At 34.5% G+C, this 144,179-nt stretch overlaps 1 protein-coding gene across 5 annotated transcripts; it reads left to right on the top strand.

Annotated features, from left to right (window-relative positions):
* Nucleotides 1–23,217: 23,217 nt before the first annotated feature.
* On the top strand, nucleotides 23,218–121,739 carry PCDH17 (protocadherin 17). 5 transcript variants are annotated; one of them, XM_032314421.1, is made up of 6 exons: nucleotides 23,218–28,097; nucleotides 28,224–28,307; nucleotides 60,012–60,070; nucleotides 60,204–60,376; nucleotides 101,537–101,620; nucleotides 117,004–121,739. In XM_032314421.1, exons 1-6 carry the CDS (start codon nucleotides 25,734–25,736, stop codon nucleotides 117,684–117,686), a joined length of 3,447 nt encoding a protein of 1,148 aa, XP_032170312.1. In that variant the 5' UTR covers nucleotides 23,218–25,733; the 3' UTR covers nucleotides 117,687–121,739. The 5 variants fall into 5 exon arrangements, with proteins under 5 accessions (XP_032170312.1, XP_032170310.1, XP_032170309.1 ...); XM_032314419.1 differs by having other exon boundaries at nucleotides 23,218–28,307; nucleotides 60,207–60,376; XM_032314418.1 differs by having other exon boundaries at nucleotides 23,218–28,307.
* The last annotated feature ends 22,440 nt before the right edge of the window (nucleotides 121,740–144,179 follow it).

The raw sequence follows: 144,179 nt of genomic DNA, 5'->3' as shown, positions 1-144,179 counted from the left end.
CATCACAGCATACAGTAAATTGGAATATTTAAAACATCTAAACTCACTTTCAGAGCTTAAAATTTATAACACCAAACTATTTATGAATAGGGCAATAAACGTGAATTAGACTGTTATTACCATAATACGGTTATGGAAGTGACTTTGAAGAAAAGATTAATATATGTAGCATAGTGCTATATCACTAAAAGAGACGATGGAAACTATGAAATCATACAACTGAAGGATCATGAGGCAAAGATTTTAAAGATGTTTTTCTTTTTGTTCCTCAGTGACAACCTCCTTAGACTGGAAGGAACTAGAATAAGTCATGTGGACCAACTGCAGCAAACAAGGTTCTACATAGACCTTGTAAGGTAACTATTCTGGGACAACCATTTGAGTAGTGGTTCCTTCTGTTAGATGAGTCAGTATCTTCAAGAAACGTGTTTGAATGTCTGTCATTGTAAAGAGAGTCAAGACGTTTTTAAATTAAAGCTTATTGTGCATATTTTCAGATAATTAATGTTCAGAACATTACGATTTAATGAATGATTTCTGAAAATAGCATATTTTAATGTATAACATAATCCTGCACTTACCCGAAGTCACAGAACACTGAAAAATCACATTGCTGACTTTTTTTGTAGTTTTAAGAACAGTTTGAAGAGAAAAAAAAAAAAAAAACTGGGACTTAGAGTAAAAGAATATTTTATACAGGACATTTTGATCCATTAGTATTCCAGTTCTTGTTCCTACTATTCTTAGATGTCATGACCTTTTTATTTCCTATTCACCACATGCATTGTATTTAATATAATATATTATGACTTAATTTGAATTCATTAAACCATACAATTAGCTGAATATATTAATATTTTCTTGCCTGCCTTTTTTCCCAAAATGATTCTCAGAGATTTACACATTAAAAGCAAATGAAATGTCCTTGACGAAGGTTCAATAACTGGGCCTTAGTAAATATTATAAAAACAATAACTTCTTCATCAGTATGGGGAACCAGTTTCAAAGGCCTGAAGAATATGAATTAAATGTTCTCTGGGAGAAATGGAAAAGGTTAAAATTCATCATTTTAACTGATAGGCTTTCTGTGGGAAAATAAGCAATGCAAAGAATACCAAACATAGTTCTAATTTTATAGTCTTCCCAAATACATTTTGTAGGGGAAAATAATTTTATTACTTTAATCATAAATAAGCTTCTTAAGATAATTATTGATTTATATTTAATTGTTCTAGTAAGATATATTTTTAATTTAAAAAACATTGAATGAAAAAATTTCTTCTTTCTTTCTTCTTTTAATTCAGTACAGCCATGAATTGTAATTTTAACTCCTTTGTGTTTGTTGTGCTAAGTCTCATGGTTTAAGTTTGAGCCTGCTTTTACGGGTACAGGTAACAGAATTAAGCTGTAAATTTAAAACATCAATGTCTTCTTAGGAGTATGAATCAGATTTTTTTAAAAAAAGAAACTTCCATAATTCTTTCCTTTTAGCTTTTGTTCACTTGTGGGGAACAAAGTAAGAAAAAGTTTAAATTCATTAGCATTCTTCTGGTTTCATTAGAAGAAGAAACAAAGAAGAGAGAGAATTCATCATAGTAAACTATGGCACCAAGATGAAGTTTTCTAAGGATCCAAACTTAGTTGGATTATTGCCGTGTCAAAGACCATTCCTGTTATAGAGCAACTCTGGTATCATTCACTCCCTTTACTTAGAACAGAAATGAGAAAGACTAAGGCTAAATATCAAACTACAAATTATCTACAGACAATAGGAGACAGAGAAGTAGTATTGTTGGATAGACATTTTTGCTGACACTACTCTTGTCGCCTAGCTTCTTAATCTAGAGGACAAGGGACCCTAGTTTCTAGTTTGCTAGAAAACTAGTTTCTAGTTTGCTAGAAAACAAACTGTGTTTCTAGCACAAAAGAGGAGGACAAATTTCCTGAAAATAGTTACCGAAGGAGATGTGACCTTAAGGGATATTAATATAAAAGCCTTGATTTTGTTTAAACAAAGAGGAACTTGAACAAATGATTAAAAAGGGGACTTGGGTGACCTGAAAGAGTCTAGGCAGCAGGATGGAAGTCAGGTCCTAAGGATGGAGAATTCCTTTCAAATCAAGTTCTATATTGAACCAAATTGTGTTGTGGGATTCTTTTGTTAAGGGTTAAAAAGAACTGGAGGCTTGATTTTTCCAAAAGCATTTTTGTTTATTTGAGTGAGTGAGAGACAGAAAGAAAGATTTGAAAGAGTATATCCTTGATTCTAGTACTAGACAAAAAGCCGAAATGGAGCCCAAGGGCTAAGGTTGGCTAAGAAGTATTGAGGCAAAGTTTACACTGGACAGAATGTCATTAAATACACAGATAAATGCTCAGGAGAAGAATCCATGGTCTGTACTTGTGGAACCAATGCAAAAACACATTTCCAATGCTATTTTGACTCATGTTTTCTCTTCTTGCCCAACATCTATTTTTCCATAGTTTCTGTGATATCTCCACACTTAAGAGACATGGAATTTCTTATTAAGATACCAAATGGAGCATTTACATCTTTTTGTAATCTTATTTTTTAATCTTAGATTTGTTTTCCAAATATGACCATGATATTAACCAGGTCATTACTCACTGTGTCATCTTAGAAAGTTTTCTAACTTCTCTGAATTTTTCACTTGTAAAATGGGGATAATCATGCATCAGAATGTTGCTGGGAGGATTAAATGACATGACACATGTACATTTCTGGTAGTCAGCAGTAATACATGATATTTATTATCATTAATTTAAGTTCTGTTTAGTTTCTTAATTTTATACTTCTTTAATTCCTCAGCTTGCTAGGAAAACCCAAGGTATAAAGTTGGTTTTAATAATATTTTGGGCATATCATAATGGCATAACCCATTCTCCTAGTTATCTTGGACAATTTGGCATTGTAGCTGTCCTTTCTGCGGTGCCAGCTTGTTTTATTCCAGTACTGGAGAAGTGAGGGGTGAGGTCAATAAAGTCTCCTCAACACCCCGAAGCTATTCACTATAATGAGCAATTAATTTCCACTGTTGGATGTTTTCATAGTAAGTCTCCATTGGACATGAAAAGAGCATAAAATTTAAACTTGAAATGTTAGCTAATAAAAAGTCTAAATAAATATGCATCCATAGACAACATAAAATATCTTCTTTTGCAAATTTGTATTTGTAATTTTTATTTTAATGGAGACTAAAATGGCCTTAGTTATCGATATTATTTAAGTATTCTTTACTGTTGTGAGAGATTATTATCTTTAAGATCCTTAAGTACAATTATATCAAACACAATTTAACTGACTAACTTTTACACATGGTCTAATAAAGACAAAATTAATCACAACATGTTCCATTCTCAGTACTGTATATCCTTTGTTCATACAACCATGTATTTTCAGGTTCTGTTTTATTACCACCATGTCTATTTAACTCAGTTGGTTAGTGCATGCTGCTAATGAAGCCAAGGGCATGGGTGATATCCGTTTTCAGGCCAATTAGTTTTACTCTGTCCACAGACTATAACCCTAACCTAAGGCAAATTGTACAAAAATTGAACGCCCTCCATTATAAAGCAGCCAGCGCAGGGAAATGTGTGATTCTTTTGTTCCATTTGGAAAAACAATTGTCTATGTCTGGACAAGTTCAATCACTGTAGTCTTACATAAACACAGCACATTGCTATTATTTTTTAAATTACCTTTTTGTGTATAAATTATTACTTTTTTTTCTCAGATTCTCTTGAAACAAATTAGTTCATTGGTTTTGAAATCTTTTTAGTTTGATTAACCCTTGCCCATAAACTCCAAACCACAAAGAGGTGAATGGTAGTTCTGAGTGTGGGCTTTCTATCTGGATTTAGAATTATCATCTTACAAAAATAGTTTCAACTTTCATTTCATTCTTCATGGGTCCACAAATAAAAATATTATTTGAACTTTAGGTCAGTTTCCGTTTTAACATTAATTTTAGAAAGATGACCTCTATTCATACCTGCAGTGGGCATTAGGCTTGTGATTCCCATAAGGGTGTTGAGGCTTTAGAAAAGCACATATACTTCTTACCATTAGTTAGCCCTAAAAGTGTGGTTGAACTTTTTTTTTTTAAGATTTTATTTATTTATTTGACAGAGAGACAGAGATCACAAGGAGGCAGAGCAGCCATCAGAGAGAGAGAGAGAGAGAAGGGGAAGCAGGCTTCCTAGTGAGTGAGCAGGGAGCCCGATGTGGGGCTCGATCCCAGGACCCTGAGATCATGACGTGAGCCGAAGGCAGAGGCTTTAACCCACTGAGCCACCCAGGCGCCCCGTGGCTGAACATTTTTAAACAGTTTATAAATCATTACAATTAACAACTTTTAAACTGCCCATCAAATGCAACTGGCTTGACATCCCATCTGTTATTTTTCCTTTAAAGCCCTCTAGTCTGTTTATCTAAGGCAGCCATTTAACATTTAAAATAATATTCCTTTTTAAGGTATGTGATGGGCTGATGAAGACAAGCTTTTGTTTTAATTATCAACAATTTCTGAGATGCGATATAATTTTTGCAGTGCTCAGGGCCCTTTACAAATCAAAAGGAATCCAACTAAAACAGTAATTAATGTCAAATGACTAGTCACAAAAGGCCCTATTTAATTAAAAAGTTCTAATCTTTGATTAAACCTCATCACACATTCTCCTGATTGCAAACTGTTGTCTCAAAAAGGAGTGTAATTGGTTACATAGTATATTGTCTATCTAAAATGACACCTGCAAATTACATAAAATCACTAAGGTTTACTTAAAAGTTGAATATTGTTCCTAAGTTATATTTTCATATTGTTTCTCTCTTTTGTCACTATAATTGGAAGACTTGTTTTTCATTAAATAATATACCAACTAAGAAATAGAAAGAGTGAAGTAAATTTATCTGTGATTTATAAAAATCTGCTAATAAGGATATTTTGGACCAACTATATATTTTGAAGTTGAAATTCAAGAGAGTAGGCTCATTTTTATAATATCAGTAGAAAAGTTCTGAGAAAAATGCAAATTTGGGTCAAATCATTATGGCATATTTTGTGCTTATATTTAGAAATGTTACAAAATTGATTTTTTTTTTTTTTTTAAGAGAGAAAGAGGGAGTGGAAAGGGAAGGGCAGAGGGAGAGAGAAAGAGAGAATCTCAAGGAGACTCCATGCCCAAACTGGAGCCCTATGCTGGGCTAAATCTCATGGCCCTCAGGTCACGACCTGAGCCAAAATCAAGGGTCAGATACTTAACCAACTGAGCCACCCCAGTGTTCTTCAAATAATTTTTTATAAATCCAACATCTTTTTTTAATACTTCTCGTGTTTGAAGGCACATTGTCTTTTGCTGCATATTGAAATCACTGATTGCAAATTCAGGTTTCTTTTATACATTGCTTTCCATTACAGTTATTTTGTTTTGTGATCACAATATTAGATTTAGCTATAGTTTTCCTAGGTTTGGGTATAGATAATGGATATTCTAAGTAGGTCATTAAAACAGGTATAATCCTAAATGAACACAAGGACAAAGGCTTGTTGGCATATTCTAGGAAGTACTTAATTGCTATGTTTTTTCTCCATTTTGATGAGTAGTATCTAAACCATATGCAATCCAATAACACAATGTTCATTATAGATTTAATATTACTGATTTATAAGATGATCTTTAATATAGTATTTTATTATTAATAAAAATTAAAATAAACAATAAAATAAATTAAAATAAATAAATAAATTGATGAATGTTCAACTCACATTATCATTGCTTTTACCCATATCCAACCAAGTTTATGCTAATTTCATGTACCATTCCAACCTAACCTGCATCATTCCAATCATTTCTATTGTTTTAAACAAATGAATAGGGAAAGATTTAAGAAAAGTTGAGGAGAAGAAGATCAAAGGCATTTATTCTGTGTCCACTATTGCTCTATGTGTGGTAATTATTTTTTTATTTTATTTTTTTAAAGATTTTATTTATTTATTTGACAGAGAGGGAGATCACAAGTAGGCAGAGAGACAGGCAGAGAGAGAGAGGGGGAAGCAGGCTCTCCACTGAGCCGAGAGCCCGATGCGGGCCTCGATCTCAGGACCCTAAGATCATGACCTGAGCTGAAGGCAGAGGCTTAACTAACTGAGCCACCCAAGGGCCCCTATGTGCGGTATTTAATGTACATCATTTCATCTAACCTACCAACTGAATCATTCACCAGACTTTAAATAAAAATTCATTTTGTATATTTATCACACAGAATATAAAGAAAAGTGGAATATTTTTCATTATATTATTAAAACCATATAAAATATAACTGAAACTTTAAGAGCAAGCTGTTGTTTTATGACAATTTGGTGTCTCATAAATTATTTTTGATTCTAAGATCAAGCTAATAACTAAAGAAATAGAGATGCTTTCTCAAGTCTTCATCTTAAAGTAGAATTAAGTCCTTAATCAATTATCACAACACATCTTAAACTATAACATCGAGTCATTTATATGTATGACTTATAAGAGTAAAGCAGTTTGCTAAAATTTGTGGATCTGACACTTCAGTAAAAAATGAAATTAACTTCATAAGGATAATTGAAACAATAAAGCAAGTTAAAAGACATATCATAAAATGATTCTAAAATTAATCCTGTCAAGTACTTAGCATATGATGTCAAAACTGATAACTATCTACCTAAAGTAAAAATATAAATATAAATTCTTATTGAATTTTGATGAGTCTCTTCTTTGAAAATTTAACAGACTGCTATAATTATTTCATACACAATAAGATAATAAATTCTCTAATTCTGGAGACAATTTCTGTGATCAGATTTATAAAAGAAAAATTCTACCAGACTAGTTAAATAGGCAATGAAGATTTTATTAAAGTTCATCGCAGTAGGAGAGAAAGATTGAACTCAACTTCACTCAAACAAAAGACAGTAAAGTTTTTAAACACCAATGTGCAAAATTAGTGCAAAATTACTAGAGGACATTCTTGGGATGGTTTGGTCAACATAATTTCTCTGCATTTGCTAATTGTCCCTTGTGAAAGTTCGAGTCTAAACTCTCATAAAAACTGGATGGTGGGGACCCTTATCTTTCTAGATGATTATATTTTGAAGAGATGATTCCCAAATTCTTGAGAAAGATAACCTTTGTCTGTCGAAAATAACATCTCAAAGGGGCAAAGAAAGAAATTGCAATTGCAAGCTTTCTAAAGTAAATGCTCTAAGAAAAAAGAGGTCAGGGGCCTGGAGTTAGGAAGAAGTCTGTTGAAGTTTCGTCAAGCTGAGGAAATGTAAGGCCATCTTGGTCAGATGATCTGTTTCACCTTTACTTAAAAATGAACTTTTTGTGAAGAGATAGGGCATGATACTAATAATAGTTTGCCAATTTTTCTACTGTATACTTTGGATTCCAGTGAATCTCTTAATTATTAATACATGTTGAATGCCAGAATTTTTAAAATATTAGACTTCTTCTAGTTGTGATTCTTATGATACCAGAACTGAACTAGGTCAGCTGTTAAAATCACTTGACACACACTTATTGAATCTTCATAACACTACCTTGAAGTAGTACTCCATTTTATTGCAGAGGAAATGGAACCATAGAAATGTTTAAGTAACTTGCCCAAAGTCAAACATTTAGGATTTGTTTAAACCTAGGTACAAACCCAGGTAGTACACAAAAAACAAGTACATTTCTCGGCTTAAGAATAAAAGCATCATCTGAATGATGAAATTAACATCGACTATGAAAAGAATTGGGACTTTGGGTTTTTTTGTTTTGTGTGTTTTTTCATCTTGAAAGACAGAAAACAGAAAAGAGATCTAAGCAGCACTCTGTATTTGTAAGTTTTTTCTTTGTATTGATTTGACATTTTGCATTGGGCCATGTTATGTACATTTTCCTTATGAGATGATAACAAATGATGATGATGATGATGATGATGAAGAAGAAGAAAACTGAGCCTAATTTCCACAAGGGACAATTTGTAAATGTAGATAAATCACATTGACCAAAGCACCTGGGGTCCTGAGCTAGGTGATTTACATTCAATAGCTAATTTAACACTGACCTGTCACAAGCTACTTTCCTCTTCCCAATTATGTTGATTTAACTTATTTCATTAGATCAATGTCATTTATTTTTATTTTAAATTATCACAGTAGTAATAATAAAAGCATTTATTTGATATTTATTACTTATCAAGATTTGGATTAAGACTTTTACATCTATTAGCTCATTAACTGCATAAATAGCACAGGCACAGACAGAATTTTTTAAATGGTATAGAGTATAATACAGCAAGTAAATGGTGGAACCAGAATTTGAACTAAGGAAATCTGACATTGGAATCTTCACTCTGAAATGCAAAGCTCAGAGGTCTTGTCAAATATTCAAATATTCAAATGGCTTTACATTATTAATACACAGTAAAGATAAATAAAATAGATTCACAGGACCATGGATCCTTTGGTGATATTAACTTAATCATACTTACTGAATACAGTTTTAACTCTGCCATTTAACAACCCTAAAACCCTGAGAAAATCAGTTTCCTCTTTGAGAAATGACAAAGATAATTTCTGGCATATCTATTTCAGAAGGGTATTGTGTACTAGAATAAAGTAAGTATGAAAGTGTTTTTATAAACTGCCAGGTAGAAGGATATAAGTTAGTATTATATTTGTCATTTTCTTTACCTCTAAATATAAATATATAAATAAAAATAAAAACTATGCCACTAGACCCAGACAATTGCAACTTAACCCCAAATTTCTCTTTTTCTTGAGTTTATTTATATTTAGTCATTTCTACACCCAATGTGGGAGTCAAACTCATGACCCCAAGATCAAGAGTTGCATGGTCTACTGACTGAGCCAGCCAGGTACCCCAATCCCAAATTTCTACTGGGGAAAAATGTTTCATTTTGGCTTTAAAAAGTAAATAAGTACATTTAAGCATATATTTAAATTAAACAATCTACTCTTGAACTCTTTAAAGTTTTCTTATTTCATGTCTTTAAACTCAATAAATATATTTATTTAGTTCATTAAATGTATTTGTGTATAATCAAAGCATCTGATTTAGGCTATGTTTTGCTGCTTTAGCAAGGTAGTCTGTCCTACATAGACAAACTTTTTACCAAACTAAAACAAGCTTCCTAAAAATCAAGTATATAACTGATTTTTAGAAATGCATGCTTTTAAATGTAAAAATATAAATTGCCAATAATTAAATTATAATTTTTCACTTGTCCATTTGGCAATGAAGAAAAAGATTTTGTAATATCCCCTAATGGGAAACTATGCAGAAATAGACAATCAATATCTGATGAGGTTATAATTTTTTCCTGCTTTATTTCTATCAATTTTATTTTGACAGTTTCAAATGTAAAGAATAATTACAAGAAGAGTGCAAAGAACTATCATGTACCTTCACCCAGTAAGCCCAGAACTTAGTAAAGTTCTTTGCAGTCAAAGATCCAATCAGGAATTACCATTGCACCCCAAGGTGTGTTACTGTCATTCAAACGGAAACAGTCTATTAGTTTCTCTTTGATTTTTTCCAAATTTGGCAAGTTCATGTATTATGTGTTGGTCATTTTTTAGACTTCCCTTATATTAGTTCTTTGCTGCTGTTGTAAATGACCACAGGCTTAGTGGCTTAAAACGACACAAACTTTTTATTTCTGGAGGTCAGAACCAAATGAGTCTCACTGGACTAAAATCAAAGTGCCAATCTGTTTCTTCCTAGAGGCTCAAGGAGAAATCTGTTCCCTTTTGTTTTTGATCTAGAAGTTACTCTCAATCCTTGACTTGTGTTCCCATTTCTCCATCTTTGAAATCAGCAAACTTGCATGAAGTCTTACACTGCCACCTCTCTGGTTCTTTCTTCTGACTCATTTTTTTCACTTATAAGGACACATATGATTACACTGGTACCACTGAAATAATTCAAGGTAATCTCTCCCTCTCAGGGTCAGTTGATTAACAGACTTAATTCCATTTGTAAACTTAATTCTCCTTTGCCATAGGTCATCAAACATAGCAACGGATTCTGGGTTTAGGATATGGACATCTTTGGGGAGGCCATTATTCTGATTACCATAGCCTCTCATTTTGGGTTTTTCCAATCTTTCTTCAGTTATTTTTAGCAGGAATATCACAGGTGTTCTTTCTTTTCATTACATACCACTGGGTAGCACACAATGTCTACTTATCCCTTTAGTGGTGGTAACATTGATCATTTGATGATAATAGATCAGCCAGGTTTTCTACTGTAATGTTTCTTATTACCATTTTGCAATTAATAATGATTTTTGTGGTGACACTCTTGGAATTATGTACATATTCCATCTCCATCCGGCTTTCATTCCCTACTTTTAGGATCCATTTATGTACCTTGCTTGAATCAATGATCATTCAGATAATTGCAAATGTTGATCTTCAACACCATCATTTCCTCCGTATTTATTATTTGGTTTGCTAAGTAGCACTTTCTCTTCTCCTTACTTATAAATTTGTATCACTGAGTACTTGTACTTTCTTATTTTATTCAGTAGGTTACAATGTACCACTGTCACTATTTTGATACTCTGATGTGTCAGTTTGGCCCATGGGAGCATTTTTAGGCTATCTTTTTAAAAATATTCCTACCACTTCTTGATCACCTTTTTACTTTCTTATAAAACAAGCTTTTTCAGGCTCATTTTACTCTACCTCAGCCCTAGAAGCAACAATTTCTTCAAGGACCTGTTTCCTTAGTTGGAGAGTGATATATGAAAAGCACTTGGAGACTAGGTAAGTTCATTGCTACTGGAGTCTCACCTGTCCCTGGCCATTTCAGTAGAAACAGCCAGAAAATACATGTATGTGTGTACATGCATACACACATCTCCATGTATTTCTACATCTATGCATGTATGTTGATAACCATGAATATATACCAACATTTCCAATTCCACTCTTAAGTTACAGGGTTCACACTACTCCTACCCACTTCCAAATTTTTGCCTCCCTTGGTAGAGTGTGAAAAACTGCTCCAATCACCTCAAGCCTCTTCAATATAGCCAATCTCCCACCCCTGCCAGGCTGCAGCATCCACTTAGGGGCCCCTAGACCGACTTATGCAGATGGATTTTTACATTGGAAGGAAGGAAAAAGGAGAGCAGAAGATGGAGGAAAGCTGCGAATACTGTTAAAAGAAAAGGGAAGGGGAAAAGAAAGGAAGGAACAGTTCTGTTTCTGGGAGAGCAATTTGTGAATATCTACTGATTTTTTTTTTTTTACTTAGAAATAATTTCACACTTAACGAAAAAGTTGCAACTATAACGGTAGTACAAAGAACACATATAAATCCTTTACTAGGTTTACCTTTAACACTTTATCACACTTGCTTTTTCGATCTCTCTCTCATCTTCTCTCTGTTCTCTCTATGGCATGTGTCTGCATACATATGCATCTATGTAAGTACATTTGCATATACATCAGATCTGTGTATACACACTTTTTTTTCCCAAAATCATTTGAAAGTAAGTTTCGTATGCCATATTGTTATGTATATTTTCTTAAAATAAGGGTATTGCCTTGCATAACCCCAGTAGGGTTACTAGTATTAAAATGTAACATGAATACTTTTTGTTGTTGTCTAATGAACTATGTGTATCTCATTTTGTCACTTTATCCAATAATGTCCTTTATAGCATTTTTAAAATTCAATACTCAATTCTATCTAAAATCAGATATTATAACTAATTGTCATGTCTCTTTAGTCTCCTTTTTTTTAAAAATATTTTATTTATTTATTTGACAGACAGAGAGATCACAAGTAGGCAGAGACAGGAAGAGACAGGGGGTAAGCAGGCTCCCTGCTGAGCAGAGAGCCCAATGCAGGGCTTGATCCCAGGACCCCCAAAACCATGACCTAAACCGAAGGTTAAGGTTAAGCAGAGGCTTAACCCGCTGAGCACCCAGGCGCTTTAATCTAGTCTCCTTTAATCTGAAATATTTCCAGAGCCTTTCCTTGTGACATTGACATTTATGAAGAATATAGTTCCTCTAACTTTTTAGTAGAATATATTTATTTTTTTATTAAAATATGTATTTCTTTTGACATAGCTAATTACTTTCTTATAAATTAATTTCATGTGAAAGATATTTCCACATATATATATATATATATATATATATACAATATGTTAAGTGTCAGTTTCAACATTTTATTTTTATTTTTTTTTTGTTTCAACATTTTATAAATAAAATGTCAGAAGCAATCTATATACGTATTGAGAGGAAATTAGTTACACACATGATTATGTGTCTAACCATAAAATTCTACATATTTACTAAAAAACATAATGGTTTGGTATAGAACGATGTGCTTGATTTATCACTACTGAGAAAAAACTAACTTACATAAAGGTGTGATTAGTAATCTCATCACATGTATATCCTACTCAAGAGGCATGTTGGTATTGGTGCTTTTATAAATACTGTGACTGAACTACATTTTGAAGACATTATATTAATACTACTTTGTACAAAAATTATTTGATATCAAACACAAATTTAGAATATATCTAAATTATATTTTAGTGCTAATCCAAATAATTGAAATCTCTCCTATTAAAAAATTTTAGAATTTTTACTTTTCATCAGGTTTCTGACATTAGATATCTATAAGACTTTTAATGACATGTAAAAATATTGTTATAACCTCAAATATTTTATTCAGTATGGGACTTTTGATAGCAAATCTCTTTATATAGTCAGAAAAGCATTATCCACTAGTGCTTTGGAATATATAAGATTATTCATTTAACTGATAATTTTTGAGAATATATCCAGTATAAAGTGAAATACACATTGAAGATAAATGTATATGTATCAAATAACCATCTAAATAATGTGCAGAAGCTACCTTTTGAATCAACTTACAGACATTCAGCAGAAAAAGTCCCATGTGGAAATGCTCTCCATATAATCAACAAGCATGTCAACCCCCACGTTCCCCCCACCCCGATCATGCAATACACAGAAGAATATTGCTGCTAATTGGTATATGTTTTTCTTCTGGAAGTGAAAATTCTAACCTTTTACTTGACAGATGTTTGGGTAAAATGCCATGTAACATTTTGAGAGCTTATCTGTGCTCTTTAGAGTTCTGTTTGTGCTGCCACACAGTCAGGAGCAAACAAATGAAAAAGTAAACAAAAGTAAAAATATGACCTAGTTAGGTATTTTCAGATAAATATATAAATCAAAAGCAAGTTAATTTCAAATAGGTAAAATACGTAATAGATTAATCAAATAAAATATCAACCTAGAAAGCACATCTCTAAACGTCTGGAATATTTGAGAGCAAATAACCTATATGAGAGCATATAGGATGGTCAAGAGATTAATAATTATAAATAAGTGAAATTATGTATTTTTTTATAGATCTTTTGCAATTTTTTAAATTAATTTTTTATTTTTTATAAACATATGTTTTTATCCCCAGGGGTACAGGTCTGTGAATCACCAGGTTTACACACTTCACAGCACTCACCAAAGCACATACCCTCCCCAATGTCCATAATCCCACCCCCTTCTCCCAAACCCCCTCCCCCCAGCAACCCTCAGTTTGTTTTGTGAGATTAAAAGTCACTTATGGTTTGTCTCCCTCCCAATCCCATCTTGTTTCATTTATTCTTCCCCTACCCACTTAAGCCCCCATGTTGCATCACCACTTCCTCATATCAGGGAGATTTTTAGAACAAATTTATAATTCTTAAAATTTTGTTATACTCATTTTTATCACAATTTAGCTACAAGATGGACTAATACTATAGTAATATGGCAACAATTTTTTTAGAGGCAGCAGAATCTTTCCCAAATGTCCGCTAGTACCTACAAATTTGGGAGAGAAGAACACCAAATACTTTATTAGTATTTTTGAGATGATAAAATTTAGTTACTGGGAGGTTAACCTACTTGCCTACTGGACCAGATGAAACCAGAGTCTGCCAATAACATTTTCAACATTATTAATGAGATATCCTACCTTGAACAGACCACCCCTACCCCACATCATGACTGACATAAAATTTTAGGTTAATTAAGACTGCTAATGATCCTACGTACTCTATTTTGTACAAGAATTGTATTTATATATGCTCTGTTGAATAAATGTATTTAATGCTTTTGTTGAACATACTAAGTCCACATAAACCAATTAGCTTTGTTCTTGAGTCATAAATATCTTAAACCCATCAGAATGAATGATCAATGTATTAATTGGACAGACATGAAGACAACTATAAGTTTCAAAGAATTAATCCACACTTTTATAAGAAAAACAGTATTTTATTAATATGGAGCTAATCTAATTGAATCACTATCAGATATTAGACTTGACATATATAGCAATATTGAAACATAACAATTTTATATACCTTATCTAAAGAGTATAATCACATAAATTAAAGTGGGAAGTACTACTAAATCTTTTCCTTTTGAAACATTATGTTAAGGTGTATCAAGTCTGACTGGTCCTTATTTCATTTACCTATAAATTAATTTCTCTCATTAGCATTGTTTGGTTTCCCAACAATACACTAAAATAAAAAAGAATATTAGTTATGGACGTATACCAAGGATACTGTTATTCTACTTGAGGAATAAATTATTTACAATTAATGTAACAATGAAAAACAAGAGAAAGTAGTTATAAGCAATAAGTTGTTCCTTGTGTAACTCTAGCATTTTAGAAAGCTGAGTGAGCTCTATGATAAAAGGACTTGCCTGGTGGGAAGAAGGACAAAAGCAAACATGGAAATTAATATTGTTTATATGAGAGATAGTGAAGTGATTGAAATTAAACTGGTAATGAGAGGAAATGGTACTATTAGTTTATGTATTTTAACATAGATTATTATGTTTATAATTTATATTATACATTTATATATCATTATAAATGTATAATATAAATTATAATATAATATTATATTTAGATATAATATTATATAGCATTAATATAAATTTATAGAATTGAGAAGTCACCCTCTTATTTTCTTCCCTCTTATTTTCTCTTTTCTAAGTTCTGTTATTTATTATTGTGTTCTGTTAATGAATATCTAACACGTGTCATTGTGTTTATTTTTCTCTGATTTTGTTGATCTCCTCATTAGCCTCTTCCTCTGAGTTACAGGAAAATAGCTGAACCTTTTCATATAATTTCCCAAAGCCTATGTTTTTGGCTTCTTCTCTCTAGAGTACATGATATTTACATTTTCCCAGGTCTTTTCCTCTTTTTCTCAGAAAAGTGGCTATGGGGAGCTATAACTTGAGAAGTTCCCTTCAATCAAGTCCAATCTCCACTGTATGTATAAAACACCTTCAGTTATTCAAACATGTCATTACTGCCCTTTCCACAATGATGAATGATTTTCTATATTTTTGCTTTATTTTTCTAAGATATTTTCAATGGCAGTTTAACAAGGTTTGAGGCAAGGGAGGAATTAGTGACATCTACATGTCACTAATTCACTTGGAAACCAGGACAAGATTTTAGACCTTCATTAATCATAAATATTTCTTTTTCTTTTTTAATACATAGACATATTTAAAACCAAGTACTTCAGTTTTCTTTCCTTAAATGTTTTTATTCTTAATAGAAACTACTTGGAGTGATACCCTAAGTTACTCACAGTGCTCGAGATTTCTATAATCAGGAATCCATGGGGCATAAGGAATTCCATGGGTTGCTTCTTCACAAATCTTCCCTTAAAAATATGTAATGTTTTAAATCTATGTTTATAAATACAAATATATTGAAAATAAACTCCAAAGCATTCAGCAGATTCTTGGAAGTGTCTATGACTCAAGAATCTAGCTACCATGAGGCACCTGTGTGGCTCAGCTGATTGAGCATCCAGCTCTTGATTTTAGCTCAGGTCACAATCTCAGGGTCAAGGGATAGAGCCCAGTGGCAGCCTCCTAGCTCAGCACAGAGTCTGCTTGAGATTCTCTCTCCCTCAACCCCTGCCCTCACTCTCTCCACTGCCCCAAATATATATATATATATATATATATATATATATATATATATATATATATGTATTTTTTTAAAGAGTCTAGCTATGACTTTTAGAATATTGTTCATTTATACTTGTTGAAATGGATTAAGTCATAAAATAAAATTCTAAATCCTCACCATTTTTATGTCCCTCTCTGATTATTCTTGACTGCTGATATCAGCTGTGCCTGCTACCTCTAACCAGGCAGAATTATATGTCCATTGTTCATTAGTGAGAGTGAGAAAGATCTGTAATCTCAATAGACTCGTTGCTACCAAACCCAAAGGGTAAAAGTGGAAGGGCTCCCCCGCTGAACAATCTTTTCCTTTCCTGCTGGTTTGTAAGATTCACTTGTATCACAATAGTTATGGTCAATTAAGCTTCCACTGCAAATGAAGCATCTGATCATAGTAAAGGAAGCTTCCACTTTTAAAAAATGGATCTTTTAACTATTAAAATATATCTCATACAGTGCAGTGCATCACACAAACTCATCTTGCCTCTCTTAAAAATTTAGTGTCAGCAGAGCAAACTACTTATTGATAATTTTCCAAAACAGTTACTTCAGTGTTTGTACCTGAGTCTGCTAATCAAGTATATACAATTCCTACGAGTGTTCATGCAAATATTTATACAGACTGAATTTATAGATCACCATCAAATTTATTGGATAGGCATTCTGTAGCATTCAGCAGATTCTTGAAAGGATCCTTGTCACAAAATGTTTTAATTACACTATTTGCTATTAATAGACCTTCAGAATATTATTAATTTATATCTATATAAATGACTGAGCAGACTGCAAATTACAAAAGCTTTCTATTTAGGCTTTCCTCTGATTCCTGTGCCCCACTCAAATGATACAGAAGAGGAAAATGGGACATCTCTACTCATCTAATGATTGCAGCCTATGTATTTTGGGATTTATTTGTGTTTTTCTAAGACGAGCTGACTGATATCCTTCTACCTATTTATTGATTTATTTATTTTCAAAATTTATTTATTTATTTATTTATTTATTTATTTGAGAGAGAGGACAGGAGCAGGAGGGGCAGAGGGAGAGGGAGAAAGTATCTCAAGCAGACTTGGCGCTGAGCAGGGCTCCATCCCAGGACCCTGAGATCATGACCTGAGCTAAAACCAAGAGTTGGATGCTTAACTGTGCCATCCCAAAGCTGTCCAACATTTAAGTAAGTATTCAAGAATCTACATTTTTTGAGTTTTCATAGTATATTTGTTGTTGTCACATAACAAATTTATACTCCAATAACTAGTTTTTTTGTGTCAATAAAGCTATCTCACTCATTTACTACCAAAGTTGGACTTAAGTTCTTCAGTGTTTAAAATATTATAAATCATTCTATTTCTTTTAGTACTGGCAACTTGTAAATGACCATGCCCTTTTTCTGCATATCTGGTTCTTCTCTTTTTGAGAAACAGATGACACTGACTCAGAACCCTGTGGGCCCTCTAAGAATCCAAGGTTAGAAATGAGGTTTCATAGCTCCACAAATCAATCCAGCCATGGTAATTTTAAGGATGATTTAGTCCAGTGATTTAACATTTAACGTGACTTTTAAAATATCATTTGAGTAAGAACAGAAATAATTTTATCAGGTATGCACTTGTTTATTTATGTTGTGGGATAGGGGAGACTAAAGAAAGGTTCTTTACCTAAAACAAAAGCCTGAGGCTTCCAGAGTGACTGTCAATAGCTGTTTAATAGTGCTTGGTTTTCAACTGAACTGCTCCAAATTTTTAAAGATAAGAGGAAATAATATGCTTAACTCACTGAAAAGAGGAATTTACATAAGTAGAACATAATTATCCAAGTAAGACCTTGTCGCTGAGACTTGGGAGGGTTAATGATTATGATGATAATTAAAATGCAGAGGATTTGTAGAGCACTTATTTGCTTTCTGAAGAGCCCAGTGTACTTCCTGTATATTCTTCTCATACTTCTCTATGTGATAGCTATATAACAGGACATTTAAATATCTCAGAATAATAGACAGAAATGTGTGACCTGTTATACCAATAAGTGATTATAAGCTTTTGGGTTTTGCCTCACCTGAAAGGCAGGACCTCCAGTGACAAAGCTTTTTGAAACATTTCAGGTCATCACAGTAAAACTGACTCTGAGGAAAGAGTGCCACCTACTGAATCAAGTTGTCCAGGTTCCCACCAAGGGCTGGCCTTGCAGCTTTAGAATTGTCCTAACTTGCTTCCCTGTAGGAAACAATGGGATTGCTGCACCATACATGAAATACTAATTATCTATGCTTCTCGCTTAAGCCGTTTTATTTTAACCATCCAGCAGTCACATATATGAATTAACTATTTCATTCATAAACTTTTTATTTCTTTTAAAAAGTTGTATACGAGTATTGAACAAGTCTAACTTTCTTAATGAAGGAAAATTTCAAAACAAATGCCTCAATGTCGCTCTTTATGGCCGAAATGACCACAAGGGGGAGCCAGCATGTAACTTCTCATGGGGCGGAGCATTGAGGTTTCATAATTAATTGAACCTTTTTATTTCTGGCTAAGTCAGGAGAGGACATGAGTATGACATTTGAAATTTATGAAGCTCCGGATAGGTTTTCTCAGAATTACATTTTGCACAATGTAATCCAACTCCCAGTTTTAATTATATGCTAACTAATACATTAGATGTAACATTTTCTTATCTGATGATTCTTGTTTCTTTGCGGCCTCTCAAGTAAGTATTCGACACACAACTTCACACACAATTTATTTACACTACACCAAATAACCTTAAATTGTCGAATTTAAATATAAAAATTTTAAAGTAACTGAAATTTGTCTCAATACTTAAAAATAAACGTCCTGAAATATATCACTGATCAAAATTTGATCATTTGTGACTAATGTATGACTATGTCCTTTTGACTAACATATTTAGAAATATACGTAAAATAAAAAATATGAACACCAGTTGGAAATTTAGTTCATTTCTTGTGTGAGTTTTAAATTAATAGAACTTGTATGTTTTTGTAGGGTTAACCCTGTAACTTTATTTTTGACTTTTTCTAGGAATGCACTTTTTTTGTGTGGGAAGAAGTCACAAGTATACATATAGTATTTCATAACAGCTTATACATATAATAAAAAAGAAATAAATATTTTATTTCCTTATAAATATTTTTCTAATAGCAAGATTTTGTAGTGATTGTCCTATTAGTAGCATAGATTTGTCAATTGTTAAAAGAGACAGCTTTGGTTAAAAGTCAGCAAATGGCCAAGAACTGTGTGTTAGAGGTGAGCCACAAGTATCTCTAAAGACAATGGAAACTAAGAGAACTCGTTGTGAATGAAATACTATTACTTATTTTAGGATTTAGGTGATAGGGAAACTTTTCATACTTACATCTAAAATAGTTAACTGTTAAAATTATTTTTGAAAAAAATTATTTTTGAAGATTTTCTATTAACAAATAAAAATAGATGAAAGCAGGTAGTGAAATAATGGTAAGAAGGTTAGAAAAGTAAACAGTAGAGAGGGAATCTTTATTCACCTAAACAGTGGTTATGTTGAAAATAGCAGCACCAAAATTTCTTCTAAGTACTGTATTGAACTCAAGAATACAGCAAACAGGACAAGTTTTTGAAGAATGTTATAAGTGCTGCCTTTATGGCTGCAAGCATAAATTCTTGGAACTACAAATACAACTAGTACATAGTGAAATACAGACAGTCTCAAAGACATAATTAAATAACTTAAATAACATGAGATTTCATTAAAAAGCATCTTTAAGATTATGTATGAATAATGTTAACTAAGTTACTGATTTAATGCAGAATTATTAGTCAATCTTTCTTAGTGTATAAAATAGGCCATAATGCTTCTGTCAGTAGCTATTCTAACATAACATTCAATTTATTTTAAAACTTAATTGGACTATCATATCTTATTAATTAAATAATTTTATGCTATATTTATATTAATTAAATAATTTTATAATTATTGATTACATGGTCTTATATTTATATTTTATAATTATATTAATTATATAAGTTCCTTTTCTCAATAAGTGTGCATACATATTGTATTTTGATTAAATCAATGATTTCTTTGAATGTTCAATATATGTTTAATGAAGAAGTAATAATACAGTTTTGGTTTAAGGTTGAGACTACCATCTGTATTCATAAATCATGATTATCAACCAGTCTCCTCTAGAGAAATGTGAGACTGTAGGTAGTTAGTTATGCATAACACTGTATTTTTCTAGATTCCTCATCCAGCTCTCATATGCCATAGCCTACTATGGTATAGAATATAATAAAATCTTTGAACTATTTAATCACACGTATATCAATTCTTTAAATGAACTTAATATTTTAAGCATACTTAAAAATAAATTACCTAATAACTATATATCAAACAAAATATTTTGGAAGAAGAAATAGAACTTATGAGATGTTAAAAAATTAGTAGTGATTATAGTTTTAAAAAGTGTGTCTTGTTAAGGGGAAGCAAAAGAATTGAAAATACAGTTGATTCCATTTCCTTTAAAAATAAAATAGGGATGAAGCATAAGGATAAAAATTAGTTAGTTTGGGTACCTGTCAGTGTTTAATAACAGAACTCAGCACTACAACTTAAATAAAATATAAGTACATATCTGATATAGTTCCGTTTTGCTGCCTTTTGCAGATGCCCTGTGGCATGGTATTCTCTTTCTATACACTAGGGGGAAGTGTAACATAATTACTCTGGAAAGGGTGGTGGGCAAATTCTCTATGAGGATGTATTATCACTGGTCTCTTCCCAGGCACTGTGTTTTCCCCCTCATTTGTGTAACAGCACACTTATTCAGGGCTAATCAATAAGCCATGTTCACCTTTCCTTGAATTTTTTTCCTTCTGTTATTGTAAACCAAATAAAGATATTTTATGACTTTCCCTGAATAAGTATATAATGCAAAAAAAGCCATAGGTTTCTCATATTTAAAAAAAGTAATGATTAATAAAGGAGTGTGTAATTGCTACTCTTTATTTAAGTTAGCGGTTGCTTTTAAAGCATTAAAGCCTCAGCTTCCAAGGTACACGTATGGGTACAGAGATACCAGGCCAAAGAATATACAAAGGTGAGGTTTTACAAAGCAGCATGTTTAGGCACTCACTCAGCAAAACAACCCAGGTTTCTACAAAGCTCTAGCTTCTGTGTTTATCAAAGATATGTGCACAAACTACCTATTTAGAAAATACAAAAACATTTTAGGATTTGAAGGTCTGGCTATAAAGAGCTCCTCTTTGAATTTTTAAATTGTTAAAGATATCTCTTAAGAGAGTGGTGAATTTTGGATTCCCATCAGACTGTAAACTCAGACTACAAGTTATCTCATTGAATCCTCCAGGAAATAAATAGCTCCTCTACTTGAATCTTTAAGCAATTATCCCAACAACAATCATCAGAACTTTCTGTAATTGGTCTGGATTTGATTTTCTTTGAATCCTGAATGATTCATGTAACAGACTTGTACGTTAGTCATTCACAATTTATAAATGGCAACTTAACTTTAGTATTTATGAATTGCGATCAATACTCTAGCAATCAAAACACTCACCTTTTCTATTTCAATACTTCAATTTTCTTTTTCCTTCTTAACTCTTTCCTAGAACCGCAGGATCGGGAGCAAACCAGTCTTCACTTGTGGATGTTTGTGATATTAGTTTGGGGAAAAAGGAATCTCTGAGATTAGAAACTGAAGTTGACAATGTAAATGAAGCAGGAGCCTGTGTGTGTGTGTGTGTGTGTGTGTGTGTGTGTGTGTGTGTGTGTGTGTGTGTGTTGGGGGGGTGAAAGAGAGAGAGAAAGGTGGTAGTAGTGGTGGTGGTGGTGTTACTTAGAAAACAGGAATCTTAACAGATGTCCCACTGATCTGCCTTTCACTTTCCGCTCAGCTTTTGTGCAGAGGAGCTTTGGCAAATGTGATTATCTACACTTACTTGGTTGAGATCAAATGGTTCAGATAGCCAGATAGAACTTCAATAACAAGAGCGAGTAACAAAACCTGAAAACGTGTGTGTGTGTGTGTGTGTGTGTGTGCGCGCGCGCGCGCGCACATACTTTGTGGGGTGTCCGCTTTACCTTCAATCTGGACTGAGCTGAGGGTGACTGAGAAGGGTAGAGTCCTAAGCATTACTTAGCCAGATTTCAGCTTTAACAAACTACAAAGATTGAATCGACAGTGAGCCTTTCCCGGTAAAGGAGAGGACTTTTCCCCTCGGGAGACACGGCCTCTCTTTCACTGGGCTTCTGCTTTTCTTCTGAAACACTTTCATAATCAAGTGACTTTCCTTGCATGGGTGCCTGGGGACAGCTGATTTTTCTCCGAGGATAAAGAAAGTTACATATTGATTGCTGTTGCTCGGGGTATGTTTGCACCAGCTCCGGCTGAAGCGGGCGCGCGAGCGCCCTCGCATTCACATGCACTCGCTGAAATACACATTACATCCCCCCAGAAACACACACACACACACACACACACACACACACACACATATACACTCTCTCTCTCTCTCTCTCTCTCTCCACGCGCGCGAATACACACACACACACACACACACACACACACACATCCCTCTGCACCACATTCAGACAGATCCACAGCAGCCAGAAGATCTGCTCTTCTCTTGTTTGGTGCCTGTGTGTGTGTGTGTGTGTGTGTGTGTGTGTGTGTACAGAACCCATCGGGAAGACCGCAGCTACCTTATTCTGCAAGCACGCTGCGATTCAGGTTCCTGTATACATGGAGAAAAAAATAATAATAAATCGCTATCAAACTTTTTTTTTCCTTTTCATTCTCCTTTTTCTGGAGGGAGACGGTGGAGAAGCTTCTCCCATTAGTTAAAGACTCGGGAGACCCGGCGACAAGGCCCTAGGCGCCGCCGTCAAGGCGGAGCGCGGGCCTTCGCTAGCCGAGCTGGTCTCCCATCTAACTGATCTAATCAATGACTCTGAAGAGCTGGGGCTCCTGGCTCCGCCCCCGCCAGTCTCTTTGCCGCCTCCTATTGGATGTGGGCCGGGGAGGCAGGGCCTTGTTCCTCACTCGGATTGGCTGGCAGGGAATCAGTATCAATGTTTAAGCGGCGGCGTGAGGTGAATAGAGTCAGTCAGCAAGAGGCGCTGGGGAGAGAGCTGGGACTGCGAGCCCGGCGGATGCGGCAACGGCGGAGGGCGGCTGGGGAGACGCTACTCCAACTGTTGAATTTTCACCTTTCATTTCCTCCGATGCTTTGCTTGCGGAGATGGATTTATTTGCTTTGAAATCCGCACGTCTTTCGCAGGCTATGAGCTGATCCTGACAGGCACCAGATTAAAAGCGACCACCCGTGACAGAAAAGGAGGAAAAAAAAAAAAAAAAAAACCTCCACAACGGACTGCACAATTAACTATGCACACCGGTGCTGGACTTTGTGAATAGAGAACATTGAGAGGAAAATCATGAACTATGATGCGGGGCTAAGCTGTGAACAGTCACTGGAATCCTGATTTTTTTTTTCTTTTTCTTTTCTTTTTTTTTTTTTTTCAAGACTCTGAAAGATTTGGGGGTTCCTCACGCCTCGTCAAAAGGAAAGGTGTTTTTTTTTTTTTCTTAAACAAATAAATTAAAAAATAAATACACCTAGCAAAACAGACGCCTTGTTTTCCAGACCCTCGGACCCCGGCAGAAAGAGGTAGAGTAAAAGTGCTGCTGGATTCAGCTACACCTTCTTCCCACCCTCCCTTTCCTCTCGCTTTTTCTTTTCCTCCAAGACATGAATCTGGCTTTTCTTTCTATAGAGTGAGTCAGAGAGAAAGCGTTAGGAAGAAGCCGCAACTAATGTCTGTGAAGGGAGGACCATGAGGCGAGAGTGAATTCGATTCGTTCCACTGCTTCTGACTCATCGGGCAGATCGGAACACCTGCATTTCTGGATGTGTCATTCCCGTATGTCGAGGCGCCTCGAGAACCCGAAATAATGTGTAGACAGACCTGTGCCTAACATCCCCTCGGAGGTCGCTCTCGGGGGTGGGGTGGGCGCCCCTGGCTGGACCGCCGCGGCCGCAGCTCCTCACCCCTGCCCTCGAGTCGCCCAGAGAGACTGTGTGAGAACGAGACTGCAGAATGCATCACGCCAAACCTTGATGTGTTTCTTTCATCCAGCCCACTCCTACTATTAAAAAAAAAAAAAAAAAAAAAAAAAAAAATTGACGGGAGGGGGGGAGGGAAACAAACAAAAAAACCCGCACTTTATTCGCTTCAGATATTCACCACTTTTATTCCTCGCCAAGGTTTTCCTTTCTAGATGAAGAGGACTGGGAGGCAGGGCCATTGGAAGGAGATGCTGAATAGAAAGAAAAGAGAGGCACTTGACAGCCCAGCCCTGTGAATGCAGAGACTGTTTCCCTTCTAGCGAGAGACAGGGAGAGTGTGTGTGCGAGGACGGGGAGGGTGGCTCCCCCTTCCTTTTTATCCCGCCTCCCCTCCCCCCTTTAGATCTGCACATCCAACCATGAGTTGCCTGTTGATTTCCTTTCGCCTGGGAAGAAAAGCAAACTGGAATTAAACTGCATCGAGAGAAGTCCTTGCTCTCGCGGAGAGAAGGGGATGGTAGCGGCGGCTACTGGCTTGGCACAGAGAAATCACACAGAGTGTGTGTTCTACGAACAGAGGCGGAGAGAGCTATATACGCCCCCCCCCCTCCCCAATAGACTCACGCCGCAAACGCTGATCTGGCTGTGGCTTTCCTGACTTCGGGGGAGAGCCTTTTCCGAGGAAGAGAGGGAGGAGCCTGGTGGAGGGAGGAAACTACAAATCGGGACACTAGTTCTTTGCGCTGCATTTCCTCCCCTCCCTTTGACTGCTCGGAAAGGAGAGAGAGGAAAAAAAAAAATACGCTTGGCTAGGAGATGCAGTCCGCGGCCGCCTCTGCCTCAGCCAGCAATGCAAGATTAGATCTCTAAATGCAGCAAAACACTGCCTGAAAACCGAACAGCCCGCGAAGCCAGCAGACATTTCACCGGGCTCCGGCGAAGCTTCAAAATATATCGGATTCTCTCTCCGCTGCTCCTCGTCCCCATCAATTTCATCACAGGAGACGGGAAACAAGTAAGGATTCCACTTTCCCATCTGCCTCAAGACACACCTCCCCGCTCCCTCCCCCACCCGATGTGAAGAGTATTCCGGTGGCTACCGCGGGAGTGGATTTGCAGCGCCCTAGCGGGAGCCAGGAAAATCTACCGATTCTTCACCACCCGCTTCTAGACGCGATTTCCATCTTATCGCTGGCCTCATCGCTCAACTTTGAGTCGCCCCTAGTCCCGGCGGAAGAGACAAAGCCCCGGGCTCGCCCCCAGCCGCAGGGAGCCGCCGCCTTGCTCCGTGCCCCTGCAGCTTCGCTGCGCCGCCGCTTCTCGCCCAGTGCGGATGCTGTAGATCAACAGGTTCGGGGAACTTGAGCGGAATAAGGAGACCGCCGGGTGCCGCAGCCCAGGAGCCGAGGGAAGGAAGAACCCACAGACTTGTGGCTCGTGTCGCGCGCGCACGCTGCGCCCGAGCCCCAGGCTGGCGCGCTCCCACTCGCTCGCCCCTCCAGTCCGGCTGCTCCTGCCCCCACCCCACCGGTCTGGGATGTACCTTTCCATCTGTTGCTGTTTCCTCCTATGGGCCCCTGCCCTGACCCTCAAAAACCTCAACTACTCGGTGCCGGAGGAACAAGGGGCCGGCACGGTGATCGGCAACATCGGCAAGGATGCTCGACTGCAGCCGGGGCTTCCGCCCGCAGAGCGCGGCGGCGGTGGCGGCGGCGGGCGAAGCAAGTCGGGTAGCTACCGGGTGCTGGAGAACTCAGCGCCACACCTGCTGGACGTGGACGCGGACAGCGGGCTCCTCTACACCAAGCAGCGCATCGACCGTGAGTCCCTGTGCCGCCACAACGCCAAGTGCCAGCTGTCCCTCGAGGTGTTCGCCAACGACAAGGAAATCTGCATGATCAAGGTGGAGATCCAGGACATCAACGACAATGCCCCCTCCTTCCCCTCGGACCAGATTGAGATGGACATCTCGGAGAACGCAGCGCCTGGCACCCGCTTCCCTCTCACCAGTGCACATGACCCGGACGCCGGCGAGAATGGGCTCCGCACCTATCTGCTGACGCGCGACGACCACGGGCTCTTCGCTCTGGACGTCAAGTCCCGCGGCGACGGCACCAAGTTCCCAGAGCTGGTAATCCAGAAGGCGCTGGACCGCGAGCAGCAGAACCACCACACGCTTGTACTGACCGCCCTAGACGGCGGCGAGCCGCCGCGATCCGCCACTGTGCAAATCAACGTGAAGGTGATAGACTCTAACGACAACAGCCCGGTCTTCGAGGCGCCCTCCTACCTGGTGGAGCTGCCAGAGAATGCCCCACTGGGCACCGTGGTCATTGATCTGAACGCCACCGACGCCGACGAGGGTCCCAATGGTGAAGTACTCTATTCCTTCAGCAGCTATGTGCCTGACCGCGTACGGGAGCTCTTCTCCATCGACCCCAAGACCGGCCTGATTCGTGTCAAGGGCAACCTGGACTATGAGGAGAATGGGATGCTGGAGATCGACGTACAGGCCCGAGACTTGGGGCCCAACCCCATCCCGGCCCACTGCAAGGTCACTGTCAAGCTCATCGACCGCAACGACAACGCGCCGTCCATCGGTTTCGTCTCCGTGCGCCAGGGGGCGCTGAGCGAGGCCGCCCCGCCCGGCACCGTCATAGCCCTAGTGCGGGTCACTGACCGGGACTCGGGCAAGAACGGGCAGCTGCAATGCAGGGTGCTGGGCGGAGGGGGGACCGGCGGCGGCGGCGGCCTGGGCGGTCCCGGAGGTTCTGTGCCTTTCAAGCTTGAGGAGAACTATGACAACTTCTACACGGTGGTGACTGACCGCCCGCTGGACCGCGAGACCCAGGACGAGTACAACGTGACAATCGTGGCTCGGGACGGGGGCTCGCCTCCTCTCAACTCCACCAAGTCGTTCGCTGTCAAGATTCTGGACGAGAACGACAACCCTCCTCGTTTCACCAAGGGACTCTATGTGCTGCAGGTGCACGAAAACAACATCCCAGGAGAGTATCTGGGCTCCGTGCTTGCCCAGGATCCCGACCTGGGCCAAAACGGCACAGTGTCCTACTCCATCCTGCCCTCGCACATCGGCGACGTGTCCATCTACACCTATGTGTCTGTGAACCCCACCAACGGGGCCATCTACGCCCTGCGCTCCTTTAACTACGAGCAGACCAAGGCTTTCGAGTTCAAGGTGCTTGCTAAGGACTCGGGGGCGCCCGCGCACTTGGAAAGCAACGCGACTGTGAGGGTGACAGTGCTAGACGTGAATGACAACGCGCCGGTGATCGTGCTGCCCACGCTGCAGAACGACACAGCCGAGCTGCAGGTCCCGCGCAACGCTGGCCTGGGCTACCTGGTGAGCACCGTACGCGCCCTAGACAGTGACTTCGGCGAGAGTGGGCGCCTCACCTACGAGATCGTAGACGGAAACGACGACCACCTGTTTGAAATCGATCCCTCCAGCGGCGAGATCCGCACGCTGCACCCCTTCTGGGAGGACGTGACGCCAGTGGTGGAGCTGGTAGTGAAGGTGACAGACCACGGGAAGCCCACCCTGTCGGCGGTGGCCAAGCTCATCATCCGCTCGGTGAGCGGCTCCTTGCCCGAAGGCGTTCCCCGGGTAAACGGCGAGCAGCACCACTGGGACATGTCGCTGCCGCTCATCGTGACTCTAAGCACTATCTCCATCATTCTCCTAGCGGCCATGATCACCATTGCCGTCAAGTGCAAGCGCGAGAACAAGGAGATTCGCACTTACAACTGCCGCATCGCCGAGTACAGCCACCCGCAGCTGGGCGGGGGCAAGGGCAAGAAGAAAAAGATCAACAAAAACGATATTATGCTGGTGCAGAGCGAGGTGGAAGAGAGGAACGCCATGAACGTCATGAATGTGGTGAGCAGCCCCTCCCTGGCCACCTCCCCTATGTACTTCGACTACCAGACCCGCCTGCCCCTTAGCTCGCCCCGGTCAGAGGTGATGTATCTCAAACCGGCCTCCAACAACCTGACTGTTCCTCAGGGGCACGCGGGCTGCCACACGAGCTTCACCGGACAAGGGACTAATGCGAGCGAGACCCCTGCCACTCGGATGTCCATAATTCAGGTAAGAGACTTTTAGCCTAACTGGGACTTGACTTTATTGCTGGTTTTTGGAGCTGTCCTGAAACCTTTGGAGCAGGACAAAGCCACACTGCCAGCAGCAGTGAGTGGGAAACATTTTTAAGTGGAAATGGTTTACACTTTTGCCACCACGTGTACAACATATTCGATACATAACCCCTCCCATGTAAATAGTCTAAAATCTAGAAGGTGGCAATGTCTTACTTTTGTTGCATTTTAAAGTTTATTTTTGTAGGCTTTAAATGTTAGCAGTGTTCACTATTTGGAGTTTATTTTACATTAGTTTTATTCATGGGTCTACATTTCTCTCCATAACAAAGGATTCCCAGAGTAGGAAAGAAAACATTTTAGTTAAATTTGCTTTTTAATTCTGTTTAAAAAACCTGATGCCAAAAAGGAAAGAAATGTATACTCAAATACTCAGAAGTTAACTTTTTCAAGAACAAAAACAGCAACTAGTCAGAATTCCAGAGCCTGAATCTAAGTTTTCAGTCCTCCACCAGAAAAGTAAGTTTTATGTTTTAAAAAGCGTTTTAAAGAATATGAATCTGATTTATTCTTTACAGCAGAAACTGCAGCATGATGTCTTAGCATAGTTTAAACTTTTAATATGTGAATTATGCTCTGAAGCTCTTTGAAAAGTTTGAATGAATGTGGGCTCTGGATAATGACCATTACCTAAGAAAAGTTTATATTTATTTTGTCCCGATCTGTTTCTTGGAGTCATTGAGGAAAGAAAAGAGTGCACCAGAAGGTCACAGACTCACTTTATATGGTTGAAAACAGGAGGCAAAGTTGGCAGTAAAGGCACTTGATGCACCAAAAAGAATTTCAGGATGCATTTAGTTTGTATACTGTGTATTTTCAGTATGTCTACGTGGTATTTAATATATTTTAGATAGTATAATGCAAAGTTACTGATATATTTAAAAAAAAAAATCCTAGATGACTGACCCATCATGGACATAGATTCTAACAATAGCTGGTGACTGTACTTTGTGTAGTCACTCCCTAGCTTCTTTTATCCACTATTAAGTTGTGTCACATAAAAACTTAATTCTTGCTTATTATTAATGCATGTTGCTACAAATTACTCCGGATGAGCACTACTTGAAATTCAAAATTGAGTTTAACTAAAAGTGACACTTTGGGAGGAAGATTAGTTTGGGGCAAATGAAGATAATTGGTTCATAATTTTATGCTTTGAAAAGCAAATACCTTTTAATGACACTTGACTCAGTAATGTTTTTATTATTAAAATGAACAGTAAAATTTCATAACCTTATCCTTTCTAACATAAGGATAGCAAATGCTAAAAAGTTAGTAAAACGTATTTTCTTATAATAGTATAATGTCCTTGTAAAACAGAGTCTTCTACTTGATGCTACTGAATACTTAAGTATCGATTGTAATACTAAATCCCACTTTTAATGGTGTCTACTGTATACCAGTAATCATGATTTTTTTGATGTCTATAAAAGACTGAGCAAGAAATATATCCCTTGAAAAATATTGTGGTTTCTATGAAAGTCTTTCTGTGACTGCATACTGGAATTTATGATAATCTCTTTAGGGAGGTATGTTGAAGTATGTATTTATAGATCTTTAGCAGTCATTTTATATATATGCATATGTTAAATACCTTCTTTCTATTTTCACCATCGACAGTTACAAATATATCACGAGTTAATGTTTAATCTTCCATTTCAAGTGCTTTCAGTTGAATTCTTATTTAGGTTCCAGTAAGAATGAAGTTGGTACAGTAGTAGAATGTCAGCAAGCCTGGTTCCTCAGCCAGATTAGTGAGGAACAAATTTGAACGGAAGTACCCAGAAAGGTTTCAAGGGACAGGGTGCCTATATTATATTTACACCATGCTTTAAGCTCTTCATTGCTTGAGGAACGGATGATGGTGTTGGAGATGATGGTGATGATGATGATAATGATGATGATGATGATGATGATTCCTCTCAGCAGTGAAACCTAAGCCAAAGCGAATCTTACACGTGCAGGGAAAGAGACAGAAAATTTTAAAAGAAAACAAGACAAACTTCCTTGTCATTCCCTTTCTTCTAGAATCTTAATCCATGCCATTAAAAACACAGAAAAACTTTCAGTTTTAAGTTCTTGAAATTTTTTCCAAGGTGACTCAAGTTGCATATTGTTCCTGCCCTAGAAATAGCCTTGATTTAAACGATCAAAACGGGCACTCCTCTTCCTCTTCTTTATTTTTTTTTTCCTACTGAGTTTTTGCAGTCTTATAAAGAATGCTTTGTAAATTCCTAATACGTTAATTTCCTCTTAAATATATATCAGGTTCTTCTCAGTACCCATTGTTGAGAACAGAATAAATTAACTATAGTGACCCTCCTCTCCTCTTTCTCTTTAAACTAGCATGCTGCAAACACTTTGTGCTGAAGTGACATGCTTAAATTCAAGTGCCCAGGTATCCATAACCTTGTTTTGAAGTGCATGTATTAGTGTGTATATTTAACACAGCCTGCTAAGGAAACACACTACTAATCTCACTTGTACTTCTGAAAGTAGTATTTTAATCCATGGAGTGCACTTGGACTAGCACCTACTAAGTCTGCTTTAGCTTTATTTTCCAGCATGTTTGTGCTGTTTAGAAGGTGCACAGTGTATTTCTATTGATGGAGTGAAACATATTTCGTCATTGTTTTGATATACACTGGTATGAAATTTAAGAATTTCAGGATGTAGAAAACTCATATTGCAGCTTAAATTAAGATTTTTTTTAAAGTATCAAATGATATTGTGTGAGTCACAGGGTCTAAATTTTAAGGTTAAAATCTAGTTTCTTGAGCATAAGAGTATTTTTATTAAGTGAATTCAGAATAATCATGTAAGCTGGTTACACATGTAATCAGTATGTAGAAATAGTGGTTTGTGAGAAGAGATTTTATTTCAGGGTTTCTTCAAGTTTCTCAGATGACGTAAAGTCAGTCTGCGATGTGTTTAAATAATAGACTAGTGATTAAAATATCTTCAATAATGTGAGTCGTAATACATTGTTATAATTAAACATTTTATTCATTTTAAAGCTATAACACTGAAATTGAAAAGTAGGATCACAGATTTTGTGGTAGGTCAGAGAAATAGAGAATTATACAAATTTATAACAGCACTTTTCATGGGAGTAATTTTCATGTGAATTATTTCGTATGTTAACATGAGAATCTAAAATCAAGTAGAGATCATTACTAATTGTCACAAGTTACTGCATATCAAGGCTTATCAAGAAATATTTGTTCAGTCTCGGAGTAACTTCTCAACAGGTGTTTTCAACGAAGGCCTGGCTGAGAAGAGGCTGGGGACTTCTTCACTGTTGGGAGAATTTCCAGTTTTGTTTGAACATCTGTGTTTTCAGATTTTTTTGTAGCATTACTGCAAGTCATTTTAATATGAACTCATAGAAGAAAATATATTGAGCCAGCAGAATAAGATCTACTAAAATAAATTTTAAAAAAGAACACATTCTCATGTGGTGTTTTATAGTTCAATTTCAAAAGATTCACATTAGGATTGACTTTAGACTTTTTATACTACGAAGAGAAAATCCTTTTGATATATGTGCATGGCCTTTTCAATAAAAAGGAATTAAATGCATGGTAAATACAGTCAATCCAAATATATAAAAATGAGATCGCAGCATAGAGGACTAAAGTAGCATAGCATAGAAAATAAACTCAGTATTTTAGAATGAAAAGGTGAAAGAAAAAGTGTATCTTTACTAGCAACATTATCCGTTGTGTGTCTTTAGTCCCACATCTCTAACGCAAGAGATTCTTGATGATAGGGACTCTGATGAGCTCCCAAGATCCTGAACTTTAAAACTTCATATTCTAGCATGTTAGGATTTCAGTAACAAATATAAAATGTGTGAACATTTTCTTTCTTCATATATAATTTTGAGGTTAATTTTCTGCAGTGTTGTTCTAAGATAGCACATTTTGATTAGTTACATTCTCTCATTTTCATAAACACTATATAATCTCTACTTACAAGGGGAATGATGGGCTAACTAAGGAAGGGGATGTCTCCTATAGCAGGCCTCCAAGAGTGTCTTCTCCACTTGTCTTTTTTTTTAATTTTTAAAAGATGGAAGGATTAATTTCTGCTTTAAAATGAGTACATAATCACAGCACATTTTTTGTTTTACCATATATTAAAAATAGTATAAATAAGGTACAATAAAGCTGAATTAAAAGATAATCAACCTCAAGGTGTTTTGAGTGTCTTTGAAGAAGAGTTTAAAATTCAAATTATTATCATCATTTTTAATACATTGTTACTTTTATTCTTAGTTTTGTTTGCACCTATGAAAATCTCAGCTCCAATGTGAATTTGGATGCATTTCCTTATTTTGCAATAAATGAAAACACAAAAGTATATATTTTTTAATTATATGAATTAGAAACCTGAGAAGCTTATTTTTATGATTAGTTGATACACCTACTCAGAGGTAATAACCTCTACATCCATTAGTTTTTAGTTTTCAACAAAATTTTCAAAATGCCAGCCAGGTAAAATATTTCATCATCCTTTCACCAAGATGATAATTCATCAGTCTTTTAAAAATGTAGGAGTAGGATAATTTAAAAAATTTTCTGAGCGCATAAGTGAGTTTATAATTTTACTTAAGTTCTATGAGTGAATTGTATAATTTCAATAAATATTATCAAATCCAAGTCTAAATGGAGGATTTTGGAATTTTAATCTCCTCATCTTCATTTTATTTAAGGCTGTATGTGATCATGGAAACTATCACATCATAGAAAAGCATGTCCTAAAATTCCAATCCTAATTGCTTGAACATATTTTTTTAGTCAGGAAAAAATTTCCATGTTCTAAAACATTATCAATCACCTGTGACCATATTGTTCAAAACACATTCAAAAAATTAAAAAACAAACAAACATAATTTCCAGAAATTTTGCTTAATGAAGTTGAAGTTACATATTATTCACTTTTTTACAATGCATATAGATTTATATATGAGGTTAAAATAAATTGGTTCCCTGAAAATAATCTCAAATACCTCATTAAAGGATTAAGAAATGCACATATTTTAAAATTTAAAAAACTTAAAAATCTACAGATAAGCATTTAATGCTATTTACAAATATAATATTTATATTTTCTAATGTTTCATTACCACTATCAGGCTTCAAAGTTTTTACTATCAGTGCTGCTTATGTAATACAATGTAATAGAAATATATCTATAAAAATAAAAGTTATAAATTAAGAAAATATTTTGTTAAAATTATTAAAGGATTATATGTATTTATTGCAGTGAAAGTTGGCTCTATTTATGAAAATGTGAATCATAAAACTTCTTGGCAAAGTTAAAGTATGTGTATTCGTGCATCTATCTCTTTATATTTTTCATATCATGTATATAAATACTCAAGCACAGATATTAGCCCATTTTATACTTGTTTAGTTCCAAGGCAGTGCTCTTCTTTTCAAAGATAAAGTAAGAACTTCCTTTTTTCTCTGAAAATATGGTAAAACTTGATGATTGCGCTGTTTTCAAACTTCACACATTTTCAAATGCCTTGAAGTAGAGCCAGTCATTCTAGAGCAGAGAAGAAGTTGAGCAATGACTGGCCTTCAGTGGACTGTTGGCTGGAGTTTATGTAGATGAAGAGAAAAAAATTTTCATCCAAGTTTCTGATTCTTTTGGAAGGATGGTGGGATGGCTGGAGATACTGTAAGAATATACATCTTGATCCTGGTGACAAAACAACCTCAGGAAAAAGATGAGGCCTCTAGAACTGTGCTCAAGCCAGGTTAGGAAGAAAAACTTAACTCCCTTATGCTGAGAAGCCTTGCAATATACTCAATAGTGGGTAAATTCTTACAAATGCACCTGCTAATTATGATATTAGTCATTGCTCCAGAATGTATTCCTCTTAGTGATACTTCTGTTTAATAAATCCCACAGGGCATTATCTTAAAGTCATATTTTAGTAAAGTCATTAGGGAAGGTTTTTTTTTTTTTTTTCCTGTACTGAATTCCTTTAACCAATGACTGTATATTTGTTAGAGAATGGCATGAAGTTCATTTTGCCCATCAATTTGAAGATACTGTGACTTCTGCCACCCACCTACAATACACTTTTAAAAGATCATCAGGCCTACACTAATCTATTGTCGACCTATGTTAGCAAAGGAGACGTGACAAGAGTTTCCTTCAGTGGCACACAGTATTTTACGGTTAGTCATAGCTTTCACCACCAGCTTTGACAGTGATATATTGCTGTCCTCTGGTCTCCTGAAATAAATTATCTATAATAAAGAAGTCCTTAATGACATCAACATTCCCAGCTGTGACTAAGCAGAAGTTTGCCTGTGCTTCCTTGCTACTGTAGAAATTCAATATTTTTAAGGTAAAGCCAAAAAAAAAAAAAAAAAGACAAAGATACAGATGCAAAATTGTGGCTGTGTGGGTGGCATCTTTCCCTTGTATGCACAAAGTTCTTCCAGTGATAGACTGTAAAATTGGTTTCAGACAGTGTTTGAGAGAATCTATTGATATACATGTGACACACTTCTATCCGTTCTGGTCTTAGTGACATTCTGATTACTGGTATTTCTAGGCCCTGCCCTGGATCTATTCCAGGCAGTTTTATTGTAGTGAAATGGCTCTTACAGTTCATTGAGCATCTAGCATAACTGTGCTGAATATGATTGGCGCGTTTGCATATATTTATTCAAAAAATAAGGCAGTTAAACAGCATAATTATGGGAAAATGAATCATAACAATAAAAGACCATTTAAGTTAACAAGCTTTGTGATCAAAGGATAAATACAGGTTGGATAAATGAGACTTTAGATGTAACTAATCTACATAAATAGACTTTGGTTTGATTAGAGGAATGGAATATATTAAAATAATTTAATGGTATTAGAAATGCATTTTGTTTTAGTCATTTTGAAATATTTAGAGACATGTTATTTTCTTTATATTTCTACTCAATAATATATTCAAGAACCATATCTATATTGGAAGCAAAATGGGCAAGGTACAGATTCAATATAATCATGTAAGCTTTTTTGGCTCTGGAATCCACCCTGTCTGAACAATATTTATTATTTTTTAAACTTGTGTTTTTGATTGATTTTTAATTAGTGGAACACATTGAAAGAAGCATATAAAGGACAATTCTTGTTTACTTTCTTTATCAGGTGAAAGCAGCTTTTATAGAATTTGAAAGTGAGAACATTAAAACTCTATTTCAAGTTTTCAAAGCTGTACCTTTATAATTGTTTTTGTAGATACATATTGTTTTTAAGAGACACTGGCTACATGTTTGTAAATTATATTAATACATAATGTAGATAATGACTTTATATTCAGAAAAATTTTATTGTTATTTTAGTGGCATATATATTTTTTTAAATAACATATTTAACTTATAAGGTGACTAAATAATTTCTTTCTAACAAGTATGGTTCTTTAGAGATGTTTTCTTCAGTTTCTTTTGGTGGTAACTTTTAAAAAATGTAATTTAGGCATAAGTGAGCAATTGATATACCTCTTAACAGTATTTCTGCCTGAATCATTAATAAACCCTCTGAACAGTGATTGGATTGCAATTACACCTAGGATTTTCATGCCATGCAATTCAATAAAACTCAAGTTGAAATATACACATATTTCCTAAATTCCAATAGCTTCCTTTTATAAAGTGACAATGCAACAGGTATTTTATTATAGGCAGAAATGACCACAGTGGCTTAAATAGCTTTCTTATTTCTATTGCCTAATTTTATACTATCTGTGTCTTAGACAAATTCCTCAATATTTATTTGCAGGATGAACACTTTCATCAGTTTTGAAACCTAAAATGATAGTTTTTACCTTCAAGATACATTTCTTTTCTTTTCAATTCATAGACCCTAGTATAAATGACTTTGCTTAAAGCTGTTTATTTTATTTTTCACACAGCATAATTTATCAGAGTAAACTGAGATTTTTTTATGACTGAATACTCAATAGATATTTTTGCTACTTCACCAGAGCAATTCTTATATGCAGAACTGATATCTATAAAAGAAATTCACCTATAATTACCATGAGAAGCATTTTCTTACCAGAGTGTACAGTGGACAATATGTGCTTTTTTGCCAATATCTCCATTTCAGTAGATAATATGACAATAAGAAATTAGAATCTCTGAGATAAAAAGTACTTAAAGTCTCAGCAAAAATTACTAAGGAAAAAATATTACCATTTAGTATTGGGGAGGGGAAAAAGAGAGTTAGTTCCAAAAGGGGTTATTTTCCATCTCAGACCTGATAATTGCTTAATGACATATCTTTGTATAAAGAGTTGTCATAAAAACTTTCCAAACAGCCTTAAAGATAACTTGCTTTGATTTCCATGGTTCTGTCAGCAAAAAAAATGGAATATTTTCTAAATATTGGTGAATTTATTGTGGTGTCTTCTTGGAACACAAAAGTCTTGCTTTCTATTTTGTTTTTGCAGTTTTGCATCTATTTCAAAATAGTTCATCCCAAATCAACTTACTGCATTAAGAATGTAAATAAGGGGCGTTATAAGTCAAGAAAAATAAAAGAGAAATCAATAATTTATCTTTATTATTATTATCATTAAGATGGAATTAAAGACTACATACAAACTTACCCTCATGTAATTTCAAGGCAAGACACTTGATTGATTTATTTTTATTATTATTTTAAGCCTTGTGTGACCTCCTGTTACATTAATGAATTTTGTTTTGTTTTGTTTTAAGTCAGTGCCTAATGTCTAATTTTAATCTTGGTTGATTAAATCCGAATTTCCTGATTAAGAAAGTTTGGAGTCACACTTGACAATTGGAATCTTACTTGGCATGGTATGCCCGGAATACGTTTGCAGTTTTAAAAAACAATGATAATATGTTGATGCTAATGCATGAATCTAACTGTAGAGAATGATAAAGCGTTATTGAAAACGTGTGTGTGTGTGTGTGTGTGTGTGTGTGTGTGTGTGAAAAATAACAAACATTTTAACACAACACATAGATTGAAATAAGTTTATAACTTTGCACTTTTAGCATTGGCAGATACACGGATAATAGTAATTATTAGCTACATTTCCAGATCCTGACCTTCTAGGAAAGCTACTACTTATGTCTAGATGATAATAAGGCAGGAAATAAGTGAATTATCCTATTACACAAATCCCATTCACAGCAATTTCTAAGGGTTATTGGCAAAAGCCTATTCTACGGTGTGGCCCTGATATCAGATGGGCCAATACCAACAAATGAAGCTATATGCCTAAGTGGAGAGAAACTAAAAACTAAAAGACAAGAAATATATTTAAGGAGAATTTCTTTTTTCTGATTTTGAGCAATAGACTTTCTGCATTTTTTTTTTTTATAATCAAGACAATTACATAGTAATTTGGGTTAGAATGCATGCCCAGTTCCCCATCTCAAAACCCAATTTGTTACCACCTGTGGCTATTTCTATTAAAAAAAAAAAAAAAGAAAGAAACATAATTACTATGAGTCTCAGCAGTCTTAGAGTAAATTTTTGCAATTACAATACCTCCCTCGGGCAGATGTGTGAAAATGGCAGATTAATTCCTGCCAGGATCTTTCTGTTCCTCGTACATTTTTAGGTTTGGTGTTGCCTGCTTATTAGAGTGGCTCTGTTTGCTCTGGTTAAAGGTTATGTCAGTGTTTCCACAGTAAATCTCTAGAAATGAAGATCCACAAGTCAACCATTAAATTTTGCCTTAGGCGAAAGTTGACATGTAACGTTTTAGCAAAGGGGTAGATAATATTTTCCATCACACTCCTCTGTTGCCTGGTTAAGTTTGAAGTACATGGCAGTAGGACCACTTGGCAGTGTCTAAGAAAGCAGGACAGACTGGAAGAAAAAAGAAAAGTGCAGTCTTTTGAACTATAAAATAATATTTAATCAGCAGAAGTCAGTGCAAGTATTTTTTCTTCTATGCTTGATCCTAAGGCTACTTAATGCATAGGAATTTTAAAAAGCCATGATAAAGATATTGAGACTGGATGACAGGAGATTTAACACCCATTTCCATTCATTCTTTCTTTGATTGTGGTACATAGACTTTGTTCCCTTAAAGAACAAATTGATCTACACACAAAATAATGAATATTATTAAATCTCAACAGTTTTAAAACTCTGGATCAATGTTATAACTATCGGCAAAGCTAATTTGTCAGTTAGCAACTTAAGTAGCTGAATATTGGAGGACAGAGACCAGATCCATCTTGTTTGTCGCTGTAATTGGGAGAACCTAGCATGTTTTCTAATACATAGTAAGGACCTAAAAATATGGATTCTTTGTAATCCTATGATCACCAATCAGATATGAGCTGGAGTTTAGATTCAAACCTAGAAATTACAGAGGTTAAAGTCTAAGATAATATTTATATATAAACATGCTGGTAAACAATTTATTTGAAGGTGGCATGTTTTGATAATTTTTATTTATAATTGTTACCTTCTTAGTAACTACAATGAAATTCTTATACAATTCTATTGATACTATTACAAGTTCATGGGAAAAAAGTGATCAAAGTTCACAATTATGAGTATCAAGCTTTCAGTGAATTCGTTTATATATATATGTACACATGTATATATACACATGTGTGTGCAAGTGTATATTATATATACACACAGTATATTAAGAGCAAATGGTGTTGGTAAGAGTATTTGTCTTTTGTCCTATTCCTTAATACGCTTTATAAAGTATTAAAACCATAGAATTCAAACGTTATGTCTCTTTGTTAAGGTTTTAAGAATCATACAGTTCTAGTAAATTATTACCAAAAAATGTGATTATTTTATCTATGGGACTTTTTTAATGAAATGAAATTACAGATAAACCATAAATAGTAATTTTGGAATTATTTTTATTTTTATTTAATAATATATAATTTTATGATTTAATCACTTTCATATCAACAATTCACCATCTGATAATGGGAAAAAGATATCACTAAGGGCAATTATCAATGTGTATAATAATAGTAATCCAACCTACAAAAGTTTTCTCAAAATTTCAGAATTTATTTCATGTAGGTGGTATGACATTTTTATGCACATATTGAGGAAACATAAGCTAAGCATTTACATAAGCAGTATGTTACCCATTTCAGTATTGTTATTTAAAACACATCTACAACCTGCAGGGTTGTTCAGTCCATAATCAATTCAGTTAATAAATAACAAAATAATTTAAAAAGCTCTTAATTGAAATAATTTACTACCTTTGAGCTATTCTAGGACTTAATTACTATTTATCTGAATTTTAAACTTTAACTGCAAAATCCATATCAAACAATAAGGAGGTTTGATAAAGTTTCCAAGCATAATGAACTTTCAAACCATATTAAAAATTTAATTATCTCCACTGCCAGATAGTTGAGATACAAAGTGAAAGAAAAAATAATAGGAAGGAACATTGAAATGCAAATTTAAGTTTAGGATTTATTATCAGTTAACATTCAAAAATAAGAGAAAGGCTTTCTGAAAGATTATAGTGTTAAATATTATATAAGATAAACCAATAAATAGCAAGTTCTCAGAGGGGACATTTATACCCACATTTATCCAAGCATTATAGTTTGAGCCCATCCATAAATTTATGAAATACTTGGCATTTTAGGGAAAGAAGGCATAGCAGCAATGGGTGCTGCTGTCTCCAGATGGGTCTTGCTTTCCTGTCACTAAGAAAAGCCTGAGTACTGGGAGCAGATAACCTCTCAGTAGATCAGAAACTGGGCCTATAATCATCCATAATCTGTCTGAATTTTACTCATTTCTCTGAATGTTCTTTCCTTGACCTATCATACATGCTTTCTTTTAAAAGGATACAGCTTAGAAATCTATTGGAAATGTGACTTCTAAACAATGTTGGAAAAGCTGTGAATGTGCTACAAATATACCAGGTTTTGTGCATTTATATTAGTCTTCACATAAAACCATAGAATCTGAAAACGTATTATTTGTTTAGAAATTTCAAAACGCTGTTTAGATATTTAAAAATGACCAAAGTACATAGTTTGAAGCAAAAGGAAGGGAATTATTATTTGTGTCTTATGCTGACTTGTTCTACTTGTTTTCTTCTTATTCTTTTCATCTGGTCTCTTTTCTGTGATATCCATTCAGAAAATATATTTTTACAGGGATACCTTAAGAACGTTATACATTTACATCTAATGTAAATATTTTTAAATAATGCAGACATATATAGATAGATGGATAGATAGATATAGATATAGATGAGCCCGTGGTATTGTTTATCACCTTAAGCTATTTAACATATTTAACTATATATATGTACATTCAGACCTCAGATGCCTATAGTTGATTCCTATAGTGGAGCTATAGCGGGGTGAGTTGAATTTGAGAAGGGTTGGATTAAATAATATTATCTTTAGCATTATTAAAATGCATTTAATACATGAGAAACTTTTGTTTATTAGTTAAAATAAAAAGCATTTTGGATTTTCTTTGATCTAGACTTTAAGAGATAACATTAATTTCTTTTATATAAAAGCAATGAAATAAACATTTTCATAATTCCTTACTTTTGTTCTTGGGACAAGAATGTGCTCTACTGAGATATAGTAGAGATAAAATTCTCCATCTGCCATTCCTATAAATAAAACATTTATTTATTTATTTAAAGTAAACTCTATGCCCAATTTGGGCCTTGAACTCACAACCCTGAGATCAAGAGTCTAACACTCTACCAACTAAGCCAGCCAGGTGCTCCTAGAGCATACTGTTTTTTTAAACTACTTGATAAACCCTCCTTATATATTAAGCCCATGCAGGTCAGAGAAATAGACTAATGTATCAGTTTATAACATAAGGAAAGAAAATTTATAGTTAAACTTATTCAACAAATACCTTTGAACTAACAAGTTTCTCAGTGAGCCTCAGTAAAGTTGGGCTTCATTTTAAGCACTCATCATTTGACTAGAGATGTCAAATCTCCCAGGACACATCTGTTATTTAATGATATTAGAGTTTGGGTTTTGTTTGGTGTTAAGTGTAGGATGGTGATGGAAAGGCACTAAGGGTGGGAAAGGAAAGGAGCACTGATTCAATATCCCCAGGTAATATGATATAAATAATTGGAAAATGGAGATATCATTTCAGTTGGTTAATTGTAATAAACCTATTATCTTGTTAGAGCATTAAGGTAGAATCAACATGTTGGGCAACAGATAAAAGGTGCATGAAAGCATTTAAAATTCAATCATTAGGTTTCATTGCACCCATCTGCTCCCAGGAAATATAATTGGAAATTTGATTCATTGACCTTTAGCTGCCATTTTGGACCACAGTTTCAAAATCTATGTTTTCAAGTTGGACATTTGAAGTTAATTTGATAAGAGCCATATTCAGTACATTTTTAACCCAATTACCTCTTTGAACAAAATTTGAAAAACATAAAATCAGCCCTAATGCGCTGGTGTATATTTGACAAAGAGTCAGCATAGTTATTTAATCCTGGATCTGGTTAAACCAACTGATGTTCAAATTCATTAAGGTTTCGATTAACTAGAGGGACTGCTGAACTTTTTTACTGTTATTTTATGCACGAACTCCTGCTTCTCATTAATTATTCTCTGGGTCCATATTATACTATTTTATGCTTACAACATCCAATTACTCTAGAACTATATACCATGACCCAAGGATAAAAAGCAATATTTAGTACTTCAGGTGGTTATCCTGCATTTAAAAAATTGTTGCACTTCTCTCAAGCTCTTTTGCCTATATAAATGTGATGCCACAGAACCTTCCCAAAATATTTCTTATGTCTTAACTCAGATGAGTGATACATAATAAAATTATATGCCTAACATGAGAAATACATCATGTAAATTGATCATTATTTCTTGTCAGCATTTGTGTACTGCTCTGCTCACTGAAGTTCATGTAACTTGGAAAAGAGTCATGATTAGACAGGTGTTTCTTCAGCCTATGGGATCAAATTTCTGAAATATTTATATAGTGATGAGCCAGATGTACACAGCTTAACCTTATAATCCCATTTCACAGCTTTTCCAAATACTTGGAAACTTGTTAAGTAGGGAGCTGATTATTTTGGCAGCATATCTCCATTAATAGGATTCAGATCTTCCTTGTTTACAAATCAGTGCTGCTAATATAATCTAGTATATTAAATCAACAGGGAAACTGAAAAAGTAGAATCCATCCAAGGGCTAATTGACAGGGAAGTCTTTTCTAAAGCTTGTTAATGTGTTTTTTATTGACTTTCTAATATCAGAACACACATAGCACAGGTGAATGATGTAACTGTTTGGGATACTGTGCTACTATCAGTTTGGAATGAAGTAGTTATATCTCCAACTCTTTGTGCTTTTATTGTAATCTTGATATAAGCCACATAAGACCATGCATCTGCCCTTTACAAATACTCCTTTCAATCTTTCAATATCATCTCAACTGGAAGGCTTAGTGTCATTTGACATGTGAAATTATTTTAAATGCACTCATCTTTTTTTTTTAATGAATAGAGGCAATACAGAGTAATGTAATAATGTGTCATGATTTTCATTATGCTTATTTATTGGTTCTGCAATAATAGACGGAGAGCTTATTGTTATGCTTTCAGCCTGAGCTGTTTATGTACTGTGCTACTAGGTGCACCATTTCATATTGTGATGTTCTGTCCTCTTAAGAAAAGGGGTATCGGGAACCTTAAATCAAATTAGACTAAAGGAAGAGTTTTATACCTTGCCTTTTTTTATATTAAGTATATGGCTTTTATAAACTACCTAATTCTGCTTGAATAAACCCATGCTCCTTCACAGACAGGAAAAACCTATTTTTCAAACTATATGTGACAACCTGATTCGGTTTTCAAAAGAAGGGAGGAGGAGGCAAGCTATCAGAAAAAAGAAAAATTCTTCCTTTTTTTCACTTCTTTTTTGGGAAAAACTATCTACTTTGTGTTTTATATTAATACAAAAATGTGTCTAATGTACATACAAGCAGGGCACATAATACTTTTTTCAAAAAACATAGAATTAAGTAATGTATAAAGAAGAGTTTCTCAAGGACAATTGAAAGGTAAATATATGAGATTTTTGGACACTTGGTTTTGTGCTCCATGACAGATATCCTGAAGATGAAGCTACTCCACTGAGACTGTGCTTCTGGACCTGTATAGTTGAGATTCTGGCTCTGCTAGTCTATTGCCTTTTGGATTTCAGCTCCTCTAACATTGAACTGGGAATTTGTAGTCAGCCTCTAGGGATGAATTGGCTACATTTGATTGCAAGGCCAGTTACTTCTTTCCTATTTGATTTTCACCAAGTCAATAGTTTCCCTAGAAGAGATTTTACTCTCGGGAATAACAGCCATTATTATAAAACTCTTATATGCAAAAAATCAAAATTTTTGCATTAAAATAACTTCAGATTTTTTGGTTCAGAATGTGTGTCTTTGAGTTTCTTTTTTTTTAAATTTTATTTCCCAAAATTAAATGATTATGTTTTTATTTATTTATAGTCACTATAGTCATTTATCATATTTTTAGCCATATTTTGCATTTTAATAATTTTTACTGCAAAACCTCTTCTAAAAAAAAATACCTAAAACAGCACCTGGTGCATTGTAAGAACTCATTACATATCTGTAGTCTGAAAATAGAGAAACTTACATTTATTTTTTTATTTTTAAATTTTTTATTTTTTATTAACATATAATGTATTATTAGCCCCAAGGGTACAGGTCTGTGAATTGCCAGGTTTACACACAGAAAGTTGCATTTAAAAAGTTATAATTGCTGGTCACCTGGGTGGCTCAGTTGGTTAAGCAACTGCCTTCCACTCAGGTCATGATCCCGATCTGGGATGGTGTCCCACATGCGGCTCCCAGCTCCATAAGGAGTCTGCTTCTCCCTTTGACCTTCTCCCCTCTCATGCTCTCTCTCACTGTCACTCTCTCAAATAAATAAAATCTTTAAAAAGTTATAATTGCTTATTATTAAGTACTCAGAAGTAGCTATTGCTAACCTTTTGTTGTTCAGATCCATAGTCCCTTCTCTAAATACAGATCCAAAAGACTCAGACCTGAACTGATTTAAGACTATTTTTAACCTTTACTAGTTCCACTTAGTGTTAATAATATGAACATTTTTTTATTGAAGACATATTAAAATGTTTAAATTTGAGGTATTGTACCATTCTCTGCTGGGATAGGTAATATATGACATGTACAACAAAATGTCATTCTGAAATATGAAAGAGTTTGGGATTACAAAACATGTCTTCTAAGTGCCAGGGTTTTGAATAAGGGTTCATAAACTGCTCTGTCTTCCCATGCTGTTAAGTACACACATAAACATGACACACAACTAGATTTTTCTACAGGTATATATTAAACATAATATCTTAAGCTGCTTTTTGCCAAAATTATATAAATATATCACAGGTAGACATCATCCCATGCCAATGATGTAGTTTCATACTACCTTAACGATGCTGGAATTCTGGGCCAATTAATGGGTAATTCATTTAATCAGTTACTCCCTGATTGACAGTTTGATGCTTTACACTGAGATTCAATTCCCAAGGTTCTTGGTCTAAAAAGAAAATATATCTATCTGTAGATATCTATATATCTATATCTATCTATCTATCTATCTATAGATAGATAGCTTTTCTATATATCTATATCTATATCTATATCCATATATATCTATATATATATAGCTTTTCAGTCCAGAACAGGTTGCTTAACTTTTTTTTCTGTTTTCTTATTAAGTGTAATAATATTTGCTACTCATAGAGCTGTCATAATCAAAATTCAAGATGCAATATGATTATGCATAAAAAGGATATAATCAATACTAAATGTTGAATAAATATTAACACATGGTTATTGTTGTTGTTAATAGCAAATGACATAAAGTACTGAAGCAGTTAGGGTACTGATTTGCAGGCATATTTTCCATAAAAACAATATTTCAGTTGGCCCAAATGTTAGCAATTAAGAGTACAATTTTATTCTATAATACTTATAATATTAAAAATTAATTTTACTGGGATGCTAATTTATTTTATCGTAAATTTCCACTTTGACCTCTCTAAACCAGGACTGGTCACCTTTGCTTTAAATGTTAAGTAGACATTTCAAAAAATGACCAATTTTTGGTAGACTGTCTTTTTTTTTTTTTTTTTTGGTAGACTGTCTTCTGAAGAAGTGATTTACAGATATTTTAAACTTCTTACACTACCAAAGTAAACTCTGAAGTGGAAATATGTTATTAAGTCTTACTTAAGAACTGTGCTTTTTATGCAGGGAGACCTTATGGGAAGAAAACTCACACCAGGTAGAAACTGAAGAAAAGTTTGCACAAAAGTACTGTTGTAATGAATGCCAGAAATTTAGAGACATATGATAACATCTGATTTCATTTACATTTCTTTTCATGTGAGAAAACTGAAGCACAGAAATGTTACTCACATATATACAGCTAGCTAGGAATAGAGAATTAGTGTCATCTGACTCAGAGTTTAGGATTTCTGTTCCTATACCAGTTGGGATATCATGTTTGACATACATTTCTACTGAGGTATCTATGGAGTAAGAAAACATTGTATAGCATGAATAATCGCTACTCCGAGTTACTGCAACTTACTTCCTAGAATGCAGGTCAATTTGGAAAAGAATTCTTTAGGCCTCCATATACTAAGCTTCAGAAACTGTGCTGGGACCAGTGTACGTATGACACATTGCCTCAGGGTCTTTCAAAGTGACAATCGGCAGAAGCTTCAAGAAGTTCTATAAGTTGATCCTATAGAGTGAAAATATTTCCAAATTTTGGAGACTCCAGAAGCAGCCCAGGATCATCAGATTTAATCATAGAACTGGCTTTGATTCTTTTATTTGAATCAAAGTTGACCAGTAGACCTCATTGCTTTTATCTTTGTTTAAAATGATTCAGAGCTGAACAATTATAGGAACAAAGCCATTCAAGGGGGTGTGACCTGGTATCAGTACTCAGTAGGGAGCATTGATTAACAAGCAGTATTAGAATGAAAGTAATAAATCTGTAAAATACATCAGACAGTGATAAATAGGCTAGAAAGCAAAGCATAATAAATACAAAAGGAAGGTGGATCATTACAGTACTTGCAGGTTTTTTATTTGAAATAGTGCAAAATTTTGAGTGAAAAGAAACTTCTTCCTCTTACTTACTCATATTGGGACCTCCGTCTAACCTTTCATGAATTCCACAGGCCTCAGTTTCTCCATCTGTAAAATATAAATTACAATGGTTCTAGCTGGTGAGGTTGAAAGGAAGGAATAATCTGAGGGTTTTGAAGGGACGGGGGGTGGGAGGTTGGGGTACCAGGTGGTGGGTATTATAGAGGGCACGGATCGCATGGAGCACGGGGTGTGGTGCAGAAATAATGAATACTGTTATGCTGGAAATAAAAAAAAAATATATGACAAATTAAAAAAAAAAAAAAATCACCCTGTAAAATACATAAGGAAGCACAGGAGATAAAGGACCAAGAACAGAAGTGTTCTTTTTTTCTGGGAAGGAACAGGTTACTTACTCTTATTCTAAGTACACTCTAGAGGAACTTGTAATACACTTCAGGAAACTTAATGTGTTTAAGTGCATTTTGTTTTCAGGTGTTCCCGTGATGGTACTGTTTCCATAGTTTTAAGTAGTTTGGAATTGAATATAAACATGCTACAAATCACCTAAGACTGAAAACCACTTTAAAAAAAGATATAAACAGTTTTTCAATTGGGCACCTTCAAAATGCAAACTCTGTGAGAGAAGTCTGTCCCACAGAGGATGAAAATGAATTTTGGGTTTTGTTTTTTTCCCCCTAAACTATGACCTAATAAAACAGAGTGTATATGTGAAAATGCCTCATTAGTATTTTATCTGCAGGAGTGAATAGAGTAAAAATTGTAATTAAAAGGTTAAGAACTGAGACTTAGTTTTTCTAAGCCAGGAGCCTGCAACTTTTTCTGTTAAGAGTCATATAGTAAATATTTTGGGGTTTATGGGCCATACAGTCTCTGTCACAACTACTCAACTCTGCCATTGAAGCATGAAAGTGGCCATAGACAACATATAAATGAAAGGGCATGGCTGAATTCCAATACAGCTTGATTTTCAAAAACAGATAGTGGGCCAGAGGCCAGGGTTCATCAACTATTTTTGTAAGGCATTACTAACTGTTAACATTTCTTAATTTCTTTCCATTTTTGTATCTTTAAAAAAAACTATACCATGTAAATTATAAAGAGTCTCTAACAAGATCAAGGTATTTGTCCGTTATTTCAAAATTAGATATGAAAGAATGAAAGCCTATTATCTCTGAAATGATTGTGTAGGTAAGACTGCTGCTTTTACCCAACGAGAAAAAATTCTTAGAATTGAAGTCTCCAAGCAAAGAAAGCTGGGGATACTTGAATTAGGTATTAAGTGTCAGTCTGATAAAGAGTAGAGATAGTTCATTTCATTTTGTGCTAATGTTTAATTAAAAATCTGTTAACATTAGTAAAGACACTTGGCTTTATTCTAATTTCAGGAATGAATGCCAACCTAAAATAGACTCTTCCCATTGAATCATACATTTTGAATGTGCTACTTCTTCTTATATTTCTTAGGAAAATGATAAATATTCTAGTATTCTAATACTCAAAATTTGATTAATAATTAATTTTTTCTTCAAATTTAGAAATGCCTTTTACTTTGTAATAGTCATTTCTGAGGACAGGTCTTCCAAATTCCTTGTATATTATCTCCTAAATTTTCATAATTGTATTCTCACATTACTCTTGTTTTTCAAGCCAGAAATTCAAATACAATGAATAATTTTTTTGAAAATTTATAATTGTATATGATTTTTGTAATTTTAGAAAACATAATAAATTATCTTTGAAACCCGTGCAAAAGACCGGGGGCTTCAAAATTCCTCCAAAGTATTTACTAATTACTGTAAAATATATTGGTTGGTTAGCTGGTTGCCTGCATCATTGTCCCTAAAGAGTTAAAAATTCCCTATCAAGACTTGCAAGAAGGAAAAAATGAGAAAGGTGTTGCATCACTCAATTTCACCTTGAATTCCTTTTATTTATTAAATCCTATTAGGACCTGGACTATACCTATACAGGTGATTATTTGAAAGGTAGATGCAAAATCAGACAGGAACCTGATCTTATTGATAATTTTTTCATTAGCAAAATGAGTTACCTGAATAATTGACTTTATCCTATGATTAAAAATTTAATATTTGGGGGAGCAAGCCTGGTGAACTTTGTGTATCAAAATCAATTCATTCATAATGTTTTTAATTTGAGTGTATTTTGAAAAAATAAGCTGATGAAGTGGATAACAGGCATACAGTTTGGTTCACCTTTTAAATTAGTTCTTGTTTTTTGGTATTAACATAATGATAGACTATAAGTAATACCTTGAATTTCTTTTGCACTTTAAAAGGTAAGTGTTCAGAAGTGCCTATTTTGGCAATTTATATGTCTGTCATGATGGTAAGTAATCATACAGTTAAGCCTACTGCATGCATTAGAATATTTGGTAATAAATGGCCATAATTACCTTTTTATGTTATTGGCCAAAGGAAAATAAATCTGGTTATTGGAGTTATATAAAATGTTCAGCTATTCAAATAATTTAACATGCAAGTCTAGAAAGTAGAAGTGCTGACTTTTTCAATGCGTTGTCTTATTATTAGGGGTGTTAGTAGCATTTTTCTTTCTTAGTATGTAACAGTAATTTTTAAATGCACTTAAAGGCAAGTTACATTAATTTCTCATTAACAATTCTGAAAATATTGGGATGGAGCCTTATTTTTCTCTGTTTTTAAGAGAGGCAGTGCAGCAATTGACTGGTCCTAGCAGTCACAAGCAAGGGTTATTGTTCTGCAATGAATTGGTTATATGATGGGTAACTTTATGGAAGTTAGTTAGCTGTAGTTTATCTGTTAAAGAAACCATGTAAGGGCGCCTGGGTGGCTCAGTGGGTTAAGCCACTGCCTTCGGCTCAGGTCATGATCTCAGGGTCCTGGGATCTAGTCCCGCGTCGGGCTCTCTGCTCAGTGGGGAGCCTGCTTCCCTCTCTCTCTCTGCCTGCCTCTCCGTCTACTTGTGATTTCTCTCTGTCAAATAAATAAAATCTTTAAAAAAAAAAAAAAAGAAACCATGTAGACAGTAACACTATTATGTCTTCTAGGTCAGTTGGGAAGAATGAATAATAAATATCACTAATACTCTTTTGTAGGTCCTAATATAAGACAGAATACTCCAAGCCTTGTATCACAGAAAGTGCACAATAACACAAATTACATAAATTTAGATTCAGTGCAGTATGGTTGTCCATACTAGCTAAATGAATTAGACTGAAAACTGGTTTGAATCTAAATAAATCAATTTATGAAAACTTCCTTTTATTTGTTAGCAAGTTCTTTAACCCTAATAAGATTTTAAGGAAATGTATCTTGCAGAAGACTCAGCATTCATGGGGATAGTAAGTAAAATCATGAGTCACCAATCTGTCTCCCTCCCTTTCCTCTCTTTCTCTTCATATGTCAGAGTTCTAGAAGTTCAGACTTCTAATGAATGTTCATTCATTGGCTACATAGGCCTTTGACTGTTCAGGGAATCCAGTTGTAGGTATTCCCTCCAGAGGGATAATCCTTCCATATTCTTCTTTTTTTTTTTTTTAAGATTTTATTTATTTATGACAGAGAGAGATAGCAAGAGAGGGAACATAAGCACAGGTGAGCTGGAGAGGGAGAAGCAGGCTTCCTGCGGAGCAGAGAGCCCTCTATGGGGCTAGATCCCAGGACACTGGGCTCATGAGCTAAGCCAAAGGCAGATGCTTAAAGACTGAGCCACCCAGGCACCCTTCCTTCAGTATTCTTAATAAAGATAGAAAAAAAAGCATGATAGGAGGAAAGCAGAGGAGAGTCTTCTAAGACAGCATATCTGGCTGAGTACTAGCAAAAACCAACCAAAATAAGAAGCAGAAAGGAATTAACTCCTGACTTCCCTCCCCCCTCCACATTATGACCACTACCATCACTGGAAGAAAAAGAAAAAGATTGAGTATTAGTTAGCATTGAAATGGAGAGGCTGATTGTACTGAAGAGAATGGGTTAATTGGAGATGTTGAATTTAGCAACTCAAATTTTGGATTTTTTTCTCCCTAAGACATCAACTCATGGCATAACTCTATGCCATTGCCAGTGAGAAAGCATATCTAACATTCATTCAGTGGCAACTTGGTGGCCTATGGCCTCCAGGCTTTAGCAAATATGAAAAAGAATGGACAGTATTCTTTATTTTGTGTGCTTTTGTAGATAACAAATAGCAACTCCTCTTACCTTTTGATTATTTCAATTTTCTTCTTTCTTGTCAAAGATGATTTTCTTTAAAATTCAAAATTACATAATTAAATTCTGGCACACAAGTTATTATTAAAGTTATCAGTATCCTTTACAAAAGAGTTAACATTTGCAAGAGCTTTTAATATGTAGCCACATAACTTTAAAAAAATCATCTCAGTCATCCTAATTGAGCTGTAGACTTAAAATGTTCTCTTTACAGGATGTGGCTCTTCTTGTCCTCTCATTTTTAATTTAAAGTAATGCTACTTTTTGCTAAATGTGGTAAGAATTTCTCATGTTTTTATTATGCCTTTGGTTGCAAAACACAAATGTCGATCATACTATACTTATATAAAATATATTATTTTGAAAATCATTGATAAATACAGTTATTGCTATACCTCATGCTCTTTGAAAATTCCAAAGCCATAGGTGCTGTCAGATAACTTTATAAGTGGTGGCTTAAAATGCTGTTGCCTACTTCAGCAATGTAGAAAGAACCACACCATATATTCTGTTGAAGGCAAAGCTATCAGAAGCAATGTCGGTATGAAAAGGCTTAAAGTGAATTATTCACCTCTTAACTCTCAGTTGTTTTTAGTGTGCTGCAAAGAGAATGCTCCCTATCAATGTGAAAAGCAGTGCCTTTGAAATAAGGGAAAAGTTCAACTTGTTTGACTTTGTTTTCAACCCAATGGCATCAATATATGCAGTGAACTTTATGTGCCCAATTCAAAAGAATTTTGAAAATTCCACTCCCCTGTACTTCTGAAACAGGATAACACAGATCATCTTAGTATAACTGAAGCTATAATGATCTGATTTAACAGCATACTACGTATCTAAACCCAAATTTGTTTGTGAGAAGTAAATTCTCTCTTAATGAGGACTTCAAAGAGTTAAGGACATACTTTCGTTTTTCTTTAACAATTCCTATTCTAAATCAACATTTCTAGAATTAAAACTTTCTTCATTTTTGTATTGCAATCTTTGGGAGATCCTTCTGGTATTTGACATACCTGTCTCTGCTTTCTAGTATATTACAGATTTAAAAATATAATGTTGACACAAATATGTAAAACTTGTACAAACACAAAGTATAAATATAACATTATATATATTTATACTTCGTGTTTGTGGGTTTTTTTTAAAGATTTTATTTATTTATTTGAGAGAGAGAGAGAGATCACAAGTAGGCAGAGAGGTAGGCAGAGAGAGGGAAGCAGGCTCCCTGTGAGCAGAGAGCTTCATGTGGGGCTTGATCCCAGGACCCTAAGAACATGACCTGAGCCGAATGCAGAGGCTTAAGCCACTGAGCCACCCAGGTGCCCCGTGTGTCTGTTAAATATATATATACATGCACTCTGTCAGTAGAGTATACAACTCTTGATTTCAGAGTCACAAGTTCAAGTTGTACATTGGGCATGGGGCCTACTTGAAAGAAGAAAAAATAAAAACTGTTCCTTTGCAATAAATGGAGTAATGCAAACTTCATTTGAAGTATTTATGTTATGGCTGGGAATTGTGTGTGTGTGTATACACACACACACACACACACACACACACAATTATTGAGGTAAATGCTTTTAGAACCCAGTACAAAATGCTGCATCTTTTCTTCAAGTGTCTAATCTGCTGTCAGTCCTATTTAATGTATTTTTCATTTCAAATATTGTAGTTTTCACTTTTAGAATTTCCATTTGGGTTTTTTTGTATCATCTATTTCTCTCCTTCAGGCCTAAGATGAAGATGATACAAAGGGAGGTACTGAGGACTCAACATTTAAGGAGACACTTATTCTCAGGTTCATGCTTTCATGTTCTTGACCATATTTTTAATATTCGAACAGATTTTTAAGATTCTTTTTGGTTAATTTCATCATATTTTTCGTGCCTGGATCTGTTTTTTTGATGTTCCCCTAGCCATGGATTATATTTTCCTAGTTTATTGCATACCTTATCATTCCTGATCAGATGTCAGATGTTGTGAACTTTACATTGTTGAAAGCTGGATTTTAAAAATATTGCCTAGGGTCCAAGCTAAATGTACATTTGTGGAGTGAATTCACCCACTGAGTCTCTGTCTCAAAGGTCTCGTCTTTGATAAACGGGCACAGAAAGGTGAGAGGATATCAAGGAAACCAGTGTTTCCACATCAAGGATTCTGGAAATGCCAGAGCTGTTTGGTTTGTCAAGAATTTTCTCCATAGGGAATTTCCTGACTGCCCCATAACTCTGTAATGGGAAATATAAGAGAATACTGGAAATTAGCACCAAGGTATTTTGTATGTATTTATCACAGTGATTGCCCTAATCACAGATTGAATTCTAGAATTTACTGAAATAGCATCTAGGACGGCGAAAACTAACCATACGATCCATTTTCCTAATGCTTGAATTTTTTTCCTCTCTTCCTTTTGTGGGAATACTTTGGGAAATAGCATTCTGGTATTTTTTTCTTAGAAATTAATTAGAAATGAGACTCAGAGTGATGAGGTCTTTATTTTTCTCATCCCACAGTTTTCTCATTTTTTAGAAATCCAAATATTGTTTAAAATTGCTCAGACTTAACACCCACTTATCATTATTTCATGATTATTACAGTGCTGCATGTAGGATTTTTTCTAATGCAAAAGTTATAACAAGAATTGTATTTGATAACTGAGAAATTTTCATATATTGTCTCATATAAAATATAAAACCACATATTTTAAATAGTATATCCTAATTTTGCCACCAAAGTTGCAAAACCACTTTGCAGATATTTTGCATATACTTTGGTACATCTTAGACACCAACCATTTCCTATTAAAATGTCTTTAGAGTTTTTACAAAGGTACTCTGTTCACTTCCAAATGCAGAATCAATTTACAAGGCATTTTCTGAATTTAGAAACTCACGGTTTCTGAGGATGGATCCCAGTTCTTCACAATGTAGCCATGTTTCTTTCCTGCATTGAAATTTAAAACAACAACAACAACAAACTGTTCCTTTGTTGGGATGCTTGGCTGGCTCTGTCTGTAGAGCATGCAACTCTTGATATCAGGGTCACAAGTTCAAGTTGCACATTGGGCATGGGGCCTACTTAAAAGAAGGAAAAAAAAAAGCTGTTCCTTTGCAATAAATGCAGTCTGCAAACTTCATTTGAAGTATTTATGTATGGCTGGGAAAATGGGAACTGCACACAAAAAAAAATCTTCGAAATAAATGAAAATTTAGCTAAATAATTCATATTAAGGTGGATGTCTTAGAGAACTTTTGCTTGGGTTTGCTAGTGTGGCTAAATAGATCTTTATATCTTGAATCCATTTGTAGTCTGTCCAAATTTCTACATAGATTTTAAAGTTGGCTTTACATCATTTTAAAAGACAAAGTTCAGAAACAGTGTTTATTGAAGATACTTAATAAAAGAACTTGTAGTTTTATAATCTTCTTTGAGATGGAAGAATCTTCAGTATATATGACACTCAGATATCACTTTAGTGTAATTTGCCATTACTTTTTATTAGAATATAGTAATGAAACTTTTTTTGAGTGTAGAGTTCTGTGTATTTTTAATCATGTACATATAAAAGCTTCATGAAACCACTACCATAATCAGGATATTAAACAGTTCTATCACCCCAGAAAACTTCTTATGCTATATCTATAGTCAACTTTAAACCTTGGCATCCCCTGATCTTTTCTTTGTCATCATTTTTGCTATTTTCTTTTTTGAAAAGTTTTATAAATAGAATCATCCTGTATGTGATTTTTCGAGGCTGGCTTCTTTCACTCACCAAAATGCTTTTGAGATTCATCCATTTTATTACATAAGTGGTTTGTTTTTTTATTGCTAAATAGTTTTCCATTACGTGCATGTACCATAGTCTGTTTATCTGTTCATCTATTGAAAGATATCTGGGCTGACTCCCGTTTTCACAAAGAGAGCTCCTGTAAATATTTATGTACAAATCTTTCATGTGAGTCTAGTTTACATTTCTTTAAAGTAAATACCAAATTGCTGTGTCAGTTTGGTTCTTTTTTTTTTTTTCTATGGATTATGCTTTTTTGGTATCATGTCTAAGAACTCTGCCAAATGTCAGGTCACAAAGATTTTCTGCTAAGTTTTCTTCTACAGTTTTATAGTTTTACATTTACATTTAGACATATGATCCATTTTGACACACACACACACACACACATACACACACACAGATATGTTTATATATAAATGTGAGGTGTAGGTTAAGGTTCATTTCTACTGAATTATCTATTGAATTGCCTTTGCAACTTTGTCAAAAATCAATTGGCCTTATTTCTGTGGGCTACTTATGGGCAGTCTCTTCTTTTCTATTGATCTCTGTGTCTTTTCTGTCTACAATACTATACTGTCTTGATTAGTGTGGCTTCTTAGTAAGTCTCAAATAGTGTGATTCCTTCAACTTTATTCTCCTTCAAAATTATTTTGCCTTTTATAGTCACTTTGCTTCTTGTTATAAATTTTAGAAGCTCATCTATATTTATATGAAATCATACTAAATATGAATATTATTATGTTAGGTGTATAGATTGTTTGAGGACCGTTAACATCTTTACCATGTTGAGTTTCCACTCCATTGACACAATATATCTCTTCATCTATTTAGGTCTTCTTTGATTCATTTCATAATTTTTGCCGTGTTCAGGGTATAGATTCTGTACTTATCATTTGAAAATATTTATTTGCTAAGCGTTTGAATCTTAGGGAACTATGCTAAATGTATTGTTTTTGAAATTTTGATTTTCTATAGTTCGTTGCTAGTATATAGAAATATTGATTTTTGTGTGATGACCTTGAATATGGCAACCTTAGCTTATTTATTGTTTCTAAGAAATTTTGTTTGTGATTCGTTTTGATTGCTTTTTATTTCCTGCCTAAACAATATTATTTGTGAATACAATAACTGAAAATTTTCCCCTTCCTTTTTAATTTACCCTTCATTTCTTTTTCTTGCCATATTGAACTTACTGGGTCTTTTCATACAATGGTGAATAAAAGTGGTGAAAGCAAGGGTGAAAACTTTTAGTGTTTGGTGTTAGTTATATATATATACATATATATATATATTTTTTTTTCCCCCCTTTGGTAGATGCTCTTTATACAGTTGGGGAAGTTTCCTTCTCAGATTTTGATGAGAATTTTTATCAATAAGTGTTGACTTTTGTCAAATGCTTTATGTATTTTTAAAATTTCTATTTTTACTATTTTAATGATACAAAAATCTATTTTATCTCCTTTTACTATTCATTTTCAACTCAACTTCCTTAGACACTTGTAAGTGGTCATATCAAATTAATCTACTTCCACAAATAAAGAACTTACCCAATTTCAGCCAATATGGTTCAGTTTCAGTAAGTGCTTCCTTTTGGTCTTCCTCATGGATGTTTATATTTTTTAGATCATGATTTGTTTTCTAGAGTTATAATAGGATGAGAAAATTGTAGGATATATAAATATATATTCTGATATACTTTAGGAATAGTTTATTATTGATTACTGCTGACAAAAAATTCTGATTTTGAATATCACTTATAAATTGACTATAATCTGCTGAGTACTTTTGGAGATATACATGGAGGCAAATAATCAAAGAAACCCTTCATATCATGCAGACCCACTTTGTATGTCTCTTTAAGTGATTACTTGCTTATTTCTTCATGTTTTCGGTACAAAGGAAAGTAAGGAACATCTAAGTTTTCCTGTTCAGCAAACAAAATAACAATAAAACAAAAAGTCAAACTAGGAAGGTGGACTCAGTTTGATAAGATACTTTAGATCTGTTTTGTTATGAGTGAATAGTCACTAAAAAATCCCATAGCCTTTGTCTTTTATCTTGACTAAAATAGATTAAAAAGATCATCTCATAAGTTTTTAACGTGTTTGTTTTGGAACTTTCTGTAATGACCTACCAACTCCAGGTACTTTGAAAAAAAAAATAAACAAATTATATGTTTTCAAAGTAAAAGTTACTGCATTCAAATTGAGTTTGAAGGGAAAACATTAGTTTGTACTATTAGTTTGTATGGAAGAGGATAGTTTTCAAGAATTACAAATATTCACATTTAATTACTCTGCTGAAACCTAAAATGCCACAAGTGTCTGACCTCAAATTTTACTTTCTTCTTAGACTTAAAAGTTAAGATTTAGGGCCGCCTGAGTAGCTCAGTGGGTTGGGGCCTCTGCCTTCGGCTCAGGTCATGATCCCAGGGTTCTGGGATCAAGCCCCACTTTGGGCTCTCTGCTCAGCAGAGAGGTGCTTCTCCCTTTCTCTCTCTCTCTGCTCTCTACCTACTTGCGATCTCTGTCTGTCAAATAAATAAATAAAATCTTAAAAAAAAAGTTAAGATTTAGATATGTGCAAGCTAGAAATAAATTTTTGAGTACATTATTGGAAAATATCTTAAAACCCTTCTATTTCTAAATTAAATGATGCTGTGGTACATATGGCTTTTGTTTTGGGTCTATTTTCATTTTTCTATGCAAATACATTTATTTTATATTCAGATTAGTTTAAATGAGTTTTCTGACACCCTTGGAGCCTGGATAATGAAAATGTTATTTTCTATATTAAAACCAGTGTGGTTTTTATAGTGAGTTAGTTATATGTTTATTAAAGGCCAAATGGCTATTTCATTATGATAATTATAAACACACAGAACCTCTCACATTTCTACCTACTTTACTGGATAAATTCAGGCATTATTAGTAAACTTCTGCTATTCTGCTACTGATTAAGGTACAAATTTTTAAAAGTTGTACTTTGTGAAATTCTACAATAATAAACCAACCTTTTTTTTTTTAATTCCTTTTTACCTCTCTTCACCCTCATTCCTCCACAGTATATATACCTTTTTCTCTCTTTCTCCTTTCTATTTTTCTTTTGCCTTTCTCCCTGCTTTATTTTTCTCATCTTTCTTTTCGTCTAAAATCCCTTTTTTAATGACTTCCTCTTGTGTTTCTATTTTCATCAAAATAACATTTGATGGCAATACTCTTGCTCAGTATTCATCAAGCACCCGGATTCATTCATGCAAACACACATACACACGTGCACATGCACACACACACATAATTCAAAAACAGCTCTTCATTCAGTGGGGAAATGTATTGTATTTCTCAGTTTAAGTCCTGTATTTCATCAGAGCTGTTTAGAACTTTAGCAATAGGCAAACACTTTCAGATACTGTCCCTATTCGAACAGAGGAAGGGAAGTTTCCCAGTCTGTCTTCGTATGTCTAACTGAATAGGGATCCATAGCCTGTGATGCTCCACCTAATTAAAGCCATTAAAGTCACAAGGTTACTTACAATAGCACTTATAAAAACTAGAGTTTCCACTTTCACTTTACATTTTACTCTCTCCTTAATACCCAGGATTCTTTTTCAGAAGTATTCTAAGATATTCATGGCTTAGTCTTCAACTGACAACAATAATCGGTTACATGCATGTTTTTGACCAATTTAGCAGATCTTATTAAGTTAAAATGTGGAGTTTTTAAGTAATTGTAGTTTTAAAAATTGGAAAAATTCTTTTGCAAACATTTTGCCCCAGTATTTTTTTGCCACTATTATTTAATTTAGTTTAATTCAATTTAATTTATTTTTTTTTAAAGTACGCTCCACGTCCAGCGTGGAGCCCAACATGTGGCTTCAACTCATGACCCTGAGATCAAGACCTGAGCTGATATCAAGTGGCACTTAACTGACTGAGCCACCCAGGTGTTCCCCCAAGCCCCCGCCGCCACTACTGTATTTACTAGAATATCGTTATCCTTAAGAATTGGTAGTTTGCCATTATGAAAAGAAAACTGAAGGTGCTTCACAGAATCTAAAAATTAGTAAAACACGTTAATGAAACATGTCTACATGTTTCTACATGTAGTTGCTACAAACTACTAGTTAAGGTGGATTAGAAGTGAGACATGTATTGACCTTATTTACCTTCATCTTCTCACTTCGATAAAGGTCAGTTGAACAACAGAAAAAGATTATAGATTAAGAAATTTATGAGGATACTTCCTGTCCCCAAACTTTTAACAGTGAAACTTAGATAGTACTTTAAGCTATTACTCTTAACATATCTTTTTTTTTTCTCCTTCCAGTAATATTTCAAGAAAGCCGCAAAATCAAATTATTACATGGGAAGAAAAAAGGGTCCTGTTAGTTTAAATGAGCTTTATTTATAAGGAAAATACATATTGTACTAATTAAGCCTTAACTTGGGCCCTCTTCTTCATGAATTGCATGCTCCCGTGTCACTGATACTTGCATGGTAGATGATGTTGTATGAATCTGTGGCTGCTTCAGAGCACAATGGTGTGATATGAAGTGATGCAGAAAACAGGAGAACCTTTGTCGCTGAGTCAGCTGCAAGAAGAAGTGATGTGTATGAATGTACAGTATAGGGAGATCTATGAAAGATCTAGTATCTTTCTCCCAAAAGACTCTGTTCCGTGATACAAGGAGAATTCAGTTCTTTTTGGCAGACCTCCACATCAGTTTGGAAGCAGTAAAACAACCACAAAAACAAGCCTGGTTTCTCAATGTCTTTACTCTCAATATTTTAAGTAACATTTTATTTCTTGTTTTCATTTTACTTTGTTTTTAATAACCAGAAGTAATACCCGTTTCCACTGCCTGCTTTGAGTTCAATGCCATAGTAAGAATGTAGATGAGAATGAATTATAGAGATGAGTTCAGCCATATGTGCCGTGCTTGTAATTGTTATTGGCAAAATTTGAAGTAAATGCCCTGTATCTCTTAATTGAGGAGTGGATGACTTTAAGTGATATTACATCAAGGAGGGCATAGAATCCCAGCAGATGATGTAATTATGTTTAAAAATGAGTATTATTAAATAATTCACACTTTTAATATGGAGAAATTAGGTCATTTTTCCACTCCTCCCACAAATGTTCGATCTTAATATCTAAGTAATGAAACAACACAGACTGTGTTATCCATCCTCGTGGTAACAGAGAATGCCAGTTATGACAGGCTCATTGTTTACTTTAACAGGTAATTTGTGGACCGGAATCATTTAATTGTTCTGAGTACATAATTACATGTCAGCAATTTCCAATTTAATTAAAATGTACAAATCTGAAGATTAAGGGAATTTTTGAATTATTAATCATTTTTCCACTAGGAAATCTTGTTGCTCTGCAGGAGATTTGTCCAGTGTACAACTATACGTATTTTTTTCCTTCTCTTTCGCAGACAGACAATTTTCCCGCAGAGCCCAATTACATGGGCAGCAGGCAGCAGTTTGTTCAAAGGTAAGGCCTATTAAATAACTTTCTCGGCTTCCCCATTTGCATTCGTGTCAAAATTGCTTTGCAAGAGACTACATTTCAGATTCAGACTCCTAGAGACAACACTTTCTCTTCTTTTTCTTTATATGTATTTCAGTAGCTCCACGTTTAAGGACCCAGAAAGAGCCAGCCTGAGAGACAGTGGGCACGGGGACAGTGATCAGGCTGACAGTGACCAAGACACTAACAAAGGCTCCTGCTGTGACATGTCTGTTAGGGAGGCACTCAAGATGAAAACTACTTCAACTAAAAGCCAACCACTTGAACAAGGTGAGTGAAGCCTTCCAATGCTTACAAAGTGTAAAGCTTAAGCAATCATTATAAACCTATTAGTACTGGAGTTGCAGTTTATCACGCTGGAATGGACCATTGATAATAAATCAAAAGAAACAGCAAATCCAGATCTTGTCCCAGACAGAAAGCAGCTATTCAATTCCTCAGTAATAACAGAAAAAGGAAGACCATGGATATTAGTCTGTAATCTTCTTAAAATGAGAACTTGACCAAAGTCACTAGATTGTTCTTATCTTTATGGACATTTCCTAACCTTTTCCATTTTGTGTTTATCAACAAGGAAAGTAGGGCATATTTAATTAGGTATGCACATCTTAATATACTAGTTTACAAGATTAAATTTAGTAAATTCACCACATTTAGGTAAAGTGAAAACCTGATTGGAATTTTATAGCTCTTAGCAAGGTTTGTTTATTTTTAGCTTGAATTTTAGCCTCAAAGTCGTTACTCAAGAGTCAAATTACAGCGGAGCCAAAGTTTGGGCTCCTTTTTTGGATTTACATCTAAATCTGCAGGGATGTCAAATAAACACGTACTTGTTGGCCCTGATAGCGATATAATAAAGAAATACTTCTTAATAAATACATATATTTTTTTCTAAAAGTCTATCTTCATTTTTTTTTGTTTTATTAGTTTTGATGTTTTTATTGTTTCAAACACAAAGAAATATTTGCTAATGATTCACCCAAAGAAAAGTGAGTAGCTCTTTTGTGTAAGACTTAGACCCTGTGATTGTGAATAGGTTTTTGTGTCTTATCATTATAAAAAAGGAAAAGAACAACTGGATAAATCAATTTCAGAATTACAAATGCATTTATATTTGTTATACTAGTTCTCAAAATACTAATAGTATTTAAATATTCTAATGTTTATTATTTCAGTTTTTTAATGAGAAACTACTTCTCTTAAGATACTTATTGGTTGACAATTCAGAGAAAATACATTTTGCCTGTAGTGCATGCAGTCTGTCATATCATACATACTTCAACACATGTCATGTCTATTAATTTCTCAGATCATATGAAATTTTAATACACACATTCACACATATATAAATTCAATGCAGACATAAATGCATATGTTCAGTTTAATATATATTTAAATTTCTGTACTACAATTATGCTGTTTTTTAAAAGTTGGCCTCCCAAAAGGCCTTCTTTTGATAAGTTTTAACTGCCAAATATACCATAGCAACTTTTTGTCTAATAATGCAACATTATGTTTTAAATTTTCAACGAAAGGTATTTGAATGCTTATGGAATATTTATAATTCCTACAAATTTGAATATTTACTTGAAGTGACTTAAGTGATCATGATGGGTTTTGATTATGTCATATTTAATATGGTAATTTTTTAGACAAAGTTTAAATAATGGGTTGTTGGATCTTAATATGTGAATACAGAACCTAACATAGATTCATCTATGTATATAATAAAGTGACTGACGGATAATGCACTGGCTACTTTTTGTAAAGCCGCATAGAGTAAGTAAAGAGTTTTGCCTTTATTATATTTTCGTGAGAAACTCTGTTAACCAAAAAAAGTTTATATGCTGTTCACATTAACCCTTTAAATTTTTTTAACCACGTGAGTGATGTATTTGATGTGAAGGGGTAAGGATCCTTATAGAAAAAGGAAGGGGTCTTATTCATGTCTGAAGATGTACTTTATACTGAAAGTCTGTTTTTTTCAATTTCAGTATCAGAAAATAATACCTTAAGAAGGTGGCTGTTGTTCTTAGAAGAAAGTACATTTGGCATATATTTTAGTTAATGTTACACATGAAACAATTGCTAGTGTAAGAGTGAGAATGCTAATGCAAATGTCTCCTCTAAAATGAGTAGTTTCCACACATCCTTATTAATAAATATGGGAAAGATATTAGGAATCTGAAAGCCACACTTAGATAATCTGTAATAATGAATTACAGGAGAGGTATTAACTTCTACTTTAAAACATGATTTTGGAGGATTAACTAAAGTAGTATTTCATTGATTTGTTGACTGTTTATTAATTCATTTATTTAATAAATATCTATAAATCCTTGTAATACATAAGGAGAGTTAGAATCTTTAGGAACATCAAAAATAAATTGGACTTGGAGTGTGCCTTCAAGAAACTGTATGATGAGAGATCTCTCTTTCCTTCTCCTCTTTCTCTCTCTGTCTCTTGTCTCTCTCCCTCGCCCCCTCTCTCATCCGTCTTCTCTCTCGTTTACCTCTGTCTGTCAGCTTATCTATCTCGATGTCCATCATCTATATCAACTTTTTTCTTTTCCTTCCTTCCTTTTTTCCTTCCTCCCTTTCTTCCTCCTCTTTTTTCCTCTTTTCTTTCTTTCTTATCTATGTTTATATCAATATCCATTTACCTGTCTAGATTGGAGGAGGACATTAGCATTTACTGAGTTTTTACTATCTACTATAAACATTGCTAGCTGCATTTCAATGTTAGCTTATTTAACCTCCAAACTCTCAAATACTTACCATTTTTATCTTGCATTTAAGAAAACTGAGCTTATGGGAAATTTATTAATTTGCTCAGCAGGTTGGACTATTATCCTCACTCGAGATATAGCCAAACCTTGTGTCTTTTCTACACAACTTTGTCTCCAAATGGTAAAATTTGTTCAAAGAGACAATCTGATCCACTTCTATGACTAGAAACCAAATAAATATTGAAGAGTAAGTTAAAACCCAAGTTCATGTATGCAAACCTTAGGGGAGAACATCAAAATAGCTCATATGCATTGAATGAATTATTCAGCACTTAAAACTTATTATCCTATTTATTTTTAATTGCATTTATAAATAGGTAAGTAATGTTACTCTCACATTTAGTAGATATTAAGAAATTTTCTCAATATTCTATACTTGTAAGTAGTGAAATCAGCATTAGAAATAAAATGGCATGCCTTCAGAGCCCCCCCTCCACTTACCCAGGGGTGTATACTATTCACAAAATGAACAGTTTACTCAGAAATAATTTTAAAATGTTTGAAGAAACAATCAGACATTGTCTTGGTCAATATACGCTGTTAATTTATTTGAAAAGCATCATGAGAAACAATGCCAAACTAATTCAATGCACACTTATAAAAAATAATTTTCTTTACAGATGAAGGATGATGACAGCCGTCTTTAAGCAATTATCTCATGTCAGATTTCAAATATTAAACCCATTTTTAATACCTTTAAAATCTCCTAAGAAACAAAAGTAAATTTCCTCTTAGCAGAAAGAAACCAAAAACTAAACAAAAAGAAACCTGCTTATGAGTCTTTTTCTCTTCTAAAAATTTGTAGTTGTGCCTTGACACATTTCAATTTAAAAAAATCAGTAGCATATTATAGTTTACATTTTTATATTAATTTAGTTGGCATCTTTCTTTGTTTAAATTTTTTTCTATTAAGAAAGATAATGTTCTATTTCTAAATCAAAATATTTCTTTAACTTAGAAATTAGAATCAATTGCAAGAATAATCTTCACATTTTCAATGGAAATTTCTGTGCTAATAATGGTTTTCCTTTGCAAAAGACTTAGGCCTTTGAGATTTTATATTATTAGTTTAAATATTATTTTTTTCTTCTCTTTTGCACAGATTTTTCCATTAGTTCTGTTCCTGATTACTGCGTTTTTCGGTTCTATCAGCTTAATCATCCCAAATATGCAACATTAGTATATGTTACTCATTATTTTAGCAAAAATATTTGAAAGGGTTCAGTAGTTAATTGAAAGAGTGATATAGGGCACTACAGCTGGGGATAGATTTAAGGATTTTATATTAATAAATCCTCTAATAGAAAGAGGTTATTTTAGTTTCTCTTAGTGGAATTTAAAAGATTCTTAAAGAATGTTTTTAGTTTCTTTCTATGTGATTGTTTTTTTGTGCCCTTCTTCTCTATTTGTCAATTAGATTTTCTTCATGCTCCCTTTGTCAAATATTATAGGTAGGTAGGTAGGTAGGTAAAACAACCCACTCTGACTTCTTTAAAGAAGTGCCTGTATCTCTGAATTTCTGTCCACTACAGAAATCTGGTAAAGTATTTTGCTTGTTAGCAATAACTTTTTCTTCTTTAAAAAGATTTAGTAAGCCTTCCCTAAAATTCAGTAGTCTGTACCGTAGTCTGTACCATTTCCCATATAATACATGTGCAGTGTTCAAAATGCTGTCTGATGATTTCTCTGAACTCTCTAATGCTGGCTTAGGACTGTTCTCAATTTTTTCAAGAATAATCAGTCTTCTGCTGTCTTTATAGTTGACTGAAACCAAGTTCTTGAATTGAAGCCAGACACTAGTGGAATACATCGCACATTTTAAGTGTTGACAGCCTTTGTTGCCACGGCAGTGGAAGCATCACCATCCGGGAATCTGAAGCCCCTTTTAGGTAGCCAGTTTTTAGTCCCTTCCTCTGTAACTGGATTCCAGGACTTTCTGATCCTCAGGAGTTGCTTCCTTCAAGTTCTTTCTCATTTCTCCTTTTATTTAATTGCCTTATAATTTCTTTCTTTCCTTTTTTTTTTTTTTTCCTATTCATTTCTGTGCTTCTGCAGTCCTTTCTCTTCCACTAGAAAATCTGACCTCTTAAATTACATTCTGGGTTAAAAGCGTTTCACAATGGAATCCCTGATTAAAATCTAATAAAAATAAAATCAATGGAAAGTTGAGAATAATAGAAATACTAAATAAGCCAGGTTTGCTCCAGTGAATTCAGTTTTAAAGCTAAATTACATTCTTAAGGGTTGCCTTCCCACTTCCCAGAGGACATTCTGCAAAACTACAAAAACTAAAGCTAATGGATTTTTGTTGTTGTTGTTGCTCTTTTTTTTCAAGTCAGTGCTTGAATTTTGCTTGTGGACCCCATATTCAAACAGGATTAGGCTAGTTTAAAGGACTGCAGTATTTGTTATGTGATTTCACTTTGGTGAGGCTCTGAGCCCCACTCTTTCACATCTCCCTCCCTAATTTACTGCATAATGACTGCAATTTCACCATATTTCTAATTATGCCTGGAAAGGAAACAGTTTAAAGTTTCCACACCCTATACTTTGCTGTGAAGGAATGACTTAAAAAACTAGTAGGGAAATGGGGAATGAAAGGTGAAGCTCTTGTCCACCAAAATGGGGGTGAAACCATGCGGATAGGATTTGGGAAGGGCTTACTGAGGCAGGATTAGGAACACTGAACACAAGCTTGACCTACTTTGAAATTTCACCTAGAACTGACCAGGAGTAGGAAAATAACAGGATGGTACTTTTATATTCCTTCTCAAGCTTCCATTCTGTTTTCTATGCTGCACTACAGTTACTGCAGCTCTGACCCTTCCAATACATGAGTGTCTTTCCCCAGACCTTCCCACAACAGGCAATAGCAAATTGCTTCTACAAAAGTATGGACATGGACGTGATGGCCACATCCATCCTCTCAGCAGCCATCTCGCAATCTCTGAAAATAATTTTTAAAAGAAATGCCGCTGTAAACTTATTAATAGTCAATTTGTCTTAGGAAGGAAATGGAAAATTACTTCCATATACAGGGGGCTGAAAAGGAACTGTTGAATATTTAATGCCAGGAAGAAATCATTTACAAATTTTTAAAGACACTGCTGCTTTATGATTCAAATATATGGCATTTAAGAAATTGTATTATTTGCCAAGAATTATTCTTTTCAAGCCCAATAAGTTGTTACTGGACTGCATTTACTTGAGAGCACCTTAATACCAACTTTTTCACTCTCTTGTGCTGTGTTTTAGGACTTGCAGAATTCATCAGGCTTTACATTTGACTGGATAAAATATTCCCCAAACTCTGAGGCGCTTCAGTTTATTTTTGATTACCAAACTTTGCAAATGTCCCATAGTTCACCTAACTTTAAAAGTTTCAATGACATCTCTTTTTCTCGTATGCAAACATCTGCTTCTAGAATCCAGCAGCTGGTATCATGAAAATAGAGAGATTTTATCACCCTCACATTTGTTCTCATCGTAAAGCCTCCCTAACAAGTGTTGCATGATTTACTATAGACTCAATGTGATTTTGAGATTCTCTTGCTTTTAGTAAGCACAGCAATGACTTTTGCTAAAACACTCCAATTTAGGAATGTTGGGGCAGTATTTCCCAAACTTTTAAAAACTCATTTTGCCTTGGGGGCAGGGACACCCTTCCCAGCCTTAGAATTACTGTATCTTTCAAACACTTGAATACAGCTGGAGGTTTTTCCTTTAATGGTTTTTTAGGGCAGTATTTTTTTTCACTTTTACAAGTAAAACTCTGTAGTAATATTATGAACACTTCTATGAAAATTAGAGTATGCCCGTAACCTGTGACAATCTAGAATGGTTATCAGTTCATCTGTTAATTAAGAACTGTGAGAAAATAATGTTAATAGGTCTTAAGCATCCTCCAAATATTTTCCATTATTTCACTTGAAACTCATGCTCTACTATTGCAGGTTCTCTGTTCTTTTGAAAGCTACATTCAAAACACTAGAGTAGAAAGATTCCTGAAGTATAATTCCCATTTTGTAAGAAAACAGACAGATTCAATGACTTTTTAATCAAGTCTTCAGTTAGAGGCAGAGGTAGTACTAATTCTAGGTTTATAATCTGCTGGACTGGAGCTCTTTGCATTTTTTCATACCATTCCTCTAACACAATAGAGAGACCTTCGTGTCTCCAAAAAGGTATCCCAGATTTGTCATCACACTTTGTTGCCTTATGAACCTAAAGACGTAAGCACTTTATGCTTGATTCTTTCATATATATTGAATAGATACTTAATTATTCATATGTTATATATATTGAATAGATATATTGAATAGAAGCTCCAAAAGATAAAAAAAAAAAAAAAAAGAGTTTCATACCAAATATAGGCATTGACACTACTGTGTTATTTGTCACCAAGTCCAAGGATGCATCTATTTTTTGTCTGGGGACAAGATCTACACTAACTGTGTGTCTCATAGCTCTGGAAGAGATTTTTATTCACTCATTTATTTAATCACTTATTTTTCCTTTTAATGAACAACTGTGCCAGGGGTAGAAGATGAGTTAATGCACAGGCTGGGTTCTCAAGGAGCTCACACTATAGTAAGAGAACTTGACATATAAACCACGAGGTTGGTGCAGTGAGAGATATACCCTGAGTATTCATGGAGACATGAGAAGGAAAATCCAGCCAAATCCAGGCTTTGGGGGAACAAAGAAAATTCTTGGAGAAGGAGACATTGGAGCTGATTGTTCCTTCAGAAAATGTGTATCTCACCTGGCCCAGTGACCTTTGGGGAAGGAGGATGACAAGGCTCTCTCAGAAACACAAACGAAGTGAAGCAACATGTTGGATGCATGGGAGTAGGAAGGTGTGAGACTCAGAATGGGGCATGTAAGACTGAGACTCTGAGAAGCTCAGTGATGGGACAATGGACCGGGGCCAGGAACCATTGGAGGTTCAGGAGGTAACAGTTCAAAGTCTCATTTAAAGAGATTATTGTTATGTCAATGACTGGGGAGACAGGGATATGCTTAGGAAGCTGGGGAAGTAGTCCAAGACAAGGCAAAATGAGGCCCAGAGTAATAAAGAAGTAGCAGGAATGGAACTAAATGAAAGATTAGAAACTACTCCTTTTAGTATATGACACAATTTTATGATTATAATTAATTGCTCAGCATTCATTTAAAATTGATTTTGGGATAAAAGTTTCTAAAGAAAAAAATAATTTGATACTCAAATAAATGGAGTAGAATTTGAATTATTTAAGTATGTTTCTGTATAATTTATACCACATATATTCGATTGACATATAAATATTTGAAACTTTCAGCATTTTCTCTAAATGAACAATGATTATTTGCATGCTGGAATTGACTTGCTAAAGAAACTTCATTCAAAGATGATAGGTAAAAACAAAAACAAAAACCAACTTCAGTTAACCAGATCTTTGGGAGAAAGTTTAGAAAACAGTGACATAGTATAGGGCATGGTGTCATAATGAATCTTAGCATCATAACTTGGGTGACTGAGTTCAGTTTACTAAAGTGGCAAAGATAGGGTGAGGGCACCACTGGGAAAATACTTGGGAAGTAAAAAGAGTTTCCATGAATATTTCTAAACTAGAAATTATAGTTTGGCAGTCAAAGTAGAAGTTAGGAAGTGTAAATTTGGAAGCCATTGATATAGGACGATACTTAAAGTATGTAAATCAATGAGAAAGATCATTGCAAAAAAAGAATCCAGGAGATTGGATTCTGGGATTATTGTAAGGAAAGGGTCCAGGACTAAATCCTAAAGAATTTAGAAGTTGGGAAGGGAGAAAGTTCAATAATTGTTCAACCTGACAAGAAATATTTCTGAATACTTTGTGTCAACCCAAAATCCAGAGAACTTGTAGATGAGTTATGTGACTAAAACCTCGAGTTCTTAGATTTCATCTCCAGCCACATATAATTGAGAGCCAAATTAAAACAATACATTAAATAAAGTTGAATAATACTGTTTTTGTTAAAAACAGTAGCTCAGATACTGAGATAGTTATAATTTATGATTCAAAAAGCTAGTTTAGTGTAAAGTCCCATATATGTGACCTGGCACCATGGGCATAAATAAATAACTTCCAGAGCTTATTCACTTTGAAGGAAGAACATTCACTTGGAACCAAATGTTTTGAATTTTTAATGTAATTCAATAATACTTTGTATAGTATCATTATGTATCATCCTATATCTTAGGTGTTATGTTGTATATTTATTCAGCAAATATTCTTTGGGTTTCTGTTATATACCAAGTACTCTTCCAAGTATTGAGGATTGAATAGTAAGCAAAACGTACATTCCCATTTACACTGAGCTTACATTCAAATGAAATTCTCAAGTGAACCCTTTTTGAAACTCACAAAACCCATTTTCACAGAACTAGTAATCTAGTAATGGAAGTAAAACATACACCAAAAATATAGTAAGATGTAGAAAAAAATGGGCTATTGATTAGGTATATACAAAAGGGTCTGAGAATTTCAAAAGGAGGAGTAGAATACTGATAATTATTTAATGAAGACTTCATACAAGAGATGAAATTTGAGCTAAGATTTAAGGGATGAGGAAGCTTTTTACTTTCAGAGGTAGAAGAAACACCCAAGTACATAAATACATAAGTGGGATATGGGAAGTGTATATAATAATCTCGGGGATAATGAATAGTCCAATGTGTCCAGAGGAGAAGGGACAAAATGAAGAAATGCCAATGAAAACAGGAAAGAGGTGGTCAGTAAGGGAAGGAGGAAGTAGGAAAGCCGCATCACCATGGTAGCCAGAGATAGAGAAGAACAAATATTTTGATTCTTTAGAGAAATCCAAGAAAATGAGGCACAAGGAATAGTTATGGAATCTGATAACTGACAGATCACTCTTGATTTCCATGAGAGAAGTTATAATGGAGTAATAAAAAAAAGAAAAAGGATTTCAAGATAGACCATGAAGTAAGGTCAGAAATTGGAGACAACAATTTCTCTGTTATTTCAAAACCAGCAAATAATGGAATAAGGGAAAGAAAGGGGAAATAGTAGGTAAGAAAGATCGTATTATGAATGGAAATGCTTTAATTATTTAGGGTAACTAATTCTTAATATACTGATGCAGAGGATCCAATTAAAAGGAAATACTGGAGGGTTGGGCTAGATACAGAATATTCATTGGAGTGTAATGGAGATGCTAGCTTTAAAGTAAAGATCAACTCTTTTTCTGTAAAAGAAAGAAAAGAGAATTAAATGAAGAAGATAAACAGTAATGTAAAGGTAAAGGGGAATTTATAATAGGTGGATCCAATCTTCTCTATGAAGTATAAGGCAAGTTCATCAATTATTTCACAAAAGCATTTATATGATATAAATGACCTCAACATTGTGAAGGCCAGAGGAGATCAGGAAATAACGAAATATTCTACTCCAAGGTACACATCTGTCAAAAACAGATATAGCTGTTATTTTATATTTATAATTATTAAAAAAACAAGAAATAGGAATGTCATACCACAGAATAAATGTATATATTTGTATTTGATAACTGTATAGCCAAATATATGAACATATTCAAATTTGCTTCTCCTAGATTTTCTAGTCTCATAGCTTGAGTAAATTTTTGAAAGCAGATGTTTTGTTATGTGTGCTTAAAATTCTTAGAACAAGATGCTTTCCAGAATTAAGAATTTTTCAGATTTTCGAAAGGTGATGTAATGCATAAATCATACATCATGTAATCTCCCCACTGGAATCTATGGCAGTACTCACAATCAAACACATTACATTTTGTAGTAAAGAAGGCTGAATATTTACACAAAACGGACAAAAAGAAATAGTTCATGCCAGTTCAAGTCAGTTTTTACCACCAGATGAGTAACCACCATTTCCAGATCTGAAATATTTTTGGATTTCTAAATCATGGACAAGGAATTGTAGACTTGTACTTAATTTGCATGTTGGGGCTTTTGCTTCCTTACATTCTTGACAACCAGTTATACTGCTGATGACTCAAGTAGTAAGAATGAAAAAAATTATTGTCTACCACCTGGAGAAATTATTTAATCCAGTTTCCTATTAAATCACAAGAGAAATGTACAGTTGGGGTCTTGCTTCAGACCAAATATAGAATAAAAAAGTCTATCACCCCTGTAACAGTTTTAATGTGATAAATATTTACTTTGGGAAGCTAAAAAATAATCTGGAACATGAAAATATTACTGCTTCATAAGCTCCTTTCAAGTAGTATTTTCAGAATTTGCAGACTGATAACAAATGCACCCCACTTCTGATACAGGATATATTTTTGAAACAAAATACATATTTCATGGAGATTGATTTGTCTGCCCTGGTTTTTATTGTCTTTGAAGTTTTGAAAATTCATATTGAGGAATGAAATTATTTTATTTTGGTTTGTCCTAGTCATTTCCTTCCTAATATTAATTGCTGTGTTTATTACATAATTTCCTTTATAGAGACATATGATCTTTTGTCCCTACAAAGTAACATTATTTAAGTATTTAAGGGAATGTTGGCAAGAAAACTTTAGAATATTTTAATACATGCAGAATGACTTTGTGATATACATAAGCATTGTTCTACACTGTTGGAAAACAATAGACAATAGTTTGAATCTTAAGCAAATCTATCTGATAATTTTTTTTTTTTTAACTCACGGAGTTGTATTGTGATTGTTTCTCAGGAGCAGATTTCATAACCATTAATTAAAACATGAGCACATTAATTCAACAAATATTATTTTAGCACTCATGTATTTGACATTCTGCCTTCAAGATGTTTAGACTTTGGAGATGTCAATCTTCCAACCATCTAGCTGTAATTCCATTAATTAAAAACAATGATACAGGGGTGCCCGGGTGGCTCAGTGGGTCAAGCCTACGCCTTAGACTCAGGTCATGATCTCAGGGTCCTGGGTCCGAGCCCCACATAGGGCTCTCTGCTCAGCAGGGAGCCTGCTTCCCCACCCCTCTCTGCCTGCTTCTCTGCCTGCTTGTGATCTCTGTCTGTCAAATAAATAAATAATTTTTTAAAGATTTTATTTATTTATTTGACAGACAGAGATCACAAGTAGGCAGAGAGGCAGGCAGAGAGAGAGGGAGGAAGCAGGTTCCCTGCTGAGCAGAGAGCCTGATGTGGGATGTGGGGCTCAATCCCAGGACCCTGGGGCCATGACCTGAGCCGAAGGCAGAGGCTTTAACCCACTGAGCCACCCAGGTGCCCAGAAGGAGAGGATTTTAAGCAGATTCCACAGCCCAGCACAGAGCCCCATGCAGACTAGATCTCACAACCCTGATGTGCTGACAGGAGCTGAAATCAAAGTCCAATGCTTAACTAATGCCCCACCCAGGTGTTCCTGTACCAAGCTCTTCTAAACAAATTTCTCCTAGTGGCAAGCTGATGAGATGCTCTCTTACCTCCTGCAGTAAATGAAAAGCCTATGTGTCAGACAACCAAAGGAACTTGCCCACGGTTGAGGCCCTTAGTAGTGTAGCAGTTGTCTGGCTGATGTCATGTCTTTCCACTCCAGTCCCTCCTGCTTATTTAGTCTTCAGTAATTATGTGCAAAGACTTCCCAAGGCAGTTATGTTGCGTGTATTAAGCTCTAGGATCCGTGTTACTTTTAGAATTATGACAGACGACTCAGAGATATCGACATTACATTCACAAATTTAATTCCACTTTATTAATGATCTACAATTTGTAAGACACTATAGTCGCTATGTAGTAAGACATTTCACAGTTCTCTAGGAATTTGATCAAAGGTTTTGCTCCATTAAAACAGAGCAAATAATTCCATTCACTTCATTTTTTTTCCTCCATCCCAAACCTGCCAATATTTTCTTTCTATTTTCATAATCTCTTCCCAGCCAGCTCCCTTCTAGTCACCATAAGGGCTATCACCATGTACTTACTCACCCTAGTCAGAAACAGGTAAAGAGACTCCTCTCCTTTCTCTCCAGCATCCCACTAGGTGTCACTAAGTCCTGTTGTTGCACCTCCCAACCTTACTTCCAGGGTATTTCCCCAGTCTAGGCTGCCTCCCTTTTTCAGATCACCCTCCTAGGCACACGCTCATGGGCTTCTTTTGTGGTCCTGGAGTAAACTACCAGCCATTAGCAAGACAGTGATTTCCTTGAGATGTAAATTTCATCATTGCATTCCTCCTGCAGTGATTAAGATCCTGTAGTGATTTCTGTAGAATACTAGGGAAACAACAACAACAAAAGAAACAAAAACCAAAAAAATCCCAAGTTACACTTTTAACCTTGGCCTATAAACCTTAACCTGGTGTCACTCTCTTCTGCTAGTTTATTATACACCAGCCAGCGAAGTCTTTCAGTTTCTTCTTTCATTTCTCAATAAAGCGACCTCTGGTGCTGAGACCTTTTTGGCACTAATTTGTCTTCCCCAGGAGTCTGCAAATTCTGTGTTGCTAAGGACACACTTCTCTTATTCTTGATGTATTCTCAATATATCCCCAATGTTTATTTAAACACACACACACACACACACACACACACACACAGTTTATGGAGGATTAAAACAAGATCAGGGAAAAGATTTTAAAGAACTTGAAGTCACAGGGTAAATATTAAAGGTTCTTGATCTGGTAAATGACATGATAGTGAATTAATCTTTAGGGAAGCCAATTCTGTTGCAGATAGAAACAGACATTTACTTAAATTATCTCATTTACCATACACAATTTTGAATAATTTTATAAGATAGTTATAGGATAGCTTTAGAGTATATAATTGCCTTTTCTATTTCGAATAGAGAAATAACCAGTCTAAGGTCATCAAGCTTTTATGTGGCTCTCTGATTACAATTTCATGGGTCTGTTCATTATCTCACAGTGGCAATTGCCTATGTGAGAAGTAATGAAGTTCTCACTAGTCTAGGTGATATTGAAAATGAGAGGCAGTCATGGGGGTTACCAATATTTGGAGACTAAAAGCCTCAACATCTTGGTAGGGAGTAAGAGAGGTTCATGAAGTTTTTTCAAAATTAAAAACTTCCACCAGGTCATAACGATATTGTTAGGTGATTGTATAATATAGGCTGGCTAAAACGATGTGCAAAGAAAGCAAATGATGCAATAGGAATGAGTACAAGAGAAATGGGACAGTGCAAAAAGAAAGCACAATCTATTTGAAATATATGATGCTCTACTTGAAATATTTGACTACAGGTTTAAAGATTAATCTGTAATGTTGAAGGAAAGGTAGATAAATTTGGGCTATCTTTTGAGTGTCTGTTACTGATATTGGACTCTAAAGTATATACAAAAATTAAGGCATGTGGATAAACTGACACGTTTAGGAATATAATAAAGTGAATTGTCCCTGGGAAACACACGAGACAAATTAGTAAAATGAAAACTTGTCTTGAACTTTAGATTGAATCAGGTAAAGATTCCTGAGCTCAGAAGTAGTTCTTCCTGTATTACTAGATGGAGAAGCCATATTTGCAATAAAATTATTAGATTTGAATACCCGGGAAAGTGGTATTCATTTATTTCTGAGCAATACTGATACAGTCGGCCATATCCATGTACTGATTTTTAAAAAATCAATAATTAGATAAGTCTATTTAGAGGAAAGAGGAGTGGGGAATAATGGTTAATTTGTCAAAAGGAATAATAGACAACACTAAGAAAAGGAAGAGCCAGAAAGTACTCTATGGAAGAGTTTCCAAACAGAGGTGTAAGTGCATCTCTTCAGAACATGATGTGAAATCCTCTTGAGTTTACACTTTAATAAGAACATATATTTAAAATAGTAAGGATTAAAGAAACAACCCTCTAGAAGCCAGAGTTTTCCAGATTTCTTCCTTGCATTTTACCGAGGATACCAATACTATTTCTGCTCCTCTTTACTTCTATAAAATATGGAGATTTTTAAAAACTAGGCTACATAGAACTTCATAGTTTAGAAAATAAATCTCCTAGATTTGTTTTAATTAGGTGTTTTGCTTTTCTATATGTTTGATTGCTAAACTTATTTTCTGTTTTCTACCCACACATATATGTATGGAAACATATATGAGTTTACATATATATATTACTTATCTTCAAAATTTGAATGGTAAAGCTTTAAATTTTTTTCAATTACGCTTATCCTACATCCATCAGAATATCATTAACTTCTGATATGCATTGTATCTGTGTCTGGAAGTTCTACCAGGTTACTAGATACTTTCCCTTGAAGTTACAAAATGTTTAAACAATATATAATAATATATTTTCACATAGATTTATTAGCCTAAGAATATTCAAAACCCATTAACAACCTAATAATTTTCATGTTCACATGACAGTATTTTATTAAAGATTATTTACAAATTTTTTGAATGTTGAAAAGAGTGAAAGAAACAGCATTGTAAAAGCTATAAGGAAACTTACTTGTTTTAGATTATGAGCAACATGTTTTATAAACAGAGGTTACATATTTTGTCTAATTTTTTTTGGATCTATGGTGTTAATGAATATAAATATGTACATTCATTTCAATTTATATATTACTTACATGTTATCAGTTCATTTAAACACTGGATACATTTATTAATACTATCAGCGTTTGAGTGATATGCTATCATTTTCTTTAGATGTAACCTGTCTTTCTCTGATACCAGTTCAATAACGCTAAACTGTTTAAATTCACTTTAATAATGCAGCACAATCATTAATTCTATCCTGGGGGACCTATCTACATCATAAATTATTTTAAAAAGAAGTCAGATTTCTATTTTGGTTGATTCAAAGACAACGGAAATTCAAATTGAGCCAATAGTATGTTGCCGTATAAAACCTTATTGAAATCTTCACTGATGAATAGTAATACAGATAGTTACTAGTATGCTAACTATAATTTGCTTCTAATTTATTTGACGAAGACTAAAAGTAGTTTATTCCCTTGGTGTTGTAAGTATCCCCTTGTAATTACGCTTGTGCTCTTAATGTGCAGTGTCTGTTTAAAATATTGGAAAAGGTAAAAAATCTAACTAGTAATAATTATACTGATGTATAAAGCATTAGTGATATTTCAAAGTGGCATAAATTCTTTTTTATCTTCTCAAATATAGTTTGAAATAGATGATTCAACATTTATTTGTCCTAGACACTGTATTAGGCACTAAGGAATAAAATTATATACAAAACAAATCTAAGTCCTGATCTCTGGTAGTTTACCCCAGTAAATGTTTATGCCAGTCAGTCGAAGCTCTTGGAACAACATCTAGTTTGACTTCTTGTGAAAAACACACCTTAGCTCTACCATGTGAAATCAACAAATATATGAGAGTTGACTTTAAAATTTGGGAAGAGTAAAAGTTTATCTTATCTGCAGCTGTGAAAGCTGTAGATTGGAATTTTTATCTCTTTCCTGTAGATAAAAATATTGAGGAACAATTTCCTGCATGGAATTCTTGAACAGAATAAGGACATACAGTGAAAACTAAGGAAATTTTAATATAATATGGACTTCAATCAACAATAATGCGTCAATATTCATTAATTAACTGTGACAAATGCACTTTATGGATAGAAGATGTTAATAATAGGGCCAATTGGATGTGAGGTTCTGGGGACTCTGTATTAGCAATTTTTCTGTAAATTTAAAATGATTCTAAAATTGAAAAGTTTATTTAAAATATTAACTTTGCTAGAAAAAATTGAGGAGACAAAATCGGGCAGAATGTTAGATGTTAAACAAAGAATGTGGGCATTTTTTGTTTTGTTTTGTTTAAGATTTATTTATTTATTTATTTATTTATTTATTTATTTGACAGACAGAGATCACAAGTAGGCAGAGAGAGAGAGAGAGGAGGAGGAGGAAGCAGGCCCTCTGCTGAGCAGAGAACCTGATGCAGGGCTCGATGGATCCCAGGACTGTGGGATCATTACCTGAGCCGAAGGCAGAGGCCTCAACCCACTGAGCCACCCAGGAGCCCTGAATTGGGGCATTTTTAATGATCTATAGGAACCATTAAAAATACAAAAGTAATGCAGCTATGTAGGGAAACTTTCTCTGTGACCGCACAAACTCTAGAAAGGGAAAGGCGGCATCCAGGAGACCAATCAGGTTCAGTACTTTCAAAGTGATAAAGACCAGAAATCATATGGTGGTCAGTGTGAATGGTCAGTGTGGTCAGATAAAATTTTGACCCAGTACAGATAAAGTAATTAACAGTATTTGGCAATTTATTGAGTATGAAGTCTTTCAGAGAAACACAATCTGGGTGATTTCGAAAAGAGATTTATAACATAATAAAATGGATATAGAATAGGAAAGTAACATAAAATTTTAAACTTAAAAACTACATAACATAAAATTTTAAACTTAGAAACTACCCTAGGTAGGGTAAAAGAAGATGTATTTGAGTTCCCAAGGCTAAATGAAAGTTTAATCATTTCCTCCAGGAATGTCTTGTGTTTAAATAAATTGAAACATCTTGAACAGTGAACAAGGAATGTTTGGCATTTTTGAGCCTAGAATGTCACTGTGGTCTGTTTCCCAATCTTTGTAATGGTAATTGTATTCTTATTTGAAATATTAATATTTTCTCATAAGTGCACAGTGAATCATACTTTCAATGCATAAACCAAGAATTGGGAGTAAAATACGAAAATTTCTAGCTGCCAGGCTATCACTTAATCAGTAATCTCTAATATGTATTCAGAATATTAATTAATAGTCCTAATAGAAGTCTATAAATGGCACATGGCTACAATTCCAAATTCACTTGATAAAATGAAATTTTAGGTAGTTAACTTTTATTTTATTCTCATTTACATTTCTACTTTTGATTATTAAAAGTAATTTTATGTTCCATATCTCACATGTGCAAAATAAATTACTTCTGAAACTTTTAAAAGGTAAATGGTTGAAATTATCAAATTTGAAAGTGACCCACAAAACAGCAGTAATGAAAGAGAGCTGAATTTATTCCCATTATGTGGAACAGTCCCCGTGATGTCAATGGATTTTCCAAAGAAACTTTTTGTAGCCAATTTGAAGTGTTCAAATTAGAAGTAACTATTAGATTAAACACAATCTCGATTGAAGTTAAATTTTCATTTTATAGATGTGACGAGCTCTTTAGGCTCATTCTTATTAAAGAAACTACCTTTTCATTAAAAAAAATATCTAACATTGCATCATCAAATGAATAGCTATGAAATAGTTTCTGGTTGGGGAGAGGGAACTCACATTCATTGTTGATTTGTACAGTGCTTTTCATTGGGTTCAGGAAAGTGTGACTTTTAATTTTGTGATTAAAATAGAAAAAGATATATATATTTGACCACCAATTTGCCAGGGGTACCAGAAAATGATAATGGAGTTTTTGTCACAAAAGGGAACAGATACCACAAACTCTCCTTTGATGAACTGTTCTCTCAAATCCCACTGCCTTGCTGTCTAAGGCTGACATGGAGGAGGGAGCTCCCTCAGGGGTATAAAGTCCTGAGACATGATAGATTTATTTTTTCCCATCAGGTACAATATTTTCAGGCTGGTTGGAATCCTGTGAGAGTATTTTGGTCAGGATAAACCGTGTAGAGGTTGACTGGTCATTGAGATTACCCATACTGCAATGAAGTACAAACATCTTTGGAAATTTTTTTTCTGCTGAGAAAAGCTTAATATAATCATCCCCAATTTCCAATCCATTTTCTCTGAAATTTTCAGAAGTCATGAGCTTTTCTCTTTGGATCACTAAATAGTGCATTTAAAATTCTTTAGGAAAAATTGTGCTTACATATAGCAAGTATAATAAAACTTTATACTAATCAACACATTTTTTATTTTTGCTTTGCATTTTTTATTTTGTTTTATTTTTTGGTGAGAAAAAAAAACAAGGCTAGTGACTGTTATATATAGGCTGATCTGTCTTTAATACAAGATTTCTTTTTGTTTTGTTGTTTCACAAATACCTACTGACATTTAAGTATCAGAAGTGTTTGCATGAGTATTTATAGAAATGCTGTATATTATAAGGTTATTTTCATGTATCATCAAATACACGGAAGAAGACTTGAAACTTTTTCCATCATTGTAATGAATGTCATATCTGGAGTTAGTAGATTCATTTCTGGCATTGGCTCAGTAATACCAGTTGCTTATCTCTGTCTTTCACTAGGACCTTAACTTGCTAGGTCTTTAGTACCTTACCTGTAAATGAAAGGAACCAGTTAGGTTTTCTCTATCTTGCCTTACCCTTTACAATGCTATATGTATACAGAAATATGGACTCTGAAAAGTTTTGCCACTGTAAGATTGATTTTTCAGCCTCTACTCAAATTTTACCAATTATTTCCTCAGTATAGAAATATGATTAATTCTATACGTGTAATATCAATAACTAAAAATTCATCAAGAGGGAATTCGTTTGCACTGTCCCAAATTTTCAGCAGTCCTGTTGTTGCTCATAATAAGAATGGATGATGATGTATTAATAATTAAAAATATTTCTGGGCAATAACATTAATTCACTTAGTACTTTTTCACTATCTACACTAAGCCAGATATATTGTAGAAGGTGGAGACAGGAGTCCTCATGGAGAAATATACATTCTAGTGAACATGCAAGTCATGAGTAGGGGGAGCCATGAAGGTAGTGAGAGAGTACAGCCCGATTGCTCTCTGGGGAAGAGAGTTCTAAGCAGTGAACGACCAGTTTTACTTGCTTATCCGACATATTGAATGAAAAGCACAAAGACCCTGAACTCTGGGAACCAAACTGAGGGTTACAGAAGGGAGGGGGAAGGGGGCGATAGGGTAAACAGATGATGGGTATTAAGGAGGGCATGTGTGGTGATGAGCCCTGGGGGTTAATATATAACTAATGAATTATTGAACACTACGTTGAAAACTACGTTGAAAACTAATGATGTGTACTATTTGCTGTCTAACTGAACATAATAAAAACAAACAAACAAATAAATGAATAAATGGCGTGGAAATATAGTGTGTAGGGGGGGGAGCACAACGTCCAGCATGGCTGGGGCAGAGGAGGTGAGTTTGAGGTAGAAGGAGGCATTAGGGAAGAAAAAAGGGGTAGATAGATAGTATAGCACCATTCATGGAAAGTGGAAAGGACACAATTTCTGGTTATTTATCTTACTGATGATGCTTGTGATCTATTAGGGAGGGCACGTATTGCATGGAGCACTGGGTGTGGTGCATAAACAATGAACTTAGAACACTGAAAAAAAGACAAAATAAAATTGAGTGACCTAATACGAAACAAAACAAAACAAAAGAAAGAAAGAATCATCTAAATTGGATTCTTTTACATTAAAATATCCAATTCCGTGGGAATTCTAAATTGTAATTCCCTGGAGACAACCTTTGTAAAACATGTTTGTATGTTTCTTTAGTGTCTCTGGATGTATTGTGTGTGTGTGTGTGTGTGTGTGTGCGTGTATGGCTGTATACACACACACACACACATATATATATATATATATATATATATATATATATAGCAATTGGAGTAATCCCAAATATATAATCTGTGTATTTCCCTTGACGCACAGCATTATATCTTGAGCAAATCCCCAGCCTATAAGTCTTCAAAAGCCTTAGTTGCATTCAACTCACTATTCAAACTCAGTGTTCAAAACTGTGGTTGAATAAGTCTTTATTGATGCATGCATCTATTTGGGGAAAATTATGTATCATAAACATATACATATACTTTATAATTTCTTTTATAAATAATGGGCTATTTTACTTTACTCTTATAAATAATGTACTGTTAAATTTACAATAATATCTCTTATTTCTTTAAGAATTGATCCTAGAAGCAAATTACTGTCTCAAAGAACATGAATTTTTTTCAGGTACCTAATAAAAACTAAAACTCCATAAGAATTTTTTTAAGTTTTTATTTAAATTCCAGTTAGTTACCATTAATTAGTGTGTTATTAGTTTCAGGTGTGCAATATAGTGATTCAACATTTCATACAACACTCAGTGCTCCTCACATGTGCCCTCTAATCCCCATCACCTATTTAACCCATTCCCCCCTTCTACTTCCCCTTTGGTAACCAGTAGTTTGTTCTCTACAGTTAGAAGTCAGTTTCTTGGTTTCTCTCTCTCTATCTCTTTTACTTTTTGCTCATTTGTTTTCTTTCTTAAATTCCACGTAAGAGTGAAATCATATGGTATTTTTCTTTCTGTACTGACTTATTTCACGTAGCGTATTACTCTCTGGCTTTAACCACATCATTGCAAATAGACATTTTTCCAAAGAAGACATACAGATCTCCATAGGAATTTTTAAAAATTAACAGACTCTAGATTCCTCAAAATTTTCACATGGTTAACTAATCCCATATCCATAAAGGGGATATTCTTAAGAAGGAAATATAATTGTTTTTTGCTATTCCATACTTAGGTTTCAGAAATCACACATGAAAAAATAATTATTTTAATTTTTAGACCAACACCCTAACCATATTCATACTAGGTTTTTCTTATACTATTGGCATTATTTGGGCAAAAATGTTTTCACAGTTTTAAGAATTACTGTAATGTCAGTTTAATGCAATAAAGAGTTTAGGGGATTGTGCTCAAAGGTTCTTTATCCAATTAGAATGTAAGGAGATCGTTTAACGAAGTAAGAGAGTTCAGGTTTTAGATACAGCAGTTTAGAAAACCTAAAATTATTACCATAATATTCACACAAGGAATATACCTTGTTTTATCAAATTATGCAACTGAAACTGAATGGAAAGAACAAAAATGAGTAAAATCATGAATTTTTAGTAGATGAAATAATATATTTAGTATGTAGCTACAATCACAGAATATGACTTCTGAATAAAAGTGAAAATTCTCATCGGTTAAAAAAAGATGATTCAGTGCATGAGCCACAGTACAAATTCTTTATAGTATCATTTATGTTTGATGATGTGTGATCTGTAAATTGTGTAGTCTTTACTTTGTGCCAGATACAATTTTCAAAAAAATCTAACCACAGCATGTTCACTAATTGCATTACTCTAACTAGTTATATTGTATGCCCTTCATTTGACAATATAACGATATAACCTTTGAAAATGGTATCCCTTGTGATTTTTAAATGCAGCATCAACATTTTGGCAGAATCATTTTGCAAGTTATGCATTTGAGTTAAAAATTATATCTTCTGAAAAATGTCTGCATCATACTGTTTTTTCTTTTGCTCTTGCTCACTGGAAGCATAAGGTGTTAATTCTTTGGTGATTATTTACCAATTCATTAGTCAAAAGTGTTTCCCAAAATTGGATATGAAGAAATTACAGATATTTAATTATTTTAACCAGAATTCTATTAAAAATATATAGAGAGTAATGCAATAAATTTTTTGTTCATTTTAAATTAACTTCATTCAAAAAATAAATTAACTTCGTTCACTCATTAACTCATAACCATCTTAATACCACTTAGTGACAATTTATTCTAATAACCATATGATTTATTATCCAAGTGGCTCATTTTTTTAGGGTAAAAGTGGTACCTTTAGTACTTTCTCTGAGACTGGTGTTTGAGGGCAAATCAAAGCTTACTATAAAGGGATTTTTAATGTAATAAGATAAACAGTGATTGTGCAAGAAAACTGAAATATAAGAACAATGGAGAAATAAGTAAAACAAAGAAAAGCAAAACCTAAAAATTAATATTGTTCTAGTTGGCTCCTCTGTGATTATTTTTTAATGTTAAAGCTTTTAACATTTGCATTTTAATTTTTAAAAAGAATACAAGCTATTTTTATTACTCATAGATGGAGTGTGTACACATCAATTAAAAGTTTAATAGCTTTACAAATAGCTTTACTCACCTCCCTTGTGTATTTGAAGTGGAAATGCTTAGTTTGAAGGAGAATCCATGAGAAAGAAAATTATTTAAAATTTAATTCATAGATAAGACAGCCAATCTAGAATAATTTTAGTTCCTCCAAAGTGAAATATATCACCCTTACATATTTTACTTTTTGCTAAGTCAACAAACATGTTAATATTATGCCAACTAACAAAGGTATTTATTTTTAAATTAAAGGCAAATCTATATTTGAATGCATATGAGACTATGACTTTCTATTTTGAATGTATACTAGAGCTTATTAAATTTTAATACAAGTAAACCAATTTAAGGTGACTTATGGTTTAATAAATGCCAGTGAGAACAGGAAGTTAAAAGGCTTATAAAATTCAGGAAGATAATTTCAACTTGATAATATTTCATGGTGCAGACTGATAAAAATTTCTGTTACTATTTCTTTTCATCCTCTATTTTCTGGTATCCAGACATTGATATTTAGCATTTTCATGCTTTGAATAACAGTTCTATGCTCATTATTAAATTGTCTGCAATTTTATGGATAAATAAATGAGAAATTCTCCTTTCTCAGCCATGCCCAGGGAGCACACTGCCAGCTTTCATTTCTGTACAAAGACTGAATGTTACTTTGACTAGCTGCTCTCTTCATTTATCAAGAGTTAATTTTATCTGTATTAGTTTACTTTTATTTTTCACTTTTGTAATATTGTTAATATGTTTTGAAGTTAACTAGGCTGATATTTGGCAATCTTATTTACAATGAAATAAAACTTTCAAGACCTTTTATTAAAATGAGTTAAGATGTACCATAAATTAGTCCTAGTTTCTTCCCTGATAATTTAAATATTTTATTTAATGTAAAAGAGTTACATCTGGAAATTCTACAATGCTGTATGTATTTCATCTCCCTTTATTAGATTGCAGCTCTAAAAGTGACAATGCTCAATGAATTAATATAATCTAGAACAGAAGGGAAGAACAAAAATCAATTTGTATTTTCACATTCACTTATTCTACATTAGTACTTTGTTTCTCTTTTTTCTTTTTCTTTTCTTCTTTTTTTTTTTTAAGTCTTCTGTTCATGCTGTTCCTTTCAAAGGGGAGGGAAAATAATGCTTATTTCTAGCTCATTTTGTAAAAGCTCATTTTCCAAATTACCATTCCAATTAAAAAGCAAACATTATGTATATATAAACATGTGTATTCATCAGGAAGATAATCTATCTGATACAATATCTGATTTTGTATTTATTTGAACTTGTTTTACAATTAAAGCATTTCATGTCCATTTCTCTAATAAATAAAATTTTAAGAGGTTTAAGAGGTTTATGGATTTCTTCAATTAAAGAAGCAGAGACAGTGGAATTTCCTAGCTTTCCCATAGCTAAAAGAAAACCATGACACAGTTTAGATTAGAGGATACAGTTCCTGATTCTTCATTTCAAGAGATACAACTATTGTCAGTACTTCCACTTTAAGGTATGTCCACAATTTTCAAATTTTCAAATAAGGTATGTCCAAGGAAACTAACAGCTGTTTTAAGGAAAAAGGAGCACTTAAATACAGATCAACATTTTTTCTGTTTCAGTGCTACAAACTCATTGTGAATTAAAATAGTATTTGAGGAAAAAAATTTTTTTAAGGAAGCTGATGTGTTCACTTACTTTGATAAGTATATCAAGGAGTTAGGACACAAAATATATTTTCTCAAATAATACTCAAATTTTCAAATTCATGTAAACTAAAAAATTTTGCATTGCACTTTCATATTTTATCTTTTTAAAGCTTAAGCATATTATTATAGGAATTACAGGTTGATCAAAGTAGGGATGGATCCTATATACTTTGTATGGTAATGATAAATTAATTGCTTAAAATATTCTGTATCTTACTATTTCAAATATGATTGGTAATGCAATAATTTAACACTAATTTTTTAATGTTTATTTATAAATATGCTTTATACAAACATGCTTTATATAAATATGCTAAATATGCTTTATTTTTTAAATTTTCAACTACTGAGAAATATCTTTTATAAGATGGATTGAATTATTACACAGCCCTTCACTTCAAATAATCATTTTGTTAATTATGTACATCTTTTCATTCTACTTTCTCACACTTTATGATCTTTTATTATGTTTGGAAAATATACATATTGCAAAAAAAAAAAACCACAGTTTTATAAATCCCTGATTTAAGAAGAAAATCTAAAAACCTATTATGTTTTTACGGTTTCATATTCTGTATTCTCTTACAATAATTTAAGCCATGTCTTCAGAGACCAATTAAAGTCAAAAGAGTTTGTAAAAATACTTCCAATTTATAAACTGTGGATACATAAATTTTAGAGACCATATTGCAGCACTCAGTGAAGTGTATTTTTTAGTCCATCTATGCAAAGAATGGCATATCAGGAAGGTGCAGATAATCAATGGCAACGTGTCCTGGATATTTCGTAGCCAAGTTCTATATATTTTTTCTGGGTCAAGTTAGATGCAAATGGGATCAGTCCTACTTTGATGTTTCAAAAGTTGGATCTTGACTCAGTTATTAAGATGTAAAGGCTAGAAGTAGGTAAACCAGTCCAAATATATAACTCTACATGCTGTTTTCTCAGTCAAAGGTGTTTATTGCTCAAAATGCCTGTTGGAGAAGGGTTCTTTCTTCAATATTTTTGGAGCACAGTGTAATTCCTCCATTATAATAGCTACTTTTTTATGTGTAAAATTATGTTCAGCAAGGCCTTGCATATTTACCATCCTAGAAAGCAGTTGTTGAAATTCTAAAAGTAATGAATATGAAGAGGTTTCAATGAGAATGAAGGACTATCCTGTTGTCAGTCTTCCTCTTCTAGGCAGTGATTCCTTGAGGAACTGAATGTCCTATATTATTAAGAAAAATGTCACGAGACATTAGCTAATTCAGATGTTAAAAACAGATTTATGATCTTCAAAATGAAGTCTGTGTGAATTTATTTATTGTTGCATAAACACACTAAGTAGTAGTTTTAGTCTCTATGATAAACAATATAAACGTAAATTTTATTTTGTTTTATAGTATCCTGAAGTCTCCTGAAATCCACATGTGATTATTTTAAGGTTTTTAGCCTTTTCTTGTTTCATTTTGTTTTGCTGCAAACCAAAATACAGTCATAGTATTTGGTAGTATAATTGTTCCATTTTAATAGGGTCTATTTTTTCCCTAGTCCTGAGAGAGAACCTATGTAGGCCATTGCCAGATGTATCATTCTAGAGTATATTAATCAAGGATCTGAATCAGGATGGCAACTCCTGTGTGTCCAGAGAGCTGGGTCAGGATGTTTCTATAATTCCCTGATGAAGAGTAGAAAGATATTGGCCTTTGTGTCATATAGACTTTAGTGTTTTGTATTTTATTAACCAGTTAATTGCTGCTTAGCATACCTGCTAAGTAGGACACACTCTTATTCTTGTAAGTGAAGGCCTCAATTATCCAGTTGACTATAATTTTTAGAAGAGGTTCTTACTGCCAGCAAGAAGTGAAATAAACTGGTTTTTCTTTTCCAAATAAGTTAAAATTGAGTATATGCAGAAGAGAAAATTGAATTGCCTTTTCTCTGTTGTGAGGTACCCAGTATAAAACAATGTGTCTGGGGCCCTGGGTGACAAAGTGGGTTAAGCAGTGGACTCCTGGTCTCAGCTCAGGTCATGATCTCAGGGTCCTGAGATTGAGCCCTGTATCTTGCTCTGGGCTCAGCCCAGAGTCTGCTTAAAACTCTCCGTTTGCCCCTTCCCTCTTTCTCATATGTGCCCTCTCTCTCTTTCAAAATAAATAAATAAATCTTAGGGGAAAAAATGGCTCCAAATATATTGATAATGTACACCTTAAAAAATTCAGTACTTCTCAAAAAGGAGGGGCATGATCACATTCAGTTTGCAAATTGTCACCTCTTAATATCAATACTAGCTTATCTCCTTGGTTTTGAGATCTGTCAGAATCCTGTTTGTCATATAAAAGCATACAAGATAAAAGGAAGATTGCAAATGAGAAAGGAAAAAAAACAAAGGAAAGAAGGAAAGAGGGAAGGAAGGAAGGGAAAATACTGGTTTCTGAAGATAAGTTATGTCTTCAGGGGAAATGGTATTTACTCTGATCATTTCAGAAAAATCAACCCATTTTTAAGGTATAACCTGCTGATTATCAGTTCCCTCCCCCAACTAAACTTTTCTGAAGTAAAGTTGATTTTGGATAGGAAAACTGGGCCAAATTTAAGAATTATGGACCAATGCAGTAGAATACCTCTTTGCCATGGATCACATAACTCTTTACATTTATCATCACTGTCCTCACAGACAGTAATTTAGTAATTTAGAAGTCATTCCCACATTACTAAAAAAGGGATTATGGCTTTGCAATTATTCTTGTACTTTAAGTCTGATCAGGATATCTTGGTTCATGTGGAAGTAAACAGTGAAGAAGAAAACCTGGATTCTGGTTTATTTTTGCCATTTGTCCCTTTAATGCCAGATTTCAGGATCCTGTTGAAGGAATAGCAATGCCCATCTTCTTTAGAGATGAAGTTCAAGTATATTGATAAATGTGAACACAGCTTGTAAATGTACTTACGTGATATTATAACAGTTGTTCTTACCAAGAAATAAGAATAGATGGTTGATCTTTATATTTTATTTGTATCTATTACCTTGGTTTTCTAAACCAGTTACTTATAACTTTCAATAGACAACATCTTACGAGAATACTATTTCATTCCAGAACACAAAAAGAAAACTGCAGATGGCATAAAATTATTTAAATCCTCCGTTTTCGAGGAACGAATTCTTATTTTGTAAATTTTCAGTAATTTCATGTAAACTAATTTATTTAGCCCTAACCCTGTAAGAAAGAAAATCACATTAAATAGAAGAACTGAAAATAGAATAGCATTAGAAAATGTCAGTGTTACTTCAAATAGATTATTTGAACAGAAGAAAATACAGGTTTGTACTTTTTTGCAAACAAAAAAATAAGGGAAATAATTTGACTGTTTTTAAATTTAGAATTAATTCTTGCACTCAGTCTTAAACAGTATCATGCAAAATATATTACATATTTCAAAGCACTCATTGTGAGATTTAAATGTACTGTTATCATTTATACTAGATGAAGGAAGTTAGTGGTTCTCTTTTTAAAGTAAGATATAAGATTTTATGCATTTTGAGTATTAACAATAGAGATTAGAAAAGAATTCTAAATTGAAATTCACAGTGAGAAAAAAAAATGTTTTCCTTCTAAATGGGAGTGAAGCTACCCAAGTTTGTATCTGTGTTAGTAGAAGAAAGGAGTCAAATATGAAGGTTGGCCGTGCTCTCATCTATTTAAATTCCTCCCACGTCCATAGTTGATTGACACTCTCAACAAACTGATAATTGCCCACTTGATTTGTTTTAAATAATTCTCAATTTTTCTGGATTTTTAAGTAGACTTAAATCATTAGGAAATAACTTGTGATCATTGTGTGGGGCTTTTTTCTTTTTTATCCTTTATTTATTTACTGATTATTAATACTACACTTTTTTAGAGCAATCACTTGCTTTATTTATGGTAGAAGATCCATTTTTTCTGGAGACAATCTTCCATTCCTTTCGACACCTGCTCCCATTTTTAGAGCCCCTCCCTCCTTGAGGGACATGCACTTGTTTTCATTAAGTTTAAAACCCCTGAATTCAGGTTGGTTTTCTGCTTTTCCTAGACTTCATGTCTAGGCAGAGTAGCTCTTATTTATTCATAAAATAAAATTATTTTTATGCATATTAGCCATGTTGCAGAACAGCAATTTAGCAAATTTTTGCATGAGTGTTTCGTGCTAGAAATCTAAGATGACTTTCTTTATTCCTGATGGAATATTAGTTTTATAAGCTATCTTTACAGATTTATGTTAATGTAACATGTACTATATACAACTCATACAGAAAAAAAAAAAAAATGCAAAGATTTTGCCAAATAAGCAGAATAGAAAAAATGTTGTTAAGAAGCCAACCGTTTCTTATATCCAACATGAATAGCTCTGTTACCATGTTATTTGCTATTTAGGTTTATTATAAACACATTTCTACCAAAAAGTGAGCTATGAACCACTTGTTACCAAATCGCAGTGCTTGGATATAAATGACCACCTTTATATGTTCTCTACGTAGAATCGAAAGTCAAGGGGTATACCTGGGTGGCTCAGTGGGTTGAGCCTCTGCCTTCAGCCAAGGTCATGATCTCAGGGTCCTGGGATCGAGCCCCGTGTCGGGCTCTCTGCCAAGTGCAGAGCCTGCTTCCCCCCCTCTTTCTCTGCCTGCCTCTCTGCCTACTTGTGGTCTCTCTCTCTCTTTTTAATCAATGAATAAAATTAAAAAAAATCAAAAGTCAAATATCCTAGAATGTTTTTTAAGATCATAGAATACTGATAATGAAATAAAATAGAGTCTATATGTTTAGCATCCTCATCCTACAGCTCAAAACAAAGGTGAATTTTTTTAAGGTTGCCAAGAAAGTTGGAAAGGGGGTCAGAAACAAAAAGGAACCAAGACTACAAGTCTGCCGCACTTCAAATTACATGAATTAAGTTGTCTTCGTTATATGAAATCAAATAGATCATAATCCTACATCTCTTTCCATCATTATTTCAAATGTATTAAAACATACTTTAGTATTCCAGATATTCTTCAGTTTCTTTCATGAATAGTAAAGTCATAACAGTGGGGTATCTAAATTCCACGACAGTGAACATCCATAACCTTGAGATAGCAATAAAATGTATATTTTGGTGTTAACAGGAATTTCATCAAGTGGATTTTTACTTTAACCTGATGTACTTTGTGGCATCATTAGTCTATAAAATGTTCTGAATTGATTGAATTGGTTATATTTTTATATATACGCATAAATATGGAAAGTATATAAAAATACATGTAAGAAGAGAGGGTTTTGGTTTTTTTTTATTTGTTTTGCTTATTCTTTTTAATAACATAGGATCATTCATGTGCTTATTTTAATTACCATTACGGGGAGATTCTCATGGGAACCAACTTTTCTTGTTGACCTTATAGAGAAATTGAGGTTACAGAACATTTACCTGTGCAGGGGCACAGTTGTGAAGGAAAATCAGGTTCCAACATTGGTCTTTCCTGTTTTGTAAAGATCATATTGGTTTCTCTTAATCTTCCAGGGAAACAGCAGGCAATTATTTCTGCTTATGTTACTGAAAACACCAAAGAACACCATATTGTGTTTTGAACAGTTTACAATACTAATTTTGAGTACCATCTAGTGAAATGAATTCACCTGATTTACAGAAATCATTAATGTGACCCCCTCAAAAAATATGCTAACATATTGTCTCTCACTCTGAAGCTGATTCATTCAGGTCACAGAGATATAATAATCAGAGATGTTGCCTTGTAAAATGGCCTTGAGTACTGCCAAAGCCAGTTTTCAGAGCTGAAGGACTCAAATGAGCAGTCACCTTCACGTTATGCAGCATATATTTATGAGGGGAAAAAAAGTGATCTTTGGCACCATGTGGAAAGTCAGAATACAATGTACCAGCTAATCATTTCATGTCAACTGCTGAAAGGAAAAAAAGTAGAAAAGCCTTGACATCTTTATTTCCTCACTCTGATTCAGTTCTATGTAAACAGAGCTCCATTTTGACAACTGTTTAGCTCAAGGCGCAGATTTGAAGTATTAAAGATAATGGCGTATTTATTAGATTAACTTTTGCCAAGATCTTTTAGTGTCTTAGATAATTACTAGCCATGGTACATTTGAATGGTTTCGGCATGTATTATTGTAATGTGTACATTCCCTTGTAGGCATTGATGTTGTGTCAAAAGAGATATTAGAGAGTCTTTATTTAGTTATGTTTCATTGATTTGTGTTTTTAAAGTGTGTATGTATATGAAATAATTCATATCCCTGGTTTATTTCTTCCCCAAATTAAAGAAAGAGGTGAGGTTTCCTTTCTATTAATTTCCTGAATTTTAAAGAAACTATTCTTTCATTATCTTTCTAATTTTAATTATTGATCTGTCATTCTTTGATTACTCAAGTGAGCACCACCAGAATTGCTTCATCAAATTTGCACATTATATTTCTCCCTTCTGTTTTGTATGATTAATTCATACAGTCTCTTTGCATACTTGGATTTTCATTCGAGATCTAATGCCCTTTCATCCTTCTTTTATTTTTATATTTGTTTTTACAACAAATATATATTTATATTTGTTTTATATTTTTATTTTTATATTTGTTTTTTACTGTTTTACTTATTAGATTATTTTACAAAGCATGTTTTTATCACTACATTTTATAACTTTTAATTTTCTTTAAAGGTTTTTGATTTAAAAAATAAAGGTTTTTGATTAACTTAATATTTTGTATGGATTTTCCTAACAGCCCCTTATTTTTGTTTGTGGCTGTGTGGTTTTTTCTCACAAAAGAAATTAAGATTTTCTTTCTTTCATTTTTCTTTTTCTCTTCTTTACTTTTCTTTCTTTTTTATTTTTATTTTTATTTTTTTAAAGGGGAGTGGGGCAGAAGGAGAGGGAGAAAGGAATAAATCTTAAGCAGGTGCCATACCCAACATGGAGCCCAACACAGGGCTCCATTTCACGTCCCTGAGATCGTGAGCTGAGCTAAAATCAAGAGTCAGACACCAAGCCAAATGATCCACCCAGGTGCCCCAAGCAGTAAAGATTTTCTACTGCATTTTTCTATGTATGTAGATGAAACAGCTTTTAATTCAGTCAATAAATATATGATTGTTTTCCAGTTTTAAAGAATAAAAGGTCATATTAGTTTCTAGAAGAAAAGTTAACATTACTGATCCCAAATAAGATTTTCATTTGTTTTATTTTTTTAAATCACTTTTTCAGAGACAAATCACAGGTGTTAACCTTGATCTTTCTTTACTTTCTGGGTAGATTATCATTTGTCATGATTTACCCAGAAAAATCTCTGTCAGCACCTGTTGTCCAGGCATAGTCATTAATAGTGGTCTCTATCATTTTCAAAAAATACCCTTGCTTAGACAGTATGTCATATGGTCACCTGCTATTTATGGGTGACTACTACAAAAATGCAACATAAAAAGAAAAATGTAGAGATACATAGAGTGAGGAAAAATAACTATACTTGGGATCAGGAGAGTAATTTTTATTTTGCTACTAACTATTCTGAATTCCAATTTTCTCACCTGGAAAATAAAGACATTTTATTGCATGATCTCTAAACCTCTCATCCTTAAAGTATAAATTATGATATATAATTACATTTCCCTTGAGACTGAAAGTACACAAAGACTGTGGATGTATATAAACAATAGTTGCAAAGAAGAAGTTTAGATGCCTTGTTTAAGAGATGGCCTGAGTGTGGGAGGGAATACTTGCTTTCTTTTGTTTGGGGTTATAGTTGTCCAAATATCTTTGGAAAAATATAAATGAAGTGTGTCAATGTGATTATTATTCTGTATGTGAGCAGTAAATCATATACATGGAGACCTGAAATAGGCTCTAAGAAAAGTTCAGGCAAACAATTCTGAAAATAAGGTTCTTTCCACAATGTTCAATAAAGAGCTAAATAAGATATAATTTTTCGAGGGGTGCCTGGGTGGCTCAGTGAGGTAAAGCCTCTGCCTTCAGCTCAGGTCATGATCCTAGGGTCCTGGGATTGAGCCCCTTATCCAGCTCTCTGCTCAGTGGAGGAGCCTGCTTCCTCCTCTCTCTCTCTCTCTGCCTGCCTCTCTGAAAAAAAATCTAAAAAAGATGTATTTTTTTGAGTCATGATTTCTTTGAATGGTAATAAACCATTGGTAAATAATGAATAGAAGGCCAAACAGGAGCGCCTGGCTGATTCAGTTGGTGGAGTAGGTGACTTTTTATCTCAGTCGGGGTTGTGAATTTAAGTAGAAATTACTAAAAAAATTAACTCTTAAAAAAAAAGAAGATCAAACAAAAACTAAACTTTCTTCATTATTTTCTCCCCATATTTAGATATGGCAGAAAGAATTGTTAAAAATGGAACTTAATTGATTTAAAAAAAAATCAAAGAAAAACAAAAACTAACTTTACTTTTCATAGTTTATCCAATTAGTTTGTGATGGTAGTACTTTGAATTCCTGATTTTGTTTATTTATTTATTTATTTATTTATGTACATAATTGAATAGAAGTAGAGCATGGGAAAAACCTGTATGGTAGCCATGGAACATCATTCTAACCTTCAATCTGCTTCAGGTTTGTGTGGCCCAGGTCAAATCCTTTGCCTTTCTGGTATTTCTCAGATTTTTCTACTAAAGAATCCCTTAAGGCAAAGGACAGGAAATGCATACGTACCTCTCACAACTGCTAGAGGTATTAGATTCTCATGTTCTAGTTTTAAAATACCCAGAATTTTTCTTTCTGCTTTAAAATGTTTGTTTTAACAGGGAATTCGTGATTTAAATTGCTTTCCATCCAGTCATCTTATTCTTCAGGAAAACGGATCTTCACTATTTGTGTGTATCTTGAATACATTTTCCTCTTAGAGAAGCATAGAGACAGAACATCAGTGTTTCTGGAATTCTGACTCCATTCATTCCAAAAGTGCCCTAGAGGGAAAGAATCATATATTTATGGCTTTTTCACCACCACTGTGTAAATTAATACCACCCCCCCAAAGATTATGTGTATTACTCCTTATATGCTTGAATTTGGTCTGAGAAGTATTATATTGAGCATATTAAAAGCAAAAGCGACAACAGGAATGGTATGTTTTGCTCTGTAACGCTCAAACATTGAGTCCCAAGAAGAGTGGCTTTCACTTCAGCAGACTCCACATTCACACGGAGTTTATGTGCAAATTTTGCTGTACTTTCTTTGACTTGCCAGCACTACCCTGCCATTATAACTTCACAGCAGCCTTCACTGAGTGGTTTCTGTGAACTCTCCTAAGTGCTTGGCATGCATGTGCGTGTTTCCTCCCCACAAGGGCCCAATGAGGATATCCCCATTTTGCAGATGAGGAAAGGAAACAACGTAGAAGTTCAGAACAAAGGCGGTAAGACGTTAGATCCAGCTAGGGGGTCTGCCAAATTTGATCTCAGCCCTTTCTCCTTATTCTAACTGCCAAGTATTATTTATAGCTGAGAATGCAGTTTTAAAGATCGAAATTTTCAACTCCCCACCCCGAGCAGAGAGCTAGAGTCGGAGCTGGTAGGCCTCTCATAGATAGCCTGCATTGTGCTCTCCGGGTAGTGAAAGAGCTCAGCGGTGTCACATGCAGCTGCATGGAGCAAGACAGGCAGCGCCTGATTTATAAATGACCCACATACACAGAAGCACACTCGCCCTTCCTCATTGTCTTTGCCACATTCTGAACCCCTGCTGCTGACTGTGCCTTCAAAAAGTGGGAAAAGGAAATAGCTATTAGAAGCAGGCACAGCCAGGGATGCTGGCAGGCTCCCATGCGACACTGGCCTTTCTGTCTCTCTGTGAAAGTGTGTATGCATCTGTGTGAATGCAGGTGCACATGTGCATTGGTGTGCCCCTCCCTGGCCGTGTTTTTAGGTCCCCAGTTTATTTTGATCAATTTCCACATATGAGACAGTTAACTTGTTTTGGAAATGTTACTATTTTTGTAAAGACATGGACTCCTTGGCCAAGAAATTCATTAAAAAGGTCATAAAAGGTGCTTTCTTTTTTCTCTAAGTTTTGAGGTTTGGGGGTTTATTAAGTCACATGAATTTGGATAAATTTAATCGGGTCGTTTTCATGTTTGTATGTGCAACCTGTACCAGATATGCACTGTGTGGCAGGAAAGAGAATTTTCTTGAGGGAGGAAAAAATCTTTAGGTAATTTGGGAGCATAGCAAACTTATTGAGGGAGTAAATAAACCAGGTGGGATATTTCTCAATTGGGAACACAAGGGAATTCTAATAAATTGAAGGGTGGGAGAAAGTGTGTTCAATGGAGGGAAAATACAGAAGAGAGAACAAAGGAGATTGGAAGAAAACAAACTCTTACTCAGATGTCCTCCTAGAATCACTCCAGTGTCTGGGATGGAGGGAATGAGCTCTGTTCCTCCTCCACTTCCTATTATGTTTTATTGTTCCTTGTTGCTAGGACTTCAAATTAAAGCCAAAATTAGTATTCTTAGTACTATAGTTAGCCACCCTACAAGTTAAGCAGGTTTTTGTAAACTAAACTGAGAATCTATTTCACTATGGCTTTTTTATGTAATAAAATAATTTTGAATCCCAAAGTCAGAAGAAAGAATAAACTCTCAGAATAGAACTCATTTGTACCTGTGGCATGTATCTAAGCTCAGTAATTTTGCTTGCACTGTCCTCTAGTGATGTTTGCTTTCTGTCATAAGAAGAATGTTGACTTGCCTTTTTTTTTTTAACTGTTTTTTTGTTGTTGAAGTAAGGAAATTCACAGAGAATTTTTTGGTAAGATTTCTTCTGACTTAGTTGGATGTTTTAATATTCTTAGATACCTGTTCTCTGACTTCAAGACTAAAATGACTGAGAATTCAGCTACATAGGTTTGAAATCCCTGAAATTTGATCATAATCCAGCCTGTACCTCTTAGTGTACCATTCTGTTTTGACATCAAAGTAACATGGATTAAATGATTTTCTCCTCTCTGTAGCCATCGTCAAAGATAATGATGATTACATGGCCTATTATGCCTTCATGGCTTTTGGTAAGCATTACAGATTATAAAATCTGCTCACTAAAGCAGTCTAATAGTCAGCTGAACTTTTGTAGAAAACCCAAAGTGTATCAAGCATTGTTTCCTTTTGATTATAGTTGTGATAGTATAAATCCGTTTTTGAAATTTAATTTTGCATTCTTTTTCTAGGTCGTCATAATGATTGAGATCCAAATAGCAAGGAAAGATTAATTTAATAGCTCTTTGCTATTGTAAAGCCCAGCTCAGTGACTCAAATCCCTACCAAGAATCCACAGAAAGCTAAGATACAGGCACGGTACTTGAAGACATTATTTGAAAAAAAGTAGCAGTGTGTAATTTGCTATGCTGCAACAAAGCATGCATTGATTTTTCATTTAAAGAAACTGAAATAACATGGCAGAAATATTCTACTGTGAACAGTATAACAAAACAATATGAGATAAATTTCTTGCATTTATGTGTAAGATACTAATGTCAGTTTTTACATACCATTAGATTCAATCACTTGGAGAGATATATAACCAGGGTCGATGCTTAGGCTTTGCATTTGCAAAGGGCACGTGAATACTCAGTAACTGATACATACAAAGATGTAACATATTCTATATGTTACATCTTTGTATATATACTTGAATATCTATACACACACATTTTTTCATTTTTGGGTAGATCCAAATAGACCAGTTATGAGATTTGGTTCCATTTCTTTGTAGACCTATTTGATATTTAGTTATTTAGTCTTTTCCCCTCCCACAGCATTTGTTTCCTTTCGTGAAGTAGAGTGCCGCTATAGACTGAAAGTATGTGTCCTTCCAAAGTTCATATGCTGAAACCTAATCCTCAGTATGATGCTTTGGGGAGATTAGGTCATGAGGACGAAGCCCTCAAGAATGGGATTCATAACCTATAAATGAGGCCCCCTTCCGCCATGAGGACAGAGAGAAAAGACAGCTTTCCACTGAGAGCTTTCCACTAAGCCCTCCAAACACTGAGGCTGTAGGTGGCTGGGTTTTGGACTTTTTCTTAGCCTCCAGAACTATGAAAAATCAAATTTCTGTTGTTTATAATCACCCAGTCTATGGTAGTTTGTTATAATAGCCCAAAAGGACTACGGTAAGTGTTTACAGAAAAAAAGATGACTTAATATTAATATGCTGGGACATAAAACCCTAAAGAAACACAATGATTGTATGTGTATATACTAAACTAACTTAAAAAGAAATGCTTTTGCTAATAATGTATATAACTTTTGCTAATGTACAGTATATTTTGGTGAAATTAAGTATCATATATTTTTTTAAGATTTTATTTATTTATTTGGCAAAGGGAGAGTATAAGCAGGGATGAGATGCAGAGAGAGAAGAGGCAGAGGGAGAAGCGGACTCCCCACTGAGCAGGGAGCCTGATGTGGGGCTTTATCCCAGCACCCTGAGATAATGACCTGAGCAGAAGGCAGATGCTTATCTGAGCCACCCAGGCTCATATTTCTTAAGGGAAATATATTTCTGCCTTATTTTTTCCACTTAACTGAAAAATCAAATCAAATGCTGTCCATACAAGCATAAAAAGTGACTATTTTAATGTTTATTCACTCATTTCCAAAAAAGTGGAAAAATTTATTAATATATGCCTTCAGATAATGGCTAAGTGAGTTTCTGACTAAAAATATACATGTATTTGAAGGCATATTTAATATATGAAAATGTGTTTTTCTCCTTATAAGATACTTTTTTTATTTGTTAATCCAAATTCCCACGCACGTATGTGTACATACCTACAGTCACATTTTGTTTAAGAGCCTACTAGGATGCATGGAATTTTAAGTGAGGTTTCCATACACATGGTACTGAAAATGTGATTAGTATACAGAAAAATCAAAAGTAATAGAAACTAAAGAGAGAAGTCTTAGCAATCTTAGAAAAGCAGCATAGAGAGCTATTAATTTGCAGGCATTTAAAGAAAATACTCTATTTCAAAACTTCATGGGATTTGGATAATCTTACACGTACACATGCACACAAATATATTTTTCCTGGGTGATTTCAGTTAAGCCTTATACTCAGCAGCATCAATTTTACTAGCACATGGACCCGTCTCTTATGCCAAATTTAATTTATTTATGAACCATAATATAGAAGACAACATTTTAGTTCATTCATATCAATCTTGTTTTACTTTTCTGGAATCTATTTTTTAATTTGCCCTATTGTCATTCTCCATAGTAATTTTTTGCCATCTGGGCATTTTATATTTTGAAGGTTGTTTGTTTTTATTTTTGATTGTTTTGTTTTGTTTTTTGATAATCTGTATTGTTTCCTAGGGCTGCTGTAACAAAATACTGCTAATTGGATGGCTTAAAAAACCAGAAATTTATTTTCTCACAGTTCTAGAGACTAGAAGTTCAAAATTATGGTATTAGCAGAGCTATACTCTCTCACAGTTCTAGACAAGGATTCTTCTCTGCCTGTCCCTAGCTTTTGGTGGTTGCCAGCACTTGCAGACAAATCACTCCCAAGACTGCTTCCAAGGTCCTATGGTGTTCTCCTTGTATGACTGTCTCAGTGTCTCTTGTTTCTCTTCTTAAAAGGAGGGAAGTCAATAGGATTTAAACACACCCTAATATTAACTTAACTGACTTCATCTTACATAATTATGTATGCAAAAACCCTATTTCTAAATGAGGTCACATTCTGATTTTCTAGGTGGACGTGGATTTTGGAGGAGCAGTATTCAACCCAGTCTACTCTCTTGACCCTCGTATTCACTTCTGCCCCATTTACAAAATCCATCAACTCCCTCCCAATATCATTCAAACATCTTAACTCTTTCTAGCATAACTCTAAGTCCCATATCTTATCTAAATATCAACTAAAAGAGTCTAACATCTCAGCATCTAAATCAGGTGTAGGTGGGACTCTGGTGTGGTCCCTCATGAGCAACTTTCCTCTTCTTCCACAGACCTATCAAACTGGAAAAGAAATTACTTGTTTCCAAAACACAATGGTGGAACAAGCATTGAGTAGACATTCTCCTTCTAAATGGGAGAAAATGGAAGGAATAAAGGGACTACTAATCTAAAAGAAATTGGCAATATAGAAAGGCGAATTCTATTAGATTTCAAGGCCTGAGAGTAGTTCTCTGTGTTCTGGTGCTTGATGCCCTAAGTCCTCTTGACCCTCTGGGACAGTAACCCACCCTTCCTGGTCCCGTATCTGTGGCTGTACTTTAGCATAATTTTTCCTTCATTTTGTCTCATCTCTGTCCTTTTCAGTCCACATTAGGAGTGTTACATAAAATTCTCAAAGACTGTCTTCTGTGGAGGTTGAAGGGATCCGCACCATTAGACAAGCATGTTCTTTCTCCACAGATCTTTCCTCAGTGACCTTATCTCTAATCCTGACTTCCCTTATGATGATGGTTGATTGGATCCATAAATCACGCCTTAATCTCTATAGCAAATGGCTGTCAAGCCACACCCTTGCCCTTGTTTCCTGAGCACATTATCTGGATAGGCAGAGAATTTTCCAAATCAGGTGTTGGTTTTTTTTTGCTTGGAAGTTCATTCCTTAATTGATCTCTTTGTTCTCACATTTACTATAGCAGAAAGGAGAAATCAGGCTGCATCTACTACACTTTGCTCAGAAAGCTCTTTAGCTAAACATACAAATTCATCAGTTATAATTTCTTCTTTTCAACCAGCATTTTGTCCAGGTTTTCTGCCACTTTATAACAAGGATTGCTTTCTACTGTCCAATAACATTTCCATCTGAGACCTTATAAGAAATACCTTTAACATTCATATTTCTATGTACTTTCTGTTCTTGATGGTAAAGCCACATGTTATCCTCAAAGATGATAGAAACTTTCTCTCTAGCGGATCTCACTTCTGACAGAGCTCTGAGCAGAATCATTAAGTTTTCCCAATAAGTTATTTCCCAGTAAGTCTATATTTTTTTCAGTAGTCTCCTCAAGGCAGTCTAGGCTTCTAAAAATCATGCATCTCAAAACTCTTCTAGCTTATTACCATTACCCACTTCCACATTTTTAGGTATTTGTTCCAACAGCACATCACTTCCAGACACCAGAATCAGTACTGGAGGGCTGCTGTAACAAAATAATATACTGGGTGGCTTAAAATAACAGAAATTTATTCTCTCCCAGTACTGGAGGTCAGAAGTCCAAAATCGGGGTATCATCAGGGGTCTCTAATGACTCTAGAGGAGGGTCCTCCCTTGCCTCAAGCTACTTCTGGTGGTTGCGGCAATGCCAGGCTTAATACACTAATCTCTCCTATCTTCACATGACATTTTCTCTGTATGACTGTCTCTGTGTCTCAGTTTTCTTTTAAGAACATCATACTTTGGATTAGGGCCCACTCTAATCCAGTATGACTTCATCTTAAGTAATTACATTTGCAAGGACCCTCTTTCCAAATAAGGTCATATTCTAATGTTCCTGGTGGACATGACTGCTGGGGGACGATATCCAACCCTATACTCTCTAATTTCAATGAAATATATTTTTCTGAACAAAAGAGTTCTATACTTATATGATTCTTATTATATTATTTTAAAAAATAAATGCTATACCTTGAACATATCTAAAATATGTTAGGTATTGATTACTAAATTATTAACAAGTGAATGTAAAGTGCCTTTTGCATAGTAAAATGGTTAGTGGATAGAAAAAAAAAGTCCAATTTATGGTAGGATTGAAAACTTAAGAGAATTGTGTCAAATGCACAAAAGGCAAATGAGTCTGGTAACAAAATAAGAATAAATGAGGGTTGTAGACTATAAACTTTTCCTCATATATCTTTAGTAAAAACCAGGTTATCATTTCAGAATTTTAAATTGAACATAGTAAGAAGGTGGCTTACAGATAAATTATATTTTTCTGTAAACCAATATTCTGTATATTCTGTATTTTCTTTTCTGTGTTAAATATCACAATAGGCATCATTAAACATGTGCATGAGGGAAACTTATTTTCAGGTGTTTCCATCTGTTGTGGGAATATACTTTAAGAATAGAAGAGAAACATACACAAATTAAACACAAAGCCAGGGGAGAAAAGAAAAAAAATGAAAGAAAACATCTGCAGGGCAACAGTGTGGAAAAATGTTTGAGCTGCGTGTTATTAACTACTCAACCTGTTTTACATTGGAATCCTGCATAATTACATTCCAGGGGAGGGACAAGCAACAGATGTTGAATAAAGGTTGAAAATAAGAAAATGAGACTATTTAAAAAATAAAGCTACTTTGCTCACCAACAGGCTTTTTTTTTTTTTTTTTTTTTTTTTTGGCAGGACTTTTAGATGACAATCGATTTCATATATTGACTATGCATTTAGATGCAAACAAAATGTTCTCTTTTTTTTACCTAAGAAACTGATAAATTATATATCCATATATACCTAAGTTAGAGGTTCTTAAAAAGCAAAACAAAAACAAAATGCAGCATTTCTTTGAATTTTGTAAAAATAGCATTTATATGTTGGGTAAAAAAAGAAAAGAGTTGAGATTGTTATAGAAATATATGTATATCTCATTACTGAAGTCAATATGCTTTTAAAAATTGAGGGTTTCTAAGTGACTGAATAAAGAGCTAAGTTTCAAACAAGTTCCAGACAATACGTATCGAAATTTTACTAGCAGTGAACATTTTTATTAAAGCCTTATTCTCTAGAGATATTAAAGAACAGACAGTCTGCAACAGATTTGGTGGCCTGCTTCCTTACATCTTCTAGCCAGTATTACAGAAAAGTTTTTATTTTATGTAGGATAAATAAGTCCATCATCACAAGCATATTTTTCACATTGACCTAGGTGTTCATATAGTTACTTTACATTGTTTCTCTCTCATCTAAACTGAAATACTCTCCTGAAGTAATTTTCTTCCAATAACACTAAGTTTTATCTGGGGAAATACCAATGACCATATCTTTTAGGGATTGATCAGTTGAACAGATTTTAATATAAAAATTGCAATCAATAGAGAAGGATTCGTGATTCAATTGGCCCTTTTTTCCCACTTGGTTTTTCTATTTGTTAACTAAAAATATTTTATTTTTCAAGCATTCCCGACTTTGCTTTCCTTTGCTATCCTCACCCTACACACCATCACAACTAGACTTCAGTCTGTTGATCTGCTTCCTCCAGGTGAGCAATTTCTTCATCTGCTAGCTTTCTGCTCTGTGATCCGAATTTTACTTGTTAGATGATGGCACTCGTAAGACTATACACACATAAATGCAGAACTTGTAGACTTTATTTCTTTAAAGAACAGTAGCATAGTGAATAAGTAAGTTATTCTATTATCTCTGCATCAGTACTATTAGGATTTCAGGAAACGCTGTGTAACATTAAGGATTGAAAAGAGAATTTAACTGTTCCTCTAGATCAAGGTTTTTCATGTTTCACGTTTATTGTTGTTCTTCAGTGAGTTTAAGTGCTCCAGTTCTTAATTACTTAATGTAAAAAAAAAAAAAAAAAATCACCGCTTTCACAAATTTCACTTTGGAGTGAGTGTTAGGAAATGCTAGGGAAGAAATTGGTGGACTGGAGAGAGAGCTAGTATAGGAAAGACGTTTGGTTATTTTTCTTGGATGTTGGTTGTGGATATAGAACAAGCCATGTGACTGTTGTAGCCTGAAGAAGAATCTGTGTTTCACCTGAGAAACTGGGTCCACAAATTCTTCTTTCACTTTGGACAAGCAATGACACTCCATATTATAAGTGTTATTTTATGGAAATATATCTAAGGCTTCTTTACACATTACTTTGTAAAATCTGTACACATCACTCTGATACAGAAAACACATTGAAATTTGAAATAAGTAGATGGATTAAGTGAAAGAGAGAAAGAAGTATCTATCTCAGGTGAAATTTTAGTTCATCACATTATATTTTTCTGTGTCTGAAGTGTATATTGTCCAAGCCTGACTCATTTGAATGCTTTTGAGAGATCTGATTGGTTTCTGTGCAGTTTAATTTCTACACAAGGGCTACAAGCCAGGGGAGAAAATTATTTTATTAGGATTTTGTAGTGCTTGAAAAATATACATGTATGTTATAGCAATCTAACAATTACTGTCATATTTATTTGTGTTGCTTTACTTCATGCCAGAAAAAGAGAACAGGTTGCATTATTTCTGTATGGAAATGAATGGAAATGGAGAGAAAATACAAGTAAAGTCCTTAAACAGATGGTGTTACAGTGAGGGGAGTTTTACTTATTTCTGATTTGGGGGAGTGAGGGGAAAGTTTGACAATGTGAGTGCATGTGCATATACGTATACTGACACATCTATATAAAATCATCCCTGTTAGTGATTTCACATTCGTTAAATTAAAATCAGTAGGGAAAAAGTTTTATTTCTCAATTCTGTAAAAATTAAAATTAAAGTTAAGGATAACATTTATACCAAAGAAACATTTTGGCTTTTAGAATGTAAATTTCCTCACATTGTTTTATGTGTTCTTGAAAATCTCTTTCTCTTAATCTGACATTGATTCTCTGCTCATGTGCACATACATGCTTCTGGTGCATGTATAGGTGTGTGCACATAAACACCTGGGCACACACTTGGACTTCACCATGACTGTCTACTAATGGGAAACACAGGGTCATCTGGGAGCTAGGGCTGAATATAGGAAACCCAAAGATTGTTGTAAAGTGGATTAGGCCTTTATTTTTACATCCACTAAATAACTCCAGAAGATTTTTGTCCTTAGGTAAGGCTCTTTCCATTCATTTCCATTTGATATGGCAATGTGTTTTTTCATCATGTGTTTTTTCATCATACATAAGGATATGTATGCTTGCCTTTTTAGTTGTATTCCTTTATTGATAAAGTTATGACATACTACAATTTATCTTATCATTTCAAGAATTTTTTTTCACTTAATATATTAAGATAGTGAAGCTCATGAATATTTTCCATCCACATATATACTACAATAAAACTCTTCAGTTTAAAACTCAGTTACTGGAGTCCACTGATTATAATCTTTTCCTACCTTTGCACATATATATTTCTTTGATTTTTAACATACTAGAATGATCATATGTAAAACAATCATTTTGTGTGTGTTATAAAATAATCATACTGTTTTTTGTTTAAATCACTATTATCTCTCAAATATATGGTTCACAAGATACCACCTTTATGTTTATGGATAATAAGTAGATCAATGAGTTATATGCTAGACTGTGAAATTTTAAAGTAAGTGATTAATCTTACAATGAATCATTTATATTTGGAATTTTATGTAAAATTATGTGCAGATATATATGTTTTTAATCGTAAAAGCATCATTCCCAATAGATAAGAAGTTTTTATTTGCCAAGTACTTCTCACTTAATAGTTTTTCTATTTTGCTGTACTTATTACAATGACCTTATTTACCATAATAATTAAGTAGGTAGTTTTCTTTTGTGATCATGTATCTTTTTATCAATTTAGTGAATAAACACTAAAATACCTCTTTTATTAGAAATTTGCCAAATCAAATAGTTAAATTTTATTCCATTTTTATTGGACCTTGGATTTTAATACTAATTAATTTTAGATGAAGGAACATACTCATCTGAACCAGTAAAATTAAAATAAGTCACGTAAAAATTTAAGCTTAGGGTGACACTCTCTCAAATTCAAGTTGTTCTCTCTTTTTGTCACCCCAACTCTGTGGCCACTAGCAGGTTTCACATTCTCCAATTGACTCAAGTAATTACACCATTCTAAAGGAGTTTTAGGGTCCAGTTAGAAGGTTGCTGTCATTTTCCTAAAGATTGCTGTGAAAAAACATTGTACAAATTTGACTTGTTCAAATTGAAGTTCATTAATTTTTTTTTTTATGCCAGAACTGCCTAAAAAATTTATTTGGACCAGATTATGGAGGGTTTTGAAAACCAAATGGAGTAGTTCTGATTACAACAGCGCCCCTTATCCACAGTTTTGTTTTCCATGGTTTTGGTTTCCTGAAGTCAGCAATGTGATCTGGAAGCAGATGATTTCCCTCGGACTTATCACCAGGTGGTCACTAGTAGCCTTACATTACATCATCGCATCTACGTCCCTCACCTCACTTCTCATCACATAGGTATTTTCTCATCTCACATTATTACAAGAAGGATGCGCACAACACAAAATGTTTTGTGAGACCTCATTTCATGTAATTTTTTATTACAATATATTGTTATAATTGCATTATATTGTTAGCAAATATTATTGTTAATCTCTTAAAGTACCTAATTTACAAAATAATTTTTTTTAAATAAATTTTATTGAAGGTATGTATGTATAGGAAAAAAACAGTGTATAATATATAGGGTTGGTACTATCCATGGTTTCTGGCATCCCCTGGGGGTCTTTGAATGTATCCCTGTAGAAAAGGGAGGACTCCTGTATAACCTTTTTCAGTAATGACCATGGAAATTGTTAGGCAGCTACTCAAAAATATCTTTGGCAGCACAAAGGATCACTTCTTCTAAGATGGAGCATACATATTTTTAGGGGGAAAAATTCAAATATAGCATGCCTGAAATTAAAAAAGACTGTCTCAACGAATTCTCCTTGTGATGTCAATATGAATTTCCTCTTAGATTGGATTTAGACTACAAGTCTGAAGATAAGCTTTCATATATTTATTTCCCTCTTAATATTATCATGGGGAACACACTTCATTTTTATCATCTGTTCTTTGCTCCAGGTATGGTTGATTATCAATTAAATCACAGAAAGTACTCTCCAAGATAAGAAAGCATTTAAAACATCACTGTAGACACCTTTTGATGTTTATACTGCATTATGTATGGATAAGCTTTCATATCCTTTAGAAACACATTTTTATCTTTGCTCTGATTCAAGGGTTGCATTCTCCAATAGCATTTTGACTCTGGTTTGATTACATAGCAGGGTGATACAGAGGAACATATCTCCTCTCTTTCTATATATGAATTTCCTGACCTCTTTTCCCAATTTCCCCGTTGCTTCAGTGAGCTTTAATGATTACAAAATATTAAAGCTGTTACATAAAAAATGGCTTGTCATTGCCAGTAAAATCCATTACAAGAAACACTTTTGTATATTTACTCTAGAACATGATATTGAGTGTATTGATTTTGCTTAAATTTTCATTCTTAGGATGACCCAATCATATGGGATAAAAAACATCAGCTTCCAATAAACTTATAACACACTAAAGGTAATACGAACAGAATGGTTTTAGAGAAGTAATTCCAAGAACAGGCTTTCTTTAAAATGTCAGTTATCTTTCTTTTCCTACTCCTTGTGTGTTTTAAAACCATCTATAATAATAGCAGCAATAATTGTGACGGTATTAGCACCATGACTGTGGAAATTGTTTTAGTAAGATCAAGGTCAAATTGTATAGGTTCAAACTATCTGTGTTTCATTCTAAAGTCTAAAGTTACCTTTGGGACACTATCAATTTTAATAACTCTTTAAGGAAAACTTCATCTCACAGAGGCATTTTTAGTAAAAGTATATGTTTATTGTCATCTGTGTGTGTGCATATAATTCATTTCCATAAATTTATTTTGTATTGCTGCTTTCTTTAAAAACAGGATGTTTTTAAAATACTGATCAGAGCGAGGTACCCCTCTGTTCTTTCGGAACCATGTCCATATAATTTAAGGTAACTGAATTGAAACTTAGATCTATCTGTAGAGTAGGGGTCTATGAATTTAACAAAAAGCTTTTGGAGAGTAGAATGTCATTGAAAATATAAAAATATAAAAATATTTCTGGAAAATCTGTCTTTTGGGACCCCCAAATCCTATTGGCAGGTGTTGATTACTAAATAATAAGCAAGAGAGGATTAGTTGCATCTGAATTAACTCTATTTTCTGAGAATGTTAAAAATGACACCCGATTCTGTGTACTTGCATCTAGCAATTGAAAACAAACAAGAGCAGGAAATAAGATGAACAATGGGATTTAAACCGGTAAATAGTTATACATCCCAATAGAAATCAGATAGCAAGTCTGAGAGAAAAACGCTAATAAGACTATCTTGCTCGCTTCTTGCAAAGAGTTCGGCTTAATAGGCATGTTTTCATTGACCTTCCTTACAGGATTACCACTTTGCTGGGAGGATGACTTGAATTTTAGATGTATTCATCCATGTCATCAAAAATGGTGTCATTATCTGAGATGGGGTTAGCTAACACAGGCAATAAAAGCATAAGAAAACATCCTCTTTAAAGATGAAGAATAGTAGCATACTTAAATAGTCTTGGGCCTGAAATTCAGAGTATTTTTTTAAGTTGCTATAATTTTAAATTTGTCCTTGTAAACCAAACAGCTTTCTTTATGCATACCAGAGCATAAGTTTATCGCTGCATATAAATCAGGTTCTTTTGGAAGCTGAATTAACCCTTTCAAGACTCAAACATTATAAGGACTGATTAATTAATTCATTTGTGATGATAGCTATCAGATAAAGAATGAGAGAGAGAAACAGCTGACTTAAACTATAAGAGAGAAACTGGCACATTTGACACAATGCAGTAGAATAAAAAAAAAGACAAAAGGAGAAACGTAGGAGTGAAGTAGATGCTGAGTAGGCTTAGGTTTTTAGGGCACTCACTGTTTTCCGTAATTTAAAAGTATAAAGAGGTGATTATTTAAATATAGACTTTAATTTCAATAAAGGTGTCGCTGATTTTAAAAAGTCCCCAAGGGGAAAATATTCTGACCTCTATGCTTCAGTGGATGTATTCCAGGCAGATGCTTATCTTATTAAAAATTATAATAAATAAATAATAAATACAGAACTTTGTAAGTTCTCAAGAGTAAGTAGAGAACTTTGAATTTTTATGTGAGTGTGGTACTTAACAGACAAATGAGATGTGACTTTATTATTATTATTTTTTTTTAAGTAAGCTCTAGGCCCAAAGTGGAATTTGAACTCATGACCCTGTGATCAAGAGTCACATGCTCTACCAACTGAGTCAGCCAGGTGCCCCAGAGCTGATGTGACTTTAAATCCTATATATCTCATAGCAAAAGAGAGGCACTATGTATAACTTTGTTTACATCCTGGGATCCTTGTGAAAGTCGACATCACAGCTTCATAAATGAAAGGGTTTTTTATTGCTTGGTTTGGTTTTGGGGTTTGGTTTCAAGTTTTTATTTACAAGTCTAGTTTCAGTGGTTTTGAAATATGTAGTTTGTAAGGAGTGGTCTTGCTTATTATAGATTATCAATAGTATTTGGTATCTTTTTAATGTCTTCCTTTACATCAATGACAGCATTAGGGTGTGAATAATGAGTGTATTCTGTGTGCTCAAGGAATGGAGCATGAAAGAAAATACCATGGTATCAGTATCTTGATCCTCAAGGGGTATAAGGATCTCATTGAGGCAGACAGATTAAAAAGGAAAAAGAATAAGAATTAGGGAGCTAATGCTAGAATACATAATTCTGTGAGAAAATAGTGGCATTATCTTCATCCAAAATAGAAATACTTATTTTGGACAATGTATTCAGGAATTTTCTGTAGTAATTTATTCTTCATGATATCCAGAATCAACTTTGAAAAGTTTCTGAGATTCAACATCTACCTTATTTGTGGCTCTTCTCCTTGTAGGAGTATTTATTACTTCTTTCCTAGTTACCAAAAGGATCTTCTTTCTTCCAAATCTTTCCTCTTCTGGCCTTCTCAAAGAATCATTTAATCTTTCAGATATGTGATTATATGCAATTTTATGGTTGGTTAATAATAATAGCAAATTAGAGGAAGAATGAAGAAAGATAAATAGATGTAGGAAGAAGAAATATTTTTCTAATGCAGAATTATTAAATACAAGATTTATATAGTTAATAGAAAATAACAGTTGAATCAACATACCTTAAGACTTTCTTTAGTTTAGGAGGCGTAGGATGAGATGTGATCACAATGGGGTCACAATGAGGTCAGAATGACTGTGCCAGTGATTAATGTCATATCCTATTGTGCTCCACCAGAGATATCCTTGTTGGGGCCCAAACTCTAGCTGTCTGTTTACAGAAATAATGCTGATTTGAATGCTGCTTGCCCTGTGGCTCATCTCAGTTTTGTATGTTAATAAATGTTGTCTAATATCTTTTCAATCAAGCACCTAAATATTTCAAGAATCTTCTGAGACATACCATACATTGCTCAGGTATCTGTAACAGTGGTCGGTGGCCTGCTTCATTACATTTGTTTTTATTCAGAGAGTTTTCATTGTCTTTTAAATCCCAGTGAATTTTCGGTAAATTATTTTTTTTATGTTTTGACATTGCAACGTATGTTCTTTGACTTATAAAGCTGGTCTTTTACTACCCTGTGAAATGCACAATACTGTGTGGGTATTATTTCACTTTCTAATCCCTTTACCTAGATCATCTTGTTCCTGCTCTCCACTATTTATTGAAACCCTGATCATCCTTTGAATTGCCATCAAGCACCACTTCTTGTACAAAGCCTTTCACAATATTATAGTCTACATTTTCCCTATATTTCTGTTGCTTGACACTCGTATGACATAATTCAAAATGTATTGTTCATGAATTATTTCCCCTAGATGGTTTTAAACCTATTTTCTAATTTCTAGTCAAAATGCAAATGCCTTAGTGGGGAGATAAAATCTTACAGGCTGGAGAATTTTAGAAGTGGATAGACATAGGTTTACTTACTACAAACCTTTTCTTGACACAACCTTATTATTCTACAACATTCCATTCAAGATCCCTTTGCTCAAAAACTTCCAGTGCCTGAAGCACAGAATTGGTGTTTTATTCATTCTGACCTTCTGAATGCTTGAACATAACTTCTTTAAACTAACTACTGAGCTGTACATCTAATATTGTCACTGAGTTTGAGCTGTCTTTCCTCTGGCGGCTCATTTGAGTTGTACTGTTTTTCCTTGAGATGCCCTGTCAGAGTCCTTTTCTCAAAACAAAAACAAAAACAAAAACAGAAAACAAAAAAACCAAAGTTTGTTTCATTACTATAGTAAGCTTCAGAGCCAGTCCTCCTCAGCATACCAGTTAAGAAAGTGATGGCGCCATTTATCTGTGCCTTCACTTCCAAGCATCTGATGCTGCCCCAGGTGACGGCTGCACCTACAGTATGGGATTGGAGGAAGGGGGCAGCTAAAAATTGAATGTTAACTCCAGAGCAGTATACCAGGGTACATAATTATATTTTGCTATAGATTCCCAATACATGGTTTGGATTCTCATTCTCATTTTTTTTAAATATTCTTCTTGTTTGCACATTAAATCTTTTTATATTCTTTTGCTTTCATTCCTTAACATAAGCTTCCATTTAATTTATGTTTTCTTCATCTCAGAGCATTATCTATGGGTTGTTAATATATATGCCAGAAAATTCACTCTGGTAGACATGTTATTATGTCCAAAGGGTCACAAACACTTAAAACCGTCCCTGAAGGCGTGCAGGTGCACTGAATAGTAAGTGCAAATGCTCCAAGTGCTCCAAATACCCAGCTGCAATTGGATGCAGTTGAATATGATATAGGCCAGTGGTCTCTGTGTCTGAATGCAGCCGTGGCAGTACATTGGAAAGCATTGTGCAATGCAGGTGCACGCTAGAGGATTGCTACTTCAAAGCTACCACGGTTTGACTATTTGATGGTATTATAATAACTTCCTCTTCAAAATGTGCTTTCCACCTATCAAAAGCAGACAGAACGGTATTTCACAACTGAGGTAAAATCTGAAAGCCTGATTGGCAGTGGATCAACCTAAAAATATATACACATTTCTCTCAGGGTTTTTTACTACGGGAACTGTGTTTTCAATTTCTGACTCCTTATGGCCAATTATTAAGACGTAATTTTAAGTTTCTGGAGTTGTATATATAGTGTTTAATCGTTGTATTGCTGCCCATGTAAACAGGCATCCTCATAAGATGAGCACATCAGCATATTATAAAAAGAGACATGGTCCCCCTTATGTTAAAAGAATAAAAGAAACAAAAACATCCTATATGTGTGTGTATTGGCATATCAGTTATTCGATTAGTAAAACAAGAGCTTCCTGTGCACAAGCAGCATGGGAAATACAAAGCAACAGACAAAAGATCACTTAGCTGAAGTAAAGTGGTTGATTTTCTGATGCCGCATTTTCCCCAACCCTTTCCTTTTTCTTCTCTGCACGAGGGATGCACCAAGCTTATTAAAAATTGTGCTAAAATTAAGCCTGGCAGTCATGTGAACATTAGCACGAAAAAAAAAATGTGATAAAATTGTAATGTGCTCCTTTCTTTCTTATTCTGACACAGGGGGAAAAAAAAGTTTTGAGACAACTTTCCAACACTGTCTCTAGAAGTAATATTGAAAGTGAAATTTTTACTCCTCTCCTAGTCAGAACGAAATCAGAAGGTTATTTTTAACTAATGGGCTAGTAAATGGGACATAGAGACCATAAATGGAAATAATTTGAATGAATATAGATTAAGGTGCAGTTTATATGGAATGATTCACCTTCTCATCATAACAAGTATAAGGAGTTTATAAAATAGTAAAGTAAAGCAAGTGAATAATAATCAACCACCAAAAAAAGAAAGAATTGTTTATGTTAGAAAAGTGTCAGCTCACAGGATAGTGTGAATTATGTCAATTCACTGCAAGGAAAATTTTATTAGAGATCTGTTGGACTGTATTCTGATGAAATTTCTCTTTTAGCATTGACACTTTTTATCTGATATGTTCAAATATATTTGGATTAAGTTGTAATTTGTCGCAATCATGAGAGAGAGTGTTTACATGCGTGAAACGGAGAGTGTGTGCTGAAGAACAGAAAAAGACAGCAAAAACAAGCTGGTCTTATACCAGTTAAATCTTTCAGTAGAAAACTGGTACCCAGAAACTTCCAGTTGAAGGTCTTGGCTTGTCATTATTTGCTGGTGGGTAATCTGATGGGTCCCTAGTTTAGCTTCTGTAGAGTTTATCTCCAAAATACCAGTGCCAGCCATAAATAGAGATGGGTGCCTGCTCTTTGCTTTTCCAGACAGCTAATTAGGTGTTATGAAAGCTTATGCTGGTGAAAGGAGGTAAATTAGAAATAAAAAAGAAAAATGAGAACAAATAAAAAATGGACTTCCATTTATAGAGTTGTCTACTTGGAAACAACTCTAATTTTAAGATGCTGTTAGAAACAGTAGCAACCACCACACTAAAAGAACAAAACTATTCCTATTTAAAGCTGTTTACAAAGCATAAATAAAACCATTTTGTTGACAGTCAAAAAGCAGAGCAAATTCCCTCTCTCTCAAATGCCCTTACCCCCAGCCATAGCATTTTAGAACTTCCTCATTGATGCCCCGACTTGTGGATTTTGGTTTTCGGATTTCTATGGCACAGATGTTTATTTCTTCATTATAAAAAATGAAATCAGATGCATATGTGAAGCTCTTAAGCTAGAAACTATATGCATGTTTTTGTACAAATATGTGGGCTCTGGAGGCAGCAAGCAAGTGAAACTAAGGGGAGGAAATCCTTTTATGTTTTCTAATAGCTCCCTAAGTAGAAACAAATTAGTTGCCAAGTATCTTTCTTTGGGTAGTGTGGTAAAGCACTTTGAAGACAGGGAAAATAAGCTTAAATTCTGATTTGTGATAAATTCCTGCCTGACAGTGAGAGAGACTAGAATAAATAGGTAGTTTTACTCTGGACTAAGAAATTTTACGGAGACTGGCTCCTTGACACATTCCCTTTGTAGTGAACACCACTGAGTCATAACGCACAAGGATTGTTTCTCCTGACTTTTCCAGAAATAAACATGTTTAGCTAAGGCTCCCTTAATCTTTAGTAGTCCTTGCTGATTTAAACAGTGCTTTGGCTTCAAATTTTAATCTTATGCATAGTACTCTTTGGCTCTTCTTACCCGTTGTAGAAATGGCTGTGCATCCCTAATGATACGGTGATGTTACAATGTGAAAATCACATGGTAAACATTGAATTATGGACACCTTTGTGAAAGCTTGCTAAAACCCAATAATATAAGGGCAGGTAGTTTGATGTCTTACCTAAATATTTTCTTTCCTCACAGAAGTGTAACTTCCACAATGACAGTTCCTTTGAAGGAGTATTTTGGCACCAAATGATTGCTTGCCTCATATCGCCGAGATTAAGTTATTAAACTGCTTAGTCTGGGTTAAAAAGACAGAGCTTTCCTATATGTCAGCAAATATGCATATGCAGATTTCAGACATCTTTATGTCTAAATCAATTTGAATTACATAGAATTCTAAAGTCGGGGTAGTCAAGTTGTTGATTCAGTCATGGATTTCATACCTACGGTAGGGCAAAGGGAAAGATGAAAATGTCCTTGGAGATTTGAAATAAAAAGATTTATACCTGCATATGTACATTATATGTAATGTTTTATATATAAAATGTGTGTAGATATATGTGTGCGTTTTATATGTATTTATGTTATCTCCTAAACTGTGAATGTAGAACTTTCTTGTGCGTTTGATTTATCTGTATTTCTCTTATGACAATTACTGAGAGTTAGTTTTCAGGAATTCATTGGTTATACATTTGAGTTTTAAAATTTTGTTTGGTCTATATCCTGTAGAAATCTCAATTTTTTAAAAAAGATTTTATTTATCTGACAGAGAGAGAGAGCATAAATAAGGGGGAGCAGTAGAGGGAGAGGGAAAGCAGGCTTCCTGCTGAGCAGGGAGCCAGATGCTGGCCTCCATCTTGGGACCCTGGGATCATGACCTGAGCTGAAGGCAGAAGCCAGACACTCAATCGACTGGCCACCCAGGTGCCTGAAAGCTCATTTTTTACACACATACACACACATATAAACGTTTATATATGTATGTGTGTGTGTTTGTGTGGTTTATTGTACAGCTGAATTGCAAGTGCTAGAGTCATTTGAGTGACTTTATGTCTTTTGCAAAAATATAATATAAATTAGGATGAAAATTAAAATAATTAAGATGAGTGTGTTTGGATCCCTCTCTTTGAGAGCTTGTGTAATAGATGTGACTATAGGTATATAGAAAATTCTTAATACTAAACAAGTATTTAAATTTATCAGATTGTCACATAGTCCTTCAAGGAATCATATCTTTTAAAACTGAGACACTGTAAACTTTCCCTGTAGGCAGAACTGCCCAGAATCCCAGCTGTTGGCCTTCAGAATTGTTTTCTCTGTGCAGTATAAGTATGCTTATCTCTCAGTTTCTCATCCGCATACCATTTGGATTATGCTATCTTTTTTTGGCAAAGGGTGCATGCTATGAAAAGGGTCATCATGTTATATTGAGGAAAGGGTGAAAATGGGCATAAATAATCTCTTTGTAACCTCAGATTGGTCCAGAAGAAAAAAAAGTGAATCTGGGATCCATTATGTTTGCCTTGATTTGTTCTATCCAGGGTCTCTGAATTTGTTTTCTGATACAAATATCCAATCTATGCTAATAGCTGCTGTCTACATAATTTGCTTCTTTTTCATTTCTGTAGCATATAATTCAACATACCTATTCTGAGATCTGTTGTCCCTAAGGCACAGGAAAGAGTTTGACCTTGTAGCTCCAGGTCTGGAGAAGATACTCCACACTATTATTTTTATGATACATATTTAGTTTATTGAGGGGAACTTAAAAATATATAACAGAAGCTACACATGATAGAAATCCTCCTGCACAACTGTCCCTCCCTTCTCTGTGCCTCCCTTCACTTAGCTTTCCTTCTCCCCTCTTTTTTCTTCTACATTTCTCATTTTGTTAATGTTTATGTCTGGATAGTCATTCATTATATACTACCTCTTTTTTTTTTTTTTTAGATATTATTTATTTATTTGACAGACAGAGATCACAAGTAGGCAGAGAGGCAGGCAGAGAGAGAATGGGCGAAGCAGGCTCCCCACCGAGCAGAGAGCCCGATGCAGGGCTCGATTCCAGGACCCTGAGATCATGACCTGAGCCGAAGGTAGAGGCTTAACCACTGAACCACCCAGGTGCTCCACTACCTCTTTTTTTGTACCTACCTATTCCCTTTTTTGTACCTACCTATTCATCTATTTATTTATGTTCCTTCAGGAATAATTTTACTTTCTCATAAATTCTTATTTGGCCCTTGGCAGTAATAGTTCACTTTTTGGTCACAGTTTCTGCTGCTTGTGCAAAAGTATCCATTAGATTATCTTCACTGGCTGGGAACTGCTACCGTCAAAATTACAGTCTAATCAGAAGGTGAACAGCTTACAATGTGTCATGATCAATACTTAGAATTTGCTCCCTAGGTTGTGACATAAAGGAGTCAAGTAAAAAGCTGTAGATTTTCAGCTGTTAACTGCAAACAATCATTTTATGTTGATGGTTTCAAATTCAAGGTCGATTTATACTTTCATACATCTGCATTATTTTGTCTCTTTCACTCTCTTCTTAAATTCGTGTTGAATTCATGCAGTGTCAGGCTACCCAAATTGCTGAAATTGAAGGCTAGTCAATATTGGAATATAAAACTATGTTAGCATATTTCAAAAAGAATATGTGGGTTATAAATATTTTTTTTAAAGTTGTGACTCTAAAAGGCACAGAAGTATTATCAAATGTAACAGATAGTGAAATTTTCTACTGTGTTTTTGGAGGATAAAATTGGTTGAATGAAATGATATATATTTCTTTTCTAACACAGACTGACACAGTTGTAGAGGTTATATTTATGATCCCCATTCAGAATAGGTAAAGAAAACAAATACCTGATGTTAAAATTTTCTGATATCTGTTTGTTTTTTAAATGTCTCGTTGACTTTAAATCCATACAGGAAGTCTTCCAAGAAAATTTCTATGTCTAGGTTTTTCTGCTGCTCTTTATGTCCATCTGCCTAACAGTCTTCCAAGGCACAGATAGTATTTGAGTCTCTGGGGTATGAGTTTTTGAGTTCAGTTTGAGACTGCCTTTCACCATTCTTACCTGTAGTGCATAATAAACTGAACATATTTCATTCATTCATCTGTAAATATATTTTTTGAAAACATGACAAAATTAAAAAAGAGGCAAGCCACTTGAAATCATTTTTAACATTTCACAGGTATGAATGACACATGGGATGAAATACCACAGTATTTTTGTTCTGTCAAGACACTATTCTGACTCCTTTCTAAAAAAGTTTAATTTCATAAGAAATGATTTTATTCTAAAACCTTTTGAAATAAATCAAGTTGTGGTTTTTTTTTTTTCCTTTTTTGGATAAGGAATTATTTATGTGTTTTAAATAGGAACTCAGATTTTACATATGACTTTACAAAGTAACTGTATAAATTTACCAGTGCTGTTAAATTCAGTGCCTTCTATTTTAAATACCTCTCACGTATTTGTGGCCGGGGGCTGGGGGGAGGATTGTGCCCTGCACAGGACACTATGAATTTGTAGGGATCCTCTCACATCAATTAAATGGCTATCCCAAGTGTTCCTAAATGTGTAGGGAATTCTATTCCCATCACACAGAGGTGAATTGTAAATATCCTCTCCTGGAAAAAAAAAAAAAAAGTCCCTGATTTAAAAAGAACCATTAAACATAAAGGGAAACAATCATTTGTAGATGAAAGGGACAAGTGGGAAGATGCAGTTCAAAGTTATAGTTTAAAATATTGGGATGGTGGAATTACACAGCTGTTGTCATAATCAAGGAATTTTCTTTCATATTTTCTGTTCAGCATCTTTGAAATAGGGATCATTAAAGAATGCTTTATTTAGATTTTCTCTATGCCTATTGGCAAAAGAGAGAAGCAAACATTCTCACAGAAAACATTATCCTTTAAATAGGAAATCATGAGTTGTCATTCATCTGAACTATATCTGTTGACTAAATCCATTTTCACCTACTTACACCAAAAACAAAAAGCTGGAGTGAAGAAAACTGATTATATGATCTATATCCATATCTAATAAAATAGGAATGTGCACTTTTTTGACAAGTTTATTCATAACACATTCTGATAGAAAATTCCATTTTCTCCTCTCAGTAGGAAAAGTAGGTTTTTAAAGGAAACCTTTTATTTCATGACTGTCACCAAAATAACAATTACAAGCAAAATAGGGATAAATCATGGGGGGGAAAAAAAAAGCAGCAGCTTAGGACTTGGAAGTATGTGATCTAGTTTTTACTCCATTATTTGATTTGAAAAATTAATCCTGGTAATCCTTTTTGAAGTTCACTGTTTCCAGGATGGGTTATACAGAACAAAGACTAACTGATATCCCCAGGAGATTAGTTTACAGTGATGTTCTATTCTACTGAGAATGATTCTCCAATGGCCACTTTTTACTTCTTCCCAGGCTATGGGAATTCATTAATATCTAGAGAAAAGACTTAAATAAAACCATTGTCTCAACCAGCAGGTTTATGCAACCATCCTGAAATGTTTTAATTATTGTTTTCTTTCCCTTTTTAATTAAGAGACCAGAGGTCAAACAATCCCACTGAGAGCTGATCACAGCCTCAGTAGAAATTTAAAAGCAACCCTAATGATTGGATTTGCTGTTTTCTTTTTTTGTTTTGCAGAACCAGAAGAGTGTGTTAATTGCACAGATGAATGCCGAGTGCTTGGTCATTCTGACAGGTGTTGGATGCCACAGTTCCCTGCAGCCAATCAGGCTGAAAATGCAGATTACCGCACAAATCTCTTTGTACCCACAGTCGAAGCTAATGTTGAGACTGAGACTTACGAAACTGTGAATCCCACTGGGAAAAAGACTTTTTGTACATTTGGAAAAGACAAGCGAGAGCACACTATTCTCATTGCCAATGTTAAACCTTATTTAAAAGCCAAACGTGCCCTGAGCCCTCTCCTCCAAGAGGTCCCCTCAGCATCAAGCAGCCCAACCAAGGCATGCATCGAGCCTTGCACCTCAACAAAAGGCTCTCTGGATGGCTGTGAAGCAAAACCAGGAGCCCTGGCCGAAGCAAGCGGCCAATACTTGCCCACTGACAGTCAGTATCTGTCACCCAGTAAGCAACCAAGAGACCCTCCGTTCATGGCTTCCGATCAGATGGCAAGGGTCTTTGCAGATGTGCATTCTAGAGCCAGCCGGGATTCCAGCGAGATGGGTGCTGTTCTCGAGCAGCTCGACCACCCGACCAGGGATCTGGGCAGAGAATCGGTGGATGCGGAGGAAGTCGTGAGAGAAATCGATAAGCTTTTGCAGGACTGCCGGGGAAATGACCCTGTGGCTGTGAGAAAGTGAAAAAAAAAAAAAAAAAAGCATTGGCATTTTCTTGTCTCTCCTGTTGATTTAAAAATGATCCCTCCTGGTGACAACCCGTTTTACAGGAATGAAGAAAGACCAATGCTGCTTTAAGGCTTTTAGTGAACATCTGAAGTGCCCACAAGTATGTTCTTTTCACTGCTGTTTCTTTTTCAGAGATAACAATGGTTTTGTTTTGACCAAACTTATATTAGGACAGAATTAACGATGCTGAAAGAGAAAAGAAAAAAGAGGAAGAGAAAAGAAAGAAGAAAAAGGAGGATGAGGAAGCGAGTTACCTTTTGACAATCTGTTAGGAAGGTATGCAGTGTGAGAATTGAAGTATTTCTGATCACTCTTAAGACTGTCCTCCGTGATTTATGCTGACTTAACTGTTTACCTATAAACCCCATACAAAGCAGGGTCATAATTTGTGATCTGTGGTGGATTTCTAGCAGTCACCACAGGCTTCTACTTAAAGTCCCGAAAAGACCTTGCAGTAGTCCAAGCTACACCAAACATTAACACATATTTGTGGTAAACATTTCTGTATAAAGTTACCTGCCACACATACAAACACAAAGAACATTCCATACCATTAGTCGAAAAAAAAACAAAAAAAAAAACAAAAAAACAAACAAAAAAAAAAAATCCTTGGTCATTTGTAAGACACTTCATGTCGTATAAAAGTTAAATGTAAAAAGATATAGTCCATTTGTCCTGCACACACATAGACTAATTCACTTCATTAATGGAGAAGAAATTTTAAAAGGTTTAAAATGCCTCTTCAGCATTTTAGTGTCCAACAAACACACAAATAATGATGGATATGTTTTAAATTTGACCTGAAAAATAGTTACCATTGAATGATAATATGCAGAGGAAATTAGCATGATTAATACATTTTCTTCATTTGTGGACACTAAAATAGCTCAGGAAAGTGAAACTGTCTTAGGCATACACCAATCACATGACCATTTAAATGTGCAAATGTAAGAAATTCAATGTGTTTACATCAAATGACATATTTTTATTGATTTATTGCAGATTCAGTGCATATGAGCCAAATTGTTGAGTGTATAAGAGCTATATTGTGTATTTTATTAAATTAATATATAGTTGTGTTGCAAAAATATTTGGGCTTATATTGTAAATGGCAAGTGTTGCCTCGGTAGCTGTCGAACTCTATGAGTTTTGTTTTTTCCTGCTTCCTTTTCCCCATGGAGTGTGGGAAGCAGTGCCTCAGAGCAGAGTCTCTTGTTTAATGTATAGTCTACCAAGTACTACAGTACATAATCTGTTCAAAATGTGTTTGAGTGAGCCAATGGAGCTAACTGAAAGGTCAAAAAAGACATCCGTCAGTCATGGTTATGTGCAAGTCCTGTAGAAGCTTTTATTAAAGTCACGCTAAATCACAAGAGTTACATTTGTACTGATACCTGAAACTTGTTCATGTTTTTTCAATAACATCCAGCTTCTGCCTATGTAGATATCATAACGTTGATTGGTTTCTCAAAAGTATCTTAAGTGGTTCAAGATGTGTGTTCCCATTATATTTCAAAACCATGAGAAATGCTTTAATGCATGTGTGGTACCAGCACTGGTTCCTTGCATTGTGTAGTGTGTTTCAAGAGGTCTGGGTCTTAACAAAATGTTTTTCCTTTTTCTCAATACTCTTCTGCCTCTTTTTATTGGTGTCCTTTGAGAACAATACACCTTCTCTTCCTTCATCTGGTTACACCTTTTCTTGTGACATTTAGCAAGTTTCAAACTTACTTCCATATGAGGCTAGGAAACCTCAAATTTCAGGAATTGGGAAAAACAAAATTAGCACTTGCAGAAGTAGCAGCAGATGGGAAAATGCCTTGATTGACATTTTCCTTCAGCGTTTAAAATTTTTGGCATTTTACAGCTTCATGACAAACAGTTTCCAGCCCATACCTTAGAAAATGTGGTGCTGAGTTAAATAAAGGCTGTTTGTGCACTGGAGCAGAAAAATGCGTTATTTGCAAACTGGTGGAGAATTCTGTGCCTTCTTTTCTGGCCACCAAGCCAGTGTAGAAACAGCATAAATGTCATAAAATCATTATATTAAAAACAAAAGCAAAAGCAAAAACAAACATTGAACTGAATTAAGTTTTGTAATTTTAAACCTCAAAAAATTCAACTGAAAATATTTCTGTCAAATGTCGTCAAGATTTTAGACTGTACCTCGTTTGCAAAACAGCTCTGAAAGGGAAGAGTGGACAACTCCCATCAGCCTTATTCTCTCGAGAACTGTATTTGGTTCCTAGTAACAGCCTTTCCAAAGCTCTACTCTTGGTTTTTTATTACTCATAAATGTTTAAATTAGAAAAGAAGGGATCTTGTACACGTGAAACCTAATTGACTCTCTATATTTTGGACAATTTATGTATCTGAAATGTGTTGTCTCTGTTATATGATGTTATTTTTTTGCCAGGAGACTACAGGTTGATTTAGCTTGATAGCTGAAATTTGATGGAAAACTAATTTCCATTTAGTCTTACCAAGTGTTTCCTCTCTCTGACTAGACAGATAGCCACGTAGTACAATCTAAGGCAGTGTATAAATGAAATCAACAAAGAGAGTAGGCTTTATTTTTAAAACATTCTTAACGCTGAGTAACCAGTTGTTCAATTTATTATATGTGTCTGAAGACATTAAAACACTATAAAATTTTAAGAATTGGTTGTGCCAATGTGTGAGGGATTTACCTTTAGGCTCTGTCACTGGTGATTTACTAGCGTTAGCTGTTTAACACATTACCTGTATTTAGTAGTGATTATTTATTTACAAGTTGGTGGTAATTCAGCAGTCAGGACTCTGAGCTTTTATAGTTGAGTTGAGGGAATCTCGTGTTTGTTCATTTGGCTGACGACTGCCTTTATCACAGACCTCTGGTGCTTGGCTTCTGTGGAAGTCTATGAGATGCCAAAATCACCCCTGTAGAGAGCAACTTGCTCTGAGGGGTGATGCATGATCAAACAGTGATATTTCAAGCAGTTTGGGCATAATTCAGAATACGGAAAAATTGTCTTAATTCACATCCTTCAAATACTAACCCCTCAAAAAATCCCACACATTCAAAAAAATAATAATAATTTGATAATACTTTGTCTTTTAGGTCTTTCAGTAACTGAAGTCAAGCATAGAATAAGAATTTATAGAAATTTTTGTAAGAAAGTCAAAAAGTTCTAAAAACTGTTCACTGGTGAACTAAAAACAATCAGTAACACAACAATCTTTTCATTAAATGTTAATGAAAGATCTTTTCATCAAAGTTAAAAGTAGTGAGAATCAGTGTTAGTTATACCTATACCAAAGTAAACATTAAAGAGACATATCATGCAATTGTAAAGAATGCTTTCATATTATTTCTTAACCTTACATACTTATCCTTATTGCAGGCCATCTATAAGGATTGGCTCACCACCCCTATGAATTAATTGAATTCCTGGTTGGGAAATTGACTTTGTTTCATTTTCCCGAGATCTTGTAAAACATGACTTCCCTTTAAAGTATATAGGCAGTGCTCGATATAAAAAATGACACCATAAAAAAAAAGTCATGTAGTAATAGAGCAGTATGCTTTATTTGAACTAGGTTAAAAGCTGTTTGTTGCCTAATGGAGTAGAAGTTGCTGAGGTCAACAAGTAGACTGAGGTCTGGCATAATATATGCCCACTCATTATTGTCTAATTATATTCTTTTGACAACAGACAGCATTTATCACAGCATTAATTCAAATGAGAGTTTTGGCTATCAAGATGTGTTGATTTGAAACATTATTGAATGAGACCTGATTAAAGTCTGACTTTCCTGGCCCCAGTGTTTTGCAGGTTGGCTATTCCCATGTATCAACCCCATCACTCCATAAGGTTCTTAGCTGCACCAAGCAATTGGTGAACAAGGACAACAACAACAAAAGCAGCATACATTGTATGGATTTATCTCAACGCTATTGTTTAATGGCTGTGTTTAATGTGACCTATCTGGAAAATGAGGACTCCGAATAAAAAGCTATTACTAATAGTGGCGTTTCTTTCCCTTGAATTCGTTAACACAGAAGTGGTGTATTATACACTGTGTACCACAGGGACGCTCCATCACAACTGTTCTGCTAGTTATTTGTTTACCAGTAAAATAAGATTTGTTAAAAATTTATTTAACAATAACATCACTACGTCTCATCAAGTTAACAGTCTTTCAGATAGCTTCGATAAGGTGACTGGTCAAATGATTACCATGGAGTCATGACCTAGACACTTGTGGCTTTTCATAGCTACAGTTTGTTTGAGAGTAATTTAGTACTAGAATCAAAAGGACTTCAGAAAAGTCCTTTTTTAAATCTTTCTCATACATGATTGATGAAAACACATATTTATAAATTAAAATTTTAAAGTCAATACATATTTATCATGGTATCTTAAAATAATAAGCCTCTCCTTCTACTCATTCAACAAACATCTACTGAATTGCTAGTGTGTGTTTGCCCTTGGCTACTATGCCCCAGAAGTAGAGAGTAAACAGAGGAGTGGTCCCTGGGTCACAGTCTTGTGGGAGAAACAAATAAGTAAGTTCTAATACACCTTGCTCTTTATATAAATTGGATTGGGTTGTTTGCATCTTCCCTTAGTTTCTCCACATACCCCTTATCTATACTTTCTCATTCTCAGTGAATGGCATTTCCTAAATAAAAAAAAAAAAAGAAAAAAGAAAAACAGAACAATTTGCCCATTTGGATTTTTCTTTATCTTAATTTTCTTTTAACAGCACATTACGTATCAAAGAAGTGTGCATGGCTTTTCCACATTACAGAAGAAGAAGTGTGCATGGCTTTTCCACATTACAGAAGAAGAAGTGTGCATGGCTTTTCCACATTACAGAAGATCTTTACAGTTTAGGTTTTTGGGATAGACTAACTGGCTTATATATTCATTCTTTTACTCATTTATTTGCTGAATTCTGTTTCTTTTTTATTGAACACGACTTAGTGCTATACAAGGATCCTAAGTTCAAAGAACTAAGCAGAAGACAATGATTTTGCCCTCGGAGTACATGTAGTTTGTGATATACACTAACATAGGAATGTAACTTATGTTGCCTTGACACTACTTATTTTTCAAAATGAGTTCTTGTTTAAGAATAACAAAAACCATATGTCTACCATGTCATTCATCACTTTCAAGGGTGAGGGTAGAGCAAGCTGTTAATTGGTTCTCCTGAACCATCTGACCAGGGTTGAGGGAACTCTAAGTCACCCAAATGAGGAACCCTAATGGCAATGCTGCAGTTAGAAGGAAGTCATGAATGGAACACATATTACAGGTTTACATCATGTCAATAAGCTATTAAGTCCCTCAGATTACATCTTTTTAAGTAAATATGCCCACAAAATACAATTATTTGACAAGGGTACAGAACAATTCTTTGTAGGATATGATGAGAATGAATTCTTAAAGGTCACTATAGCATCAATATAGTACACAGAAATTGATCAGAAGGTTAATGGACCATCCTCAAACTCTTTATTACGTGATTTTGGAGAAGGTTGCACATGGTTCACTAAGGAAATATATCATTTTCTGTTCGTTTTAGACACTAATAGTACTAAACAACCCATTGTACACTAGGACTTAAATTCTCAGTATTCTTAAAAGAGGGTGCAGCCTCTGTTATTGTATCAGAAAGAATTACCAAATATTTCAGAAAGAGTTGTCAAAAAATAACTTTATTTTTTCAAACTACTTTAAATGGTAATGAGTATCTTACAAGCACTGATTGAAAGAGGGAAGATTTTAGTGAGATTTTACAAATTTTGTATCACAGAGTTTGACTTACCACCCATTAGGTCAAGAGAGGTATTTTGGGTTTTGTCTTTCAAGTAAAACATTTCACTTTGAGAGGACCAAGTTATTACTTGTTCCACTCCTTTTTTTTGGATACATATTATATTATTGATATCATTTTATAAACTACATTTTGATTATGATTTATATTTTTTAAATCTACTTTCATAATATTTTTCAAAGATCACTAATAACAAACAAAACCAAATTTGGAAGTCTTTGTTTACCTTATACAGATAATCATTATATATATATTTTTTTAAATATTGGTATTCAGTAATTGTATGAAAATTGTGCTTGCTTCCCTAAGGGTTTACAGGCTAAGGCCAACCAAATAAAAGAACAATTACACAAGCCTAAATTAATACTGGTAAGTTCTGTTTGTCAAGAACTTTCCAATTCACAGCACTTTCACAAATTCACAAGATATTAAAAAATTAAGGATTCTGAAACTCAAAATGGTAAAAGGACTTACCCAAGAGCAATTAGCTAGGAAGTCCTAAAACCACACTTAAACTTAAAAGTTCTTCTTCTTAAAAGAGGGTGCAGCGCTTCTTCTTGTTCCAGATTTTGTGAATTCTGCAGTCTTGCCCTATTTAATAGCTTTTGTCTTTAGTATCTTAAATTCATTATCTGAAAAAAGTAAACTATTTCAGTGATATACATTTCCCTTTAAGTAGACAGGCATATGAACTATGTTAATAGTTCATAACAGTATTAAATGATTAATAGAGAATAGGGATTGTAGTCTCCAAGAAAATGAAAAGACATCAGAAGAATCATGCCTTTCTTAAGATTGCTCTCAAGTTTTTGTTGCTATCTATAAAACTGGTTCACAACATTGGCGGTAAGTTCTCCAAACTATTCTAAATGAATATTATGGGATATTAGTTTTTCTGTGAACTTGGTATATAGAAAAAATGGTAAGGCTGCATTGAATTCCTTTAATCATGAATTTTGGCACATAGTAAACTAATAAATAATTGCTTTCTTTTAAATAGTCACATAAACTCCAGTAATACTAAGGAAACATTTAAAATATTACATATATATATATATATATATATGGGATTAATATGCACATAGACAAGCATGAGAGTTGACTACTTTCAAAAGCTAGTGTCACAAAATAAAGGTGAGAAGGAATTTAAGCAGTAGCAATATGGCTAAGTGATGAACAACACATTTTTTTTTTTAAATCTATGACTTGCCACATCCACAATGGATAAAATGTTGTATCATTGGCTCCTTCAATGATCAGATGAAAAGAGACACTGCAGGTGTTATCTGAGTCATTTTCAGTTAATCAAAAGTGAAGTTCTATTCTGCCTGAATTCAACTTACTAAAAGGTTTACTACTTCTCTACAATTTACAGAGAACCAACTTTATTTTCAAGAGGTCCAGAAATAAATTTTAATAGCCTATTAACACTAATCAACTAGTTTATATCTTGAAAACCTAAATTCAAATAGGTGGGATATAATATTCATTCATTTTATTGATCTGCTGAATATCTCCATATATCTCTTTAGCAATATTAAATCATATTTTTATATTATTCTTTCATACATTGCAGTTGAGAGACTGTCTTCAATATAATAATTTGTTTTCAGATAAGATTTTTAAACTGTTATCCTTTCCCTTTTAAAATTAGATTTTTGTCTCTATTTGTAGTATCAAACATTATAGTATCAAATAGCTGGCTTGCATGTGGCTATTCTCTTAAACTCATTCTTATTTCATAATTTTATCTCAAAATCATCTATTATTTTCCCATTTTAAAATTATATATGTATATATATCTTCATGGCTATGGATCAATAATGGAGATAGTGATGTGTTTCCTAATAATTACATCAATGTGGAAAATGTCCAAGTTGCTTTTATTAACCTATAAGAAAACCGATAACATTTTTAGATGTAACCTACATGGAATGTTAAAATGGACAAAATGCATAGTAAAATATAATAGAAATATGTAAAGCAGTGAATAGGTTAGGATGCAGGATCTTAGCTAAATATCTTTATGTGAGACTGCCTAGCTATTTCATTGAAAGGTTGAAAAAGAGAAAGTGAATCATCTTACTCTATTATTACTAATTCCTATATGCTAAGGAATCCTCATTTTAATATCTCATGTGAAATGGTTGGCTTTGATTGAAGATAAGAAAAGACCCTTAGCTCTGAGATTGTGTACTTATGATTTCTCAATCTGCATTTATTCCCCAAACACCTCTGAAATTCAACCACTATACATATTTCATCATTTCTTTCATTTTGGATAACTACTAAAATTTACTTTGTGTTCATAGTCCAGAGGAGGGGAAAAAAAAAAATGAATGGGTCAAATGTGGCCTCTCTAGTGATTTTCCTCCTTAGAATGTGACATCCCAATTCAACATTAATTTGTGGAGCATATATATATATAGTGTTTTTGAATACAATGGAGCATACAGATTTTAATAAAATATGGTCTCTGTCTCTATAGAATTTAAAATACACTGGGAAATGAAGGTATTTTCCTGAATACAGATTATAGTTGGTACTATGAGAGAAGTGCAAGTTGCAGTAGACAAAAAAGGAGAGAGAGAGGGAGAGAACACAAGCACTTTCAGCTGAGGAAAAGAGAGATAGGAGAGGGAATCATCGCAGCGTCTTGGAGAAAGCAGTGTTTGCATTGAGCATGTAAGGTGGGACAGGCTTTTGGCAGTGGCGATGTACAGGAAATGCATTCTGGAAGAAGACAGGCAGTGTGCACAAAAACATTTAAATGGAGTCGGAATATTTTCTGATTAGAGTTAGAAAGTGTTAGAAAGCTGGGTTAGGTCAAGCCAGGAATTGTAGTGAATGCTGAGCTTAGGCGATATCACTCGAATGCCTAGTCCAAGGAAGAGGAGGATTGAGGACACCTGAATTAGCTTCACAAGCTGGGAGAGCTCTGTGAGAATTTTGCCAAGTGGAATGCGAATTTAGGAAAATAACACTGGGACAGCTTGCTGCGGCCTGGTGATCCATTCTTTATAAGACGCTGCCTAATAGCACCTTGTTCTTGGGGCAGATCCAACTATCTAGAGGCAATGCCAACTTTGCTGAATCTTGCAATTCTCAGCTTCAAGCCCTCAGCAGAGTATTTATGTGTATATTTCCAACTTCCCAGAAATAATTCTTCCTTTGAAATCTGCAATCATGTTGGAAATTTGGGGACACAAAGAGAGACAGGAGAGAAAGACAAAGATCAAGAACATGGATGAATTTCATCCCCAGAAAAGTGTTTTTTTTTTTTTTTTTTTAAGATTTCCAGATTCTCCAAGCATCCCCTCATTATCTGCAGTGTGAATTCTGCCAAGCAGAATCATTCTATTCCTAAGAACTTTTGTCTATGTCTGCTGTCCCAAGAACCCTCAGGCTGATAGAGGTATCCTGTCTTATTGCTTCCATGATGTTCTATGCATATCAGTAGAGGAGCTTATAATTATTGATTATTTAGACACCAAATAGGGAATAATGACTTCAATTGGAGATTTCCAACTGGAGGGCAGTTTTGCCTCCCAGAGTTATTTGGCAGTATCTAGAGACAATTTTAGTTTTCAAGAGGCAAGGGAGTTGGTTTGTTACTGGCACCTAGCAAGCCACCAAACGTCCTGTAATGCACAGTTCAGACCCCTACAACAAAGATTCACCCCATCAAAAATGTCCAAAATGCCCAGGTTGAGAAATCCTGCCTTGGAGAGAGAGGATGGAGTTAAGAAAAGAAGAGTGAACAACATTGGGCTTTGAATAATGGGCATTAAGTACTAAGTGGATTGACATGTCTTCTTCCATAGTTTTGAGAAAAATCCTGGAAAGTCTTCTAAATTCCTTAGCATAGGGCTTATGTTCAACTTCTTGCAGGTATAGTCTGCTTGGGAGGTAGTCAGGGCCAGTGGCTTTCTGCAGCTGCAAATATTATCTTAGACTGTAATCAGTACCAGTAATACAGGTAATTGGAGGAATCTCCATCGAACGAAAAGAAAAGGTGTTGCTTGGGATGGTTGGGATGGTCGTTGTTTGCTTTACTCCTCCTGAAGTAGTCTGAAACTGATTTCCTGAGAAGGGCAGGTAAAACAAAATCCCCCAGCTGTAAAGGGAGGGAAAAGACTCTGCCTCCGGGGCCATCTTGAGTCTATTGTGCCTTATAGGCAATTGGCATGATCAACTTACCCTCCAACCTCAGTTATCTGTCCTCAGTGTGTATGTAGAATCTGTCTCTGCAATGACACTGGGAAGTGGGGCAGTCAAATACTAGAAAAGGTGATGATGATGGAGGCAGATCAAGGAATGGCAATGTTTACGCAGAAGCTAGGTGACCATAAATGTGCCCAGACGCTGTAGAATGAATGCCTCCATTGATCTCTTAGGCATCCTCCTACCATAAATACTGATTTTAATTCTTTCAAAGTAATATGTGGAATGCCAAAAAATGTCAGATTGACTTTCTAAATGAGGTGAGGGGAAGGTTAGTGCAAATGGTTCCTTAAAAGTTTTATTTCTCTTGACACATTCTGTTTTACCCATCTGTAATGCAAGGTGGGCGGTTCCAATGCACATTTTATGAATTTGAACTTGAAATGACTCTGGTTTAAAAATAATAATGATAATGTGTTAAAAGGGTGACAGGAACTCCAGTGGCAAAGTTGAAAGTCTGCACACTGACAGGCCAATTAATATAAATAGTAATTACCATAGCCAATCCACATTTGAGATTTTATTTGGTCTAGATGTGCATTAAGCATGTTAAAAATGGCTATTATACACTGTAGTGAGTGCTGGTGTTACCAACAGACCAGGAAGATGTTGAAAATCACAGCCTCCCACCTCAGGGGCCTCCTTCCGGTGAAGACTCAGTCACCGACCCAGCTCACATACAAACCTGCTGGGTTTTATTTATGCTGGAATTTCTCCATATTAAAAAGCAATATAATTGCTGAAATACCACTACTGTTCAAGCTAATTTACTTCCTAATGGTCTATTTGCATAGTGGAATTTGCATTTTATTTCACAGCAAATGTAATAACTCCACCTGCCCCATTTTAGATAAAACACCAAAACTAAGAGAGAAAACCGAAATGGTTAAAGAAGAGAATGAATATAAGAACCATCTTGCTCCTCTATCTTTACTTGGCGACACTGAACCCAGTAGCCGGGAGAGGACAGGAACAATCCTGGTATTTTCTAGCCTCACAACCAGTGTTCTGACTTCTTGCTTCAGTCTTCTCTGAGTCTCTGCTGCTGCAGTTCAATAAAGGTAATTTCCACAGGTGACGCTGAGCCACACAAAGTTCATTGTGAGGGTATATTCATTTTGAGAAATGTTAAAGACAAGTGAGGAGTTACAGGCAGACATCGAATGTCTTACCGAACTTCGACATCACTCCTTCTTGCCTGACTTTTATTGGCCTCAGACAGACGGGGGATGGAAACTGTACATCACAGACTAATACAACAAAGCCCTGCTTTCTGACCTCCTTCTGTGATCAAGAGCATGAAATTTGGGAATATATTTTCCTTTTTCATTAAAGCGCATGCATCTTTATATATAAATACATTATTATTTTTTTCTTGCTTCAAGGTTCACATCCTAGGGTGACAGCTGCCATTTTTAAGGTGACTCATTACAGTCATTTAGAGAGTCCCCTAACAGATGGATAGGACTTTGTTTCCCAGGGAACACTGACAGGTTACAATTCTCCACAGCTTTTAATCATTTCAACAAACTATACACATCTGTCAATTACCCTATTTGGTAATGTTAATAATACGGCAATCTGAGGGTGACAAAGTGCTGGATTTAAAAAAGAAATTACTCCATAACGTTTTTGCATAAAGAAAAGAAAATGTAGGTCAAAATACATTTGATAGCTTATTTTCTTAATCTGTAGGAAAGAACTACTTTTATTTTCTGTAATACATTTCATGTGTAGGTTATTATTCAAAAGCATTCTTAAGTGCTTCATAAATAAAAGCATTAGGGAGAAAACAATGAACATAGAGAATAAAACAAAAAATATTTTAAAGTACATAATTGAGCAAAGTTGTTTTTTCTCTTTGAAAACTTTAATCATTGCATAATAAAGGGTCCTGCATGAATGGAATTGGAAGTATTTCCAGTTACAAAGGTACGGACAGAAATAGAGGATGTTAGTGTAAAGTCATAGGGTGAGCAGCTGAACTGCCTCAATTAGAACTATAATTGTTTCTTACCACTCTAGCTTTGTGACCTTATATCAGGAGTGGGCCAACTATAGCCTTTCGGCCAAATCCATCCCTCCAGCTTATTTTCATAAAGATTTATTGGAAGCCAGGCATACCAATTCATTTCTGTATTTTCAGGATAGCAACAGAGCTGAGTAGTTAGGGCAAAGCCGTATGCCCCTCAAAGCAGAAAAAGCCTTTACTATTTGGTCTTTAAAGAGGAAATTTGCCAGCCCATGAATTATGTAACTACCGTATATTTCACCTCTCCATCTGTAAAATGGGAATAAATAAGGCAATTGTAAAGAAATTGTAAGAAATAAGTGAGATATTCCTTAGCAAGTTTAGAAACACTCTGGACACATAGTAAACTCTCCATGAACACCATCCATTGTTGCAATCGACTCCTCTGGGTAATATAAATCTATCCATATGTAACCATAATACAGAGTCTGAAAATCTTGTAGATGGTCTTTGTCAGACAAATTATTCTAAAACAAAACACAACAAAACAAGAATAATGACAAAAAGGTTCAAGGGGTTACTCGGTTTATTGTCGTTTCCCAGCTGTTACCAGCAACTATATTTCTTGCACTTTAATAGCAAATAAGTCACATAACCACTTACCACTATTTCACCAGAACCCTGGACTCCTTTACCTTGTTTGCTACTAGCTTTTAGAAGTATGTAGTCCATGGTCAAATGCTTCTCAGTAAAGTTAAACAAGTGGCAGCTGGCACCATACAGCTCTGATATAATGAAAACATGAGGTGGCTGCCATTACACAGTCCTGCACTAATGAGAACAGTGGGAGGCTAGCATTACAATGGTCTAATGAAAACAGGAAATGGCTGGCATTAAATTGGTATAATAAAAACAGGAGGTGGCTAGCATTACACTGGTAGAATAAATAAATTAAGAGATGTCAGGCCTCCCCAATCTCATCTCCATTATATATGACCATGGTACCCACAATTTAGACCAGAGCCACTCAAAGTCAAGCCAGTGTTGGATGAAAATAAGATTTTTTTCATACTGTGCTTCAGAAGTTTCTTCTGTTTCAATTTGTGTTTCCCTTAGGCCAATGCAAGGATGTTGTAAAATAATGATATAATTTACATTGAAACCTTTTTTTTTTCCTCTTAATTCAAAAAAAAAAAAAAAAAAAGTAACATTTCTGACTCCGAAGAAGATGGCGAGAATAAAAGGCAACGAATTCAAAAGGAGTTTCTAATTTAGTCCTTGCCTTTTCTTCTCCTTTCCCTTTTAAGTATCCAATGGTGACTAAAGACTCAGAGTTGCATAAAATACACTAAAAAGAAATACAGAAACAAAATAAAATGCTGAGGAGGAAAAAAAAAAATTTAAGCTCAAAATCAATCATTTAACTAATGGACTCTTTCCCCTGAACAAAAGTCAGGATTTCTCATCCACTGGGTGATTTAAAAAAAATTATTAGTATAGACAGAAGACTTGCGTATAGCTCTCACACAATAGATTTACAAGAATCCTGTGTTTTATTGTAACTCACAGAGCCAGCTGTATCTGATTCATCCTGTCTTTTTAATCTGGGTTGAAAACAGAGCAAGTTGGCACAGTTCAAGGTCAGCACATTAAGACAACGTATCTATCCTATCTATCACTCCCTGGCTCCAACTCCCTTAAAAATATCTACGTTAGAAACTTTAAAAAAATGTTTACATGTAAAAATACATTCATGTATATATACTTACAAATTATTCAGACAAGAACAATGCCAGACATACTCCTAAGCAAAAAAGGGTGGTATATCTCTGCAGGTCCACATATACTGAAAGTTTTCGATTGCCAGTGTAGAAAACAAAAAGAAATATGCTTGGTCTCAGGGTCCTGGAATCAAGCCCCGCATCGGGCTCTCTGCTCAGCCGGGAACCTGCCTCCTCCTCTCTCTCTGCCTGTCTCTCTGCCTACTTGTGATCTTTGTCTGTCAAATAAATAAATAAAATCTTTAAAAAAGAAAAAAAAAGAAATATGCTGGTAAGATAGCCAGGTGATAGAATAGCAGGGTGATTCAAAGAAGGTGGAAATATAATAAAATAAAGCCTCTTCATCCAGTTTTATACATTGACATTTAGTTTTTTTGCTCCATAATTTTTATTAGACTTCTCTAGGACTTCTGCATTAACTTAATGAAAAAATCCAAATTCATGATCTAACATATACTAAAGAAGCAAGTGAGTGGAAGGGGAAAATAATCTTCTGTTATTCTTACCATATTTTTGCATTTATGTAAGATGAGTTCTTTCTTCTTGAATACAGCTTTATAAGAAACGACCAAAATTGATATTATTCAGTTTTAAATAATCATGAACAACAAAAAAAAGTCAATTAACATCCCTTGCTTTTTTTTTTTCCCCAAAGAGGTGGAATTTATAATGTAAAAGAAGTAATTTCTGTCACATGTTTAAAGCCAGAATGAAATCTATGATGCGCTGAACACTAATACATGGGTTGCATAAAATCTGTTGCCGGGCTTGCATGGGATTCACAGACATGGCTTAATCGAGACACAAAGTGATGTGTGCCATGCATTCAAAATTAGCATCTGGCCCAGGGCCACTAAATTTGGCATCCCAAGAACTGATTCTATCCTCTGCCAAGTTTCTGCAGAGACTAGACTCACTGAATTCTGAATCACAGCCTCTAATTTCCCCTTCAACAGACTCTCTTTGAATTGTGGGACCAGAGAAACTTGCAAGTGAACATAAAAATTGAATGTGAAATATAGAACTCTCCAAAGAAGAACATTCTAGATAAAAGATGGATACAGAACATGAAATATTCCCAATTAATCAATCGTAATGTGGACTGCTTACTCGCCAGCTCACCCCCCATTCAATTTGTTTGTTTCTTACACAAACAGAGCATCCTGCAGGCTGTCCAGACTGCCAAACTCCAAAGAAATACTTGAGAGCTTATGAATTTTGCATACCATAAATTTACTTGACAGGTCTCATCACATTGTAAGCAATATTTTTTATTAGCCAACTTTGTGGAAGAAATGGCATTTTGCCCTAATATCAAACTAACCAATTCTGTCATGGTTGGCATCTTTATTACATTATTAAATACATCAGTCAATACCACCTGGTATAATTGAGTCTTGTTATGTAACTCAGATGGTTGTAAAAACTGTGGGATTTTTTTTTAAGTCAAATCAACAGGCAGACAAAAATATTGTTTTAGTGAAATTTCAGAAAAATATGTATCACCACTGCAGCTATTTCTGACTTAATGAATAGACTTTTTCTCAGATAATACTCAAAATCATTTATAGTTGTGTTTCAGTGAAAGTACTATGTTAAGCAATTGATTATACCTGATTTCAGCTTTGTGCAACATATGCAAACCATGAAAGTGAGCGCCAGGAAATTACAATGGGATCACAAATGAATGAGGTGACAAATGTGAGAAGAACTTGAAAAGACTTGCTTCGAATTGAAAAGGAGGAAGGGTAAAAACACTTAAGAGACAATAGAAAAAAAGAAATCGTCCTTTATTTTTTATTAAAAAAAAATTCCAAAGAAAGAGCTTTGTGTAACTTTTCTCAGAAGTCAGGAAAACTATTTTTAAATAAGTAGAAATAATGTGAAGGGTGGGAAAATTCAAGGAAAAAGAATTGCAAGTGTTTAGTTTCCTTTTCTCTCAAAGCTCATGAAAACAACTTTAATGCCTATGTAAATCAATGGCATAGGATTAAGTTAAATTTCCCTAGGCAAAGTCAGCATTATTTTAAAAAATATCAGTATCTAATCTGGAAAAAGCAATTTAATTTCTGATTTCCCCCAAATCATGAAACCTAACACCTGTTCCATTGTGTTTTTCGGAGGTAAGTAAAATATTCTTATATTCTCATCCAGAAAGAGCAAAATTCCCATGAGAAATTTCTTGTATTTTTAGCACACCTGAACTTTTAGGATTTCACAAGAAGAAATCTTGGTAATAGCCCACACTGGAGCAATTTATATGTGACTCCCTTTAAATAAAAATGAAAAGTTAATGAAAGATTCTTTAATCCAGACATAATGCATAATATAACCATGCACTTTCGATAGTATTTTATAAAAGTATATCAAGTATAAAATGCAATCTTCTGAAAATATAAAATATAATTTAAGTTTAAGAGATACACATTTTAATAATACTTCTACTCAATAAAAATGGTCTTTTTAATTTCTTTTAAGATCAAATTATACTTTAAAAAAAGTCTCAATGTATATGAACTTGCAAGACCAATCCTAAAGTCAAAAATTTTTAAAAATGACTACTTGAGAAATTAATATTCCTGGAAATATTCCCCTTTAATTTGTACAATGCTCTCATCCCTGCCAACAGAAAAACACTACTGAACATCGGGGGAGTGGAAGAGAGGGTTATGTCACAAAGTAAAATCAGAGCTCTCACGCCTTACCAAACAAAAACAGACCCTACATGTTACTGTACTTTTAAATATACACTGATAGACTCTACTGAATCCTCTGACAACATGAGCTCATTTATCGGAAAGCCCATATACTAGATCTCATTGTACGTTAGATTTTTGTTGTTTTCCTTTATCCCATTTCGGTTTCTTGGCTTAGGCTATTCTTAGGAAACTATGCCTGTTCAGTGGTCATTACTGTTTCATTTCAGAGATCTCAAGAAATAATGACTAAATATGACATACAATTCACAACTTAATATTCAGCACTCGAGAACTTACTAAATCCAACTTTGGGAGATCCACTTGAAGGTGTGAACATACATTTAGTGCTGGACCTCCCATTAATTAGATTATATGTATGCTAAGAACACAGTAAAACGAGGGTCTGGAAAAAAAAGTAAAGGTTTTAAAGTGGTTTTTATGTTTTTAATTTTGATGTTTGTTAAAGGATCAAATTAGAGGCACCTGGGTGGCTCAAATGGTTAAGCATCTGCCTTTGGCTTGGGTCATGACCCCAGGACCTCATGACTCCTGGGGTCATGACCCAAGCCTCAGGAGCCCTGAGCCCAGCTCCCTGCTCAGTGAGGAGACTGCTTCTCCCTCTCCTTCCAACCCCTTACTCATGCTCTTTCTCTCTCTCTCAAATTAATAAAGTTTTTTAAAAAAATAAAAGACCAAATTGATTATGAGGACAAGAAGATAATTATTGGATCTTCTCACAAGTATGTTTCTCACAAATGTGTTTTGCGTTCATATTATTTTTATTTTGAATGATATACGAAGGAGTGCAATGTTTAATTTCATGTGTCAATTCCATGTAATATCTTTCTATCATCTATCTATCATCTGTCTATCTATATCTTATTGGTCCTGTTTCTCTAGAGAACCCTAACTAATGCAAGTGCTGTACCATATTATCAGTCCTTAAGACAATTTGTTTAATGGTAGTTTTGGTTTAGGACAGTTGAAGAACACATTGGGAAATATTACACGAATTAATTTTGTGTCCAAGGCATGTACGAGTTGATTCTCCCAAACATCTTCATTGAAAGAGTTACCACAGAAAGTAACTGCCTAGCTGTTTTAAAGTTTAAGTAAAAGTCTCTAAGTTTAAGTAAAAGTATGTAAGTGAATGGAGGGATAGAGAAATTGGTGGAAAGAAGGGAATTCTAGAAAAAGGAAGCAGTACATACAAAACCGTGATGTGAAAGATCATGACTTGTTTACAAAATTATATTAGAAGGAAACTATGCTACGATGACTGATAGCTGCCAAAACATATCAGCCCATTAAATGATTTCTTGGCAAGTAGAGGAAGATTTTTCAATATTTCCTTGGAACATCTCTACTTCCTTAAAGTAGAACATATCTAAACGTCTTCAGTTATTAATAAATCTTTTTGCATTATTATGCTAGTTAATTGTGTATAAGAACAAATGCAAAACTAAATATGACTTTCATACACTGATAGTTCTTGACTGAAAAAAATAAGAAATCTACAAATCATTTACAAACAGGGATACAAATCTAATAAAATTCAAATTATCCACAATTAATTTAAGATGGTAAATGACTGTTTTGTTGAAACTAAATTGCTATTTGAAACATGAACACGAGTATGGCACAATGTTCTGTTTAGGGACTGATTACAGGTGGTTTTCAGTTAGGCATTGCTAACCTAGTGTGCATCTTATAATGACACAAATCTCCTACCACTTTCCTCTTTTAGACCTATTGTAAAACATTCATTAGTTCACATACCCTGATGTCTTTTAAATGAATGCTTTATTTACATATTAATTGTCTCTATTCTTTTCTTTTTAGCCTACTGTCATATAGAGTTATACACGTCTTAATTTAATAACTAAAACCTTCTATGATTTAAAAAATGAAAACCTATACTTTGAAAGCTCTAGTAGAAAATATCCTGATACTCAAGGATATGTCTGTATATCAGAGAACATCTGGGCCCCAATTAAGGAAAACTACAACAGAAAGATTTTTTTATGTTGATTATTTATTATTCTAAGATCTTTCTAGTCCAAATTCTTTCTGTTTTTTTTTTTTTCCAAATTCTTTTTGTTCTCCTTATCCCACTCCTCATTATTTTTCACTTTAGAATATAAGCTTTAAATTTGAGATGACAATAGGGTATGCCATGGAAACGTAATGATATACGTGCTCCACCATTAGTAGTTGTATTTGATTTCATGAATATAAGTAGAGTTTATGTCCTTATTTACAACTCAGTTGTGAAAGCTAATCATTGCCATCCAAGGAAACTCCATAACATGGCAACAAGTTTAGGTGAAGTGATAATCTTCCAAATGAAGAAAGGTCAATGAGATAAAGCACAGTTTAACAAATCTTTAAATTTCTCCATTTTGGCAAAGTTCCTAACAAGGAAGCAAGAAATGGCATTGAAGTGTCTCATTCTCACCTTGATGAGCCCTTAAAATGTAATTTACTGTTGCTCTCAATTACTATATATTCCACAAGTGTTGACTATTTTTGGCTTACAGCAGCCTCACAGTCAAATGATGATGAATGAATGTAATGATCTGTTATGTTTTAACAGAAATCCAGTGTTAATGCAAAATAAGATATTTAGACGAATCTGTATGACTCCCACTTGGAGTTTTAATAAACTGCCAAAACAACATGCTAAAACCAGAGTGAAAAAGTTACTCCAAGGAGACAGATATATATTTTCCCAAGGAAAACAAGCGATTTCCTTCAAAAGGAAGTGATAATTTGGTACGTTTCCAAATGTGTTATTTGTATTAATTATCTAAATTCTAGGTCTTCCTTCACATTGTTAAGAAACTTTGTGACTAGTGAAGAATTCAAATGTCCTGATTATGACAAGCATTCCCTAATATACTTTGATTGAAACCATGTTTTTCTGAAGTTATATCATCTGTGTCATATATATTTCATAATATATATGTGTGTGTGTGTACACATATTGGTTGTTTAAGGTCTACATGGTGGCCAAAAGTGAAACAACAAAACAAAGCAAAAACTAACTAAAAAACATTGGCAGGGAAGATGGCACATACGGATGTGGGTGGCAGTGTTTGAACAACAGATCTGGTCGTCCCTAAGGGAACATTTTAGGGGAAAAAAAAATATTTATACCAAACTAGTGCATTGTGTTACACTGAGTGAGGGTTTCTACCAAATATTTGTATGCTATCAAAATTATAACCCCTGCCATTTTGGGCTAGGCGCCCTTGGCTCTTATTTGTGAATTTGAATTTGAGAATTTGAGATGTTGCCTTATTCTGTCTCTGCCCTACACATTTAAAATTTCGTTTCTCTTGTACAGAATTAGTTTAAAAATATTGAGCTTGTATTATTTATGTATATTGAACAACCTGAATAATTCTCTGAATGTATTTCACAGGTCCAATCACTTGAGCTAGAAGCAAACAAGCAGAACAAGTATATTTAAAACTTGTTATGTAGTAATATTATTTTTCTTAATTTTTAAACTAAAAAAAAAGACTACTCATAGAGAGAAATATGATATAATTCATAAATCTCTAGTCTCAGTGTTTGTTTGCCTATAGTTATAACTTTTTAGGCAGAAATTCTCAGGAATTACCATGCTCTACTTTTGTTTTTTATAGGCCCCTGTTTTGACCCTTCCTCGTTTCAGTTTTTCAAGTCTTCGTATAGTTGTATGGATTTCTTCATTCAGAGGGTCATGCATTTATTCAATCACTGTTTACATTAGGCCTACTAATTGTCAGATACTTCTCTAGGTCTTGGGGATAAAATTGTGAACAACACAGGCAAATCCCTTCTTCATGGAGCTTAGATTTTCATATGCCCAGATAATAATCAAGTAAACAGTGTACATACTTTCTGATGGTGATATAGGCCATGAAGATAATAAAATGGGTAATGTAATGGAGAATAATCTGGGGTATGGAAATTAGATAGCTGATTAAGTCAGCATCTCAGAGAAGGCAGTATTTATTTGAGCTATCATTAGAAGGAAGAGGATTTAAAAAAAAAAAAAAAACCAACCTGAAAAATAATCCGCTACAAGAATGTTTCTTTCAAAGTGAGAACAAGTTGGCAAATTTAGAAAAAAACAAAATATGTCAATGAATTAGAAATTAGTGAGCAAGGAGGCAACTTAGAAAATGTATCATTGAAGAAGCAAAATAGTAAGTAACCAGGGATCAAACCTTAAAAATGATTTGACTTTAATTTAATTTATGTTATAGAAAGATAGGGGTGCCAGGGTGGCACAACTGGCTAAGCCATCAATTCTTGGTTTAGGCTCAAGTTGGGACCTCACTGTCTTGAGATCGAGCCTCGCTTTGGGTTCTGCGCACAGCTCAGATTCTGCTTGAGACTCTCTTTCCCTCCCTCCTCTCACTCTCTCTCTGTCTCAAATAAATAAATCTTAAAATATATATATAAAAAGGTCATTTGGCTATTAGATGAATGATTTGTTTGGCACTGAGAATATAAACAGGGACATTACTCTGTTAGGCTACTGGGGATCCACGGGAGAATGATCATGGCCCAGCTTAGAGGAGTGTGGGATAGACTGAGAGACTAGACAGATCCGGAATCTGTTTTGAACATACAACTGATTGACAGAGTGGATGAAAGGAAGAGAAAACCATGAGACAAAGAAAATAAAAAGATTCAAAGATAATTTTCAGGTTTTCAGTTCAATAACTGAGTATATTGTGGTATTTTCTGCAGGGGAAGATAAGGACAGATAGGATTGAGTCAAGGGTAGAAAGAGTTTTCAACATGTTCCTTTTGAATTCCACTTTGAATGATTAAAGTTAGCCCAGTAGAGACAGATACCAATTTAAACACACCAATTTGTAGAAATGAAGTAGAGAATGTTAACAAGGCACTACCCCCCTTCCCACAAAAGCAGCTGGTTTAGGTGGAACAAAACTTCAAATTTCTCATCGCTATTTAATTATAAAAACTTTACATTTCTGAATACTATTTAATCTTTCCTGAAACATCGAGAAAGTGTCTAATTTAAACTGATACCTAAAAGGCTGAATAATTTATTTATATTTATCTGTATATTTATCTTGTAATATTTCCCAATGGACATACTAAGCTCTTTCATGGGACAACTCAGCTTCATAAAAATGTTCACTTTACCAAGTTAATATTAAATGTAATTCGATACCAATACTTTTATTTTTTTCACATGTAAGCCATTAATTCTGTAGGCCAAATGGAAAAAAAGGTATGTTTCTTAACTCTGAGAATTGTAAGAGTCTAGAAGCAATGATACTATACTGGGTGCACTGAGATCTCTCGATCTTTGATCTTGGTTTCAAAACACCACTCCTAACTGAAGGAATCAGACTTCTTTTTTTTTTTTTTTTAAAGATTTTATTTATTTATTTGACAGAGAGAGATCACAAGTAGGCAGAGAGGCAGGCAGAGAGAGAGGAAGGGTAGCAGGCCCCCTGCTGAGCAGAGAGCCTCATGCAGCATTCGATCCCAGGACCCCGAGATCATGACCTGAGCTGAAGGCAGCAGCTTAACCCACTGAGCCACCCAGGCACCCAGGAATCAGGGCTTCTTGATGAAGGATTTAGACCCACCTAATGTGGTTCCTGTTGGCTACTTTGAGGACAGTTTGCTTTTCCAAACAAATCATGGATTCCAGTTATTAGTGTCACATATTGAATAAACAAAGTCCATGAGATCATGGTGATATGCAAAAAACTAAAGAAATAAGAGAAAAAAAATAGTTACCATTGGAAGTGTTCCTGTCAAACCAACTTTGAAAATAGTAATTATGTTAAAAGAATTAAGCATTTACCCAGACCAGTAATTTTTATTTTTTTATGAGTAACTTTAGTTTATCCTCAAAGTATCAGGGAGGCATTTATCTACAGAAGAATACAAACAGATAGAAAAGAAATGATAAAATTGATTAAAATAATTTTAAAATCTGCAATGAAATGATTTATTCAAGCAAGAATCATTAAAAGATATTTCTACAATGAAAATGCCATCTCACAGATTAGTTGCTACTTGCAAAGGGGGAAAGTATCTTTTCAATAGAGGTCTTGTGGTCACAACATTAACTGAGTGATCAAACTTGGCATTACTTAGTGAGACAGCATGAAGTCATGGGCCTCCCAATTAAAAAAATATATAAACTGTCCAGAATTTGCATGATATAGTCTTATCCCAGTGTTTTATTTGGATTTAAATAGGATCTCAGGACTAACATTCACTTTACAAAAAATGGCAGGGACAGAGAAACAGATTTAATGCAGCCATAAGAAAAATCAGATAAATTCAGCATGTGGAATATTTAAAGGTAACTAGCTTGATTTCTTTAAAATTCAATATCCTGCTTAAAGAAATTTAGTGAGACTTTCTGTCAAAGAGAGGCCAAAGAGACAAAATAATCAAATGCAGTGTGATTATGTTTGGGATTTAATTTATATTTAGAATTAAATGTTAAGATGTCTGCAATTTATTTTTAAAAAATTCAAGATAGATGCTAGATGGTAGGTAGATATTAAGGAAATAATGTCAAATGCTTATTACTAAATATAAGGTACTGTGTGTAATACATTATTCTTTGAAATTTTTTCTGTTTCAAAAAATGTAAGATTTGAAGTAGGAGGAAAAAGGACAGTGAGAAAGTTGGAGATGAGAAATGAGTGGTCAAACAATAAGCAAGCCATGACGGAGTTACAGTTTAGTGCCTGAATTCCCATGCACGATGAGAGCTCCCCTAGTACTTATTTCATGAATAAAAAAATGTTTATTTCCCCTTTTCTTTTATAGTAACCAGTAACCTTGGGAACTTCACACCAAGTCAAAAGGGCTGTCATTTCTGCATCATAAATGGATTTTAGAGAAACAGTGCATTGAGTAAGACAACTTGGTAAATAAAAACAAGTAATTATTTAGCAAAATACCTACATTATTCACTTTACCTAAAAAAACAACAACAACAACAAATCTTTTGAAGGGTGTGGAACAATATAAAGGAAATTTATTTATGCCACTAAAGTGGTGACTTAAGAATGTATATTAACAGAAAGTGTTAATGCTTTCCAGGGTCTTGACAATAACTGGTATTTTTTTTTAATATTTTATTTATTTATTTGACAGACAGAGATCACAAGTAGGCAGAGAAGCAGGCAGAGAGAGAGAGAGGAGGAAGCAGGCTCCCCGCTGAGCAGAGAGCCGAGAATGCGGGGCTTGATCCCAGGACCCAGGACCCAGGGATCATGACCTGAGCTGAAGGCAGAGGCTTTAACCCCCTGAGCCACCCAGGAGCCTCAATAACTGGTATTTTTGAATAAAATTTTATTTAAAGTTTGATAAAATGATTTTGCGCAAACATATTTGTTGGAGTAGAAAGAGCAGACATGATGGTGTATATACCTAAAGCCTAATAATATAATAAGAAATATTTGTTCTCATAACCCTCCAACTGTCCATCATCTCTTTCCTAAACCTTCTATTTCTCTAGTGCTATGACATAAAATGGCAAATGCTAAGTAAAGGTCTACTATGTACTGGGCACTGTTAAAAGTCCTTTATCATTTTCAGTTAATTATTCCTTGCAATGTTCCTATGTAGTTGTGTATTATTATTATTACCTTAACTGTATCAATGATTAAAACGGAAGTTTAGATATTCTATAACTTTCTCAAGGATATATGAATAGTAAGGGTAAAACCACAAGTTGAATCTAACCAGTGATACTGAGGAGGCCAGACTCTACACCACTCTGTTTATGGAAAGAGAGGCAATGTAGGATTTGCTTTATGATAACCAGTTTCAACTAAGAGGCCAATATAAGGAGAAATGATAAATAGGATGGCAGGTTTGGGTTTTGGGTCTGGAACAGATTCTGATCAGATTCTCTGCTTGAAGGGACAAAACCAGAGAATTATGGAGAAGAACCCAAGGGCAGCATAACTCAGCCCTCTGAGCTCAAGTTGGAGAGCTGCAATGCCCAGTGCCATTTTGTTACTTTCTAATGTGATGGACCATGTGTCATGTACACAAAAAATGGGATTGTTGTCACTCTTCATCAGAAGACTAAATCTGTCTGACCTTGGAGGCCTGAAAACCTCGGGGGCAGGCTTGAAAGGAAGCAGAGGAGGCGGTAGCCATCTTGCATAATGCAGATTTTAGAAAACAGGATTTTACAGTTCGGGTAGCCTTCCAAAAACTTTTATTCCTTACAGCCACTGTATTTTGCACTTGAAGTTGATATTTAGAGTTGTGGTGGTACTTTAAGATTAGTTGTAAAGTAGGGTTGGACATATTCTTCACTTTACCCTCCCTTTTTTTTGCCACGTTAAGTATAACACATAATAAAGTTTGTAAAAGGTCAATTAACATTTCTCTGCCTTTAAATATGTCTTGAACGTAAAAAGCAAATCTGAATAGTTCAGGATTATCAGGCTACCTTTCTTCAATAACAGAATGTGTGCTTACTACTCACAATTTTGCAATAATCACTTCATCTCCAGTTTGCCTGTGTAGACACAGCCAGCATTAACTTTTATGGGGTGTGAAATCAAGCAAACTGGAACTAATTGAAGCGTTAGTCAACACTGTACTCAAATTGAATAAAGCAAGATTAATATGGCTCAGGTAATAATTGAAATACACATCTCATTCCAGATAATCTCATCTTCAAAGTAATCAGTGTATTCTATGTCATAAGACATGGTGAGCAAATATGTTTATGTATACATATATGAATGCAAGTGACCTCCATCTCTCTATAAATATGTATACTTATGTGTATAAATATATCATCTAAATATCTGACTATACCATAAGCATATAGGACAGTGGAAGAATAGTTTGGCATAATGCTGAATATGACTTTTGAGTCAGATAGCTTTTGGTTTGAATCTTAAAGCTGTGCCTTCTGGCAATTCATTTTCTGCAAAATAAAATTGTGATATCTATTTCAGAGCTTACATAATTATTATAAGGCACTTAATACAATGTTCAGAGAGACAATGAACTCAAGAAATGGTGCCACATTAAGAAAATAAGGCAGTGACTCAGTCAAATAAAACATGTAAACCTGTATCTATTAAAATATATTCTGTTATTCTACCTGTCATAGGTAGAGGCCAGCGTAGTCCGGCCAATCTAGTAGTTCTCAGTGGGGGACAATTTTGCCTCCCAGAGGACATTTGGCAATGACATTTTGGATTGTCATGATGTGAGGAAAGAAGGTGCTACTTGAATCTAGTCGCCCAAGATAACACTAACTATGCTATAATACAGAGGACAGTTGCACACAAAAAATAATTATCTGGTCCAAAATGTCCATGGAGCAGACATTGGGAAACTGTGGGTCAATCCCATTGTATCTGGAATTGATAATGATCATAGTTATCATCAGTCAATAATTCAACATCTATTGAGTGTTTACCATATGTCAGTTGAGTTGTGAGTTGAGTACTGACGATACAGTGTTTACTAGAAGGCGAGGCTCTTTTCCTAATGGTGATTACAGTTAAGTTTCTCTGTTTTTTGTTTGTTGTTGTTATTGCTTTTCCTCTCCCTCTTCCATCCTCAAATGCCCTTTCAATTTAGATCCATCTTTTCAGAACTTCCAGGAAGCCATTAGTGACCTCTCTAATCCTCACTAACATTCTCTCCTCCAGATGTCCACAGTAGTACTGTTTTGTTTCACTTACTTCAGTAGCTACTTATATACCACCGTGGGTTGTCTCACTGAGTGTCTGAGGTACACAAATTTTATCTCTACCAAAAAAAAAAAAATCTTAATTAGGAATCACAGCTATTTTCGAAAATCCTCATTTGCTGCTTAATTTACACAGTAAGTATAAATTCTCCATCCATGCACTTAGGTGTGCAAAAATCTTTTTTTTTTCCCCTCTGACTGAAGTCAATTTTT

Source organism: Mustela erminea, chromosome 15, assembly GCF_009829155.1.
Source record: "Mustela erminea isolate mMusErm1 chromosome 15, mMusErm1.Pri, whole genome shotgun sequence".
Lineage (NCBI taxonomy): Eukaryota > Metazoa > Chordata > Mammalia > Carnivora > Mustelidae > Mustela > Mustela erminea.
This window is presented reverse-complemented; position numbering and strand designations above follow the sequence as displayed.

Excerpts from the sequence above, each read along its gene's own strand:
- PCDH17 (XM_032314418.1), top strand. The coding sequence starts at position 25,734 with ATGTACCTTTCCATCTGTTGCTGTTTCCTCCTATGGGCCCCTGCCCTG. Across the intron at positions 28,308-60,011 it reads CTCGGATGTCCATAATTCAG|ACAGACAATTTTCCCGCAGA; the intron begins GTAAGAGACTTT and ends TCTCTTTCGCAG. Across the intron at positions 101,621-117,003 it reads TGTTGATCTGCTTCCTCCAG|AACCAGAAGAGTGTGTTAAT; the intron begins GTGAGCAATTTC and ends TTTGTTTTGCAG.